Source organism: Salmo salar, chromosome 01 (assembly GCF_965601325.2).
Source record: "Salmo salar chromosome 01, fSalSal1, whole genome shotgun sequence".
NCBI classification, from domain to species: Eukaryota; Metazoa; Chordata; class Actinopteri; order Salmoniformes; family Salmonidae; genus Salmo; species Salmo salar.
In genome coordinates, this window is record NC_138291.1 from 66160777 (window position 1) to 66304955 (window position 144179).

The window sequence follows — 144179 nt, forward strand, 5'->3', positions numbered from 1 at the left end:
GCTTGTGAAAAACGGTGATTATGCAAACAAGGATGAGATGGTCAGGGACCGTATTGTATTTGGAATACACTCACTGCGAGTGAGAGAGAAACTTTTGAATGTTGGGTCTGAGCTAACGCTGGACAAAGCTATCGACATAGCCAGATCTCACGAGTTAGCACAGGCTCAGATGAAAACCATTTAGCACGGCAGCACGAGAGCATCACGTGAACAAGCAGTGCACGCAGTCAGGTAGACATCAAAGCACATCTCCGGTTCCCAGAGAGCGCGTTTTAGAACAGAGAGAGACATAACTCCAAAACAGAGCGACACAGACTCAAAACGCCCCAAAATATGTGGATATTGTGGATAGAAAGTGCATGGCGAACAAGGAAATTGCCCAGCTAAAGGCAAACAGTGTACTAAATGTGGAAAATGGAAACACTGCAAAAGTGTGCAGAGCTTACTGTGAAGAAAATTGAAGTTTTTGCATTTTTGAGGTATTTGAATATCGCGCCACGGGATTACACTGGCTGTTGAGTAGGTGGGACGCAAGCATCCCACCTAGCCCATAGAAGTTAATATCTGACAAATCAAATGAGTTTGAATCCTTCACAAAAGCATGGAAGTTTACACATGTCACCACAAGCCCACATTACCCTCAAAGTAATGGCCTTGCTGAAAAGTCTGTGCAGATTGCTAAATCACTCATGGACAAAGCAAAAGCAGACAAGCGAGACCCCTACCTCAGTCTCCTTGAATACCGCAACACTCCAGTTGACAACTTCAAATCACCAGCCCAGCTTTTGATGAGCCGCAGACTTCGCTCAATCCTTCCCAGCACCAACCAGCAGCTGCAACCTGAGGTCATCAGCTACAAGGAAATGCATGAAAAATGTGCACAGAGACAACAACAACAAAAGCGATACTATGACAGGTCAGCTAGACCACTGCCATCACTGATCGACGGAGAGTCAGTTAGAATCCAGGAGCATGGCCTCTGGAAGCCAGCAGTCATCATCCAGCCAGCTGACACTGAACGTTCATATCATGTCCGCACCGCAGAATGAGCATTGTACCGCCGCAATCGTCGGCGCCTACTGAACACAAAAGAACAACACACTGATGAGATGAACTGTTCCCCTGAAAGAGAGCGTGATGGACTAAACACACACACAGCACAACATACACCATACTTACATGCAACACCACAAGAACTGTTGACTGACACAGAAGCATGCTCAGCATCATATCGCACAAGGTCAGGAAGAGAGGTCAAGCCCAGAGCTTTCCTAGACCTGTGAAATGTCAAAGGGTGTAGGCGGATCGCTGCCCTAAAAGAGTTCCAGACTGAAAACTTGTTATTGAAAGTTCACTTGAAATGCTTTGGTATTGTATTTGTTTGAAATGTTAAGATGTCATTTCTACAGTGAAAGCTGAGTTGCTGAGAATCCCTTGTTCGGAAAGTAACAGTATGTTGGATCATTGGTTCAGAGTCTATGTTGATTCAGTTGGTGTAGTATGCAATATAAATGGTTACTTACCTTGAGTTCAAACAACAGAGCATGTATTCAAAAGAAACGCTTAGAATATGTAAAACATTTTTCTTTTGTTTTAAAAGAAGGGGATGGAATATTCATATGTATAAACATACTGAACTATAATTGGATGCATTTTACCGCCGTATCATACTGTGCTGTGATTGGTTAAGACCACCCAGATGGTTAGATCATGGTCAGTTGATCATGGTTGGAGATACGTGAACATGCAAGTTGTAGCTAGCTAATAAAGAGCTACGTTAAGAAATATCCTGTAGTACTGCATTTTATTATTTTGTACAAAGCGTGCAAAATAAGACAACTTTCACTTTTATTTGAGTCATTTTCTACTAAGGTATCTTTACTTTTACTCAAGAATGACAATTGGATACTTTTTCCACCACTGGCGGGATGTTCATGAAGTCCTCTCTGGGCTGGAATGGGATCAGTGGGAAGAGGGACCCACTGGCCGGAAGGGTGAACCCCTTCCCCCTGAGCACCTCTGACGACAGGGGGAACACACAAGTTAACTGAGCATAGCATACACAGGGCCCTATAAAATACATTACATTTTTTCCCTTATTACATTTATTTGTTTCCCAAATAAAATTTTCTCTGTTTAGTTGTTCCAGGTTTCAGTTTTTTCCAGTTCATTTAGGGTTTTGCTCTCAAAATGACACTTTTAAATAGAAAACAACAACATTGAATGTTCTAAGTCCAAAACAATGCTTAAACCGAATCAGGGGGTGTAATTACCTTTTAATGCAAGTGCAAACCAGCTATACACCGTTGTTTGGTTAGCTATGTTTCTGTAGCACTCATGTGACTGCAGAGTTTGCAAAACAAATGGCCATTAGATTGATGCAAATAATCATGATATCATCATTCTGCAAGGTAGGAAGAGTCTACTTTGTAGTTAACATTTAATTGAGAAGGTTTTTCGGAAAGCCTTTCTATGTCTACCAGAAAAAGGGGGTACAGTGCTTTGCAAAAGTTTTCATCTCCCTTGACGTTTTTCCTATTTTGTTGCATTACAACCTGTAATTTAAATTGATTTTTATTTTTATTTAATGTAATGGACATACACAAAATAGTCCAAATTGGTGAAGTGAAATTAAAAAAATTACTGGTTTCAAAAAATAAAAAACAAATGGAAAAGTGGTGCGTGCATATGTATTCACCCCCTTTGCTATGAAGCCCCTAAATAAGATCTGGGGCAACCAATTACCTTCAGAAGTCACATAATGAGTTAAATAAAGTCCACCTATGTGCAGTCTAAGTGTCACATGATCTCAGTATATATACACCTTTTCTGAAAGGCCCCAGAGTCTGCAACACCACTAAGCAAGGGGCACCACCAAGCAAGTGGCACCATGAAGACCAAGGAGCTCTCTAAACAGGTCAGGGACAAAGTTGTGGAGAAGTACAGATCAGGGTTGGGTTATAAAAAAATATCCAAAACTTTGAACATCCCACAGACCACCATTAAATCACTTATTAAAAAATGGAAAGAATATGGCACCACAACAAACCTGCCAAGAGAGGGCCACCCACAAAAACTCACAGACCAGGAAAGGAGGGCATTAATCAGAAAGGCAACAAAGAGACCAAAGATAACCCTGAAGGAGCTGCAAAGCTCCACAGCGGAGATTGGAGTATCTGTCCATAGGACCAATTTAAGCCATACACTCCACAGAGCTGGGCTTTACGGAAGAGTGGCCAGAAAAAAAGCCATTGCTTATATAAGCAAACATGTTTGGTGTTCGCCAAAAGGCATGTGGGAGACTCCCCAAACATATGGAAGAAGGTACTCTGGTCAGATGAGACTACAATTGAGCTTTTTGACCATCAAGGAAAACGCTATGTCTGGCGCAAACCCAACACCTCTCATCACCCTGAGAACACCATCCCCGGCATCATGCTGTGGGGATCGATTTTCATAGGCAGGTACTGGGAAACTGGTCAGAATTGAAGGAATGATGGATGGCGCTAAATACAGGAAAATTCTTGAGGGGAAACCTGTTACAGTCTTCCAGAGATTTGAGACTGGGATGGAGATTTACCTTCCAACAGGACAATGACCCCAAGCATACTGCTAAAGCAACACTCAAGTGATTTAAGGGGAAACATTTAAATGTCTTGGAATGGCCTAGTCAAAGCCCAGACCTCAATCCAATTGAGAATCTTTGGTATGACTTAAATATTGCTGTACACCAGGGGAACCCATCCAACTTGAAGGAGCTGGAGCAGTTTTGCCTTGAAGAATGGGCAAAAATCCCAGTGGCTAGATGTGCCAAGCTTATAGAGACATACCCCAATAGACTTGCAGCTGTAATTGCTGCAAAATGTGGCTCTACAAAGTATTGCCTTTGGGGGGGGGGCGAATAGTTATGCATGCTCAAGTTGTCTGTTTTTTTTATTATTTCTTGTTTGTGTCACAATAAAATATATTTTGCATCTTCAAAGTGGTGGTCATGTTGTGTAAATCAAATGATATAATCCCCCAAAAAATCTATTTTAATTCCAGGTTGTAAGTCAACAAAATAGGAAAAATGCCAAGAGGGTGAATACTTTCGCAAGCCACTGCAGATCAGCTTTAATATTGCAGATTCTGGCTTCCATCAATGTCTGCCTAATTTCAAATCCCCCATATATTGTTTTTGTAAATATACGGTATATAAAAATATACAGTACCAGTAGAAATTTGGACACCTACTCATTCAAGGGTTTTTCTTTATTTTTGCTCTTTTTAGCATTTTAGAATAATAGTGAACACATCAAAACTATGAAATAACACATATGGAATCATGTACAGTAGTAACAAAAAACGACTTAATTATACCCCAGACCTATCTAACAGAGAAATCAACTCTGACTGCATTATAGCTATATCACGTCATTAGGCATCCAATTCACAAGACTCATGATAGCAAAACACAAAATAATCTCCAAAACTTCACCTTTAATTATTGTCAGGGCAAATATATGGGGAAGTCTTGACCACTCGAGAATGTAATCCTTTCAGAATATAGATGTGAGCTTTTTTGGATTATTTTCCTCCTAAAGCTCCATTTGAAATTATAGCAGAACAATCCCGACAATGTTTCTTTTTGTTGTTTAAGCATACCCATGTGAGCGCCATATTTTATTCATATGTCTGGAAAGTGTGCCACAGAGAAGGCTAGAGCGCCTACGCTCAACGGGTGGATGATGCTCATGAAAGATTTAATAGCTCCTCTCAGAAAGGAGAGTTCAGACATGTTGTGTTTAGGGAAAATTCTCTTTGTATCCCAAATATAGATTTCTATGGTGCAGTCCAACGAGGGTGTCCCCCACTGACCTCTCTATTTCCATGTAGTAAATATATGAGCTAAGCGATGGTTCGTTTTCTATAAGCTGGTCTGACTGGTTTGCCTCTGCAAAACTCTCCTACCTGACATATTTTTGGACAGGATCATAGGTAGCTAAAGGGAGAGAACCCTTGTCTTTCAATATGCAAGTAGCTTAAGAAAAGTTTTCTTATATAAAGTATTATCTTCACTGTGGATAGAATGAAAATGTCAGTGTTTAAACTTCAGGGGCCACAATGGATTGGTGGAAACCTTTAGAGTTGGCACTACTGATAACTTACTCATAATATTCATATCAGAATATCCAAAGCTTAAAGGTGACTAGTGCGGTATGAAGCTGTTAGGGTATGTTTGAATTGTACATAAAATGGAGACATATCTTCTTGAAATCTCATCCCACAGCATCAGGAAAGTGTTATTTAAGTGTTACCTCATTTTTTTTGTACCCTAACAAGCATATACAATTAGTGTACAAAACATTAAGAACACCCTCCGAATATTGGGTTGTAACATGAGCCAGAGATGAGCCAGCACCCAATAAGGGATCATAGCCTTCAACTGGATTCACCTGGTCAGTCTGTCATGGAAAGAGCAGGTGTTATTAATGTTTAGTATATTCAGCATATTTTGCATATTGTATTTTACTAAGCAATCAAAGTTTCCATGTTGTCACTTCCTGGAGACTGAAATGACTGATATCAGTGACAGTTTTTAGTTTTGATCATAAAAATAAAATCCTCCAAAGTCTCCCCTTTGATGTTAGCAATCAGTCCAATGCAGTCACATCTAAAATGTACAACATACAGTAGATCAAAACTCTCCATACTCCGTCTCAGTTTTAGTATGCTATCACAAGAAATAGCTTAGGCTAATTTGAGCAATTGTTCAACCATTTTTCATATTCTCAGGTATTATAATGACAATTTTGACAGTGACTCATAATCAATATCTCAGAAACACAATGTTTTAAGTATATATCAATGCTTTTATCTGCCTTTATATCTGTTCTGTTGATACCGTATTAAATCCTGGGCAAATAGAGATGATATAATGATGAATTATATTGTAATAGTCATGTCTGTGGATGACACATAACACAGAGCTAATTTGAATCCTATGCAAGATTTTTATTTACTATTTTCTGATTGCGTTAACAACTGTACTTTTTTCCAGAGCCCCCAAAAGCTGACAGAGGAATCTGAGCTCCTTTGTATACTTTCACTCCAGCAATGCTCTAAGGAGCGATATGCAACTCTGTGGCAGTCAAAGTTTAGACTCCTTTATTCTCCCAGTCCCTCTCCATCACATTTCTATCTATCTATCTATCTATCTATCTATCTATCTATCTATCTATCTATCTATCTATCTATCTATCTATCTATCTATCTATCTATCTATCTATCTATCTATCTATCTATCTATCTATCTATCTATCTATCTATCTATCTATCTATCTATCTACTCTCTCTCTCTCTCTCTCTCTCTCTCTCTCTCTCTCTCTCTCTCTCTCTCTCTCTCTCTCTCTCTCTCTCTCTCTCTCTCTCTCTCTCCTTCTCAAAACTAGCAAATACCTTCCAATTACCAGCTTTCAGGAGGGCTGTTGTGACAGCGACAGAATACAATTTATAGTAAAGAAAAGTCTGAACTCACTGGTTACCTAAATCATAAGTGAGCTGAATTATAACCCACTTAACTTTATGAAGTAAGCAATAGTGATGAGGTGATGTTGGAGGGTAAAACGTGGCCTGATCTAGAAAGAACATCTGTCCACAGCACAATGGAAACTCCACTGAAATGGTTTCCATGGTACCACAGATGTGTTGCAGTCATGAAACACATGTGGCCATTGCAGGCTGGGCGGAAGACCTTTCCAGCTTGGCAGAGAGCTGGACGGATGGAGGTATGGAGAGGTCAATTGAGAGTGGTACACTCCAAAGCTGCAGCTGTCTCCAGGATTTTGGGGTTCAAATATGTGCACTCATCAGAGAGAATGAATCAGCCTACCAAGTATATACAGTACCGGTCAAAAGATTTAGAACACCTACTCTTTGAAGGGTTTTTCTTTATTTGTACTATTTTCTACAATGTAGAATAATAGCGAAGAAAAGGGCTGTCTTCTGTTGCCAGTTCGTTTTGTTTAATCAAGTCTACCAGCGTTTTTCCCTCTGTTCCTGTCTCTGGATTGTTCCTGTTCTCTAGTTTTCCAGGTTTTACCTTTTCTGTCTGCCCTGACCCTGCCTGCTGTCCGGTACCTTTGCCCCATCTATCTGGATTATTGACCCCTGCCTGTCCTTGACATGTCTTTTGCCTGCTCCTGTTGGATTATTAAACTGTTGTTAAATCGACATTGTCTGCATCTGGGTCTTACCTTGAAACATGATAGTACGAACTGGCCATGACTGACCCAGTAGACCCAGGCCAGCTGTGCAACGCCATGTCCTCGCAAAGAGCCACCATCGTTTGGCACGAGGAATTGCTTCGTGGCCTTATGGAGGGGGTCCAAACGTTGGCTGAACGCCATGACCAGGCGTTGGACATTTTGCTGGAGCAATTCTGCGGGTTTTCTGGGAGGCAGCCTACCATGGTGATAACCCCACAGCCCCCCAGCTTCGGCAGGACTCCCGCTGTGTGGCAGACTATGACTAGACTAGACTAGACTTTTCTGCTTCCCTTGCTCGCACCCCTTTTCATGCCATTCTGCTGTGGGGAAACCAGTCTAAATCTCTCCGGGTCCTCATTGACTCTGGGGCCAAAGAGAGCTTTTTGAACGCTACCCTGGCTACCGAGCTGAACATCCCCACTCAGCCCCTCTCCATTCCCCTGGATGTTAGAGCGCTGGATGGGCGCTTTATAGGTCAGGTCACTCATAATACCACTCCGATCAACCTACGGGTGTCAGGGAATCACAGAGAGACTATTCAATTTCTGCTCATCAAGTCTCCTCAGATTCCTGTGGTTTTGGGATTCTCATGGCTCTGACAACACAATCCCCTCAACAACTGGTCTACAGGTGCCATAATGGGCTGGATTCAGTTCTGCCACGCCCATTGTCTGAATTCAGCGCAACCTGCTCCGGGACTTCTTCCTGGGGGCTCAGAAGGTGCCCCGGACCTCTCTGCCAACCCCACGGAGTACCAGAACCTCCGGGAGGTGTTCAGCAAGGCCCGGGCCACTTCACTTCCACCGCACTGACCTTATGACTGTGGGATTGACCGTCTCCCTAGCAAAATGCTGCCCCGGGGACGTCTGTACGCTCTGTCGGGACAGGAGACCAAGGCTATGGAGACTTACATTGGGGACTCCCGAGCTGCAGGATTTATCCATCCCACTTCCTCTCACGCAGGTGCAGGGTTCTTCTTCATGGAGAAAAAGGGTAAGACCCTCCACCCATGCATTGACAACCGAGGACTCAATGACATAACTGTTAACCTCTTGGGGCTAGGTGGGACGCTAGCGTGCCACCCGTGGTGCACTCCATCAACAGCAGGTGCATTTCAAGAGCGGCAAATTTGAATCCAAATAAATGTCAAAATTCAAATTTTTAAAAAATACAACTATGTTACACCATTTGAAAGATAAACATCTCCTTAATCTAACCACGTTTTACGATTTCAAAAAGGTTTTACGGCGAAAGCATAAATTTAGAGTATGTTAGGACAGTACATTTACAAGAGTTGTGTGTAATGTTTTGTCAAGTCAAAGACAGGGTCACCAAAACCATAAAACCAGCTAAAATGATGCACTAACCTTTTACAATCTCCATCAGATGACACTCCTAGGACATTATGTTAGACAATGCATGCATTTTTAGTTCTATCAAGTTGATATTTATATCCAAAAACAGCGTTTTACTATGGCATTGATGTTGAGGAAATCGTTTCCCTCCAATAACCGGCAGTCAAGTCAGTGTCACAAATTAAATAATTAAAATTAGAAAACATTGGTAAAATATTATATTGTCATTTAAAGAATTATAGATTTACATCTTTTGAACGCAATCAACTTGCCAGATTTAAAAATAACCTTACTGGGAAATCACACTTTGCAATAATCTGAGCACTGCGCCCGGAAAAATACGCGTTGCGATACAGACTAGACGTCATGTTGGGGAGATCTAAAATCGAAAATACTATGTAAATAATCCATTACCTTTGATTCTCTTCATCAGATGTCACTTCCAGGTATCACAGGTCCATAACGAATGTAGTTTTGTTCAAAAAAGCTCATCATTTATGTCCAAAAATCTCCGTCTCGTTAGCACATGATGTAAGCCAGCCGGACTTCTCGTCATGAACGAGGGGAAAAAATATATTTCCGTTCGTTCAAACATGTCAAACGTTGTATAGCATAAATCATTAGGGCCTTTTTTAACCAGAACATGAATAATATTCAAGGTGGACGAATGCATACTCTTTTATAACGTATTGGAACGAGGGTACCCAACATGAAGTAGCGCGCCAGGTGTCTAATGGGACATCACCGTTCCATGGCTCTTGTTCGGTCAGATCTCCCTCCAGAAGACTCAAAACACTTTGTAAAGGCTGGTGACATCTAGTGGAAGCAATAGGAAGTGCCAAAATATTCCTAAACCCCTGTGTTTTTCAATGGGATAGGTTTAAAGTCAATACAACACATCAGGTATCCACTTCCTGTCAGAAAATGTCTCAGGGTTTTGCCTGCCAAATGAGTTCTGTTATACTCACAGACACCATTCAAACAGTTTTGGAAACTTTAGAGTGTTTTCTATCCATATATAATAAGTATATGCATATTCTAGTTACTGGGTAGGATTAGTAACCAGATTAAATCGGGTACATTTTTTTTATCCAGACGTGCAAATGCTGCCCCCTAGACCCAACAGGTTAAGAACCATGACCCGCTACCTCTCATTTCCTCAGTCTTCGAGCTGCTCCAGGGGGTCACTGTGTTTTCCAAGCTGGATCTACAGAACGCCTACCATCTGGTGCGGATACGAAAGGGGGACGAGTGGAAGACCGCCTTCAACATGGCCAGCGGCCACTACAAGTATCTGGTCATGCCTTTTGGCCTCACCAACGCCCCTGCTGTGTTTCAAGCTCTGGTAAATGATATTCTCTGCAACATGTTGAACTGGTTCGTCTTCGTCTACATTGATGACGTCCTCGTCTTCTCCCGCTCCCCCCAAGAACACGTGCTCCACGTCTGGCAGGTTCTTCAATGCCTTCTGGAGAATCAGCTGTTTGTGAAGGCAGAGAAGTGCGAGTTCCATCGCTCCACCATCCCCTTTCTGGGTTACATCATCTCTGCTGGGAGTGTCCAGATGGATCCCGGGAAGGGGAGAGCGGTAGTGGATTGGCCCCAGCCTACATCCAGGGTGCAGCTGCAATGTTTCCTGGGTTTGCCAACTTTTATCGCCACTTTATCCAGGGTTACAGCACCCTGGCTTCCCCCCTGTCTGCACTCACCTCTACCAAGGTTCCATTCATGTGGCCCTCTTCCGCTGACCGGGTGTTCCAGGACCTCAAACATTGCTTCACCACTGCTCCTATCTTGGTTCATCCTGAACCTTCCCGTCAGTTTGTGGTGGAGGCTGATGCTTTGGATGTCGGAGTGGGGGGCTGTCCTGGCCCAACGTTCTGCCCTTAACCTTAAGCATCCCTGTGTCTTCTTCTCCCACCGCCTCAACGCCACGGAGAGGAACTATGATGCGGGGAATTGTGAGCTTCTCGCGGTGAAGATGGCATTGGAGGAATAGAGGCACTGGCTGTAAGGGGCAGAACATCCGTTCATTGTGTGGACAAATCACAATAACCTGGAGTATCTCCGCACCGCCAAGCGCATCAACTCCAGGCAAGCAAGATGGGCCCTGCTGTTTACCCTTTTCAACTTTTCCCTCTCTTACCAGCCGGGGTCCAAGAAGGTCAAGCCGGATTCCGTCTCGCCACTATAGCCCCATGGTTACCATCCCGGAGCCCGAGACAATTCTTCCTACCTCGTGCCTGGTGATGGCACTCAGCTGGGGTATAGGGAAACAGGTCCAGGAGGCACAGCGGTCTCAGCCAAACCCTGGGGGGGGGGGGGGCAGATAACCGGATGTTTATGCCTGACACTGTCTGCTCCGTGGTCCTGGAGGGGGCCCATTCCTCCAGGCTTGCCTGCCACCCAGGCTCCCGCAAACCCTGGCCTTTGCGAGACAACACTTTAGGTGGCCTACTATGGTTCCGGATGTCGATGCGTTTGTCGCCGCCTGCACGGTCTCTGCTCAGAACAAGTCTCATCGGCAAGCTCCGGCTGGTCTTCTTCAACCACTGCCTGTCCCTCACCGTCCCCCCCCCCCCCCCCCCCCCCCCCCGTCTGTCTGAGGGCAACACTGCCATCCTGACTGTAGTCGACCGGTTTTCCAAAGCCGCCAACTTCATTCCTCTCCCCAAACTACCCTCAGCCAAGGAGACGGCCCAGCTCATGGTGCAGCACGTCTTCCGGATCCATGGACTGCCTGTGGACATGGTCTCTGACCGGGGGCCTCAGTTCTTGTCCCAGTTCTGGAAGGCATTCTGTACCCTCATTGGATCGTCGGCCAGCCTGTCCTCTGGGTTCCACCCCCAGTCCAATGGCCAGTCGGAGAGAGCCAACCAGGACCTCGAGACTGCTCTGCGCTGCCTGGTCTCCGCCAACCCCACCACCTGGAGCCAGCAGCTTGTGTGGGTGGAATATGCCCTAAACACCCTTCCCTCCTCTGCCACAGGCCTATCACCATTTGAATGTTCCCTGGTGTATCAGCCCCCACTCATCTCCGAGCAGGAAGAAGAGGTCGGCATTCTTTCTGCCCAGATGTTTGTCCGCCACTGTTGTCATACCTGGAGGAGAGCCCGTCGGCCCTCCTCAAGACCACCTCCAGGTATCGACAACAAGCGGATCACCATCGGACCCCGGCTCCCCGATATCATCTCGAGCAGAAAGTATGGCTATCCACCAGGGATCTGCCCCTCCGTGTGGAATCCCGCAAACTCTCCCCCCACCGGCCCGTTTTCCCATCTCTAAAATTATTAGCCCCTCTGCTGTTCGTCTTCTGTTGCCCCGTACCCTTTGTATCCACCCAACCTTTTATGTGCCCAGAGTTAAACTCATGTCTCACAGCCCTTTGTCTCCTGTTTCCAGCCTATCTGGATTATTGACCCCTGCTTGTCCTTGACCTGTCTTTTGCCTGCCCCTGATGGATTATTAAACTGTTATTAATTCGACGTTGTCTGCATCTGGGTCTTACCTTGAAATGTGATAGTCTGTGCCCAGTGGGATGGGATAAGTAGCAAAGACACTGAGGTTGCATCCCTTGTCTCTCAAATGACTTCACCACGTTGATTACTTACACAAAAACAACATGATTTCAAATGTGGATTTTCACGTGATCACATTGTAAGGGGTGCGTAACTGGTGGCAGGGAAGTCAAACGCAGGAGAACAGAACTTGGTGAATAGCCGGAGCAGTTTAAAACCTGTTGGCTATAGCCGTTCCGCCAGCGGAATGTCTAGCCAAAATCCAATGGAACAGCAGGGCGCGAAATACAAAACATCAAAAATATAATAATGTCAATTTCTCAAACATACGACTATTTCACACCATTTTAAAGATACACTTCTCCTTAATGTAACCACATTGTCCGATACAACGAAAGCAAAACATTAGATTATGTTAGGAGAGTACATAGACAAAAATAACCACACAGCCATTTTCCAAGCAAGTATATGTGTCACAAAAACCCAAAACACAGCTAAATGAAGCACTAACCTTTGACAATCTTCATCAGATGACACTCCTAGGACATCATGTTACACAATACATGTATGTTTTGTTCGATAAAGTTCATATTTATATCCAAAAACAGCATTTTACATTGGCGCGTGATGTTCAGAAAATGTATTCCCACCAAAACGTACAGTGAATGAGCACATCAATTTACAAAATTACTCATCATAACCGTTGACAAAATATATAACAATTATTTAAAGAATTATAGATAGACTACCCATGGATGCAACCGCTGTGTCAGATTTTAAAATAGCTTTACGGAGAAAGCACATTTTTCAATATTCTGAGTACATAGCTCGCCATCACAGCAAGCTATACAGACACCCGCCAAGTTCGGGGTCAACTAAACTCAGAATTAGTATTATAAATATTCTCTTACCTTTGCTGATCTTCATCAGAATGCACTCCCAGGACTGCTACTTCCACAAGAAATGTCATTTTTGTTCGAAATAATCCATATTTATGTCCAAATACCTCCGTTTTGTTCGTGCGTTCAGATCACTATCCAAAGGCATAATGTGCGAGCGCAGTACCAGAGACGAAAAGTCAAAATGTTCCATTACCGTTCGTAGAAACATGTCAAACGTTGTTTGCAATCAATCTTTAGGGTATTTCTAATGTAAAACTGCGATAATATTCCAACCGGACAATAGCGTATTCATTCCAGGAGAAAATGAAGGAACGGCGCCCTCGCGGGATCACGCATACCCAAGCCCTTTGTCTATAGGCAGTCCACTGATTGACTGAGCTACTATTATCTGCCCAGTAACAGGAGAAGGCTGAAATAACTTTCTGAAGGCTGTTGACAGCCAATGGAAGCCTTAGGAAGTGCAACGTGACCCCACAGACACTGTAGTTTCGATAAGGATTCAAAAGAAGAGCTACAATTCTCAGATTTTCCACTTCCTGGTTAGATTTTTCTCAGGTTTTTGCCTGCCATATGAGTTCTGTTATACTCACAGACATCGTTCAAACAGTTTTAGAAACTTCAGAGTGTTTTCTATCGAAATCTACTAATAATATGCATATTCTCGTTTCTGGGCCAGAGTGGTAACCAGTTTAATTTGGGTACGTTTTTCATCCAGCCGTGAAAATACTGCCCCCTATAGCGAAGAAGTTAATATATACATACAAAATAACAAACACATGGGTACAAAACCCATAGCGCACCAGTAACACATAGCACAAGTACTTACAATAAACAATTCCCGACAAGGACATGGGGGAAACAGAGGGAAAATTTACAACATGTAATTAGGGAATTGAAACCAGGTGAGTGTGAAAACAAGACAAAACAAATAGAACATGAAAAATGGATCTGCGATGGCTAGAAGACCGGTGACATCGACCGCCGAACACCGCCCGAACAAGGAGAGGAACCGACTTCGGCAGAAGTCGTGACACACATAGCCTTTCACATTTGAAGCTATGTGGTTATGGAGCACTTCACACAGCATGAAAAGGCAAATTTACAGGTCGAACAATCCAGTGCACAAGTCCGAAAACATACAATTTCTGGAAATTTGCGCGCACGTGTCCACCTGTGTTTGGCCCTGCACACACCCTCTAAATCTCCGGCAACAGACCACATTTGTGCATGGACATGCACAGACGTATATGCAGTTGAAGTCAGAAGTTTACATACACTTAGATTGGAGTCATTAAAACTCATTTTTCAACCACTCCACAAATTTCTTGTTAACAAACTACAGTTTTGGCAAGTCGGTTAGGACATCTACTTTGTGCATGACAAGTAATTTTTCCAACAATTGTTAACAGACAGATTTATTTCACTTATAATTCACTGTATCACAATTCCAGTGGGTCAGAAGTTTACATACATTAAGTTGACTGTGCCTTTAAACAGCTTGGAAAATTCAAAAAAATGATGTCATGGCTTTAGAAGCTTCTGATAGGCTAATTGACATCAGTTGAGTCAATTGGAGGTGTATCTGTGGATGTATTTCAAGGCCTACCTTCAAACTCAGTGCCTCTTTGCTTGACATCATGGGAAAATCTAAAGAAATCAGCCAAGACCTCAGAAAAGAATTGTAGACTTCAAAAAGTGTGGTTCATCATTTGGAGCAATTTCCAAATGCCTGAAGGTACCACGTTCATCTGTACAAACAATAGTACGCAAGTATAAACACCATGGGACGATGCAGCCGTCATACCTCTCAGGAAGGAGACTCGTTCTGTCTCCTAGAGATGAATGTACTTTGGTGGGAGAAGTGCAAATCAATCCCAGAACAAAATCAAAGGACCTTGTGAAGATGCTGGAGGAAACGGGTACAAAAGTATATATATCCACAGTAAAACGAGTTCTATATCAACATAACCTGAAAGGTCGCTCAGCAAGGAAAAAGCCACTGCTCCAAAACAGCCATAAAAAAGCCAGACTACGGTTTGCAGCTGCACATGGGGACAAAGATCCTCTGGTCTGATGAAACAAAAATAGAACTGTTTCGCCATAATGACCATTGTTATATTTGGAGGAAAAATGGGGAGACTTGCAAGCCAAAGAACACCATCCCAACCGTGAAGCACGGGGGTGGCAGAATCATGTTGTGGGGGTGCTTTGCTGCAGGAGGGACTGGTGCATTTCACAAAATAGATGGCATCATTAGCAATGAACATTATGTGGACATATTGAAGCAACATCTCAAGACATCAGTCAGGAAGGTAAAGCTTGTTCGCAAATGGGTCTTCCAAATGAACAATGACCCCAAGCATACTTCCAAAGTTGTGGAAAAATGGCTTAAGGACAATAAAGTCAAGGTATCGGAGTGGCCATCACAAAGCCCTGACCTCAATCCTATAGAAAATTTGTGGGTAGAACTAAAAAAGAATGTGTGAGCAAAGAGGCTTACAAACCTGACTCAGTTACACCAGCTCTGTCAGGAGGAATGGGCCAAAATTCACCCAACTTATTGTGGGAAGCTTGTGGAAGGCTACCCGAAACGATTTACCCAAGTTAAACAATTTAAAGGCAATGCTACCAAATACTAATTGAGTGTATGTATACTTCTGACCCACTGGGAATGTGATGAAAGAAATAAAAGCTGAAATAAATAATTTTCTCTACTATTATTCTGACATTTCACATTCTTACAATAAAGTGGTGATCCTAACTGACCTAAGACAGGGAAGTTTACTTGGATTAAATGTCAGGAATTGTGAAAATGTTCAAAGAGTTCAAATGTATTTGGGTTAGGTGTATGTAAACTTCCGACTTCAACTGTATGTCCGGAAACTGTTTAGTAAATCCTCAGAAACGACCATAGACTTCCACCCACTTACCACGACACATCTTGAAATTCCAGTGCCTGCCTTTGATGTCAGTTGCAATACAGTACATCTCCGTCCACGTCTGCCCATGCCTCTCCCATAAATGTCAGTAATAGGCTGTGCACTTGTTCAAGGTTGCACATGCTTATTCGCCTCCCACTGAATGCTAATCTTAGTCATTGCTACCTTGCATTAGTGGCTGTCACTGGTATACTAAAAAACACTATTATTAAATGAATGAGTTAGAGTGAATTAGGAATAAATAAATGAATAAATGACATTTAATTATTTGTATTATTATTCATATCACACCTACAGTGAGGGGGAAAAGTATTTGATCCCCTGCTGATTTTGTAAGTTTGCCCACTGACAAAGAAATGATCAGTCTATAATTTTAATGGTAGGTTTATTGGAACCGTGAGAGACAGAATAGCAACAAAAAAATCCAGAAAAACACATGTCAAAAATGTTATATAATGATTTGCATTTTAATGAGGGAAATAAGTATTTGACCCCTCTGCAAAACATGACTTAGTACTTGGTGGCAAAACCCTTGTTGGCAATCACAGAGGTCAGACGTTTCTTGTAGTTGGCCACCAGGTTTGCACACATCTCAGGAGGGATTTTGTCCCACTCCTCTTTGCAGATCTTCTCCAAGTCAATAAGGTTTCGAGGCTGATGTTTGGCAACTCGAACCTTCAGCTCCCTCCACAGATTTTCTATGGGATTTAGGTCTGGAGACTGGCTAGGCCACTCCAGGACCTTAATGTGCTTCTTCTTGAGCCGCTCCTTTGTTGCCTTGGCCGTGTGTTTTGGGTCACTGTCAAGCTGGAATACCCATCCACGACCCATTTTCAATGCCCTGGCTGAGGGAAGGAGGTTCTCACCCAAGATTTGACGGTACATGGCTCCGTCCATCGTCCCTTTGATGCGGTGAAGTTGTCCTGTCCCCTTTGCAGAAAAACACCCCCAAAGCATAATGTTTCCACCTCCATGTTTGAGGATGGGGATGGTGTTCTTGGGGTCATAGGCAGCATTCCTCCTCCTCCAAACAAAGCGAGTTGAGTATGAAATGTATGCATTCACTACTGTAAGTCGCTCTGGATAAGAGCGTCTGCTAAATGACTAAAATGAAATGAAAATGAATGCCAAAGAGCTCCATTTTGGTCTCATCTGACCACAACACTTTCACCCAGGCGTCCTCTGAATCATTCAGATGTTCATTGGCAAACTTCAGATGGGCATGTATATGTGCTTTCTTGAGCAGGGGGACCTTGCGGGCGCTGCAGGATTTCAGTCCTTCACGGCGTAGTGTGTTACCAATTGTTTTCTTGGTGACTATGGTCCCAGCTGCCTTGAGATCATTGATAAGATTCTCCCGTGTAGTTCTGGGCAGATTCCTCACCATTCTCATGATCATTGCAACTCCACGAGGTGAGATCATGCATGGAGCCCCAGGCCGAGGGAGATTGACAGTTCTTTTGTGTTTCTTCCATTTGCGAATAATCGCACCAACTGTTGTCACCTTCTGCCCAAGCTGCTTGGCGATGGTTTTGTAGCCCATTCCAGCCTTGTGTAGGTCTACAATCTTGTCCCTGACATCCTTGGAGAGCTCTTTGGTCTTGGCCATGGTGGAGAGTTTGGAATCTGATTGATTGATTGCTTCTGTGGACAGGTGTCTTTTATACAGGTAACAAGCTGTGATTAGGAGCACTCCCTTTAAGAGTGTGCTCCTAATCTCAGCTCGTTACCTGTATAAAAGACACCTGGGAACCAGAAATCTTTCTGATTGAGAGGGGGTCAAATACTTGTTTCCCTCATTAAAATGCAAATCAATTTATAACATTTTTAACATGCGTTTTTCTGGATTTTTTGTTGTTGTTAATCTGTCTCTCACTGTTCAAATAAACCTACCATTAAAATTGTAGACTGATCATTTCTTTGTCAGTGGGCAAACGTACAAAATCAGCAGGGGATCAAATACTTTTTTCCCTCACAGTATTCAGAAATAATATTCAAGCACTATTGCCATGGTTTTTCCAGCACCTCATGACATCACTATACTAAAACATCTCTTAGTTCTTTGAATAAAACTCACAAATATACTTCTTGAAGGATGACAATTAGTTTCAGTAGAGCAGGATAAAGTGGGTAATAGCTTGGGATGTGATGGTCATGACATTTTGTCAGCTGGTTATTGTCATGCGGAGGTCTGCTGGTCTCACGGTAATTGACCATTAATTAACATAAACATGTTTAGCATTTTTCAGGCCCCCAAGCGTAAGCCGCTGATTCGCACCTTTGGAACATCTATATTTAAAAAAGTCTAATAAATCAATTTAATTTACACCATCGCAATAAAACCATTATTTATTTTAGTCAGGTCTAAAGAAAATCTATTATATGAATAAAATGTATTTAAGAAGAACAGAATAGGACTTGGCCTACTGTATGTTAGTTATCTGGCCATGCTCCATGCCATAGTCTGTAAGCTTGTTAATTTAGCTGACAATATATGCTTTTAAGTACTGTGCCATTATTTTTTATTATATGATTTTATATTAAAAAGAATATAATTGAACTTAGCTGAATAAAATAGAAAGGATATTTTTCCCATTATGCAGTGAGTGCACATATGAAGTGGCTATGTTGAGCGTAAAAGTGATCATTTGAAACAGGTCCTATATGCTAGATTTAGAGTTATTTGGCAACTTTAGTAGTGAATGATATTAGAAGGCATGCCAAATTGAGCAGGAATGGGAAAATTTGATTAACCAATATCTAGTCCTAGCTGATGGAGCTCTGATACCCTCCTTCCTCCCAAAACCCACACACGCTGGTCCCCCGTTGTGACCCATCTTCCCAAGCACCTCTGTGCAGTCAGACCATTTGATTATTCTTTGCCACCTGGGCCTCAATAATATGCCCCCTCTCTGATTGTCTGAGTGTGGCTCCCTCCCCATGGATTACTTCAGCCAGTGATGCCAGCACTGCTGCTACCTGGGTGGGGGTACTCCACCTGAATTTCTATGGGCTAGGTACGAGGTCGTCAAGGTTATTTCTATCAGCTTTTAGAAAATCCTTGTATATTATGCTTATCCATCCGGTGGCTTTGGCTTTTGGACCTACCCTGCCAGGCAGGCTCAGACTATTGAGATGGCGGTGCTGCTTTTTTGGATCTCTGACCAGGTTCACCTTTCTGTCATGGTTGCGTAGGATACTTGCAGTAGGCCTATAAAATGGATAAGGACTTCAGGTGGTTGTCTAGGATATAGGGTTTGCACCGTTCCATCATGATATATTTGTAATTTTATTTTAAAATGTATATACCATTCATGCTCACAGACAAACTCTGGCATTTGCAAACATTTTCCTTACTCACTTAATTCATCACACTTTTCTAATCACACAAAACACACATGCACCCCATCTTCCTACACACCCGCACTCCCCTCACATATACATTGATGTCACTTGTTGAAATCACTTCAATTACTGTAGACGAAGGGGATGAGACAGGTTAAAACCCCCTAATGTCAATGTCCGTTCCCCCGTGAAAATCGAATTAGCATAATACAAAAACCCCCATATAAGTTTAACCTAGAGATAGCATTGGATGTGTCTCAATCCACCGCCTCTGCGGTGAAAGGTGACAGAGATAGAGTGGTGTTTGTCAGACCATGAGACATCTGGAAAATCGGTCTTCTCACAAAATCGTCTGTAGCATCCGAATGGTTTGCCTATAAACTATTATGACCCCTCTATGGAAAGATGAGACTATCACGAACACGTACGCATCGGTTGTTTTGCTCTACCACAGGCCTCACAAGACTAGTCTGGTGCCTCACAAGACTAATGGCGCCGACAGAGAGGGCTACCTCGCTTCTAGTCCTTAGGAAACTTTGCAGTATTTCGTTTTTTTAATGTATTATTTCTTACATTGTTAGCCCAGAAAATCTTAAGTGTTATTACATACAGCTGGGAAGAACTATTAGATATCAGAGCGGCGTCAACTTACCAGCACTATGACCAGGAATATAACTTTCCCGAAACGGATTCTTTGTATCCGTACAACCAAGGGCATTTGAACAGATTCCAGAGGCTGACCCAAAACAACGGCGCCAGAGAAGAGGCAGACGGAGTGCTCCTAGTCAGACTTTGGAGACGCGCACACCACCCACCGCTTCTGAGTACATTACTTGCTAATGTCTAGTCTCTAGATAACAAGGTAGACAAAATTAGGGCAAGGGTTGCCTTCCAGAGAAACATCAGGGATTGTAACATGCTCTGTTCCATGGAAACACAGCTCTCTCGGGATATGCTGTCAGAGTCGGTACAGCAACCTGGATTCTCAGTATGTCACGCCAACAGGAATAAACATCTCTCCGGGAAGAAGGGCGGGGGAGTATATTTCATGATTAACGACTCATGGTGTAATTGCCACAACATACAGGAACTCAAGTCTTTTTGTTCACCTGACCTAGAATTCCTTACAATCAAATGCCAACCGTATTATCTCCCAATAGAATACTCCTCGAATATTGTCACAATCGTGTATATACAGTAGAAGTCGGACGTTTACATACACCTTAGCCAAATACATTTAAACTCAGATTTTCACAATTTCTGACATTTAATCCTAGTAACAATTCCCTGTCTTAGGTCAGTTAGGATCACCACTTTACTTTAAGAATGTGAAATGTCAGTTTAATAGTAGATAGAATGATTTATTTAAGCTTTTATTTCTTTCATCACATTCCCAGTGGGTCAGAAGTTTACATACACTCAATCAGTATTTCGTAGCGTTGCCTTTAAATTGTTTAACTTGGGTGAAACCTTTCGGGTAGCCTTCCACAAGCTTCCCACAATAAGTTGGGTGAATTTTGGCCCATTCCTCCTGACAGAGCTGGTGTAACTGAGTCAGGTTTGTAGTCCTCCTTGCTCACACACGCTTTTTCAGTTCTGCCCACACATGTTCTATAGGATTGAGGTCAGAGCTTTGTGATGGCCACTCGAATACCTTGACTTTGTTGTCCTTAAGCCATTTTGCCACAACTTTGGAAATATGCTTGGGGTCATTGTCCATTTGGAAGACCCATTTGCGACCAGGCTTTAACTTCCTGACCGATGTCTTGAGATGTTGCTTCAATATATCCACATAATTTTCATGCCTCATGATGACATCTATTTTAAGAAGTGCACCAGTCCCTCCTGCAGCAAAGCACCCCCACAACATGATGCTGCCACCCCCGTGCTTCACGGTTGGGATGGTGTTCTTCGGCTTGCAAGCCTCCCCCTTTTTCTTCGTAACACAATGAAGGTCATTATGGCCAAACAGTTCTATTTTTGTTTCATCATACCAGAGGACATTTCTCCAAAAAGTACGATCTTTGTCCCCATGTGCAGTTGCAAACCGTAGTCTGGCTTTTTTATGGCGGTTTTGGAGCAGGGGCTTCTTCCTTGCTGAGCGACCTTTCAGTTTATGTCGATTTAGGTCTCATTTTACTGTGGATATAGATACTTTTGTACCTGTTTCCTCCAGCATCTTCACAAGGTCCTTTGCTGTTGTTCTGGGATTGATTTGCACTTTTCGCACCAAAGTACATTCACCCCGCTCCTTCCTGAGTGAGTTGAAGTCTGCGTCGTCCCATGGTGTTTATACTTGCGTACTATTGTTTGTACAAATGAACGTGGTACCTTCAGGCGTTTGGAAATTGCTCCCAAGGATGAACCAGACTTGTGGTGGTCCACAATTCTTTTCTGAGGTCTTGGCTGATTTCTTTAGATTTTCCCATGATGAGAAGCAAAGAGGCACTGAGTTTGAAGGTAGGCCATGAAATACATCCACAGGTACACATCCAATTGACTCAAACAATTGACTCAAGCTTCTAAAGCCATGACATCATTTTCTGGAATTTTACAAGCTGTTTAAAGGCACAGTCAACTTAGTGTATGTAGACTTCTGACCCACTGGAATTGTGATCCAGTGAATTATAAGTGAAATAATCTGTCTGTAAACAGTTGTTGGAAAAATGACTTGTGTCATGCACAGAGTAGATGTCCTAACCGACTTGCCAAAACTATAGTTTGTAAACAAGAAATTCTTGGAGTGGTTGAAAAACAAGTTTTAATGACTCCAACCTAAGTGTATGTAAACTTCCGACTTCAACTGTATATCCCCCTCAAGCCGATACCACGTCGGGCCTCAAGGAAGTTCACTGGACTTTATGCAAACTGGAAACCATATATCTTGAGGCTGCATTCATTGTAGCTGGGGATTTTAACAAAGCAAATTTGAGTACAAGGCTACCTAAATTATATCAGCATATTAACTTTAGTTAGTCCCCTTCCCTCCTTTCGGGAAATCTGACCACGACTCCATTTTGCTCCTCCCTTCCTATAGGCAAAAACTCAAACAGGATGTACCCTTGCTAAGAAATATTCAACGCTGGTCTGACCAATCGGAATCCACGCTTCAAGATTGTTTTGATCAACGACACTGGGACATGTTCCGGGTAGCCTCAGAGAATAATATCGACATGTACGCTGATTCGGTGAGTGAGTTTATAGGGAAGTGCATAGGAGACGTTGTATCTTCTGTGACTACTAAAACCTGCCCTAACCAGAAACCGTGGATTGATGGCAGCATTCACGCAAAACTGAGAGCGTGAACCACCACATTTAACATGGAAAGGTGACTGGGAATATGGCCGAATACAAACAGTGTAGTTATTCCCTCCGCAAGGCAATCAAACAAGCAGTAAAGAGACAAAGTGGAGTCGTAATTCAACGGCTCAGACACGAGACATATGTGGTAGGGTCTACAGACAATCACGGATTACAAAAGGAAAACCAGCCACGTCACGGACACCGACATCTTACATCCAGACAAACTATACAACTTATTTTCCTGCTTTGAGGATAATACAGTGCCACCAATGCGGCCCGCTACCAAGGACTGTGTGCTCTCCTTCTCCGTGTCTGACGTGAATAAGACATTTAAACGTGTTAACCCTCGCAAGGCTGCAGGCCCAGACGGCATCCCTAGCCGCGTACTCAGAGCATGCGCAGACCAGCTGGCTGGTGTGTTTACGGACATATTCAATCTCTCCCTATCTCAGTCTGCTGTCCCCACCTGCCTCAAGATGTCCACCTGTACCCAAGAAGGCAAAGTTAACTGAACTAAATGACTATCGCCACGTAGCACTCACTTCTGTCATCATGAAGTGCTTTGAGAGGCTAGTCAAGGATCATATCACCTCCACCTTACCTGCCACCCTAGACCCACTTCAATTTGCTTAATGCCCCAATAGGCCCTCAGACGATGCAATCACCATAACACTGCACACTGTCCTATCCCATCTGGACAAGAGGAATACCTATGTAAGAAAGCTGTTCATTGACTGTAGCTCAGCATTCAACAACATAGTACCGTCCAAGCTCATCATTAAGCTTGAGGCCCTGCGTCTCAACCCCGCCCTGTGCAATTGGGTCCTGGACTTCCTGACGGGCCACCCCCAGGTGGTGAAGGTAGGAAACAATATCTCCACTCTGCTGATCCTCAAAACTGGGGCCCCACAAGGGTGCGTGCTCAGCCCCCTCCTGTACTCCCTGTTCACCCATGACTGTGTGGCCATGCATGCCTCCAACTCAATCATCAAGTTTGCAGACGACACAACAGTAGTAGGCTTGATTACCAACAGCGATGAGACAGCCTACAGGGAGGAGGTGAGGGCACTCGGAGTGTGCTGTCAGGAAAACAACCTCTCACTCAACGTCAACAAAACAAAGGAGATGATCGTGGACACCAGGAAACAGCAGAGGGAGCACCCCCCCTATCCACATCGAAGGGACAGCAGTGGAGAAGGTGGAAAGTTTTAAGTTCCTTGGCATACACATCACGGACAAACTGAAATGGTCCACCCACACAGACAGTGTGGTGAAGAAGGCGCAACAACGCCTCTTCAACCTCAGTCGGCTGTAGAAATTTGGCTTGTCACCTAAAACCTTCACAAACTTTTACAGATGCACAATTGAGAGCATCCTGTCGGGATGTATTACCGCCTGATACAGCAACTGCACCGCCCACAATATCAAGGCCCTCCAGAGGGTGGTGCGGTCTGCACAACGCATCACCGTGGGCAAACTACTTTCCCTCCAGAACACCTACAGCACCCGATGTCACAGGAAGGCCAAAAAGATCATCAAGGACAACAACCACGCGAGCCACTGCCTGTTCACCTCACTACCATCCAGAAGGCGAGGTCAGTATAGCTGCATCAAAGCTGGGACCAAGAGACTGAAAAACAGCTTCTATCTCAAGGCCATCAGACTGTTAAACTGTCATCACTAACACAGAGAGGCTGCTGCCAACATACAGACTTGAAATCATTGGCCACCGTAATAAATGGTTCACTAGTCACTATAATATTGCCACTTTAATAATGTTTACATATCTTGCATTACTCATCTCATATGTATATATACTGTATTTTATACCATCTATTGCATCTTGCCTATGCCGCTTTGTCACTGCTCATCCATATATTTATATGTATATATTCTTATTCCATTCCTTTACTTAGATTTGTGTGTATTAGGTAGTTGTGTGGAATTGTTGGACTACATGTTAGATATTGCTGCACTGTCAGAACTAGAAGCACAAGCATTTAGCTGCACTCACAATAATTTCTGCTAACCATGTGTATGTGACCAATACAATTTGATTTGATTTGATCATCAGTTGAGAAAATGAATTGGAGTATATATGAAGACTGTTTAGTGGCAAAAATAAGGGGTTAAATACATGTAAAAAATAAATGCAAATGTTTCCTGGTCTTTCTTATATCTCTCCGATATAGGACAGACACTTCAGAATAAATGTCCTTTTATTTTGGGGGGGAGGGGGACTATCTGTTGTTCCACGTAGTGGATATGCCATTCAATGCATTTGTATGGGCTTAAACCAAGTATATATATATTTTATATAAGTATATATTTATTTTTTTGATACTTCAAGGGGTTTTAAACCTGCCCTCACAGTTGTTAACAGAACTTCGGGAAAATGGTGCTACTGTCTACCTTTCGTCTCCCACCTTCTGTGTGCCAGAGAAAACTGTGCCTGACAGGCGGTGGCAAAGAACACTGTCTATCGGTCGCCCCAGCCTCCCTCTAGAACAGCTGGCAAGAAGCTGGAGCAACACGGTGTCGCTCCCGCCTGCTGTGTACTGGACTAGCAAAGCTAGCACACAGTGTCCTTCGCTCCCATTTGCCGAACACATGCCCTCGCCGTCGTTAACAGAATTGGGGGAAAACAGTGACCGACAGGCAGGGACGAAGGACACTGTCTACCGGTGTAAGGCTAGCTAACTACAGTTGTTGCCCTCACCCCTTCTTCTGTGGGGTTTATCGGCGGCTGGCATCCAACGTTATTGTGAATTAACGCCACCTATTGTACATGAGCGCCCCTGTCTTCACCTGTCCTAGCTTAAAAATGTACCAGATGCAGGAACGCCAGTGGTGTAAAGTACTTAAGTAAAAATACTTAAGTCGTTTTTTGGGGTATCTGTACTGTACTTTACTTTAGTATTTATATTTTTGAGAACTTTTACTTTTACTTCACTACATTTGTAAAGAAAATTATGTACTTTTTGCTCCATGCATTTTCCCTGACACCCAAAATTACTCATTACATTTCGACTGGAAAATGGTCCAATTCATATCTAGAGAACATCCCTGGCTTCGTTTGTAAATGTCTTAGTGATGGAGTGTGCCCCTGGCCATCCGTAAATAAAAAAAAAGAAGAAAATGGTGCCGTATGTTTTGCTTAATATAAGGAATTTGAAATTATTTATACTTTTACTTTTGATACTTAAGTACATTTTAGAAATTCCATTTTACTTTTGATAATTAAGTATATTTAAAACCAAAGACTTTGACTTTTACTCAAGTAGAAATTTACTGGGTGACTTTCACTTTTACTTGAGTCATTTTCAATTAAGCTTTCTTTACTTTTACTCAAGTTTGACAATTGAGTACTTTTTCCACCACTGGGAATGCCCACATGCAGGAACGCCCCGAATTACAGGTCGCAATTGCACCCTTCTCAAAAACCCTGCAGCAGCACTCCGATGTGAAGGACAGATAAATTGTGTGTGAGTTGACAAATCATGAGGCAAATCTGTCAAAGTGGTGATTAAAAAGTGCTGTGGCATATGCCGCCTCAACAAATGTTTTCCAGGGGCCCTGGACATAATTGAATTGAAAATGTTATAACAACATGATTAAATGCGTTATCATCTCCCTTATCCATATTGAAACACAATATAAACTGACCACCAATATATTTGGGAATTTTGAAATAATTTTGCAGCACAAGTAGATTTTTTTTAAAGCACAGTTGGATCACTCCTTCTCAAACTGAAGGAGCAAAATTGTCAGGAGTTTGTCCAGCCTGTAAAATGCAGGCCCCAGGTTATGTCTGTATGCAGATTCTTATAGAGACATGGAGGAAGTCTCCTGGCAGTACCTTGGGTGCAGTAAAAGCTAAGTAAAAAGCTTTTGCAGAGAGAGAGAGGGGGGCGAGAGGAGGGAGCAAGCGAGAGAGAAAGAGAGAGGGAGGGAGGGAGGGAGGGAGGGAGGGAGGGAGGGAGGGAGGGAGGGAGGGAGGGAGGGAGGGAGGGAGGGAGGGAGGGAGTAGCAGAGTTTTCAGCTCTAAAAATATATATTTCAGTAGCTGTATTTACCTTAGCGTGCGCTGAATGATATTGACTTTGAATCTTTCATCGTCACACACACACTCCCTAATTTGAGCATATATTGATTAATCGTATCTATTTTATTTTATTTATTTAACTAGGCAAGTCAGTCAAGAATAATTTGTTATTTACAATGACGGCCTACCCGGACAGCACTGGGCCAATTATGCTCACCCTACGGGACTCCCAATCACAGGACTCCCAATCACAGCCGGTTGTGATACAACCTTATAGGTCAACTGATCTTGAAGTACACAGAACCTCAACAACATAGTTGAGTTCTTTAATTAATTTGATTTTGGCTTGTTTAGTTCTTTTTAAGGTTGAAAAGAAATTAACACATAACAATGCTCAGTCTCACGATAGCTAATGCCCCATCTACAAAGGTGTTCTGCCTATGGGATGTATGATCATCATCTTTTAAATATATGGTGGGCTTTATATACATAAATGTTCTATTCCTTTCTTTTTTTAAATACATGTTTAAAAATAGAGATTCCGGAGAGAGGTATAACTGAAAAGTGCATCGTGGGTCTATAGCCCTTTCACCATTTTCTTTCACTAGATGGCAGTGTAAGCCAGCATTGGAGTTACAGATTTTTCCAACTGAAGTAATAGGCCTAAACTAAATCCAAAATCTTATGAGTCCAAGTGTTGTATTACTTAGTGTTTAGGCTCCTCTAATGAGAAAGTGTTGCTTACATTATCATTCATGTATTAAAGAGATCTCAGCCATTGACATGGGCCTGTTTCCAAATGCTGAATTCCTAGATTTATATCAACATAACCACTCTTAACTTTGTGACACTGACCTTTTTGGTTGTGCTCCTGGGATGGGGTGTTATCCTGCAGTGTAGTTTACTGATTGGAGAACATTCAGGAAAATAAAGTTTTATCAGCCTATTAAAAACGACATTCACAAAGCCGCAGGGCCAGACAGATTACCAGGACATGTACTCCGAGCATGCGCTGACCAACTGGCAAATGTCTTCACTGACATTTTCAACCTGTCCCTGACTGAGTCTGTAATGATTCAAGCAGACCACCTTAGTCCCTGTGCCCAAGAACACTAAGGTAACATGCCTAAATGACTATCGACCCATAGCACTCATGTTTGTAGCCATAAAGTGCTTTGAAAGGCTGGTCATGACTCACATCAACACCATTATCCCAGAAATCCTAGATCCACTCCAATTTGCATACCACCCCAACAGATCCACAGATGAAGCAATCTCTATTGCACTCCACACTGCCCTTTCCCACCTGGACAAAAGGAACACCTACGTGCTCAGCGTTCAACACCATTGTGCTCTCAAAGCTCATCACTAAGCTAATGACCCTGGATCCTTGACTTCCTGACAGGCCACCCACAGGTGGTAAGGCTAGGTAACAACACATCTGCCACGCTGATTTTTAAAATGTAGCCTTTATTTAACTAGGCAAGTCAGTTAAGAACAAATTCTTATTTACAATGACAGCCTACCAGGGAACAGTGGGTTAAATGCCTTGTTCAGGGGCAGAACGACAGATTTTGTACCTTGACAGCTCAGGGATTCAATCCAGCAACCTTTCAGTTACTAGCCCAATGCTCTAACCATTAGCCTACCTGACACCCCAGCTGATCCTCAACACGGTGGCCCCTCAGGGGTGTGTGCTCAGTCCCCTCCTGTACTCCTGTTCACCCATGGCTGCATGGCAAGGCACGACTCCAACACCATCATTAAGTTTACTGACGACACAACAGTGGTAGGCCTGATCACTGACAATGATGAGACAGTCTATATGGAGGAGGTCAGAGACCTGGCCATATGGTGCCAGGATAACAACCTCTCCCTCAACATGATACAGACATAGGAGATGATTGTGGACTACAGGAAAAGGAGGACTGAGCACGCCCCCATTCTCATCAACGGGGCTGTCGTGGAGCACGTTGAGAGCATCATGTTCCTTGGTGTCCACATCACCAACAAACTATCATGGTCCAAACACACCAAGACAGTCGTGAAGAGGGCACGACAAAGCCTATTCCCCCTCAGGAGACTGAAAAGATTTGGCATGGGTCCTCAGATCCTCAAAAAGTTCTACAACTGCACCATCGAGAGCATCTTGACTGGTTGCATCACTGCCTGGTAAGGTAATTGCTCGGCCTCTGACCGCAAAGCAATACAGAGGGTAGTGTGTACGGCCCAGTACATCACTGGGGCCAAGCTTCCTGCCATCCAGGACCTCTATACCAGGCGGTGTCAGAGGAAGGCCCTAAAATGTTTCAAAGACTCCAGCCACCCAAGTCATAAACTGTTCTCTCTGCTACCGCACGGCAAGCGGTGCCGGAGTCTAGGTCCAAAAGGCTCCTTATTAAGGATCTGACCCTTTTTTTCAATTTTCACCTAAAAGACATAACCAAATCTAACTGCCTGTAGCTCAGGACCTGAAGCAGGGATATGCATATTCTTGATACCATTTGAAAGGAAACGCTTTGAAGTTTGTGGAAATGTGAAATTAATGTAGGAAAATATAACACATTAGATCTGGTAAAAGATAATACAAAGAAAAAAACATGTGTTTTTTATTTTCTTCATAGTCTTTGAAATGCAATAGAAAGGCCACAGTTTAGGCACAATTTAGAATTTGGCCACTAGATGGCAGCAGTGTATGTGCAAAGTTTAAGACTGATCCTATGAACCATTGCATTTCTGTTCAAATGTTGTATCAAGTCTGCCCAAATGTGCCTAATTGGTTTATTAATACATGTTAAAGTTCATAACTGTGCACTCTCCTCAAACAATAGCATGGTATTATTTCACTGTAATAGCTACTGTAAACTGGACAGTGCAGTTAGATTAACAAGAATTTAAGCTTTCTGCCCATATCAGAAATGTCTATGTGCTGGGAAATGTTCTTGTTACTTACAACCTCATGCTAATCACATTAGCACACGTTAGCTCAACCGTGCCACAGGGGGGACACCAATCCTGTAGAGGTTTTAACAGCTTCTACTCCCAAGCCATAAGACTCCAGAACAGCTAATCAAATGGCTACCCAGACTATTTGCATTGCCCCCCACCCCTTCTTTTACGCTGCTGCTACTCTCTGTTTATTATCTATGCATAGTCACTTTAACTCTACCTACATGTACATATTACCTCAATTACCTCGACTAACCTGTGCCACCACACACTGACTCAGTACCGGTACCCCCTGTATATAGCCTCGCTGCTGTTATTTTACTGCTGCTCTTTAATTATTTGTTATCTTATTTAAAAAATGACTTAACACTTATTTTTCTTAAAACTGCATTGTTGGTTAAGGGTTTGTAAGTAAGCATTTCACTGTAAGGGCTACACAAATCAAATGTATTTATATAGCCCTTCTTACATCAGCTGATATATCAAAGTGCTGTACAGAAACCCAGCCTAAAACCCCAAATCAGCAAGCAATGCAGGTGTAGAAGCACTGTGGCTAGGGAAAACTCCCTAGAAAGGCCAAAACCTAGGAAGAAACCTAGAGAGGAACCAGGCTATGAGGGGTGACCAGTCCTCTTCTGGCTGTGCAGGGTGGGGATTATTACAGAACATGGCCAAGATGTCCAAATGTTCATAAATGACCAGCATGGTCAAATAATAGTAATCACAGTGAACAGGTCAGGGTTCCATAGCCGCAGGCAGAACAGTTGAAACTGGAGCAGCAGCACAGCCAGGTGGACTGGGGACAACAAGGAGTCATCATGCCAGGTAGTCCTGAGGCATGGTCCTAGGGCTCAGGTTTTCCGAGAGAGAGAAAGAAAGAGAGAATTAGAGACAGCATACTTAAATTCACACAGGACACCGGATAAGACAGGAAGAAGAATTGCAACGCTGCTGGGTTTTTCCACGCTCAACAGTTTCCCATGTGTATCAAGAATGGTCCACCACCCAAAGGACATCCAGCCAACTTGACACAACTGTGGGAAGCATTGGAGCCAGCATCCCTGGGGAACAGGGATACCTTGTAGAGTTCATGCCCCGAGGAATTGAGGCTGTTCTAAGGGCAAAAGGGGGTGCAACGCAATATTAGGAAGGTGTTCCTAATAACTTTACTTTTAAGAACATGGCAACTATGTGAGTTAAATTCATGGCTAAAATAGACTTGTTTTGTGTAGAAAATATCCAATATGTTCCAAGTAATCACTTAAACATGACAAATTAATTGCTAACGCTCAATTACATGGTTAAAATGGTTTGGGTCACCACCCACTGCATGTGAACTTGATGGGTGTCTGAAAACCTACATTAAAGTACCCAATTAGCTATGAAATCTTGTATGCCTCAATTCCACATCTAAAGTAAACACACCCAGTGTATAATGTTTCTAGAGAGACATTAATTGAAAGCAGCTGTTCGTGACTGAACTCAGCATCTGGAACTGATGTAGTTCTGGTCTATTACAGCCAAACAATAAAAATATATCTCGACAACATTGTAAAAACAGCATTTACTATCTTAAGAAAGTGTACTATAGCATACACAGCACTATACACACAGTATTGCTGTATAGAGTAATACAGAATAAGATAACACATCTGGTAAGTGAAAGCCTTAGCAGTCCAACATTTCCTTCTAAACAGACTCACGGGTGATTCACTCCATCCAACCATGAAAGGGATTTTCATTTTGATACGTCATTGAGCAAGTCCTTATAAAGTCTAAAGTAACTGCTAAGAATGAGAAGCTATTTTCAAAACATTTCCTGATTCACTGATATTACATAAAATATCAAGTACCTTGCCCTGTTTGCAGTTACAAACGAGTATTCTAGTTCAATTGACTTGTCTCAACAACCACCATTGCAAAAACATAAAAAATGCTGTTCCACTCACCTTTTAAGGTCTAACTCCCACAGTTCTGCCAGTTGTCAGTCTGCTGTTTACATTATCACAATAGGAAGGGTCATCATCTAGCTCCAACTAGGATGAGTCACTGATGCCTTGCCTATCATCTCCTACTCCTTCTGTTCCTCAATGTCTTGTGATGCACATTCGCACAGCTTTCTGGGAAAAACTTCCAAACTTGTCAGAGGAGGTCGTGGAGACAACAATCTGTTGTTTGGGACTGTATTGTCCAAAAGTGGGAGGAGCAATACAGTCACACACCCACCAGATATGTTCTGGCATACAATTATATAGATTACTCGAAAATAAATATTCAGTTTTTGGAGAGCGGGATTTTAATTACTAAATACTCCACATCAAATTAGAGAAATTGTAGTGGAGTGTTGCACATAGGGATCTATGAAATTACAATAATGAGGGATTACCAATGGACTAAATCATCTTATCAATTTATACATTATGGCTATATCCACTTTCAGTTGTCTAGATGAGATATTTTCAACCTTTTCAACCAGATATTTTGTACATCTATTGTGCAGCTCGGAGGACATTGCAGAGAATGCTTACCCACTATCACTTAATACTCCCACACATTTCAAGAGTGGATGAGTAAGAGAGTACTGCTTCCCCTCTCCACTGTGCTGCCTGTTTGAATACATCAGTCACATTATTCAGTACATTGTGGCATAGAGAAGTAGTATAGCAATGCAGACAGTAACAAACAAAAAACAATAGTAAAGAGAGAGAGAGAGAGAGAGAGAGATGGTCAAAAAGTATGTTAGTGTGGGAGGAAACAGAGATACAGAGACAGAAACACCTATCATATAGGGTACTGGGTATTCTCACACTGTTAAAGGGGAAGCCAGTACTGTAGATATTGTGTGGACAGTGCCTATTACAAACCGGTGTGTTTGGCACCTACTACCATACCTTGTTCAAAGGCACTTAAATCTTTTGTCTTGACCTTCTGAATAGCACACATACACAATCCTTCTTTAGCCTGTCTCCTCCCCTTCATCTACACTGATTGAAGTGGATTTAACAGGGGGATTATAGCTTTCACCTGGATTCACCTGGTCAGTGTACAGTTTGTCATGGAAAGAGCAGGTGTTCAGTTTTGCATACTCAGTGTACAGTATATCCTCAGCTTTGTCTTCTCATTGTCTATGTTTATATGATAAACCCACCACGAGTTAAATTTGGCCAGACCCTTACTCCAGCCCTACATTTTGCATAAATGTAACTGTTCAAAACAGTGGTCCTCTTTTTTGCACATTTGACATCAGTAAACTTAGAACACAGCAAGGGAAAATAATAGCTCAGACCAAAGGCAAGAGTAGCCTTCAGTTAAGCTATGCAGCATTCAAAATCCTGAAATAGGGCTTCAGAAATAGACGTTTCTCAGGCCTTTGACACTGACTTGGTTATTACATTAGGCTCTCAGGGAAAATTACCTACATGTCCATGATATGAGAAAGCTGTGCACCACCCATTTACAGTGAGGTACCAATTTAAATCAGGATTACAGAGTATTTCATTACATACAAAAAGCCTTGAAGTGGGTAAAACATTCAGTGGCTAAGACGCTGTATCAAAGCAAATGTTTTTAAAGTTCAATTTTTATGCATATCTAGGGAGTTGTGATGTGAAGTTGTTAAACATTTGTCCATGGCTGTATTCTCTTCAAAGAACTGCTGTTGATGAATATTTTTGTTGTTGTTGGTGAAATTGTTGGTGAAATTAGATGAGGTATCCATTTCCTCAAACTCTGAAACTATGTGGTAGGATATTTTACTGTATCGAATAAACTCATAAACAACACATTTATTCTCACAAGAGGACTGTGGTTCTGTTGGTTCTAAACAGTTGGTATCAATTCGTTGGGGTTAGGGTCAAAAGTAATTTTGTTGATAATAAAATATGGGGTTCCCCATCACAGAGGCCACAGGGAAATTACCATAAATGTAGGCATGGGAGGAGACAGACATGGATGTAAAAGTGTCTGGCAATATTTCATAGACCCTAGAGAGAAAAGTTCCCCTTTCAATCTTTAAATAGTCAACTAGACACGAGAAAATCAACAGATATGATGTAGAGTGACTGCGATTGGCTGATGAGAGGATATGACCTTTAACATTTTGCTCTGACAGAAGGAATAATCAGTCAAGAAGGCAATATAACCTGTAATTTTGTCTGATGAGAATAGGATGTGTCCACCTCCTAGACTCCCCCTGAAAAGTGAAGTTTGGGGTAAGATATTGCTGATCTGCATATGATTATTTTTCTCTCACTCTCTCTCTTCTCCCTTTCTCTGAGATGACAAACAGATTATTTTCTGTCTGGAAGCCCGGAGTTCACCATTGGACTTCCTGTGAAGAGTTTTTCTCTTTATTCCTTCATTAGAAAGTCACTATGATGCAGAAATTATTTCCTGTGTTTGAGCAACAGACGTAATAATGATACCTGTAAAATCTAAAGGCCTCCCTCCAACGAACCAAAAGTCTTGTCAACTGGAAATATTTGGCAGAGTGGTGAAGGAAATTCCATGATTAGCTTCAGTGATAACTAATGTTGTGTTACATTTCAGATTGGTACAGAAATTACAATTGCTATAGCTTGAGAAATAAAAGTCAAATCCATTAGAGAATGACAAAAATTCAATTTGAACACTAAAATTGAAGAACAAAAAATCTATTGAACAATTACTGATAAAAAAGCATTCCTGTTTGTGTTGATTTACAGTAGATGGTCTCTGATGGAAAAACAGCTAAGGAAAATAAAAGGGAAAATGAACACATCGTGACAAAACCAAATGTAGAGAAAGATATGAATTCATGATTTTAGTTACCATTACAGTCATTTTATCATGATATAGTATGTACTATAGCACTATGTCTTGCCTGCCAGAGCTCTGGTCCAGTAGCTCATTAAAGCTTAAATCTCATTAAATTCCAGCTTAACTTTCTGTTTCACAATGACTTTTTGAGTTGTAAAAATATACTGTCGGGTAGTTATTATGCACATTATGATAGAGAAGAGAAAAAGGAAAACCACATACTGTAACTGATCCAAACAACATGCAGCATATTCCATCTTCTGGAGTGGATGTAAATACATAACCTGGCCATGAGTCTAGTCTACTTGTTATTATTCTTAGAGTGGACATTTTGGAAGGTCATTGGAAGCCTTTGGAAGAGCAGCTGTACTTGTTTCTGTAAACCCATCCTTTTAAATAAAGCAGCCTTTTATACTGTTCCCTCTGCCAAGGAGTGAGGTCAAGTTTAAGCCATTGTTGACGTAGGATCTCATGAACACTTTTGCTGTTATCGCTCTAGGTGTTGTCCTTAGATAGTGTGGTATTCTTCATGTCTTGCATACCTTTTGGGTAACTATTAATCAAGTGCTTAGGGGTATTGTATTTAGGCGCTTAGAAATCGATCATAAGAAAGGTGTGCTTGTTTTTCTGATATACTGTATAGATACAGTACCAGTCAAAAGTTTGGACACACCTACTCATTCATGGGTTTTTCTTTATTTTTACTATTTTCTACATTGTAAAATAATAATGAAGACATCAAAACTATGAAATAACACCTATGGAATCATGTAGTAACCAAAAAAGTGTTAAACAAATCAAAATATATTTTATTGAGATTCTTCAAAGTAGCCACCCTTTGCCTTGATGACAGCTTTGCACACTCTTGGCATTCTCTCAACCAGCTTCATGAAGTAGTCACCTGGAATGCATTTCAATTAACAGGTGTTCCTTGTAAAAAGTTAATTTGTGGAATTTCTTTGCTTCTTAATGTGTTTGAGCCAATCAGTTGTGTTGTGACAAGGTAGGGGTGGTATACAGAAGATAGCCCTTTTTGGTAAAAGATCAAGTTCATATTATGGCAAGAACAGCTCAAATAAGCAAAGAGAAATGACAGTGCATCTTTACTTTAAGACATGAAGGTCAGTCAATCCAGAAAATGTCAAGAACTTTGAAAGTTTTTTCAAGTGCAGTCACAAAAACTATCAAGCGATATGATGAAACTGGCTCTCATGAGGACCGCCACAGGAAAGGAAGATCCAGAGTTACCTCTGCTGCAGAGGATAAGTTCATTAGAGTTAACTGCACCTCAGATTGCAGCCCAAATAAATGCTTCACAGAGTTCAACTAACAGACACATCTCAACATCAACTGTTCAAAGGAGACTGCGTGAATCAGGCCTTTGTGGTTGAATTGCTGCAAAGAAACCACTACTAAAGGACACCAATAAGAAGAAGAGACTTGCTTGTCCAAGAAACATGAGCAATGGACATTACACTGGTGGAAATATTTCCTTTGGTCTGATGAGTCCAAATTTGAGATTTTTGGTTCCAACCGTTGTGTCTTTGTGAGACGCAGAGTAGGTGAACGGATGATCTCCACATGTGTGGTTCGCACCGTAAAGAATGGAGGAGGAGGTATAATGGTGTGGGGGTGCTTTCCTGGTGACACTGTCAGAGATTTATTTAGAATTCAAGGCACACTTAACCAGTATGGCTACCACAGCATTCTGCAGCGATACGCCATCCCATCTGGTTTGCACTTACTGGGACTATAATTTGTTTTCAACAGGACAATGACCCAAAACCCACCTCCAGGCTGTGTAAGGGCTATTTGACCAAGAAGGAGAGTGATGGAGTGCTGCATCAGATGAGCTGGCCTCCACAATCACCCAACCTTAACCCAATTGAGATATTTTGGGATGATTTGGACCGCAGATTGAAGGAAAAGCTGCCAACAAGTGCTAAGCATATCTGGGAACTCCTTCAATACTGTTGGAAAAACATTCCTCATGAAGCTGGTTGAGAGCATGCCAAGAGTGTGCAAAGCTGTCATCAAGGCAAAGGGTGGCTACTTTGAAGATTCTCAAAAATTTAATATATTTTGATTTGTTTAACACTTTTTTGGTTACTACATGATTCCATATGTGTTATTTCATAGTTGTGATGTCTTCACTATTATTCTACAGTGTAGAAAATAGAAAGAATAAAGAAAAACCCTTGAATGAGTAGGTGTTCTAAAACTTTGGACTGTATCTTACCGTTCACCTTATAAATGAGGTCTCTAGTAATAACACCAGACATCTGGTCAATGTTACACAAGAAGGACTGCCCTTCCAAAAAATATCCAAATAGAGTTACAGAGAGTATGTGGAAAGTATGTGTGTGTATGTGCACCATATTTGTTTGTGAGTGCATATATTTAGTGTGTGATTCCATAGGAACTCTGCCAGTCCCCGTAGGGTTGCAGCTAGGGTAGCAGTGGGGAGTTGAAGGGTCATTTAGCTCTTAATTGAGAAAGTTCTGCTTTTTATTACATCAAGCCATATGTCCCTGTATCTGCCTTGCTATGGAGACTCCACTCTACTTCCTGGAATTGTTATGTCAGTCACTGAACAAATCTCTCTCTCCCTCTCCAATTGTGTATATGTTTGTGTGTGTGTGTGTGTGTGTGTGTGTGTGTGTGTGTGTGTGTGTGTGCGTGTGTGCGTGTGTGCGTGTGTGCGTGTGTGTGTGTGTGTGTGTGTGTGTGTGTGTGTGTGTGTGTGTGTGTGTGTGTGTGTGTGTGTGTGTGTGTGAGAGACACCTTTTGGACCGATCAGTTAGAGGTCCTTGGGGCAACAAGAAATGTTTACATTTGGTTCATTGGGAGACTACATTTTACTATGAACGTTCTGTGTGTGTTTGCGCGGAGGTTATTGCATCTGCATAAGTTTATGTGATTAACTGTTCTTAAAAGTTGGCATGAGTTCATGGTGGGATTTGTTGGAATTTCTGTGTCTTTGTGTTGAACGGATTGATCTCTAGTTTTCTGCAATAAAGCCAATTTCATGTGTCAAAATAAAAACATTTTGGGAGTGTCACACCCTGATCTGTTTCACCTGTCCTTGTGATTGTCTCCACCCTCCTCCAGGTGTAGCCCATCTTCCCCATTATCCCCTGTGTATTTATACCTGTTTTCTCTGTTATCCGTTGCCAGTTCATCTTGTTTGTCAAGTCAACCAGCGTTTTTGTTATCAGCTCCTGCTTTTCCCAGTGTCTTTTTCTCGCCCTCCTGGTTTTGACTTGCCTGTCCTGACTCTGAGCCCGCCTGCCTGACTACTCTGTCTGCCCCTGGCCCTGAGCCTGTCGACCTGTACCTTTGCCCCACCTCTGGATTGTTGACCTCTGCCTACCCTGACCCTGAGCCTGCCTGCCATTCGGTACCATTGACCCACCTCTGGTTTCCTGACCCCTGCCTGCCTTGACCTGTCTATTGCCTGCCCCTGTTGGAATATGAAACCATTGTCTATTCGATGTGTCTGCATCTGGGTCTTACCTTGATTCCTGATAGTGAGTGGTTTGGACACAACCCACAGTGGGATTCCATTAAGAGAGTTAACAGTTCAATATTATTATTTCCTGAATAGACTAGTGAATCACATTCCCAAGTGACCAAAACAGGGGACAGAGATATACATTTAATCACATAACATTTTTAAAAGGATGCCAGCATTTACTATTACATTTAATTCAAGTAAGGAATCCAATTTTGACATGAATCTGAATAAGTAATGAACTGTAATTTCTAGTTTTTTATTTTCTTTAAAAACATTCTCTGGAACTTTGGTGACTACTAAGTATTTTTTAAACCTCCCTCTTTGACCTGGATGTGTCAATGTGTAGTTCATGAATGCATAATTCATGCTCTGGCACCCCAATGGTGGAACAAGCTCCCTCACGACGCCAGGACAGCGGAGTCAATCACCACCTTCCGGAGACACCTGAAATCCCACCTCTTTAAGGAATACCTAGGATAGGATAAAGTAATCCTTCTAACCCCCCCCCCCCCCCCCCCTTAAAAGATTTAGAGGCACTATTGTAAAGTGGTTGTTCCACTGGATATCATAAGGTGAATGCACCAATTTGTAAGTCGCTCTGGATAAGAGCGTCTGCTAAATGACTTAAATGTAAATGTAATGTAAATGCATAATCTATGAACAGAATTACTGTCTTACCTCAATTAGCCACGAAATTCCTAGTTTGAAAGCAGCTGTTTTTCTGGAAGCTGTGCTGCGCCATTTTCCATACATTTTCCCCACATGTGCCAGCCCCCTAGCAATTTGAGTTCTAGCCAACGAGCATGCAGCCCCTCGCCATTTGAGTGACAGCTAGCAAGAGATGCACACACAGCAGAGCGAGTGAGAGAAAGCAATGACGTGGTGCACATAGGTGATGTAGTACGCAATTTTTGGGGACCACTTTTGGCTCGTGACCTCTACTTTCAAAACGACATGCTAAAAAGTATACAAAGTACCGGAAAATCTCTTTCATTAATTCAACCCTTGACTAGAACTAGAACACATGTGACTGTGTCTGTAGGCTAATCAACTAAGCATGAGATGTGCACAATCACACCAGCGCTTTAGGGGCATATCACAATGTTGCTGTTCGAAATGTGATGTACAGTGCCTTCAGAAAGTATTCATAGTATTCATACCCTTTGACTTATTCCACATTTTGTTGTGTTACAGCCTGAATTCAAAATGGATTACATTTATTTTTTCTCACCCATCTACACACAATACCCCATAATGACAAATTGAAAACATCTTTTTAGAAAATGTTGCTAATTTATAGAAAATTAAATACAGAAATATCTAATTTACATAAGTATTCATACCCCTGAGTCAATAAATGTTAGAATCACCTTTGAACAGTGATTACAGCTGTGAGTCTTTCTGGGTATGTCTCTAAGAGCTTTGCACACCTGGATTGTACAATATTTTCCCATTATTCTTTTCAAAATTCTTCAAGCTCTGTCAAATTGTTTTTTTGATCATTGCTAGACAACCATTTTCAAGTCTTGCCATTGATTTTCAAGCAGACTTAAGTCAAAACTGTCATTTGGCCACTCGGCATCATTCACTGTCTTCTTGGAAAGCAACTCCAGTGTAGCAACTCCAGTGTGGATTTGGCCTTGTGTTTTAGGTTATTGTCATGCTGAAATGTGAATTAATCTCCCAGTGTCTGGTGGAAAGCAGACTGAATCAGGTTTTCCTCTAGGATATTGCCTGTGCTTAGCCCCATTCCATTTCTTTTTTATTCTGAAAAACTCCCCAGTCCTTTATGATTACAAGCATACCCATAACATGATGCAGCTGACACTATGCTTGAAAATATGGAGAGTGGTACTAGGTAATGTGTTGTATTGGATTTGCCCCAAGCATAACACTTTGTATTCAGGACAAAAAGTTGCTTTGCCACATTATTTGCTGTATTACTTTAGTGCATTGCTGCAAACAGGATGCATGTTTTGGAATATTTTTATTCTGTACAGGCTTCCTTCTTTTCACTCTGTCAATTAGGCTAGTATTGTGGAGTAACTACAATGTTGTTGATCCATCCTCAGTTTTCTCCTGTCACATCCATTAAACTCTGTAACTGTTATAAAGTCCCTATTGGCCTCATGGTGAAATCCCTGAACCGTTTCCTTCCTCTCTGGCAAGGAAGGACATCTGTGTCTTTGTAGTGACTGGGTGTATTGATACACCATCCAAAGTGTCATTAAGAACTTCACCATACTCAAAGGGATATTCAATGTAAAAAACTACCAATAGGTTCCCTTCTTTGCGAGGCATTGAAAAACCTCCCTGTTCTTTGTGGTTGAATCTTTGTTTGAAATTCACTGCTCATTTGTATATATAGGGTACAGAGACGAGATTCATCATGTTAAACCTTATTATTGCACACCGCGTGAGTCCATGTAATTTATTATGTGACTTGTTACGCAAATGTTTACTCCTGAAGTTAATTAGGCTTGCCATAACAAAGGGGTTGAATACTTATTGACACTTAAGACACTTCAGCTTTTCATTTTTAATGAATTTGTACAAATTTCGAAAAACATAATTCCACTTTGACATTGTGGGGTATTGTGGGGTATTGTGTGCAGACCAGTGTGCAGACCAGTGAAAAAATCTCAATTGAATCTATTGTAAACTCAGTGTTACGCTCGTTGATGGAAGGATTGGACCAAGGTGCAGTGTGGTAGGCATACATCTTTCTTTATTCAATGAACACCAAAAACAAAACAAATTAAATACATAACGAAAACGTAATGTTCAGTAGGGCATACAGCACAGTACCAAAAACAAGATCCCACAAACTAAGGTGGGAAAAAAGGCTGCCTAAGTATGATCCCCAATCAGAGACAACAATAGACAGCTGCCTCTGATTGGGAACCATACCCGGCCAACAAAAAAATGTGAAAAAATAGAATGCCCACCCAAATCACACCCTGACCTAACCAAATAGATAAATGAAAAGGCTCTCTAAGGTCAGGGCGTGACACATCAAAATGTAGAAAAAGTCAAGGGGTGTGAATACTTTCTGAAGGCACTGTATGTGTGCTCTCTATAGTACAGTAAATATCATTTTGTCCATTCAATACATCATTTTCCAGTCTTTACATTTCTGAGTTGTATCTGACTGAAAATACCCTCGAGAATTAGACTTGGTGTCAATCGTGTTTATAGAACAGCTACATTATTCAAGAAAATGAACAGATCAAGTGCCCCATGATGTCTACAGTAGGCTGCCAAATATTTGATGCCAACCTTACTCCAGGACCATGGGAATGCCAGATTTCTCAATTATTAGTTAAAATCTAGTATGCTAGTGAATATTTTCAAGATCGTCATACACTTATGTACTCCCACACACACACAGCTCACACACTTCTCCAGAAAACAGTGACATTATTCCTGTGTTCCCATTGGTATAAAAGTGTTCAGGAAATCAGTTAATCAGCAATACAAATGGATGCAGTCATGATCTGTTTGACCTTAGCATATATGGATGTATTGGGGGGGATATGAGAAGTCACATGGTTTCACTTTTTCCCACACAAACACACCCACTCACAACATGCGGACTTGCTTGCGTTCAGGGGTGTAATCATCATTTGTCCAAACGAGAGCTTCTATTGGACAAATGCAAGTAGGTCTCACCCCGTTACGTTCTGTTTGTTTCCGTCTAAGAAACGTTTTGCAACATAATCGCCTTAATGAATTCGCCCCTGCAAATTTAACACACAGCTGTTTGCATGCTCACCGCAATGACATCGGGCGCACATACGGAGTAATATTTTACACGTTTGCAGAATGCATCGAAATCATTTAACACTTTTCGTCTCGATCTTTGAATTCTTTCCAGGACTTGGGTGTTAGGGGTTTTCTGTCGTTAGATAGGCTACGGAGATACGATCACTGCCAAAAAGGTTTGATATTTCAAATAGTTACTGTGTACAATGTTGCCTAATTCCTGTGGACTGGTTTAGTGCAAATGGTTTAGGGTTACTTTGTAGCACAGCGTCTTGATAATACTCATGGAAATTTGAAGTTACGAGTCGATGGTCAATTCAATGATGGCATATACTGTACATACTCAACTTTTTTGTCGTGGTGCTCTCCTCAATGGAGTATCCTATTTCGTCGGTGAGTTGAGTATCTCCTTTGATTAAAGCGTAAGATGCATCATGTAGCGCATTTTTCCTCTTCTTCTGTTGTTCCTTTCATCAGATCACATTGTTGGATCTGATTTTAAAGTGTTAACGCTTACGTAATGGTATATTTACGGGACCTGGGTGCCTTTTTTGTGCTCCTTGCCTTTCGTATTAGCAGAACTCGATATCTTTGACTCTTTGAACATATTGTTGAATTCTTGTAGCCTAGCCCTACTATTTATTTTGATTAGATGTCTGTATAGAAATAAGAAAGTTGACCGATTTTCTGGCCAATAGTTATTATATTTGTGTAATACAGGAAATGCTCTGCAGATGTTTTCTGTAATGTGCCTTTTCTGTATATTATCTTCAGATAACATGTTTAAATGATCTGTCTCTGGTTTTTCACAGCAAGAAAAGGCACATTGAATAGACCACGTTTCACACCTTAAAATGGGTAGAATATCTGTTATAATTTATTTGTCTAGCCTCCATCACATGTAGACCAATTTGTAGTTGTGTTGATAAGAACTTGGTGAGATATTGAACAGGCATAGTAGAGCAAAAATAAATCCAGGTCACAGACTGTTTTAACAATTTACTTATCCCCTGTTGATCCCCCCCCCCAAAATGGTGTAACTTTAACACAATAGGTGCTAAATGCTCTCCCAAACTAGTTGATTTTATATGAGGCGATAATGCAAAGGACCCCTGTGATATTCTATTGACATGCGTTCTGGCTGTTTGCATGATAGTAAACATTGGTGATTGTTGTTCCCTTCCCCCACCCCACAGATTAACAGTAGACACACAGGGGATTCTCTGTTTGTCTGCAGAGATAGAGGTGGTTATGGTAAACCTTTTTTTTTATTAGGATCCCCATTAGCTTTTGCAAAAGCAGCAGCTACTCTTTATGGGGTCCTGTGTGTTTTTCCTTCCCTGTGTGTTTGTTTACAACTTTATGCAAGCCTATTAGTTTACCTCAGCAATAAGATAATTGATTTAGTATGAATCAAGTTTTCTGTGGAACATTTGTTTTATGTCTAACATCTGGCCATACTTGTTGCCTCATCAGCACTGGTGGAAAACTAAAGTTTTGGTCTGTCCCCAACAGATTCCCAGAGCCAGCTGTCCTGGAGTGTGGCGGGTGAGGATCAGAGAGAGTGAGGCTGTTGTGAAGACTTGGACAGTATGAGTTTGGTGGAGATCAGACATGCTGTTGGGTCCATGACCCTGTCCTTATCCAGCACAGACTCCAAAGAGAGGTACTTTGACCGGGTGGACGAGAGTGACCCTGAGTACCTCCGCAGCAGGAACATGTCACCTGAAATACAGCAGGACTTCAACATGATGGAGCAAAAGAAGAGAGTCACTCAGATCCTACAGAGTCCAGTATGTCTCTTGTTCTTTATGTCTATGTTAATGTGTGTACACAGTACAGCCATTTTCATTATCTGGCTGCAGACCATCAAATGGCCTGAAAAGTTTTTCTCTTCGAGGTCCAGGCCTATGTCATTGGCTCTAGTAGAGACACTACATCATTGATGTCTTCAGTTTTCATTCTGATGGCTACATTTGAACTGATCTGCAAATAAAGAGGCTATTACTTTTATATTTTAGACATTTAGCAGATGCTCTTACCCAGAGCGACTTACAGTGCATTCATCTTGAGGTAGCTAAGTAAGACAAGTTAGGCAACAGTCATATTAAGTAGTAAGGTGTTTGTACAGTGTAAATCTTTGTTGCAATGTGCTACTGTCAGAGGAAACAGCCAAGCTCCACTGCTGTGGTTGTAAATATGAACCAGTCCGAATAGATTTTAGCCTTATTATACTTTGCCTGCCAAATGTCCTTGTCAAGTTCACAGCTTAGCTCATGAAACATTTTTGTCAAATTGAATTCTTGAGAGACAGAAAAAAAAAAAAATATATATATATATATATATATATAGACAGAAAAATATAGGCATGAACATAATTTTTGGGGGCATTTTTGGATGCCCCCAAAAATTATGTTCATGCCTATATTTTTCTGTCTCTCAAGAACACATACTTATATGTTTGTAGTATAAGCGGTAAATGTTGCCTATATGCACCCATGATAAATGCATATATACAATTGTGAATCGGAGGCATAGATAATCGAGCAGTAAAATGTGGTTAGAGATGCTGCTAGGAGGTGCAACAAACACATGCCCGTAAAGTGCATGGAAATAAGATGAGCCCACGCATGTCTGTGATTGCATAACAGACCCCAACAAGTGGAACTTAGCTCATCACCATGGGAACCGCACTGAGATGGGGCGGAATGTTGGCGTTCCACCAAAGAGGCTTGCAGGAGAATCGTCTTTTTGGGAAGGATACCCAAGATATACAACGACACTGTGGGTATAAATTAATAGGCTGGCTTAATGAGGAGGATACTTCCCAATTACCTCTAGTGACATTGGCACAAAGAGGGTTTTAGAAGAATCTAATGTGATTTAATTCAGGAGGGCTTCTTTAGGCCTGAGAGTACACTGGAAGTACATTGTCCTAATGTGAACGGCTGAATAGACAGGGAGCTGGAACAGGGTCAAGGTGAGAAGAATTGCATAACTACACATACAGTAAACCATCCCAGGAGTTGTAAGATAACTTTATTGATCAATTGTACACAAGACTTCCACTTTAAACCCAACCCTTCTGAAAGACACACATATATAGGTTTTGGAGAGGTGCAGGGGCTGCCACACTGGGCGCCCAGGAAGCTGTTGTTGTGGGACATTAAGGGTCCTGCTCAATGGCACCTAGGATTTGAAACCAGCAACCCTCCAGTTGCCAGCCCACTTCCCAGGAGATTTTTCCCAGCAGACCTGGGATTTGACCAAGCAACCCTCAGGTTGCTTGTTCACCTTTCTAACCACTAGGCTACCTTCCGCCCTACTTCCTTTCCTCATCTTATTCTTTATGACCAGTGACCACTATCCTGGACTGGTAAAGATTGATAGATGTTAGCCAGTGACTATTGGGACTATTTTCACTCAGTCATTTTAACATGCCATTGTTTGGTTTCCAGGTGTTTAAGGATGAGCTGGAAGGCCTGATCCAGGATCAGATGACTAAGGGCAGTAATCCAACAGGGCTGCTGGCTCTTAGGCAGGTAGCTGATCTGATCATGGCTAGTTCTGTGGGAGGGACAGGCTCCTTCACATCTCCTCTCAGTAAGTAGCAGTGTGTGCGCATACATGTGAGAGAGTACATGTGGGTCTGCATAGACTTTCAGTGATGCATCCTGATTCTCTGCATTGTCAATGTTTTGGAACACGGAATTCACAAAAACCTGTGACATTGAGAGCCCTTATGCAGCAAAATTCTGCTCAAGTACTTGTTGACAACATTCCACATTCCAAATGTTTCTAATAAGTCGGCCACATGTCCTGGACTTTATAATGAATTACAGCTGTCTGGAGCGTCAATTATGTTTCCCTCCGTCTTTCAATGGAGGTCATCCACATAAAAAAATACTACAGTTTACTATAGAATACTACAGTACTTATTATAGAATTCTGTAGTAAAATCTAGTATACTGTAGAATATTACACAATGGTTGCGTCTAATCCTAGATGTTGATTGGTTAAAACTGCATTCCAGCCGGTGTCTATTCCACAATTTACCACCAGTATACTACAATCTGCAAAGACACTTAATTGATTACTGTAGTATATACACTACAGTTTTTTTACGACAGTAATTACAGTGCATTCGCAAAGTATTTAGACCCCTTCTGTTTTTCCACATTTTGTTACGTTACAGACTTATTCTAAAATGTATTAAATAAAAATGTCCTTGTCAATCTACACACAATACCCCATAATGACAAAGTGAAAACAGGTTTTTAGACATTTTTGCACATGCATTATAAATAAAAAACAGAAATACCTTATTTACATACAGTTGAAGTCGGAAGTTTACATACACCTTAGCCAAATACATTTAAACTCAGTTTTTCACAATTCCTGACACTTAATCCTAATAATAATTCCCTATCTTAGGTCAGTTAGGATCACAACTTTATTTTAAGAATGTGAAATGTCAGAGTAATAGTTGAGAGTGATTTATTTCAGCTTTTATTTCTTTCATCACATTCCCAGTGGGTCAGAAGTTTGCATACACTCAGTATTTGGAAGCATTGCCTTTAAATTGTTTAACTTGGGTCAAATGTTTCAGGTAGCCTTCCACAAGCTTCCCACAATAAGTTGGGTGAATTTTGGCCCATTCCTCCTGACAGAGCTGGTGTAACTGAGTCAGGTTTGTAGACCTCCTTGCTCGCACATGCTTTTTCAGTTCTGCCCACACATTTTCTATAGGACTGAGGTCAGGGCTTTTTCATAGCCACTCCAATACCTTGACTTTGTTGTCCTTAAGCCATTTTGTCACAACTTTGGAAGTATGCTTGGAGTCATTGTCCATTTGGAAGACCCATTTGTGACCAAGCTTTAACTTCCTGTCTTGAGATGTTGCTTCAATATATCCACATAATTTCCCTCCTCATAATGCCATCTATTTTGTGAAGTGCACCAGTCCCTCCTGCAGCAAAGCACCCCCACAACATAATGCTGCCACCCCCGTGCTTCACGGTTGGGATGGTGTTCTTCGGCTTGCATGCCTCCCCCTTTTTCCTGCAAACATAACGATGTTCATTATTGCGAAACAGTTCGATTTTTGTTTCATCAGACCAGAGGCCTTGAAATACATCCACAGGTACACCTCCAAATGACTCAAAAGATGTCAATTAGCCTATCGGAAGCTTCTAAAACCATGGCATCATTTTCTGAAATTTTCCAAGCTGTTTAAAGGCACAGTCAACTTAGTGTATGTAAACTTCTGACCCACTGGAATTGTGATACAGTGAATTATAAGTGAAATAATCTGTCTGTAAACAATTGTTGGAAAAGTTACTTGTGTCATGCACAAAGTAGATGTCCTAACTGACTTGCCAAAACTATAGTATGTTAACAAGAAATTTGTGGAGTGGTTGAAAAACGAGTTTTAATGACTCCAACCTAAGTGTATGTAAACTTCCAACTTCAACTGTAAGTATTCAGACCCTTTGCTATGAGACTCGAAAAATTGAGCTCTGGTGCATCCTGTTTCCATTGATCATCCTTGAGATGTTTCTACTACTTGATTGTTGTCCACCTGTGGTGAATTTAATTGTTTGGACATGATTTGGAAAGGCACACACCTGTCTATATAAGGTCCCACAGTTGACAGTGCATGTCAGAGCCAAAACCAAGCCATGAGCTCGAAGGAATTGTCCTTAGAGCGCCGAGACAGGATTGTGTCGAGGCACAGATCTGGGGAAGGGTACCAAAAAATGTCTGCAGCATTGAAGGTCCCCAAGAACACGGTGGCCTCCATTGTTCTTAAATGGAAGAAGTTTGGAACCACCAAGACTCTTCCTAGAACTGGCCACCCGGTCAAACCAGGAATTCGGGGGAGAAGGGTCTTGGTCAGGTAGGTGACCAAGAACCCGATGGTCACTCTGACAGAGCTTCAGAGTTCGTCTGTGGAGATTGGAGAATCTTCCAGAAGAACAACTATCTCTGCAGCACTCCACCAATCACGCCTTTATGGTAGAGTGGCCAAATGGAAAGCACTCCTCAGTAAAAGGAACATGACACGAAACATGCTCAATTTGGTTTAAATATTGCAAAAACACAGTGTTGGAGAAGAAAGTAAAAGTGCAATATGTGCCATGTAAAAAAGCTAACGTTTAAGTTTCTTGCTCAGAACATATGAAAGCTGGTGGTTCAATATTCCCAGTTCTTCAATATTCCCAGTTAGGAAGTTTTAGGTTGTAGTTATTATAGGAATTATTACGCGGCGACTATTTCTCTCTATACCATTTGTATTTCATATACCTTTGACTACTGGGTGTTCTAATCGGCACTTTAGTATTGCCAGCCTAATCTCAGGAGTTGATAGGCTTGAAGTCAAACAGTGCTGTGCCTCAAGCATTGCTAAGAGCTGCTGGCAAACGCAGTAAAGTTTGAATGAATGCTTACGAACCTGCTGCTGCCTACCACTGCTCAATCAGACTGCTCTATCAAAAATCAAATCATAGACTTAATTATAATATAATAAACACACAGAAATACGAGCCTTTGGTCATTACTATGGTCAAATCCGGAAACTATCATTTTGAAAACAAAACGTTTATTCTTTCAGTGAAATACGGAACCGTTCCGTATTTTATCGGACGGGTGGCAACCCGAAGTCTAAATATTGCTGTTACATTGCACAACCTTCAATGTTATGTCATAATTATGTAAAATTCTGGCAAATTAGTTTGCAATGAGCCTGCCGGCCCAAACTGTTGCATATACCCTGACTCTGCTTACACTGAACACAAGATAAGTGACACACATTTCCCTAGTTAATATTGCCTGCTAACATGCATTTCTTTTAACAATTTTTTTTAAGAAAGTCATTGATGTTTATGGTTAGGTAAATCTGTGCAAATATTGTGCTTTTTTTCGGTAATGCGCTTTTGTTAAATCATCACCCGTTTGGCGAAGTTGAAGTAGGCAGTGATTCGATGATAAATTAACAGCCACCGCATTGATTATATGCAACGCAGGACAAGCTAGTTAACTACACATGGTTGATGATATTACTAGGTTAACTAGTGATTATGTGAAGATTGATTGTTTTTTATAAGATAAGTTTAATGCTAGCTAGCAACTTACCTTGGCTCCTTGCTGCACTCGCGTAACAGGTGGTCATCCTGCCACGCAGTTTCCTCGTGGATTGCAATGTAATCGGCCATAATCGGCGTCCAAAAAGGCTGATTACCGATTGTTATGAAAACTTGAAATCGGCCCTAATTAATCGTCCATGCCGATTTAATCGGTTGACCTCTAGTCAGGATCGAGGGAAAGATGAACGTAGCAAAGTACAGAGAGATCCTTGATGAAAACCTGCTCCAGAGCACTCAGGACCTCAGACTGGGGAGAAGGTTCACCTTCCAATAGGACAACGACCCTAAGCACACAGCCAAGACAACGCTGAAGTGGCTTCGGGACAAGTCTCTGAATGTCCGAGTGGCCCAGCCAGAGCCCGGACTTGAACCCGACCGAACATCTCTGGAGAGACCTGAAAATAGCTGTGCAGCGACGCTCCCCATCCAACCTGACAGAATTTGAGAGGATCTGCAGAGAAGAATGGGAGAAACTCCCCAAATACAGGTGTGCCAAGCTTGTAGCGTCATACCCAAGAAGACTCAAGGCTGTAATAGCTGCCAAAGGTGCTTCAACAATGTACTGAGTAAAGTGTCTGAATACTTATGTAAATGTAATATTTCAGTTTTTATTTGATAAATTTACATTAAACATTATTTTTTGGGGGGGGGATTTGACATTATGGGGTATTGTGTGTAGATTGATGAGGAAAATACCCAATTGAATCAATTTTAGAATAAGGCTGTAATGTAACAAAATGTGGAAAAAGTCAAGGGGTCTGAATATTTTCAGAATATACTGTATACTATTGTTAAAGCTGCAATATGCAACTTTTTGAGCAACTTGACCAAATTCACATAGAAATTGTCATAGATATGTCACTCATTAAAAGCAAGTCTAAGAAGTGGTAGATCTGTTCTATGTGTGCTATATCTATGCTTCCCGGTCTTAAGTTTCGCTTTTGCCTTATTTACTTTCAGTTTTTAACACCGGCTTCAAACATGCAAAAATACAATATTTTTGGTTATGGAAAATATATTTCACAGCGGTTTAGATGGTACAATGATTCTCTACACTATACTTGCTTGTTTTGTCACATAAACTGAAATTAGGCAAACTATTAGAATTTTAGCAACCAGAGCCATTTCTGCATAGTGCATCTAACTGTAAATACTACAGTATTGCCTATAGTGTTTTTGCTGACTATAGTCCGTAAAAACACTACAGTGAATACTATAGTATTTATACCATAGTATAGTATTTTAAAAACACTAGGAATGTTTACTGAAACTGTTAGGAAATGTAAACATAACGGTTGTCTCCTATGGCTTTGAGGTGATGGAGGCAGCACTGTCTCTTTATAAACCAACAGTCATTGTTAAAGTGGTTGTAAAAGATTAGGGTTCAGTTTTGTTGAATGCCCTTTATAAAGTATAAAGTAAAAAAATATATACTACTTAGAACTCATGAGAAGTTCTGAGAACAGCCACTATTATTATCCAAAAGTTAAGCAAGGGATGCTGAGATGTAGTGATTTAATGAGAAAGTCATTTTTTTATAGCAATCGTTTGAGCTAAATGTTAGAGGAACTTGAGAAGAGAGAGGCAGAACATTTTAAGAGCTGTTCATGTTGAACGAGTAGGCATAGAGAAAGTTAATTCCATTGACCATGTTATAATGCAACACGAACATAAAGAAAGCTCTTGTTTCATGAACATTCATAAATGTTATATCTCTGAAGTATTATGAATGGTTTAGCTTGTTCAGTTTTAACAAAGATGGCCGTTTAGAAATGTGTGGTGCTTGTCACGAAGGCTGTAGGGTGTTAGTGACTCTGCTCTCAGTCACATCAGTTCACCATGAATGCAATGCGTTTTCTCTCCAGGCCCAGGGATGGTCGCCCCAGTCAATGACCTCTATGGGGTAGAGTCTCCATCCTTTACCAAAGGAGAGAAACAGTGTCGCTGTAAGCTAGCCAGTGTCTACAGACTGGTGGACCTTTTCAGCTGGGCCCATTTCACCAGCTCATACATTACTGTGAGTAGAACCCACATAAAAAAAAACGTATTATACCAACTTAATGTAGCATTAGGGAAAAGGGGATGCCTAGTCAGTTGTACAACTGAATGCATTCAACTGAAATGTGTCTTCCGCATTTAACCCAACCCCTCTGAATCAGAGAGGTGCGGGGGGGCTACAGTGTACTACAGTGAATACTATAGTATTTATACCATAGTATAGTATTTTAAAAACACTAGGAATATTTACTGAAACTGTTAGGAAATGTAAACATAACGGTTGTCTCCTATGGCTTTGAGGTGATGGAGGCAGCACTGTCTCTTTATAAACCAACAGTCACTGTTAAAGTGGTTGTAAAAGATTAGGGTTCAGTTTTGTCGAATGCCCTTATACAGTATAAAGTCTCTGAATCAGAGAGGTGCGGGGGGGCTGCCATAATCGACATCCACGTCTTCGGCGCCTGGGGAACAGTGGGTTAACTGCCTTGCTCAGGGGCAGAACGACAGATTTTTAACTTGTCAGCTTGGGGATTCGATCCAGCAACCTCTCGATTACTGGCCCAACGCCCTAACCGCTAGGCTCATAAGCACAGTATGAATTTTGATAACTGTAGGCATGTCAAAATGACACATGGAGTTCTCAGTCACCCAATACACACTCTATTTTTTGCAATTGGCAAGCATTGTTAAAGTATAAATTGTCTAGACATTTTTATCTTGATAATTGTCTATATCCAGTAGCAAATTATATAGGTGGTACAATGTTGCTCTTGGCAATGCATGCCTTTTGACATTTGCTTGTTATATACGTTTTCCTTTTCCTTGTACAGGTCCGGGTTAGCAAAGAACAAGACCATGTTCTTATCATCCCACAAGGGCTCTCTTTCACTGAAGTGACGGCTGGCAATCTGGTAGGTATAATAGTCAATGCGTTTTCATATTCCAGATACACATGGCTTAGAACTAGCCTAGAAAATAACAGTTTGCGCTTATCTCCACTGGGTGAACAACACAATCATTAACAATACAAAACAACCCTTATTCAGATGTGTGAATTGTGCAGAATATGTGTTCAGACTATTGACAGGGCCTCATAATCAATAGCCAGCCACTCAAACAGCCTTGTGCTGTGCTGAGAGACATGCCTCACTAGTCAAGGAGAATTGACAATTGTGTTGAATGGATGTTTTCTAGCTTGTTGTCAGCATGTAGATGCCTTAATACAGTATTGATGGAAGTCCCAATAGAAGGATAACTAGATTCCTCTTGCAATATAATCATAATAACTGAATACATTGAATAACAGCACAATGAGTTGGAATAATACCCAATACATTAGTGTGACTTTGTATCCGACTCAGTAACTTGCTGCCATAGTAGACCTAGAGATATTGTGACCTGGTCTGTTTCCAGGTGAAAGTGAACATGATTGGTGATGTTGTCGACCAGGGATCCACCTACCTGGAGGTGGACCACTCTGGCTTAAGCCCTCACGCTGCTGTCTATTCCATGCGCCCTGACGTCAAGTGTATCATACACATCCACACCTCTGCCACTGCTGCTGTGAGTACACTTTAAACTAAAGCTCAATGAGTGGCCATGTCCCTTCATGACTGAATTAAGAGCAACCTCTGGAAGTGTATTTACCATCTTTACCATCAGTTTTGTTTCATTATTATATGTACAGTAAGTGCACCTAATGTAATTGTGCTGTTGCCTTCTAAAGTTTATAGTTACTAGTTTATAGTTGCTATATGTCTGATGTTTTACTAGCCGGAAATCACTTTTGTTAGTTGTTGTTGACACAGCATAGCCACGGTTGCTTTTATCTTGAACTCACAGGTGTCCTCGATGAAATGTGGCATCCTGCCCATTTCCCAAGAGGCTCTGGTTCTGGGCGATGTTGCCTACTTCGGTTACCAAGGCTGTCTGGATGATCAAGAAGAGAAGGTGGAGTTCCAGAAAGCCCTAGGGCCCACTGCCAAGGTAACGCAGAATGATGGGTTTCCTTAACAACAACAGGCTCACTGTAGTGTGTGCCAAACATAGAAACAGAACACAGTGCATTTAATCAAACTGCTCTGTTACTGTAGTAATTGCACTTTCTACACAGGTATAAGAGCATTTAAAATGCATTTTCACATTACAGGAAGTTGTATCCACTTGCTAAACTGCTTTACCTTTCATGTCTTTGTATTTACTTATGCATTCATATGACCTTTTTAGATGTTGTTATCCCACGCTTAATCATTTTGCAGGTGCTTGTTCTGAGGAACCATGGCCTGGTTGCTCTGGGGGAAACTATTGAGGAGGCTTTCCACTACATTTACCACTCACAGCAAGCTTGTGAAATCCAGGTAACACTTGAATTCATCAGCCACACCTTTTCTACCACATTATTGTATAGGGCATGGAATAGTTCACTGCTATTTCTTTTTTCTTACCTTGGAAATAGGATGTTGGCGTGCTGCAATCCTAGATGTATGTGTGTTTACTTTGCCTCAGTAAACGTGTGTGGTCTAAACCCACCAGCATGTGAATAAAAATGGTCCCAGGTTTTTGGAAACAAATCAAACTTGGTGTTGGTCATTTTTCAATTGCATGATATGGTGTTACATTCCCTGCGTGAGAGAGAAACAAGTAAGAAGTCAAACATCTGTTAAAACAAAGCTACATCAAATACTCTATGCGTGATTAAAACCACTGTTCTCTAACAGCACCAGGTGGAGTTTAGTGTTCTAGGACTTGGTTGAGTCCCCATGTAGCTCATAGCTCTATGTGGAGCAGACAGATAATGTGTTCTCTTATCATCATATGAGTGGCGCAGCGGTCTAAGGCACTGCATCTCAGAGCGAGAGGCGTCGCTACAGACCCTGGTTCGATCCCGGGCTGTATCACAACCGGCCGTGATTGGGAGTCCCATAGGGCGGCACGCAATTGGCCCAGCGTCGTCCGAGTTAGGGGAGGGTTTGGACGGGGTAGGCCGCCATTGTAAATAAGAATTTGTTCTTAACTGACTTGCCTAGTTAAATAAATAAAAAAGAATGTGTCTGGGATAGTGTTGGTTTTTCCATTGAGCAGGTCATTCCATGTGTGGTCAGTCTGGGATTCCTGTTTTCTTTACTAAGCTCTCTAGTGATGCCTCGTGACACATTTTACCTCATATTTTCACTATAATAGCTAGTTTTAGACTTTACTCATTATTCGGCTAACCTGGTGAATTCAAATGGTCAGGACAAATTCCTGACCTTGACGATGATATGTGTTTTTGATGTGGTCATTCAGGTCAGTGCTCTGCGGTGCTCTGCAGGAGTAGAGAACCTGGTGCTCCTGGACAGGGAGAGGCTCAAGCCCATGACCCACGGAGTGGCTGCTGCTGGGGTCACCGTGGACAGTGAAGTCAAGTGGAAAGTGGGTGAGGCAGAGTTTGAGTCGCTCATGAGGATGCTGGACAACCTGGTAAGTGACCTGACCATTATATCTGACCTTTCCCACAATGCTTTGCGTTTCCTCTCCCATGCACATCCTGAGGATGTGTGTGAATATATTGACATCATAATCCCAACTGGAAAGTAGTATTTTTAACTCATGAATCAAACATGGGAGATCATCAAGGCCAGCTGTAGCTCTTTGAACTAATGCACAATTATTGTCCCAATGTGCCTTATTAAAGACCGTTGCGTGTTTATCAAAGATGAGCATCTAATCTTAGCCTGTAGCTATCAGGCTGTTTGTTAGCGATGGGTCTGTGTTTAGCATCCACTGTAGATAACTGTGTGATGTTCAAAGGGCTTCCCCTTTAAACAATACTATCTCAACAACACTGCTAATGACTAGGGCCAGACACATTCTGTGGGCATAGCAGACAATGAGCAAGCCTGATCTCTCTATTGAATCTACTAATGACATGCCACTTGCTGGGGACTGGGGCTGGTGTAGGCTACAGCTGTGTTAGCTTGTACAGCTCTGTGTGATCATAGCCCGCCTCCCCCATCTTGGATTCCAGATGCCAGGCCATGCTGTGTGGAGTTAAGAGCACAGACCACACAATCCTTCAGAGTCAATTGACTGGAAAACTCAACACACTCCCTGGGTTCCACTCAACATGGTTGGGTTTGGGGTTTGCGGTCCCCCCTTTTTCTCTGATGTGTCCCAAACAACAATTCCCCTGCCAATTGCACTGTGTTGCCAGGCATGATCTATTCCCTATGAAACCAGGCACTTCTGAAAGTGTTATATATATGTACTGTACAAAGTGTTCAAACAATGGAGGCTAAACATTGGGTGGTCTAGGATCCCCTTAAACCACAGGCTTTAGTCACTGATATGAAGTGTATGTTCACATTGTTAAAGATGAAAATAATCGTACAAATTTGTGATGGGAAACTGCAGGACCAATGTTTGAAAACGTGTCCTTGGTAGATTGTTTTTATATGCTGTCGAGGGCCATTCACGTAACAGAGAACACCTTGTGTTGGTTCCGAGCATAATTAAGTTGCACAAACCTTTTCCATGAAAATCGAATAAACATTCTCAACACTAATAGAGACTTTACAGTTGATGGATAACAGGTGGCCGAGTTTTCGTGGAATCCATTTTGACAGGAGGACTGAAACATTGTCTCTCTGTGTTGCTAGGGTTACCGTACAGGCTATACGTACCACCACCCCATAGTGAGGGAAAAGATTCGGACCAAAAATGATGTGGAGATTCCTGCCACGGTCTACACTGTCCCTTTGCAGGACAGTGATCTGGGTCAGAGAAACCCCTTTAACTTCCTGGTGCAGAAACAGCAGAGGGAGAGGGCGCGCTGGCTCAACTCTCCCAACAGCTACCTGAAGGTCAATGTGCCTGAACGCTCACTCAGCGGAGAGTGTAGCCCCAGAACCAAGACCATGGTGAGCTGCTATAAACCAGTCTTCTTCAATCTACCATGTGTACTGGTAGACTACATTGTGTACATGCAGTATTGCACCTCTATTGCTTCCACCTCACAAAATGTCTTCCTATAGCAGAGATGAAATATCAAATGTTGTAGGTTAGCCTGCCCTCTTGTGGAATCTTGTATAACTACATGTATGAAACATATTTCCCTACATAAAATCTTCTAAAGGTGTCCGCATGCTTCCCACCCGGAACAGTTTGTGCATATATTATGAAGACGTTTTGTGATTGGTCAACAATTGGTCAAGCTGCTGCTACTCTTGTTTATTATCTATGCATAGTCACTTTACCCCTACCTACATGTACATATTACCTCCATTACCTCGACTACCCCGTACCCCTGCACATTGACTCGGTACCGGTACCCTTTGTATATATCCTCGTTATTGTTATTTTTGTGTTACCATTTTTCCTTTAGTTTATTTAGCAAATTTGTCTTACTTTTTAAAAACTCTGCATTGTTGGTTATTAAGGACTCGTAAGCATTTCACAGTAAGGTCTACACCTGTTGTATTCGACGTATGTGACAAATTTGATTTGAACAGTATTATTCAATGAAGTGTTTGCTGCCATTCAACGAGAGATTAATCGTTTTCATACAAAAATTTTTACTTGAGAAATACTGCACCAAACATCTAAGTTAGATTTTGCGACTAAGACCTCTGCAAAAATGTCAAAATTAATGACATTTCTTGAGTTATCTTGGGAAAATTCTGATTATTTTGAGGAAGTGTATAGTGCCTTCAGAAAGTATTCACATCCCTTTTTTCTCAATTTTGTTGTGTTACAGGCTGAATTTAAAATGGATTTCATTAAGATTGTTGGTCACTGGCCTACACACAATACCACATAAATGTCAAAGTGGAATTATGTTTCGAGAAATGTTTACAAATTCATAAAACATGTAAAGCTGAAATGTCTTGAGTCAATAAGTATTCAAATAAGTTCAGGAGTAAAAACAAGTTGAATAATAAATTGCATGGACTCACTCTGTGTGCAATAACAGTGTTTAACATGATTTTTGAATGACTACCTCGTCTCTGCACCCCACACATACAATTATATGTAAAGTCCCTCAGTCGAGCAATGAATTTCAAACACAGATTCAACCACAAAGACCAGGGTTTTCCAATGCCTTGCAAAAAAGAGAACGTATTGGTAGATGAGCATGAAGTTATTAATTACACTTTGGATGGTGTATCAATACACCCAGTCACTACAAAGATACAGGCATCCTTCCGAACTCAGTGGCCGGAGAGGAAGGAAATGGCTCAGGGATTTCACCATGAGGCCAATGGTGACAGTTAAGTAATTTAATGGCAGTGATAAGAGAACTGAGGATGGATCAGCAACATTGTAGTTACTCCACAATACTAACTAAATTGACAGAGTGAAAAGAAGAAGCCTGTACAGAATAAAAATATTCCAAACATGCATTCTGTTTGCAACAAGGCACTCAAGTAATACGGCAAAAAATGTGGCAAAGGAATTATCTTTTTGTCTTGAATACAAAGTGTTGTTTGGGGCAAATCCAATAGAATACATTACTGAGTACCACTCTCCATATTTTCAAGCATAGTGGTGGCTGCATCATGTTATGGGTATGCTTGTAATTGTTAAGGACTGGAGAGTTTTTCAGGATAAATTATAAACGGAATGGAGCTAAGCACAGGCAATGTCCTAGAGGAAAACCTGGTTCAGTCTGCTTTCCACCAGACACTAGGAAATAAACTCACCTTTCAGCAAAAAGGATGTAATGAGCTCCAGACTGAAATATCTTTATTAAACAAGTATCTTTCCTTTTAGTGGATGAAATCTGAAGAAACCAGCAATGGCACTGGCACCTCCATAAAGATTGAGGACCCCAACCAGTTTGTTCCCCTTAATACAAACCCCACTGATGTTCTGGAGAAGAGGAACTGGGTGAGCTAAAACATCATGTTCTCTAATCATGTTCCTTATTGACATGTTCAGACATATTGGGCTGGGATACATATTGAGTTCAACAGCTTGACCATTTGCTACACACATTGTAAAGGAGGTACTAGTCTTCCCTGTAGCTCAGTTGGTAGAGCATGGTGTTTGCAACGCCAGGGTTGTGGGTTCGATTCCCACGGGGGGCCAGCACAGGGAGAAAAAAAAAATGTATGAAATGTATGCATTCACTACTGTAAGTCGCTCTGGATAAGAGCATCTGCTAAATGACTAAAATGTAAATGTACTATTGAACTCTCCTCCCAAGCAAATGAGTGTTGATTGCAGTGACCTATAGGATGCAGCCTGTCTCCCTATGGCATGACAACTGGGTGGTCCAATCAGTCATAAAGCATTTGTATACATTTTTATCGATGCTTAACAGAACTTAAAATAATTTGTAATGGAAATCTGTATTTTAGATAAGGCAACAGAACACTGTTGATCACATGACTCCAGGACCAAAGTCCCATCTTCTAGCTAGCATCGTTGTGGACACCATACCAGGACCAGTAAGTACTTGGGTCAGCTTCACACCACACAACACTCTAACATGATATGGTGGTGAGTTCCATGACTCGTGATCAGAAGACTGTAATGTGGGTCTTCGTTGGTCCATCCTTATATTGTGTTCAGTGACATAGTTGGGTTGGAGCTCACTGGTATGGACTTTCCCATTGGTTTAAGGTTTGACTGGGCATTAGTGGAGCTCATTAGTCACTAAGCAGTATGTATAGCAGTTAAGTTTAACCCCATTGTTCTGTATCTCTCTCTCCCCTCAGGCCTTTATCATTGAGGATGAGGAGCAGATGCGCTCTCTTCCTCCCAACCCCTTCAGTGAGCTGACAGAGAAGGTGCTAGAAGAGTATAAGAGCGTTGTGGAGCGAAGGCAGCTGGGCCAGGATGGTACGATTCTCCCCTATCCCATACAAATATCAACACTATCATCATGATGTAGAACACTCACTTCATCAACATTTCATTTAATTCTCACCTCTTATCTACAGTATTGTTACTGTATTTGTGTTGCTGAATCTGTGATGACTAGGGACCAATGTTTTATCTGGCCAGGTCACATGGTCAGGAAAACTCCAGGCCCTATTGATAACCCTTGAACTTGCAGATGCTGTCACAGATGCAGATGAGATGACAACATTTGACGAGTCTACCATCTCACTGTCCCTGTCTCCACTCGTGTCTCCTGCCAAAGGTAGTATTTCATAAGAAAGGAGCAAGACCGGTGTGTCCAAAAAGTTTCCATGAGAAGATGAATTCCTAAATCAGGGCATTCCTTCTCTTAAACATTATTCGTTCAAATTTTTGGAGTTTTGGAAAGGGTGCACTATAGACAAAATGGTAATCTTCATTCTTCCTGCAGTTATACATTTTTTTACAAGCCCCATCTTTCCTCACTGACATGGTTTCTTCCAATTAACAGAGATTATACCCAATGGGAAAGATTATATGGAAGAACTGGAAGAGAAACTAAACATCAAAGTATCCAAGCTCAGCATAAGCACCACAGAAACGGTTGAAATATCCATAACAACCTCAGAGAAATCAGGGGGAGACAAGACCCCTGACAGCCAAACCAAGTCCCCCAAGAAGAAAAATAAGTTTCGCACTCCCTCCTTCCTTAAAATGAATTAAAAAAAGGAGAAGGCTGAGGCCTAGAAGGAGAGACACTGAAGAATGACAGGTCAGCTTATTTGGTATGAGATGAGCTCATGGGATGAGATGTGTTCCTTAGAGAGGAAATGTATGAGTCACTAAGATCTTAATAGATCTCCAGCTTTTGGGAAGGAGCAACTGTAACAATAAGCCTGTTATTACAATCTCCTTATAACTCAATCACTTCCTCTGAGGGCTCCAAACATGGATAGGGCTCCAGGCATGATGGGTTGAACATGTAGTATATCAGCTGCATTGTTCTTAGTATCTACTATAGCCAAATCGCTATTCTGTAATCCAAAACAATTATATTATACTGTGCAGATACAGAACCTCGTTCTTTAAAATATAAAACTCTTACTGAAATACCACATTGCCTGCTATGTATTTGTGGTCAGATACTTTTTCCATTCAGCTCATCATTGAACAGTAGGCCATAGATGAAGGTGAGACATATACATGTAATCTACTTTGTGCATGACACAAGTCATTTTTCCAACAATTGTTTACAGACAGATTATTTCACTTTTAAACTGGATCACAATTCCAGTGGGTCAGATGTTTACATACACTAAGTTGACTGTGCCTTTAAACAGCTTGGAAAATTCCAGAAAATGATGTCATGGCTTTAGAAGCTTCTGATAGGCTAATTGACATCATTTTAGTCAATTGGAGGTGTACCAGTGGATGTATTTCAAGGCCTACCTTCAAACGTAAATGCTTCTTTGCTTGACATCATGGGAAAATCAAAAGAAATCAGCCAAGACCTCAGAAAAAAAATTGTAGACCTCCACAAGTCTGGTTCGTCCTTGGGAGCAATTTCCAAATGCCTGAAGGTACCACGTTCATCTGTACAAACAATAGTACGCAAGTATAAACACCATGGGACCACGCAGCCATCATACCGCTCAGGAAGGAGACACGTTCTGTCTCATAGAGATTAACGTACTTTGGTGCGAAAAGTGCAAATCAATCCCAGAACTACAGCAAAGGACCTTGTGAAGATGTTGGAGGAAACAGGTACAAAAGTATCTATATCCACAGTAAAACGAGTCCTATATCGACATAACCTGAAAGGCCGCTCAGCAAGGAAAAGCAACTGCTCCAAAACCGCCATAAAAAAGCCAGACTACGGTTTGCAACTGCACATGGGGACAAAGATCGTACTTTTTGGAGAAATGTCCTCTGGTCTGATAAACAAAAATAGAACTGTTTGTCCATAATGACCATCGTTATGTTTGGAGGAAAAAGGGGGAGGCTTGCAAGCCGAAGAACACCATCCCAACCGTGAAGCATGGGGGTGGGAGCATTATGTTGTGGGGGTGCTTTGCTGCAGGAGGGACTGGTGCACTTCACAAAATAGATGGCATCATGAGGAAAGAAAATTATGTGGATATATTGAAGCAACATCAAGACATCAGTCAGGAAGTTAAAGCTTGGTCGCAAATGGGTCTTCCAAATGGACAATGACCCCAAGCATACTTCCAAAGTTGTGGCAAAATGGCTTAAGGACAACAAAGTCGAGGTATTGGAGTGGCCATCACAAAGCCCTGACCTCAATTCTATAGAACATTTGTGGGCAGAACTGAAAAAGCATGTGCGAGCAAAGAGGCCTTAAAATCTGACTCAGTTATACCAGCTCTGTCAGGAATTGGCCAAAATTCACCCAACTTATTGTGGGAAGCTTGTGGAAGGCTACACTAAACGTTTGACCCAAGTTAAACAATTTAAAGGCAATGCTACCAAATGCTAATTGAGTGTATGTAAACTTCTGACCCACTGGGAATGTGATGAAAGAAGGAAAATCTGAAATAAATAATTCTCTCGACTATTATTCTGATATTTCACATTCTTAAAATAAAGTGGTGATCCTAACTGACCTAAGACAGGGAATTGTTACTAGGATTAAATGTCAGGAATTGTGAAAAACGGAGTTTAAATGTATTTGGCTAAAGTGTATGTAAACTTCCGACTTCAACTGTATATGAGGTCAAGCCTTAAGGAGTGTGGTTGGTTTTTATCTGGAACTATTCATAATAGTGTTGTTTTAGTTTATTAAAAGTAGGCTAAAGTATGGGTTGTAGTAGTGTTTATAATTATTCGGTATTCGGTTAACATTTTGATATACACTACATGTCTTCTTAATAATAATTGTACTGTACATAATACTTTTAACAATGTAAAACAGTGAAAGCAATTTTAGCTGGGCATGTTTTGCAGAAACCTTTATTTATGCCAGTGATATTATTTTAGTGGTTGCTACTTATTCATTATTGTGACAAAATGAACTGAAAGTGTGAAGATTTGAAAAATCTCCAATCTCTATTTTTACCACATTCACTGATATCTTGGCATGGATATTACTACTGAATGCTAAATTACAAATGTAAAGATATGAAATAGGCCTATATCAGACTATAAAATGTAATATGAATGTGTTGTATATGTGAAAGATTTGTTGAGACAGTATTTTGATAGATAATTTGAAAGTTGGCCATACAAAAGTAATAAAATGTTTAATTTTACCATTTCCCCAAAAATTAAGAAAGAAATGCAAGATTATGGCAAAATAACTTCCTCTCAGGTTATGGCTGAACTATGCCTCTTTTTGCCTTCCCAAGAGGCTTAAATGTCTTGATTAGGTCACTAGGTGTTGAACTAAGATAGCTTAGTAAGGTTCGCTAGTCTCACTTTTCAAAAACATTCAATTACATTTGTATGGCTTTATGGCAGATTAATAGCAATATGTTATAAAAAGCTGTTCTCTGGACCGGAGTTAAACTGAAGACAAAGTCAAACATCCAGAGACGATATAAATCGAGGATTTATCCCAGTTAGCAATGTGAATGATTTTCTTCGATCCACAGGGAGAAACATGGTTTTCCTTTGATGATACTACGTTTTGTGAAGCAGTTTTAAATGCAATACTGAAATTAAGGTTGATTAATTTGCAACGGTTGCTTTAACATTTATGTTGTATGTTTTGATGCTTGTCAGTTTATGCTCTGTTAAAGTATTACAAGCAGGCCTCCCGAGTGGCGCAGCGGTCTAAGGCACTGCATCGAGGTGCTAGAGGTGTCGCTACAGACCCAGGTTCACAACCGGCTGTGATCACAACCGGCTGTGATCAGTAGCCCAAAAGGCGGCGCACAATTGGCCCAGCGTCGTGTTTGGCCGGGCTAGGCCGTCATTGTAAATAAGAATCTGTTCTTAACTGACTTGCCTAGTTAAATAAATGGAAACATTTTTTAAATGACTTGACCCTCACCTCCCGAGCCCGTTGGGGAGTTGCAGCGATCAGACAAGATCGAAATTGAGGAGAAAAAAGGGGGGGAAAATACAAGAAATTAAGTATCACAAGCTTAACTGAATTGAATATACCCAGTATATAATGTTCACAGTCCCAGTTAACTTGTATTACTAATGCTTATTTTGTTAGAATTGATTTTGTATTGACTGAGCTTTTGTAATGTGTGCTCTGTATAGCAGCTTCATAGCATTTCATTACATTCCTTATGAAATTACATTTTACTATATGTAATAAAAAGTGTGTTTACATGATTGTATTATTTTACCAAGGTTGATTGAAACATAGTGTTGCTTACATTCTTTAAAATCTTTTTGCATTCTTATGTCATTAAATCATGCCACAAACATTGACATACATGTAACTGCCAAAATAATGGAAACACTTGAGTAAATGAGGGATACAAAGTATATTGAAAGCAGGTGCTTCCACACAGGTGTGGTTCCTGTGTTAATTAAGCAATTAACATCCATTCAAACTTAGGGTCATGTATAACAATGCTGGGCATGCCATTATTTTGGCTACATGGTTATGGCCCCATCCACAGGGCACGAGTTGTCACTGAATGGTTTGATAAGCATGAAACTGATGTAAACCATTTTGCTTTTAAACTCAACTCTGGACCTCAAAGCCAGTTTCACTGCTTTTTTAATTGTTCCTCTAATCAGGGATTGATTTAGACTTGGGACACCGGGTGTGTACAATTAATTATCAGGTAGAACAGAGAACCAACAGGCTCTGAATCTCATAGGTTAAGAGTTGAATACCCCTGCCATATGCCATGGCTGTCTTAGTAACCAGATCTCAAACCAATTGTACACTTTATGGGAGATTCTGGAGCAGCGCCAGAGTCAACGTTTTCCACCACCATCAACAAAACACCAAAGTATGGAATTTCTCATTAAAAAATGGTGTCACATCCCTCCAATAGAGTTCCAAACACTTGTAGAATCTATGCCATGGTGCATTGATGCTGTTGTGGCTGCCCAACACCCCATTAAGCAACCTGGTCTCAGATAGGGCTGTTGCGGCAGTCATGACCACAGTACTATTCCACGGTAATCTCCTTTTATGCACTCTGGACATGCTTTGGTAGTACCCAACTTGTTAACTACCAACAGGTCCTAATGGCCTGGTACTCAGGGCTCTATTGTTCCTCTAACCACTCTGACATCAATGCAAATCTAACCGAAAATTACATCAAACACTTATCAAAACAGTAGGCCTATCTACTTTTAAAACACCTCACTGTGATGATCAATTTGAAGAAAGAAGTTCAACAGGTTGAAACTGTAAACATGGTTGTTGTGGATGTTGTTTCAAAGCCTAACTCAACGAAATGGGCAGCGCTTTCTAAGGTGATGATTAATTCAGAACACCCATACGCATACTAGCTTATACATAGGCTTATGAGCCCAAACCCGAAAAAAAAAAAAGTTATACAATTCTGATTGTGCCATTAAACAGTACATAATGTAGCCTGCCGCATAGTATGCATGGCAGAAAAACTAAACAAAACTGATTTAAGATGTCTTTGGTACAATTGGTCTAGCCTTTGAGTGTGGACTGTATTATTATGCATACTGGATGGACTGGTTACCTTATGCTACACTCCAAAATGTCTATCCATGAGTTTGGGAGAGAACGTATAGCCTTTAGCGATGCTGCTGGTTCATTGATTGTGCAGGGCGGCTTACAGTTAGCCTACAATTATTGTATTTGGATATGATTTTGAATAGCCTAGTGATTTTTGGTGTTGTATTTTCATAATGAATTGGGTGACACATTACCTGTAGTTATAGAGAATATCTCACCACCATGAGTTTCCAAATCATCTCCTTTTTATTCCTTTCTCGAGCACGCAGACGGACTGTCAACAGTTTAGTGAAACATGTTACTATGGATGTTCCCGAATATATTTAACTTGGATTCCCAAACTAAGCACTGGGTAGCTGCAGGAACAAGGCTGGAGAGCCCATGGCATACATCATCACAATCTCACACTCAATTCGTGCAAATATGTACAAAAAGTATTTCAGCAGATTTGGTGCGTTTTTGTGTGGCTTAATTTATGTGAAGACACACACATATTTGTGCCACTTAATTCGTAGGAAAAAATACACATTTTTGTGTGACGTCATTCAAAGGAAAATCATTTTCTGGGGGGGGCAAACTTCTAATCAATCTTTTGAAAGCTATTGGAGCGATGCATTTTGGGCAATGGTGTTCAACGCTGCCCTTTTTGTGTCCACGTGTATTTATATTAAAAAACAAACTTGTAAACAAACCAATATTGTTAATCAACCAGGTTGTCACTGAGATACTTAAAATAGTAGCCTTACGTTTTTTATATTTTCTATTCATGCCAATGCTGTTTTCTATGCTCGTTTTCGCTTACTACTTTGGGATACTTGTGAGCTTGTCGTCAGAAAGGCCCTTTTTTTCGTGTACTCAACAGTAGGCCTACACAATTTTCTTCATGATGCATTTAATACAAGGCAAATTGAATTGTAATGAATAGAGCTGCCTGTTCTACTTGGCAGAAAATCATATAGGTTCTACATCATACATTAAGAGCTAAACATTCTGTAACGTTGCATCCTCCTATCAACAGGCTCCAGGTAGAATAATCCTGGCAGGCCTTCTCCTTAGAAACACCCACACACATACAATACCCCAGGGAATAAGGCTTTCTTTTAAAACTTGTATTTACACAGTAGTCTACTAGAAAACGGTGGTGTCACCTAAAAACAATGCATCTTCCTGATTGATAATTGTCTATCTATGTGAAGCCCCTCTATATGTAAATATAAAATGTAATATACAGTAGGTCTATTGCCATTGTCTGTGAATAGAGGTTGCCATGGTAATCGAATGAGAGGGGCTGTGGAGACAAAGAGGGGATTTGCCGTCCAACAGGTGTTCCTGTCAGGGATGTGAGACAGGATCATACCACCACCCCATCTCATCTCAGGAGGTGACACTAGACGACTGACTATAATTGGGACTGGGATGACCCTGTATTAAGCAGCAGCCTACATGATTCATGTTTTATTCACACTAGAAAACGTAGGTGACAAACTTCCTAAGGTTTTCTGATCAACAACCCTCGCTGTGTCTGTGGAGTACAAAGCTTAGTGTTCAGCAGCTCTTCCATCTCCTGCCTGTGTTAATGAGTGTTAACGAGAGGATGAGTCGGTGGGGGCTTGCTTTAAGGAACAGGTGACACACTCTGGTCTGGTGGAGTGACCGCCTGATGTGACCTCAGGGTAAAGAACAACCATTGTGTTCAGACAATAGGTACAACTGCATAATACCTAACTACAGACAGATACAGATAGCATCTCAGAGCAGATGACCACCATGGTATGTAATAAGATAGTCATATAGAGTAGACAATATGTTACAATAAGGTTATATAGGAAATATCTTACTCTTCAAAGTAAAATACATCTTAGAACACTCTTACACAACATTTTACTTCATGTACCAGTCTTCAGAACAGCCTGTCAGGAGACAGTATGTTGGAATCATATATCTTATTTTTGGTCACTATCTGATGATAAAATGTCTGGAGACAGAAATCGGACTTGCACATGCCTATTATCCACAGTTTTCTTCCTCTTTAAGAATACAAATCTTGCTGTTCAGAACATTACATGCAATACACTCCCTACTGAGGGTAACCATAGGCACTGCTGCCACATGGTTTGACTGACACACACACACAACGTGTGACTTTGCCTCCTCTGTGACAGCTGAGCCGACTGGTATAATCCTCAGGCTTTTCAGATTACTTCAGTTGGGGTCACATTCTACACTATCCTACAATGGGTCAGCTTTCTATGCTGTCTGTGTCAAAGCAGAGAGCTGACAGTCTGTCCACGAGCACAGTATGTAATATGGACAGATACCTAAACCCAGTCCTCATATGCATTCAACATGAGCATCTGTCTCGCTTTCTTTCTCTAATTGTGTGTTCGTGTGTGTGTGTGTGTGTGTGTGTTCGTGTGTGTGTGTGTTCGTGTGTGTGTGTGTTCGTGTGTGTGTGTGTTCGTGTGTGTGTGTGTTCGTGTGTGTGTGTGTGTGTGTGTGTGTGTGTGTGTGTGTGTGTGTGTGTGCGTGCATCAGTCCTTGCCAAGCAGCTGAAATAGACTCCATGGGAGGGTGTTCTCTCTCCCAGGCGTCCGTTACAGCCATGGCCACATCTGCAGTAAGGCAGCCATCTGCACCCATTGTCTCAGAGGCACAACACAGGCTCACACGCATGACTGCCCCCCTAAAGGCAGCCCCTCTACCCTCTGTCCTCCTCCCTCCTTCTCTGCCAAGGAAAAAATGACTTCTTAATCAATCAAAGGCACAATAGTAATAGACCGTCCAACTAGAAATTCATTCAATTTCAAGGTAAGCTTTATTGTATAGCTCTGGGGCTTTCACATCAGATTATGAAATATGGTAACTTCATGGTATCCTTTATATCACGTGTCAAACTCATTCCATGGTGGGCCGAGTGTCTGGGTTTTCGCTCCACCCTTGTACTTGATTGATGAATTAAGGTCAATAATTAGGATGGAACTCCCCTCACCTGGTTGTCTAGGTCTTCATTGAAAGGAAAAACCTACAGACACTCGGCCCTCTGTGGAATGAGTTTGACACCCGTGCTTTATATGGAGCAATAAATATTATTGTATAGTTCATTTGAAGTGGTCCCACAATGGATTAATTTATTTAGAGTTGACTCTTTCAGAAGTCAAGTCTATTGAAGTAAGTTATTGTAAGTCAAACATACAAATACAAACTGTCAACATCGAAAATAATGCTTGTCTCCAGAAAATTGTATGTTTATGTATTCAAAGTAGCAACAGGGGGTGCTAAAGTGACTAAACCTTGGGGAAGGAATGTGGGATATTATATATTATACAACGGGTGGGTGTAATCCTGCATGCTGATTGGTTAAAACCACATTCTAGCCGGTGTCTATTCCACAAGTTACCACCAGCTAAATCTATGACATTAAAATGCCTATTTACTCTCTTCCATCTGACTGCGCAATCCACTGTCTCATCAGCCCAGCCAGGCACTTTATGAACATGATTTCCACTATTTCCACCATTATCCGCACATTTCTTTTAGACTAACATTTAGTTTTCAACAGTGGAGATTTGTATAAACCTGTCTCTCCGACATTTGCAAAAAATCTCAATATTCAAATTTGATCTCCAGCTGTCCCATAGTAATGAACGTGTGGTGAGTCAGGACGAGGCAGACAGGCAGCGTTTCTCAGCCAGTGGAAATCATGAATCAGCTGGCCTAATTTTTATGAATATATACAAAGAACTGTCCATTGAAAAAAGGTAAAACGAAACAAAGTGCAGCTAGATTGCAGTCTTTCCAGCTTCAGTTTGAAGTGATTGTGTTAGCTGTGTTGTTGGCTAACTCCTCCAAACAACAGTGTCCTGACAAGTGAGCCCAATTTCTATGCCAGGCAAAATCATGCATCATTAGCTCATTGTTAAGGATGTATACAAGTAAATGTCACTAGAAAACAGCTTAAACAAATGCAAATGCAGCTACTTTGCTGTTATTCTGGCTGCAAGTTAGCCGTTTTTGTGAATGTAAGTTAGCCATAGTTGGCTATCTAGCAAGGGATAAGAACGTTGCCAGCCAGTATGGCAATGGAACACTTAGAACGAACGACTGGGTCGCGTCCATAGATACAGAACAAAAAGACTGAACGACTCTACTTCGCCTCAGGCTTTTCGGGTATTATCACTTAAATACCAAGTGCTTCCACAGTGTACACTCATAAATGCATTCCATTAAACTTTGTCTATTGGGAAATCATTTAAACTCTAAACTGTGACTTTGGAGGTTCATTCCCAATCATATCAAGCCCCTGCAGAGCATCCTACTTCAATACATTAAAGCGATTGAGGCCGGATGACAATGCACTTTGTGAGGACTTGATGTGATAGGTAGAGGAAGACATTTTCAATAGGTTAAACTCCTCTGTCCTTGTTAAGCGGGTCACACTATGGATTTTTTTTTAAACTGATATAATCACCTGCACCCCAGCCTCATTTGTTTTTACACCATCACTAGTAAATGCTTTGATGCTGATGCTAGTCATAAGGAGAGTAACAATATACTGTACAAGTAGAGACATTATTTAAACTAGTCTAAAACAAATTACATTCATGCATTACACATTATGTGAGCCAAACGTTCAGTCCATTTTGGGGAGTTATAATCAGGATTAGCTATATTGTCAATACTGATGTGGTGCTGTGTAAGACTATACATACATATACATGTTGCTTTCCTGCAATATGTTGAAGACAAGGCTTGCATACAGTTGACTATGGTGAATGCAAAGTGCATGCGTTGGTGGGAGGGATTAACCGCCAACTAGGGCAAGTGGCTCAAGGACTGCACAATTCCATCTACTCCAGTTCATTGCAGTATCTCCCTCATTCTGCACATTGCACAGTTTGAACAAGGAGACCAAATTCAGACTGCTGGCAGTTCTCATAAAAGAAAATGGTTAAATATATGAGGCAGCAGATCGAGTTGAAATCAGACGAGATCCTTTTGGAGTCGGGTGCGTCCATGGACCAACAGGATTTTAGCGATATGTCTGGATATTCCGACATTCTATATTCCGAATGTTCCGCAATGGACCAAATCGACACTTTTATGAAAAACGTTCAGGTGTTGCTGGATGCAGCAAATTACATTGAGAACAATGAAAAGAACAACGGAAGTAAGTAATGTAGGCTATTCTGGTGATTTCAGAGGCAGACTCGCCAAGGCAGACAACAATGGACCGAGATGGTTAGGGTGACAAAAGACGCGTAAACATGAGAGCCAACTGTCTGACTCCCCTGCTTCCATTTGTCTGATTGTGAATGGGCCTAATATTTCAACCTATTCTGCCAATGCACATTTGTTGAGATAATGCCAGTAGGTTTTTCAAATGAATCACTTGGACTGAACATATTTTGATTGGTTTATGAATGAGATATAGCCTACAAAAAAAAACAATCCATGGTCAAAAGCAAACCCGTGACATAGAATTATGCTCTCACCCGCTATGGCATTTTCTACGAATGGTAGCATAATTGAAATGGCTATTCAAGTGCGCATTTTCCAATTGGATGGGACTTGACTATGGCCCCATTAATTCATTTTCTTAGAGACATTAATAGGTCTAAACTAAACATATCCTAATGGTATCCATGAATGTTGCCCTGTGTGCGTTGGACTGTCATCCTTTGAGCTATGTCTTCCTAAAATGTAGGCTACTTATTAAAATATTTAGGCTACATAATAGGCTTGTCGATTTATCAAACTCTCACTCACCTTATTTTTAAACCTAGCCTAGCCTACTCAACACAGCATAGGTTTTCATTACATTTCTGGCAGTGGATGTGGACGCCTGCAGGCCGAAGAAGAGCAAATAATTCATAGGCCTATGCTTATTTATCTCAGACCAAATCCAACTGTCAAATGAGGAAAATAAACCTTTAACATTTTTTTGTTGAAATGTCGGCATGTTGTGCAGAGGCTGAATAGAGAAGCCCTATAATGCCAGCCCTATACTTTCTTTATTTCAATCAATTGCGCTTCCTCGTATCTTCACTGTTGCTCACATGGTTTCCACATGGAGCAAAATTGGCCGTTTTGATTGGACTAAACCCATGTTCCCGTCTGGAGTCCTTGCAGATACCCAATCAAACCCAGGTTAAACTTTGACGTCACATGTATTCTGTTGGATTTGTAGGTGCATACACAATTTAGGATTAGATTAAAAAAATATCACATTAAAACAATTCTGTTGTCATCAATCTCATATTGGACATTTTATTATGCCTAGAAATAGGTAAAAACGTTTATAGCCTATGTTAGCTTATTATACATGTTATAGTTTTCTATATGCATTTTATTGTCTAATGTAGCCTAATATAGCCTACTAAATGAGATTTCAAAATTGGTAATGAATGAATAGGCCTATGTCTTGAAGAATGTTTGTTGTTATTTTCAATGAACGAAAATAGGTTTACATGCTGTTGAGAAACTAAAAGACAGTGTAGGGTGAAGCTATAGGCATTTCCCCAAGTTTTACTAAACTTAAAAATACATATTTTTTCTTTATATATATATTTTTACAATAATCAACAGTATGACTACATTACTGTTTGCCAACATTGTAAGATTATTGGAAGCTGCAGCATATAGACAGGAGGGAGGGGTAGACTATGTGAGATGTTTATTCATTCCCTGTTGTTTTGGGACTAGCTTAATGTCAAAATGTTACAGACCAAAACAAAAAAAGTATTTGTCTGACAGAAATGACAGAATTTATAATGTAAGGTCTGATGTGTTAAAAATATACATTTGATCAACAGAATGTGAACATGGATATGCCTCAACATGCCCTGCAACTGAGAACAAGCATCATCAGAGACAACGGAAATTAAAGAATAAGAAAATTGACAATATTCACAACAGGTAAATTAATCTTGTCATAATTATTTATAACTGTGATATTACAAATGGCCATGTTATTACAGTTGCATGCTCACTCTTTGATTATTTGTGAATTTGTATTGTATTGATGAGACAGTTTACTGCACTGTTGGAGCTAGTAACATAAGCATTTCACTGCACCTGCTATAACACCTGCAAATATGTGGACATGACCAATACATTTTGATTTGATAACATTTCGTTTTTTACCCCTTCTTCATTATTGGACTTGGAAGAAACAAAGTGCACCAAGACAGAAACTGTCAAACTAGTCTTTTATAAAGCTTATTGCTAACATATCTTGTCTTTGGATTTCTGTCTATAACATAGAAATAGATAGAAGACTCTAGTGCCCAAAAGCCAGTTTTAGCATGGGCAGCGCCACTTTCACCATTTTGAAGTAGTAAACTGGGTGGGATGTCCTATGGGTTAAGAAAGGATCACATGATTCCATCCGGGTCATCAGGAGGGATCAGCCAATGAATTATACTTATACTTGTAAACCGCAAACCTTGGCCTTATACCTGTTCAAACAACACACTCTAGGTGGCAGTATGCACCATTTCAGTTTGTTTGCTAACTCATAGAAGTAGTAGAAGAAAATGGACAACTTCAAAATGGAAATGGCCTCAATGGCACTGCCCATGCTCTCACAGATGCCATAATAACATAGATACAATGATGCAATGTCTATCTAAGTCTATGGTCTATAACCTGTCCATTTTGTTTTACACCCAGATCAGCACACAATGAGCTGGAAAAAAATAGGTGAGTCAGAAGGGGTTGTGACTGTCATTCTGTGTTAGAGGCCATTGCGAGTATTTCCATTGACAGTAGTTACTGTTGATCAATTGAAGATCTCTTCAAGTACTGAATGTGCACTCATCTACCATTTTCTTCTCTACTCTGATTCCCCACCTGACAGTGATTTGGTCCATAACTGTGTAACATGGGGTAAAACACTTGAATTACATAATCATTCATTAGTCAAAGAGATATAGGCCTAATATATCTGATGGTGCATAACCTGTCTTGGTGCATATCAAACATCATATCCACATAATCATTCAACTGTGCAGACTGATACATGGTTTGATAGTACACAGGTAACACAGGCGCACACACTTAATATGTTGTGAAATCTGTTGTGAATGTATTGTAATGTTTACAAAAAAATGTATAACTGCCTAATTTTGCTGGACCCTAGGAAGAGTGCAGCAGTGAATGGGGATCCATAATAAATACATATACAGGGATTTTGTTAAGCTACAAATTTCGTAACATTTTATGTGGTGTGGCAAATAGTTATATTCAGGGACTTTATCTCCAACTGTCTTTTCAAAATGGAACTTCAAGCTGATAATCAAAAATACTGTGAAGGCTGGATTTATTTAGCATATCCTGATGTTATTCTAAATATATTGACCCAGAATTTGAAAATGTAATACTGGTTAATAAAGCGGCATATTTTACAGCTGGACTTATTTTATCAACACCTTCACAATTTAAAGTTTGTTTGTACATTAGCATGCTAGCATCCTGGTGGTAGAACAGAGATGTCTGTTTTGCAAGGCAAATCAGGGAGTGCAGTCCAGTATAGGTTGTTCTTGGAAGACAACCATATAATGTTTTCACAGTTGGAACTGAAACTGCTTGTTTCAGACAGTGTGCTTCCCTCCCCGTAAACTAAGCTTTTCTGTGCAGTGATGAGAGCTAATGTGTAGCTTAATCTCAAAGTGCACTACAAAGGGGTTTTCTAGACACTAGAATGTTCATTTCTTATGGAGCAAAGGCCATGACCTTAAAACAAGATTGTCTGTATGCCTGTCAGTCTGGCTGACCTCAGCAGCTCTGGGCGCAGACTATTACATCTTTCTATCCAACAAAATGGAAAATAATATAAAAGGTCTGCTTTTGTAGGTCAATCTATCACTATAATGAACAAAAATATAAATGCAACATGTAAAGTGTTGGTACCATGTTTCATGAGCTGAAATAAATTATCACAGAAATTATCCATATGCACAAAAAACGAATTTCTCTCAAATGTTGTGCACAGATTTGTTTACATCCCTGTTAGTGAGCATTTTACCTTTGCCAAGATAATCCATCCACCTGATAGGTGTGGCATATTAAGAAGTTGGGGACAATAAAAGGCCACTCTAAAATGTGCAGTTTTGTCACGCAACACAATGCCACAGACGTCTCAAGTTTTCAGGTAGCGTGCAATTGGCAGGAAGGTCTACCAGAGCTGTTGCCAGATAATTGAATGTTAATTTCTCTACCATAAGCCGTCTCTAACGTTATTTTAGAGAATTTGGCATTACGTCCAACCGGCTTCAGAACCGTACACCATGTGTATGGCGTCGTGTGGGCGAGGGTTTTGCTGATGTCAACATTGTGAACAGTGTCCCATGGTGGCTGTGGGGTTATGGTATGGGCAAGCATAAACTACAGACAATAAACACAATTGCATTTTACCAATGGAAATTTGAATGCACAAAAATACCGTGAGGAAATCCTGAGGCCCATTGTGAGGCCCATTTTTTTTTAAGGTATCTGTGACCAACAGATGCAAAATGTATGTTTTTTGCCAGTCATGTGAAATCCATAGAATGGGCTTAGTGAATTTCTTTAAATTTACTGATTCCTCATATGAACTGTAACTCAGTAAAATTGTTAAAATTGTTGCATGTTGCGTTTATAATTTTGTTCAGTATAATAACCAGATCAATGACTAATTACGTCCAAAGATATTCATCAATCGATGTGGAGGGGATCATGTCATTCAAATCCAGGAATTTCATCTGGATGTAGAGAGACCATTCCTATTATTGGTTTCACTAAAGAGTAGTCCGTTGTTTCTTCGCCCTCTTAGACGAGCACATCTCCGCCTGTGTTTGGAGAGGTTGAAGACACTGATCCCACTGGGACCAGACTGCAGTCGGCACACTACCCTGGGGTTGCTCAACAAGGCCAAGGGGCACATTAAGGTACTGTAGTCAACAATGCCACCATGGTGGTGTCATGGGGACCATGGTGTTATGGGATCTGGTGAATAGTGAATGGTTCAATGGAAGCCCCTTGCCTATCGATAGAGAAGCTGTGTGCTCCCATGACCTGCCACAGCACTGCAGCACACAAACACAATGTGGTCTACTTCCTCAGCCTACAAAACACTTGCTATTCCTGGCTGCACACTTGTGGGCCTGGAAACACAAGCAAATGCAACAGAAATGGGGATATACCTTTAATGGGTATAACTGATTTATCAAACATGATTAGTTAGAAAGCTTGAATTTACCCATTTTATCCAGGTGTAGATATAGTCTGGAACCTATTTGTCACCTTGTGAACTCTGAAAAAGTATTTCCAATTGATCTGAGAAATGCTTGGCCCATTGCTGTGTTTCAGAAAGAAAATAAAAAGTGAAAGAAAGTGTGGCTTGTATGCTTAGCCTGAACCAACCGAGCCGTTGCCCTTGTTTTCCTACAAGCAGCAAATCCAGCTCTACATTTGGCCATTGTACAAAAATGTCAGGAATTATTTTGCCACTACAGCTGTTTGGATCTGTTGGTATTTTTAGCCTGGTCTGATGTTGATAAATTCACATATGATTATTCAGGCTCAGAAGAACACACAGTTTGTCCCTCAATCTTGAATGGGCAGAATTTGTGTTGTCGCAAGAGCAGAGTAAAACAAAAATAAAAACATTATTCCATTTTAAATATGTTTAAATATGGCAGCTGTTGAAGATTCTATAATTTGTACAGTAAAACTGAATATCTGTGTCATACTATGTGCAGATGTCTGACGAAATGTGATAAATAGCTGGTCCTTATCCTACACCATTTATTTATATGCAATTATTATCCATAAAATACCAGTGGTGTAATGTACTTAAGTAAAAATACTTTGAAGTACTACTTAAGTCGTTTTGGGGGTAACTGTACTTTACTATTTATATTTGAACAACTTTTACTTCACTACATTCCCCCAAAAAATAATGTACTTTTTACTCCATACATTTTCCCTGACACCCAAAAGTACTCGTTACATTTTGACCGGAAAATGGTCCAATTCACGCACTTATCAAGAGAAAATCCCTGGTAATCCCTACTGCCTCTGATCTGGTGGCCTCACTAAACACAAATGCTTTGTTTGTAAATTATGTCTGAGTGTTCAATTGTGCCCATGGCTATCCATAAATAAATAAAAAATATATATTGTGCTGTCTGGTTTGCTTAATATAAAGAATTTTAAGTGATTTATTCTTTTACTTTTAGCAATTCCATTTACTTTTGATATTTAAGTATATTTAAAACCAAATAATTTAGACTTTTACTCAAGTAGTATTTTACTGGGTTACTTGCACTTTTACTTGAGTAATTTTCTATTAAGGTATCTTTACTTTTACTCAAGTATAAAATACCAAAAAATTCTAAGGTTGATTAACTCTCTCTCCTCTGTTTGTGTGTAGAAACTAGAGGAGATGGACCGGAGGAGTCAGCACCAGCTGGAGAGCCTGGAGCGTGAGCAGAGGCACCTGCAGAGGCAGCTGGCCCACCTGCAGACCCCTGGAGGCGGAGACAGGGACAGAGTCCGTATGGACAGCGTAGGTTCCCCTTTGGCCTTAGAACACTCGGACCGAGGTGAGCCAACCATTCCACAGAGCTTAGTTACTCCCAGCATATTTCGGATGACAGTGGCAATGTTACAGTGCCTTCAGAAAATATTCAGACCCCTTTACTTTTTCCACATTTTGTTGTGTTACAACCTGAATTTAAAATTGATTACATTGATATTTATTTGGTCATAGGCCTACATACAATACCCCATAATGTCAAAGTGGAATAATGTTTTCCAGATTTTTACAAATTCATACAAATTCAAAGCTGAAATATTATGGCAAGCCTAAATAACTTCATTAGTAAAAATGTGCTTAACTCACATAATAACGTGCATGGACTCACTCTGTGTGCAATAATAGTGTTTAAAATGATTTTTGATTGACTACCTCATCTCTGTACCCACACATACAATTATCTGTAAGGTCCCTCAGTCGAGCAGGGAATTTCAAAGACAGATTCAACCACAAAGATCAGGGAGGTTTTCCAATGCCTCACAAAGAAGGGCAACTATTGGTAGATAGGTAAACATAAAAAACAGACATTGAATATTAATTTGAGCATGATGAAGTTATTAATTACACTTTGGATGGTGTGTCAATACACCTAGTCACTACAAAGATACAGGTGTCGTTCCTAACTCAGTTACCGGAGAGGAAGGAAACGGCTCAGGGATTTCAACATGAGGTCAACGGTGACTTTAAAACAGTTACAGAGTTTAATGGCTGTGATAGGAGAAAACTGATTATGGATCAACAATATTGTAGTTACTCCACAATACTAACCTAACTGACAGAGGGAATAGAAGGAAGCCTGTACAGAATACAAATATTCCAAAACATGCATCCTGTTTGCAACGAGGCACTAAAGTAATAATGCAAAAAATGTTGCAAAGCAATTAAATTTTTGTCGTGAATACAAAGTGTTATGTTTGGGGCAAATCCAATACAACACAATACTGAGTACCACTCCCCATATTTTCAAGCATAGTGGTGGCTGCATCATGTTATTGGTATCCTTGTAATCGTTAAGGACTAGGGAGTTTTTCAGGACAACATGTTTTACGGAATGGCGCTAAGCACAGGCACAATCCTAGAGGAAAACCTGGTTCAGTCTGCTTTCCACCAGCACTGGGAGATGAATTCACTTTTCAGCAGGACAATTTATTTAATATTTTTTTTATTTATTGAACCTTTATTTAACTAGGCAAGTCAGTTAATATCAAATTCTTATTTACAACGACGGCCTACCCCAGCCAAACCTGGACGACGCTGGGCCAATTGTGTGCCGCCCTATGGGACTCCCAATCACGGCCGGATGTGATACAGCCTGGATTTGAACCAGGGACTGTAGTGACAGCTCTTGTACTGAAATGCAGTGCCTTAGACCACTGCGCCACTCAGGAGCCCCAAGACAATAACCTAAACACAAGTCCATCTACATTGGAGTTGCTTACCAAGAAGACAGTGAATGTTCCTGAGTGGCCGAGTTACAGTTTTGACTTATATATAAATGAAAATCTATGGCAAGACCTGAAAATGGTTGTCTAGCAATGATCAACAACCAATTTGACAGAGCTTGAAGAATTTTGAAATGAATAGTGGGCAACTGATGCCCAATCCAGGTGTGGAAAGCTCATAGAGACATACCCAGAAAGTATGCTTCTACAAAGTATTGACTAAGGGGTGTGAATACATATGTAAATTAGATATTTCTGTATTTCAAAATCAATTGAATCCATTTTAAATTCAGGCTGTATCACCAATTTTTTTTTGAAAAAGTCAAGGGAAGTGCATATTTCTTTAAGGCACTGTACACTTTCTCAAAATAGAATTAATCAAAGATAACTCAAGAAATCTGTCAGTAATTTTGATGTTTTTGCCGAGGAAGTCTTAGTTGTGAAATTTCACATCTAACTTAGATGTTTGGTGCAGTATTTCTCATGTAAAAGAAATTGCATTACAATGATGTGTCTCATTGAACAACAGCAAACACTTCATTGAATAATCCCTACTGTTCAAATAAAATACAATTGTATTTATCACATGCGCCGAATACAACAGGCGTTGACCTTACTGTGAAATGCTTACTTACGAGCCATAACCAGTTTTTAAAAAGTTAATAAGAAAAATGTGCTAAATATACAACAACAAAAAATAGTTGCAGAATAAAAAGAAGAATAACGAGGATATATACAAGGGGTACCGGTACCAACTCAATGTGCAGGGGTACGGGGTAGTCGAGATAATGGAGGTAATATGTACATGTACAGTGCATTCGGAAAGTATTCAGACCCCTTGACTTTTTCCACATTTTGTTACGTTACAGCCTTATTCTAAAATGGATTAAATCAATAAAAAAATGCTCATCCATCTACACACAATACCCCATAATAACAAAGCAAAAACAGGTTTTTATTTTTAAAAAATGCGAATGCATTATAAATAAAAAACAGAAATACCTTATTTACATAAGTATTCAGACCCTTTGCTATGAGACTTGAAATTGAGCTCAGGTGCATCCTGTTTCCATTGATCATCCTTGAGGGGTTTCTACAACTTGATTGGAGTCCACCTGTGGTAAATTCAATTGATTGGACATGATTTGAAAAGGCACACATCTGTCTATATAAGGTTGCACAGTTGACAGTGCATGTCAGAGCAAAAACCAAGCCATGAGGTTGAAGGAATTGTCCGTAGAGCACCAAGACAGGATTGTGTTGAGGCACAGATCTGGGGGAGGGTACCAAAAAATATCTGCAGCATTGAAGGTACCCAAGAACAGAGTGGCCTCCATCATTCTTAAATGGCTGAAGTTTGGAACCACCAAGACTCTTCCTAGAGCTGGTTGCCCGGCCAAACTGAGCAATCCGGGGAGAAGGGCCTTTGTCAGGGAGGTGATCAAGTACCCGATGGTCACTCTGACAGAGCTCCAGAGTTCTTCTGTGGAGATGGGAGAACTTTCCAGAAGAACAACCATCTTTGCAGCACCCCACAAATCAGGCCTTTATGGTAGAGTGGCGGAAGTCAGGATCGAGGGAAAGATAAATGGAGCAAAGTACAGAGAGATCCTTTGGTGAAGACCAAAACGAACAAAAATGTCACAAAATCTCATCATAATATACTTAGAAACTGTTCCGAACTGTTTTGGATGGGAAGCATGCAGAGACTTTTAGAAGATTTTATGTAGAGAAATGTTTCATACATGTAGTTATACATGAATCCACAAGAGGGCAGGCTAACCTACAAAAGCAATGTAACCCTTTTTGAATTCAGTCTGTAACACAAAATGTGGAATAAGTCAAGGGGTATGACTACTTTCTGAAGGCACTGTATATTATACTAAGAAACGGTTTGGTTCAGTTCCATTTCAAACCAGTAAATATAATTTACATTTGTTACAGTCTATAATGTAGCATTTGGTGTCATCAAGCATTAGTTGTCAATCAATACGATTATCTGATTACTAAGTGTGGGATGATCATAATAAAAAATGTATCTCACCCCAATTTCTGTAGAAGAGATCGAGGTGGACGTGGAAAACACTGAGTTCTCCCATGGAGAGTTGGACAGTATCTGCACCAGTGGCTGCAGTGACTTGGATGACCACAGCAGTCGGCAGAGCCTGGCCAGCGACGAGGGCTACTCCACCTGCAGTCTTAAACAGACCTTTTCCTCCTAAGAAGCTCCTCATCCACAGCTGCAGTCTAAACTGGCCTTCTCCTAAGAACCAGCCTAAAACTCTACTCCACCTGCAGTCTATAACTGGTACTGTACAAAGAACCTGCCTGAAGTTCAACTCCTCTTGAAGTTTAAAACTGGACCACAACTCTTATGAACCAGCCTAAAAATCAACCACCTGCAGTCTAAACTAGCCTTCTCCTCCCAAGAACCAGTAGTTTAAAGCTAAACCCCACCTGCAGTTTTAAAGTGGACTAATCCTACTACAACAACTGTAAATATTGCCCATGATGTGGGCGACTGCACTTACAGTCTAATGTTACCTGTATCCTCCTAAAACCAGCACAAAAAAACACAAAACCAGCCAGAAGCTCACCAGTGCCACTTTTCCCCCCACTTTGGAAACCTCTAGCAGATGACCATCTAATAAAACAACTATTCTCATCAATCACCAAGTAGGTCACTCGCGCTTCTATAACTGCACTCCAAACCGGTTCTCTATTAAGGTACCTACAGGTTGAATAAACCACACTTACACCTGAAATCTTTGACACAAGTCACCAATGTTATTCCTAATTTATTAGAGTATAATTGAGAAATGTAGTATTTATTTTTCCAATATTTATTGTGTTGTACTGTATGTCTTGGTCACACTTGAATTATTATTTAGATGTTTTGACAAATGTAAAGTTAAGTCTGTTGTGGTTTGAACTGAGCATTGTTTGACAAGTTATCCCAGACAAAAGCTAGTGCAATGGTACAGGACAGGCTAAAAGTATCACTCAGTGGCCTCTTTTGTGAGATGATTGACATCAATCCCCCTTGAGATTTCAAAAGTAATATTGTTTGTATACGGTAGGCAGCTATAATAAGCTATCCCGCACTTCCCAAGCACAATTCTGAAGCAATAACACTTATTGACAGTTATGTCAACTCTTAAATTGGCTGTTTTTGGCACACAATTTTGTCCGTCCAACACCACTTGCTCGTTTTGTATGCAACTTCAATAGATGTATTATTTACAAATAGTAATCAATAGTAAGATAAAATGGCTGTAAAAGTTGGAACAAAAAAGTAATGGTGCATGTGTATTGAATGTAGCTTTCAATTGTATTGTCATGTGCTTTGGAATGACCAGTTTTGAGAGCTCATGTCTTTGTAGCATGAACAATAGCACATGGCAGAATGTAATTTGAGTTTTGAATCGCATCCTTATTTAGTAACTTATTTTTTGTATTGTAGTTGAAAAGCATTCCAAAGTTAAAACCCTGAAGCCGTATATTTTGAGTATTTGTCTACAAAAAAAAATCACACACCGCAAGACTATTCCACTAACCAAATTGGGCATTTCATCTTATGACCATACCCATATTTTTGTGGTACAACTAAATAGATTATCACCACCAACTGTGTCTTAACATGGCTAAATTGACTCTTGCACAGGTTTCTTAGTTCCAGGAATTTATTCAATGTCAGTTTTGGGTAATTTGTAAAATGCATTTTGAAAAAGACTTGGACTAAGAAAGTGTCTCTGAACACTCCTGTGCTAAATCAGCCATCAAAGGTGACTTTTACAAAGAATATATTGCTGGTCCCCTGCTACTATTTTGTGTGGTTCATGGTAATGGTCCCTTGAAAACTTGATCAATAAACCTCTACCACCATAATGTACCTATACAGTGTTCAGTTGTTCTTTGTTATTGTGGTGCCCAAAGCTGTAAGATATATACTCTTCATGATTGAAATCATGTATTTTCTATACAATACATTTATATCTGCAGATTGCACACTTATGCACCAGCACCAGAGACAAAACCTCAGAATAAATCACACAAACATGAAGATTTAATAGGAGAATCCACAACATCCCTGATTTTATTTAAAAAAAAGCTTATATCACCAGCAGTGGCATAAGGTCATTGACATACATCACAGAACAAAGATGGTATAAAATACATTACTGCCATCTGGAGGAACTGTGTTAAACAACATTCAGTACCAATATGAACAATTCTTCAGACTTAAGTTAAAGCCCAAGTTCAGGGAAAAAATGAGAGGAACATCTTACCTCTAAACAAAAAACAATTTGTTTCCCTGTAAATGTACAAAACTGAGATGTAAAATTAGCTTTATGACTTGCTTTAAAAAGCAAGTCTAGTTCAACCTGAAAAATCGATAATAAATGTGTAACATTGAAAACATGGAAATGCTTTTTTGGCCTTTGTTGCATTCAGAAGGATACAGCAACCCAGACTAATTTCACCACAACCATTATTTGTGCTGCAACTCCATTACAGTGGTCATTTATTTTATTATGAATTCTGCTGTTCTGTGTGATATACTGGTAAGGACAATTTCCCAATGAGGCAACCAATGGTGAGCAAGCAATTTGTTTCAAAGCTCCTTTACTGGGGTAACCCAAACCATATAAAACACAACGGTAAGCAATGATCTTGCTACTATACAATAGGATACTTTTACACCAAGATAAAATGTTCGGTCACTGTGGCATTAGATGCCTGACGTTATATTTGGATGTGTCATGATACGTGGTCATAGGTTTGTCTGCAATGCCACATGTTCCTACTCCCACCTTTCCGTTTACACTCTCCGGCGATGCAAATATACTCCTCTTCACCTGCAACAGACAATGGAAATCTCAGTAAGACTATTTGTGATGGTACTTCTGCAAAAATGCAACAGCTGAAAATGTGCAAATAACATTTGAAAAGTTACTTAATTTAACACGAAGCGCAGAGTCATTTTGATTTCATATGAATTTAAAATGGTAATACCTCTGCAATGTTTTAAGTCATGTCCACCTCCATCCTTAAATAGACTTATTTAGGAATATTCAACACAATGATCCTCGTTTGCTAAGTCAAACGACACCGCTGGTCCTGCTCACACTGCCCTACCCTGTGCTTTGACCTCTTTCTCCCCTCTCTCTCCAGATGAAATCTCGCGTCTTGTGACGGCCGGCCGCCCAACAACCTGCCCGCTTGACCCTATCCCCTACTCTCTTCTCCAGACCATTTCCGGAGACCTTCTCCCTTACCTCACCCCGCTCATCAACTCATCCTTGACCGCTGGCTACGTCCCTTCCGTCTTCAAGAGAGCGAGAGTTGCACCCCTTCTGAAAAAACCTACACTCGATCCCTCCGATGTCAACAACGACAGACCAGTATCCCTTCTTTCTTTTCTCTCCAAAACTCTTGAACGTGCCGTCCTTGGCCAGCTCTCCTGCTATCTCTCTCAGAATTACCTTCTTGATCCAAATCAGTCAGGTTTCAAGACTGGTCATTCAACTGAGACTGCTCTTCTCTGTGTCACGGAGGCTCTCCGCACTGCTAAAGCTAACTCTCTCTCCTCTCATCCTCCTAGACCTATCTGCTGCCTTTGATACGGTGAACCATCAGATCCTCCTCTCCACCCTCTCCGAGTTGGGCATCTCCGGCGCGGCCCACGCTTGGATTGCGTCCTACCTGACAGGTCGCTCCTACCAGGTGGCGTGGCGAGAATCTGTCTCCGCACCACGTGCTCTCACCACTGGTGTCCCCCAGGGCTCTGTTCTAGGCCCTCTCCTATTCTCGCTATACACCAAGTCACTTGGCTCTGTCATATCCTCACATGGTCTCTCCTATCATTGCTATGCAGACGACACACAATTAATCTTCTCCTTTCCCCCCCTTCTGATAACCAGGTGGCGAATCGCATCTCTGCATGTCTGGCAGACATCAGTGTGGATGACGGATCACCACCTCAAGCTGAACCTCGGCAAGACGGAGCTGCTCTTCCTCCCGGGGAAGGTCTGCCCTTTCCATGATCTCGCCATCACGGTTGACAACTCCATTGTGTCCTCCTGCCAGAGTGCTAAGAACCTTGGCGTGACCCTGGACAACACCCTGTCGTTCTCTACTAACATCAAGGCGGTGACCCGATCCTGTAGGTTCATGCTCTACAACATTCGCAGAGTACGACCCTGCCTCACACAGGAAGCGGCGCAGGTCCTAATCCAGGCACTTGTCATCTCCCGTCTGGATTACTGCAACTCGCTGTTGGCTGGGCTCCCTGCCTGTGCCATTAAACCCCTACAACTCATCCAGAACGCCACAGCCCGTCTGGTGTTCAACCTTCCCAAGTTCTCTCACGTCACCCCGCTCCTCCGCTCTCTCCACTGGCTTTCTGTTGAAGCTCGCATCCGCTACAAGACCATGGTGCTTGCCTACGGAGCTGTGAGGGGAACGGCACCTCCGTACCTTCAGGCTCTGATCAGGCCCTACACCCAAACAAGGGCACTGCGTTCATCCACCTCTGGACTGCTCGCCTCCCTACCTCTGAGGAACCACAGTTCCCGCTCAGCCCAGTCAAAACTGTTCGCTGCTCTGGCACCCCAATGGTGGAACAAGCTCCCTCACGACGCCAGCGGAGTCAATCACCACCTTCCGGAGACACCTGAAACCCCACCTCTTTAAGGAATACCTAGGATAGGATAAAGTAATCCTTCTAACCCCCCCCCCCCTTAAAAGATTTAGATGCACTATTGTAAAGTGGTTGTTCCACTGGATATCATAAGGTGAATCCACCAATTTGTAAGTCACTCTGGATAAGAGCGTCTGCTAAATGACTTAAATGTAAATGTAAATGTTAGAATTTTGATTACAAAAAGGTTGTGTTATAAGCAGGAAGACATGTCATTTTCTTTCCTGCCCTTCCTTCACATGACAGTTCGCTGCCCATCTGATTATAGCCCATCGAAACTACAGCTAAACTATATCTAAACCAACTTCACACAGACATTTTATCTTACTTAACTAGGCAAGTCAGTTAAGAACAAATTCTTATTTACAATGACAACCTACACCGGCCAAACCCGGACGACGCTGGGCCAATTCTGTGCCGCCCTATGGGACTCACAATCATGGCCGGTTGTGATACAGCCTGGTTGTAACCTTTAAACAAGATTAAATTGACAGAAGTCTGATGGGTGACCATATTATCAATTGTCAATGAAGAAACTGATGAACAGCGAGGCATGTGTAATTGACAAAGAGAACAGAGCTTAGCAAAAAGCTACTTTTCCAAATCATCTTACAGAGAGGTTCATGCAGCTCAGATTAATATTACCCATCAGAGAGCATATCTATGGTTTCAAGAAAACTAACTTTTCCCAAAACTCAAATTTGAGTGGATGGGCTGCATTTCTAAATATAACTTTTCCCATGAATAACTAAGAAGCCATGCTTTCAACTTGTGAGCACTCCCTGCAACATATTGCCTAGGCTACAAAGCAATGTAGCTTTGGTAACATGGTAACATGACATTTAAAATATGCTATTCTGTTCTTTTAAAATGCATTGTCTTAGGATCATAATGTTTCTTAAAGGCCCAGTGCAGTCAAAAGTGTTTTTCCTTTGTTTTATATATATATATAAGGATGGAATAATACTGTGAAAAGTATAATGCCCTTTTAGCGTAAGAGCTGTTTGAAAAGACCACCTGAAATTTCAGAATGTTTTGGTGGGATTTTTGGCCTGCCTGGTGACATCAACAGGCAGTAAATTAGTTAATCAACCAATACGAAAGAGTTCCAAACCTCTCTGCCAATAACAGCTAATTTCTAGTTTTCCCCTCCCACTAAGACATACCTAGCAAAATTCTTTCTTGAGAAATTGCTCTTTGCTAAGACGCTATTTTTGACCATTTTAACTGAAAACAATCACAGTAAGATCATTAATTAATTATTTGACATTGAGGTAAAAACAGCTGCATTGGACCTTTAAGACATGCAAAAAAAAAAAAAAAAAAAAGGATTTCATTGCGATGGATATAACACTGAATTGTGGTGTTTGCGTTTTCGTTTTTAATGTACAGGAACTCAAGTCTTTCTGTTCACCCGACCTTGAATACCTCAATCAAATGCCGACCGCATTACCTCCTGAGAGAATTCTCTTCGGTCATCATCACAGCCGTGTATATTCCCCCTCAAGCCGATACCATGACGGCTCTCAAGGAACTCCACTGGACTTTGTGCAAACTGGAAACCGCATATCCTGAGACCGCATTTATTGTAGCTGCATTTATATAGCAAATCTGAGGAAAACACTAGCAAAGATCTATCAACACGTCGCCCACTCCAATCGTGCTTCAAAAACTATCGACCATTGCTACTCTCCCTTCGGGGTCGGCTACAAGTCCTGCCCCACCCTCCCTTCGGCAAATCAGATCACACCTACGTCCTGCTCCTCCCTTCCTATAGGCAGAAACTCAAACAGGAAGTACCCGTGGTAAGGTCCGTTCAATGCCGGTCTGACCAATCGGAATCCATGCTTCAAGATTGTTTTGATCACATGGACTGGGATATGTTCCAGGTTGCCTCTGAGAATAACATTGACATGGTTACTGAGTTCGTCAGGAAGTGTATAGGGGATGTTGTTCCCACTGTGACGATTAAAACCTATTCAAACCAAAAAAAACGTGGTTAGATGGCAAGACACTGACGTCTTGCTCCCGTACATGCTAAACACCTTCTTCACCCGCTTCAAGGGAAACACAGTGGGTCAACACTGCTCCTGTGGACTGTGAGCTCCCCTTCTCCATGGCCGACGTGAGTAAGACATTTAAGCATGTTAACCCTCGCAAGGCTGCTGGCCCAGACGGCATCCCTAGCCGCGTCCTCAGAGAATGCACAGACCAGCTGGCTGGAGTGTTTACGGACATATTCAATCTCTCCCTATACCAGTCTGCTGTCTCCACTTGCTTCAAGACGTCCACCATTGTTCTTGTAACCAAGAAAGCAAAGGTAACTAAATGATTATTACCCCGCTGCACTCACTTCTGTCATCTTGAAGTGCTTTGAGAGGCTAGTTAAGGATCATATCGCCACCTTAACCAACACCCTAGACCCACTGCAATTTGCATATCGCCCCAATAGATCCACGGATGACGCAATCACCATCGCACTGCCCTATCCCATCTGAACAACAGCAATACTTATGTAAGAATGATGTTAATTGTCTACAGCTCAATACCATAGTACCCACCAAGCTCGGGGCCCTGGGTCTGAACCCCACCCTGTGCAACTGGGTCCTAGACTTTGACAGGCCGCGCCCAGGTGGTCGCCACTACACTGATCCTCAACACCAGGGCCCCCACAAGGGTGCGTACTCAGCCCCTTCCTGTTCCTCCTGTTCCAACTCAAAAATCAAGTTGACAGATGACACAACAGTGGTAGGCCTGATTACCAACAAATACAAGACAGCATACAGAGAGGTGGTGAGGGCCCTGGCAGGGTGGTGCCAGGAAAATATCCTCCCTTCAAAAAAACGAAGGAGCTGATCGTGGACTTCAGGAGATAGCAGAGGGAGCACGCCCCCATCCACATCGACGGGGCCCGAGTGGAGGTGGTGAAAAGCTTCAAGTTCCTCGGCGTACACATTATTGACAAACTGAAGTGGTCAACACAGTGTGGTGAATTTCTTCAGGCAGCTGAAGAAATTTGGCTTGGCCCCTAAGATCCTGACAAACTTTTACAGATGCACCATTAAGATCACCGTCTGGTACGCAGTCTACCCAATAGAGAAACAGGGGCACACTGCCTGCGCTCCAGGACATTTACAGCACCCGGTGTCACAGAAAGACCAAGGAGATCATCAAGGACCTCAGCCAACCAAGCCATGGCCTGTTCACCCCGTTACCATCCAGAAGGCGAGGTCAGTACAGGTGCATCAAAGCTGGGGCTGAGAGACTGGAAAAACAGCTTCTATCTCAAGGCCATCAGATTGTTAGACAGTGACAACTAGCCAGCCCCCTGAATTTTAGTCACCATCACTAGACAGCTACCACCCGGGCACTCTACCATGCACCTTAGAGGCTGCTGCCCTATGTACATAGTCATGGAACACTGGTCACTTTAAATAATGTTTACATACTGTTTTACCCACTTCATATGTATATACTGTATTCTAGTCAAGGCCTATCCTATTTAACTATTGCTGTACATATACTATTCTTCAGATGATGTACTACATATTCTATTCATATTGTCTCTTCATCCCATACCCACTAGCATTGCTTGTCCTAATTCCATTCTTTTACTTTTTAGATTTGTGTGTATTATTGTGTATTGTTAGCTATTACTGCACTGTATTTCGCTAAACCCTCAATAACATCTGCTAAATATGTGAATGCGACCAATAACCTTTGATTTGATTTAGTGAAAATGCTTTTGTATTCTTTGAGGGGGGAAAATGCATATTCCAATGTTACCTAAGATCTTCATAAAAACACTATTTTTGCAATAGAATATATGAAATGTATTTATTAGACTGTTAGGATGTTATTAGCTCAGAACGGGATGGCTCAAGGCCCGGCATTTCTAGTGTGTAAAGTAGATGAATATGCGAATGAATGAATATACCTGTCCTTTCTTGTTCTTGTTATAGGCCTTGTTGTTAAAACTCTGCCACTTGGATTTCTGGTCTTCTCGCTCCTGTTCCAGCTCCTTCATCCTCAGCACCTTCTTCTGGGCCTTCTTCTTCTTGTACTCCCTCTGGTCTGCTATCTGCTCCTTCCTGTCATGGCGCACACACCCACACAAAGTTACAATTTTAGATCAGCCATGGACTCTTCTGGACATCAAGAAATGGAAACAAGGGAAACTCCTGACCCAACACAGGACCTATTTCATTAACATATACGTTGTCTCTCCTACCTGGACTTGGATTTCCCGTCATCCTCAGAGTGCTTGCCCTCCTCGGCAGGCTTGAGGTTCTGCAGTGGCACCACCTCTGCGTTCCCGTAGCCGGAGAAGGTGATGGCCGCCGTTCCATTCTCGCCGTCTATCTCCTCAATCTCAGCTTCATACACCCTGTCAAAGAATCCCGGCTGTAAGCAGGTGAGTACAAGCAAGACTCAAGCCCTACTACACAATTATAAAGAATTACTGATTCTGAGAGTTTCTGTTATTGTTCTTATTCATGGGCTAGGCCCTTCTTGCAAAATAGTCTTGTCATGTCTATCACTTCTTCACTGAACAAATACATTTGAATAGTGTAGGTCAAATGAAGTCAAGACCCTATATGTGCAAGCAAGACGAACAAAGATGGCATTGTAAAATTGGTAACGTAACAGTTGAATATTCAGTTTGACTATGGACTGAGGAGCTTCTGGGTGATACTCACTGTCCATCCTGACTCCACACAGTCATACACCTGTCCCCAACGCTCCACCTATGTTTCAGGGGGGCTGCATCTGAGCTGTTGGCACTAGCAGTACCTTCGGAGGGCTGGGACGTCAGGAGGTCTTTTGTTAAGTCTATGACTTCCTGTGAAGGATACGTCATTGAGGTCATTCAATTCCTGGATAATAATCGCATTTGAAAACAGACACACTAAGAAACATATTGACACTCAATGATGTAAAAATGATGTAAAATCGAAAATGTTCATGGCCAATACAGGTGACACATGGCTAACTAGTTACCGATAAGTCTTTCTGTAATTTGAGAAGGTCTTCATTGTCAGGATCGGTTGATAAGGCGGCTTCCACTTGTTGCAACTGTGCTTTGTAGCTGCCCAACTGTTTCAACAAATCCTCTGACATCTGAAATTTCACAATGAAAGAGTGGTAAAACGATACAGTTGAAACAAAGCAATGATAGCAAATAACAAGCACACATAGCTCAATAACATCATTAAGTGTTGCACATCAGAGAACTGTTACTAGAGGTCGACCAATTATGATTTTTCAATGCGGATACGGATTATTGGAGGACCAAAAAAAGCCGATATTTGTAATAATAATATATATATTTGTAATAATGACAATTACAACAATACTGAATGAACACTTTTATTTTAACTTAATATAATACATATATAACATATTTACTCTGAAATAAATAATGAAGCATGTTCAATTTGGTTTAAATAATGCAAAAACAGTGTTGGAGAAGAAAGTAAAAGTGCAATATGTGCCATGTAAAAAAGCTAACGTTTAAGTTCCTTGCTCAGAACATGAGAACATATGAAAGCTGGTGGCTCAATATTCCCAGTTCTTCAATACTCCCAGTTAAGTTTTAGGTTGTAGTTATTATAAGAATTATGACGCGTCAACTATTTCTCTCTACACCATTTGTATTTCATATACCTTTGACTATTGGATGTTCTTATAGGCACTTTAGTATTGCCAGCCTAATCTCGGGAGTTGATAGGTTTGAAGTCATAAAGAGTGCTGTGCTTCAAGCATTGCTAAGAGCTGCTGGCAAACGCAGTAAAGTGCTGTTTGAATGAATGCTTACGAGCCTGCTGCTGCTTACCATTGCTCAGTCAGACTGCTCTATCAAATCATAGACTTAATAATAAACACACAGAAATACGAGCCTTAGGTCATTACTATGGTCAAATACGGAAACTATCATTTCGAAAAAACTAAACGTTTATTCTTTCAGTGAAATACGGAACCGTTCCGTATTTTATCAAACAGGTGGCAACCCCAAGTCTAGATATTGCTGTTACATTACACAACCTTCAATGTTATGTTATAATTATGTAAAATTCTGGCAAATGAATTACGGTCACACAGTTCACAACTAGCCAGGCGGCCAAAACTGTTGCATATACCATGACACAATTTCCCTAGTCAATATTGCCTGCTAACATGAATTTATTTTAACTAAATATGCAGGTTTAAAAAATATACTTCTGTGTATTGATTTTAAGAAAAGGCATTGATGTTCATGGTTAGGTACATTTGTGCAACGACTGTGCTTTTTTCGGCAATGCGCTTTTGTTAAATCCTCACCTGTTTGGCGAAGTTGAAGTAGGCTGTGATTCGATGATAAATTAACAGGCAGCGCATTGATTATATCCAACGCAGGACAAGCTAGTTAACTTAGTAATATCATCAACCATGTGTAGTTAACTAGTGATTATGTGAAGATTGATTGATTGTTTTTTTTATAAGATAAGTTTAGTGCTAGCTAGCAAAGTACCTTGGCTTCTTGCAACCACAAGGTCCTTTTGACGCTGCACTTGTGTAACAGGTGGTCAGCCTGCCACAGTTTCCTCATGGATTGCAATGTAATCGGCCATAATCGGCATCCAAAAAGGCCGATTACCGATTGTTATGAAAACTTGAAAATCGGCCCTAATTAAAATCGGCCATACCGATTAAATCGGTCGACCTCTAATTGTTACGTTACCTAACAAAGGGCAAAAGGGCTCTGTGGATAAAAGGCGTTTAGCTTTCATACCAGCTGTGTGATCAAGCTGTCCGTAGCCAATGTGAGCAAGACCTTTAAGCAGGTCAACATCCATGAAGCCGCAGGGCCAGACGGATTGCCAAGACGTGCCCGGGCCAACTGGCAAGTGTCTTCACTGATATCGTCAACCTCTCCCTGACAGAGTCTGTAATACCTACATGTTTCAAACAGACCACCATAGTCCCTGTACCAAAGAAAGCGAAGGTAACATGCCTAAATGATTACTGCCCCCTAGCACTCATGTCAGTAGATATGAAGTGCTTTGAAAGGCTGGTCATGGCTCACAACTCCATCAACCCAGAAACCCTAGACCCACTACAAGTCGCATACTGCCCCAACAGATCCACAGATGACACAATCTCAAATCGCACTCCACACTGCCCTTTCCCACCTGGACAAAAGGAATACCTATGTGAGAATGCTGTTCATTGACTACAGCTCAGCGTTCAACACCATAGTGCCTACAAAGCTCATCAAGCTAAAGACCCTGGGACTAAACACCTCCCTCTGCAACTGGAACCTGGACTTCCTGACAGCCCCAGGTGGTAAGGTTAGGCAATAACATATCTGCCAAGCTGATCCGCAACACTGGGGCCTCTCAGGGGTCTGTGCTTAGTCCTGTACACCCTGTTCACCCACAACTGCATGGCCAAGCACGACTCCAACAACATCTACTTTGCTGACGACAACAGTGGTAGACCTGATCACCGACAACGATGAGACAGCCTATTGGGAGGAGGTCAGAGACCTGGCAGTGTGGTGCGAGGACAACAACCTCTCCCTCAATGTGATACAGACAAAGGAGCTGATCGTGGACTATAAGAAAAGGAGGGCCGAACAGGCCCCCATTAACATGGACGAGACTGAAGTGGAACGCGTCGACAGTTTCAAAGTCCTTGGTCCCCACATCACCAACAAACTATCATGGTCCAAACACACCAAGACAGTTGTGAAGAGGGCACGAAAACACCTTTTCCCCCTCAGGACTGAAAAGATTTGGCATGGGTCCCCAGATCCTCAAAAAGTTCTACAGCTGCACCATCAAGAGCATCCTGACCGGTTGCATCACCGCCTGATATGGCAACTACTCGGCATCTGACCGTAAGGCGCTAGAGGGTAGTGAGTACGGCCCAGTACATCACTGGGGCCAAGCTTCCTAACATCCAGGACCTATATACTAGGCGATGGGTGTCAGAGGAAGGCCCAAAAAAATCGTCACCCAAGTGATTATTCTCTCCACTACCGCCCAGCAAGCAGTAACGAGACGCCAAGTCTAGGATCAAAAGGCTCCTTAACAGTTTCTACTCCCAAGCAATAAGACTGGTGAACAATTAATCAAATGGCCACCCGGACAATTTACATTGACCCCCCTTTGTTTTTAGCGCGTAGCAGCAGTGTCATCTATCGTCTATGCTTAGTCACTTTACAAATTACCTTGATTAACCTGTACATATTGACTCTGTACCGGTCCCCCTGTATATAGCCTCAGTATTGTTATGTTATTTTCTTGTTACTTTTTGATTTGATTATTTTACTTTATTTATTTAGACAACATTTTCTTAACTATTTCTTGAACTGCCTGCATTGTTGGTTATGGGCTTGTAAGTAAGCATTTAATGGTAAGGTGTTGTAGTCAGCGCATGTGACAAATAACATTTGATATAGGAAAGGGCCTTCCCCAAACTGTTGCCACAAAGTTGGGAGCACAGAATAGTCTAGAATATCATTTTATGCTGTAACGTTAAAATTTCCCTTCCCCGGAACTAAGGGGCCTCAACCGAACTATGAAAAACACGCGCCAGACCATTATGCCTCCTCCACCAAACTTTACAGTCGGGAAGGTAGCGCTCTCCTGGCATCCGCCAAACCCAGATTTGTCTGTCAGACTGCTAGAAGGCGAAGCATGATACCTCACTCCAGTGAACGAGTTTCCACTGCTCTAGAGTCTAATGGTGGCGAGCTTTACATCACTCCAGCCAACGCTTGGCATTGCACATGGTGATCTTAGGCTTGTATGCGGCTGCTTGGCAATGGAGACCCATTTCATGAACAGTTTTTGTGCTGAAGTTGCTTCGGTAGAGTGTTGCAACCGAGGATAGACGATGTTTAGATGCTACGCACTTCAGCACTCCCATTGTGTGAGTTTGTGTGGCTTACCACTTCTCGTCTGAGCCGCTGTTGCTCTCAGATGTTTCCACTTCACAATAACAGCACTTACAGTTGACCGGGGCAGCTCTAGCTGGCTAGAAATTTGACAATCTGACTTGTTGGAAAGGTGGCATCCTATGACTACGCCATTTGATAGTCACTGAGCTCTTCAGTATGGGCCATTGACTGTGGAGATTGCATAGCTGTGTGTTCGATTTTATACGCCGGTCAGCAACGAGTGTGGCTGAAATAGTCGAATAAACTAATTTGAAGGGGTGTCTGCATACTTTTGGCCATGTGTAGTTACACAACAAATTCCAGCTGGCTAGTTAGCTTAATTGGCTATCTGGCGTAGCTAGTTACATTTCGGTGGAGGGTTAACACATTTTCAGCACTCGTTTCTCAGGTAACTAACGTTAGTTCTCTTTATTGCCTTACTCTGATGGGTATCAACTCTAGCTATCGACTTTCAAATAGGCATCGCTAGCAAGAATGTCAGCTAACTAACGTTACCGCTAGATAGCTAACGTTAGTTAATTAGTAGGCCATCATCACAACACAGTGACAGCCGGCATCCAGTGCCATTTTTGCAAAATAAAACATTCAAAACAGCTAAATGTTCATTAATAATCTTACCTTTCTGTATTTGGTTCAACTGAATAAATAAGGATATTCAGATTTTACTGAAATAGGTTCTCATAAATCAGCAAAAATAAATATCTTAAAAATAAACCGGAAATGTCGATTTGTTCTCATAACATGTTTTTCTCGCGATAGTAGTCTGCCAAAGTGTCACATCGCTCTTTGTCAGCAGATGGGGCTTTATCCCAATAATTTCTGTCCATGGTACTTAAATGGACAATTGGTATTTGAATCGACACCGTAACGAATTCACTGTAAAAGGTCAACTCTGACTGTAACTCATAGGGTGCGTTCGTAAATTGTCTCCAGTGTGTCAGAGTGTGCTCTGGGTCGGTAGTAAATTCAATCTTTTCCCGTTCGTAAATTAAGAGTGTTTCACTCTCGGTGTACACACTGGACACTCTGGTGGAGGAGTAGGGTTGATCAGAGCGTTCTGACCTCACAACGGCAGTCAAGCACTCAAGCTAACTGGCTAAATTTGGCTAGCTTGCTAGCTACTTCCAGACAAATGAGCAACACAACGAGAGAACACCTCACGCTGACCATTGTACTTACCATAGCAGAGGTGGTCAGGCTGTTTTCGTGTTACCTAGAGCATTGGTGACTGTAACTGCAGCTGAATGGCGTTTTTTGTTTTGCCGTCTATGGACACCGATCATATTCAGCGGTGTTGTGTGTATGTAAATTAATCAGTTATTCTGCGCTCTGGTACATTCAGACAAGAGTGCTCAGAAATCGGAGTAGATAGCCAGAGTGAATTTACGAACGCACAGTTATTCTATAATATGTTGGGTGCATTCGTAAATTCCATTTGGAGTGCCAGAGTGCACTCTGGGCGTTTTGAATTCAGAGCGTTGCCAGATTGTCCATTTGTAAATTCAGAGTGTTTTGCTCCAGGAGCACCCAATCTAACTTTGGCTAGCTTGCTAGTAGCTACCTCCAGATACAAATGAGAGAGCACCTTACTCTGACCATTTTACTCCACTAGCAGAACTGGTTAGGCTGTTTTCATGTTATCTAGAGCGTTAGTGTTAACTGCTGTTTTTTTGCCAACGTTTACTGACACCGGTCATATTTGACCAGTGTTGCAGGTTCGTAAATTCATAAGTTATTCTGCACTGTTGCACACTGAGACGAGAGTACTCTAAAGTCGGAGTAGATAGCCAGAGTGAATTTACACACGCACCATTAAATAAGAGCCGTCAGTATGTCTTCAACAAGTCATATCAGGGTGCGTTCGTAAATTGCCTCCAGTGTGTCAGTTACATTAAGTAAATTCAGAGCATTGTCAGATTGTCTGTTCATAAATTCAGAACGTTTTGCTCTCATAGTGTTCAGAGCGCACACTGGACGCTCTGGCTGAGGAGAATGGTTTACTGACACAAGTCATATTCAATGGGTGTTGCACCGTCGTAAATTAATCAGTTATTCTGTTACTCTGGTACAACCAGAAGAGAGTGCTCTGAAATCGGAGTAGATTAGAGCGCATAATAATATATGAAGCTATTATTTAGGCCTACTGTTTTCAGCAATTAACTTAGGCTACTTGCTGTCATTAGCATTTTTTAACATAAAAATAAGTAAATTACAAGACGCTCTTATCCAGAGAGACTTACAGAGGCCCTTAGGGTTAAGTGCCTTGCTCAAGGGCAAATCAACAGATTTTTCACCTAGTCGGCTCGGGGATTCTTGGATTAACTCAAGGTTCCTAGCGTCTCCACCGAGCCAGGTAAATCTGCTTTTAGTTTTAATGCACCGTATTACTGGAACAAAATTCAAAATGCATTTCATCTTAATGTTCTGGTGCCCTTTAGGACAATTTCAAGTATTGATTGGGGACTTATTTGTGGAGTAATGTGACTGTTTTTCTGGGTGATTTGTGATGGTTTATTTGTGCTTCCCATGACTGTGTTTTTGTATTTTAATGTGTATATACAGTGCATTCGGAGAGTATTCAGACCCCTTGACTTTTTCCACATTTTGTTACGTTACAGCCATATTCTAAAATGTATTCAATAGTTTTTGAATCTACACACAATGCCCCATAATCGCAGGGCAAAAACAGGTTTTTAGACACGTTTATCATATTTACATAAGTATTCAGACCCTTTACTCAGTACTTTGTTGAAGCACCTTCGGCAGTGATTACAGCCTTGAGTCTTCTTGAGTATGACGCTACAAGCTTGGCACACCTGTATTTGGGGAGATTCTTCCATTCTTTTCTGCAGATCCTCTCAAGATCTGTCAGGTTGGATGGGGAGTGTTGCTGCATAGCTATTTTTCAGGTCTCTCCAGAGATATTTGATCGGATTCAAGTCCAGGTTATGGCAGGCTGACTCAAAGACCTTAAAAGACTTGTCCCGAAGCCACTCCTGCGTTGTCTTGGCTGTGTGCTTAGGGCCGTTGTCCTGTTGGAAGATTAACCTTCGCTCTGAAGCAGGTTTTCATCAAGGATATGTCTGTACTTGGCTCTGTTCATCTTTCCCTCGATCCTGACTAGTCTTCCAGTCCCTGCTGCTGAAAAACATCCCCACAGCATCCCCAAGGCATTTTGTTTTTTTGTTTTGAATACATTTGCAAAAATTTCTAAAAACCTATTTTTGCTTTGTCATTATGGGGTATGGTGTGTAGATTGATGAGGGAAAAAAAGAATGTAATACATTTTAGAATGAGGCTGTAACATAACAAAATGTGGAAAAAGTGAAGTATCTGAATACTTTCCGAAAGCACTGTATATAGTTTGGGTTCAATGTGTATATTTGCGTTGTATATACAGGGTGCATTTGTAAAAGTGACCTAGGTCTCAATATGTCTTCCCTGTTAAAATAAAGGTTAAATTAAAAAAAAAGATATATATGTTGGAACCAACGACCTTTCAGTTACTGGCTCAACACTCTTAACCACTAGGCTACCCGAGATTATGAAATAAGATTACTAATATCTCATGTGGTTCATTAATAAACACTAGCCTAGACGTAGTCACAAAATACCAAATATATAGATATATCTGGAGAATATTTGGAATGACAAGGTATTTTGTCAATGTACAATTTGGAAAGCAACAATGAAACTCTTCTGTAGCTCCGATAGTAATTGGACCCCGCCCATTATTCCCACTAAGATACACTGACTAGGGAGATGAGGCTCAACACCATATAAAAAGCGGCAATCCCCTTCTCTGCCACATACATATCTGCTTCACCAACTACTGTTTCAGTGGCAGAGAAATATAATCCTGTCGATGCTATTCCATGCACAACGTGGGACAATTTGAAGTGTTTGAAGCTCGAAGGCAAGAGGATAACGAATTACCACTTTTTTCCTGAATGTGTAAATGGAGAAAACTACGTTTTTGGATGCTGGAAAACAAAGGAGTAAAACCACATTTTGAGATAATTTGTATGTGAGATTGTTGATATGACATTTTCCCCAGTGGGCAAAAATTAAAGGCTATGTTATCGTGGGATGCTTAATTAACGAATGTGCCATAATAGTGGATTGGTTGACTTGTCTTATAAGGACCCCAGCTTCATCCTTATGGGGTGTGATAACTTGACCAACAGCAACAAGACTTTGCCTGGCAGGCTCCCTTACACTGTGCAGACTTCTGTACCTCTGACAATACTGGTGGGTATCCTTATTCTCCTCACAGTGTTCGGTAATGTCCTAGTGGTCATTGCTGTGTTCACCAGCCGGGCCCTAAGAGCCCCTCAGAACTTGTTTTTAGTGTCCTTAGCATGTGCAGACATTCTAGTGGCCACTCTGGTGATGCCCTTTTCTCTGGCTAATGAACTGATGGGATATTGGTACTTTGGTCAAGTGTGGTGTGAGATCTACCTGGCCCTGGATGTTCTGTTCTGCACCTCGTCCATCACGCATCTGTGTGCCATAAGTCTGGACAGATACTGGTCAGTCACGCAAGCCATTGAGTACAACTCGAAAAGGACACCACGCAGGATCAAATGTATAGTTTTATTCGTGTGGGTGCTGGCTGCCATTATATCATTCCCACCTCTCATTTCAATGGAGAAGGAAGGGGCCAAAGAGGAGGGTCCCACATGTAAGATCAATGAGGAGAAGTGGTACATCATATTCTCCAGCACCGCCTCATTCTTCGCCCCCTGTGTGATCATGATTCTGGTGTACGTTCGAATTTACCAGGTTGCAAAAAATAGAACCAGGGCCCCTCCGGGTGAAAGGAGAAGGGAAAACAATAATCCAGACAAAAGTCAGTACGGCTTAGTTCAGCAGGACCCCCTGGAGAGAGGGAACAGAGAAGGAGGTAGAGATGGAGTGGAGGAGGGTGAGGAGGTCAATGGAATCGACGTGGAGGAAGAGTGCTCCTCGTCTGATGGGAATGAGAACCAGTGCTCCATCAAAATGAAGCTGAGAAAGGGAAAGACCAAAGTGAGTCAGGTGAAACTAGAAGACCCGTCCCCTAAAGATTGTGATGCACAGCAGTGTGTGAAAGTAAGCCGGTGGAAAGGAAGGCAGAACAGAGAGAAGCGCTTCACCTTTGTTCTGGCTGTGGTCATGGGAGTGTTTGTTGTCTGCTGGTTCCCCTTCTTCTTCACGTATACACTCACCGCTATATGTGACTCCTGCTGTGTCCCTGAGACATTGTTCAATTTCTTCTTCTGGTTCGGATACTGCAATAGCTCGCTGAATCCAGTCATTTACACTATTTTTAACAATGACTTCAGGAGGTCTTTCAAAAAGATCCTTTGCATGAAGGATAGACGAGGGCTATGAATATACTTTTTTTGGACTAGCTACTGTTTCTTGTCTGAATACAGATTTAATTGTTTACAAGTTGGAGTCATGTACAGTTTCTCATGGAAAGAAAATATACCTATTGGGAAATACTTGTTTCATCAATTTTGTACATGTGTGTCAATGTACAATAGTTTTGAGATCATTACAATCTTTAATCCCACCACATACATTTACATGTATTTGACATTCCATTTTTATGACTTAATGCTATTGTAGTGAGGCAGCTGGCTTGTATCTCCATGGAGGATGCTTAATGTTATTATGTAGGCTATAATTCAGTCATGCATAATCGATTAGCTGTGCAGATTAACAGGGAGCATATGTATGTATAATGAATAAACATATTTAAACATGTATTACATTTTACAGTATGTTCTATCAGTGTACGTTCGTTGGGGTACCCATTGAGTTTTAGGGGTATTGTTGTACATTAAGTAAATGTTCCAGAAAACAAATACTCAAACTTAAAACACTGCACTCTAATCGTTTTCATTGTATTCTACTTATTGAATAAGGACAATCATGTTTCAACCACAACTGCGTTTCCTTCATGTACCATTTTGCACAGAGGCACAGACCCACAGGAGCCAACAGAAAGAGATAACCTGGGTTCCCACAGGGCAAGATAGACTGAATCATCTACTGTGTCCTTATCAGTAGAGAGAGGAAACACCATGCCAATAATCCACCCACAATCAACAGATTTTATGGTGTATACTGTATACAGTGTATTATTTTTATAATCTTTCGCACACAGCCTGACAATATTCATGATGCACACAAAATAAAAAGAGGTTATCACCTTTTTTTTAAAGTAAAACATCAGTACATTAAGCGATGGATGTTGGATTTCTGCCATCAGAGAGAAGTTAATTATGTTAGTGATGCACATGAGTCACTGCAACCCCTGTCGATGAGCCATAGCAAAATTAACTCTATTGCTCATAAATCAAAATATGCATGCAGTTGCCTTCACTTCCCTCTTTCTGGGGTCTTGCATTTACTTTATCGCCACCATTTCAGGTATCTTGAAAAAAACAAAACAATAGAGGAACTCTATCGCCTTATCAATGTGACTGAAATAAAACGGGTTTCCCATACTATAACAGTAATTGTTCTGCTTACATTATCACATAAGTGAGAATTGTGCAACATGCTGTGGAACTCTCCTTACATTCATCACACAACATATTCTGTTGCTCATCAGGCTAATCGGACTAGAAATGGTCTCGGTATGAAATAAGCCTTTGTATAAAAACTTATTTGAGAATGACATATTATGAACACGAGCAGGGGAATATAGCACTGAAATCAATACGAAATGGCAGAGAATCTACAACATGAACATTACATAAAGCCCTATTCAGGAGGGCCATTGGAACATGATAAGTGTATTCTGAGGAGCCATTATCTCCTTGTGTTTCATCGTCTTCTCTCAAGTGGGTGATGAAACTCTCATCAAAACAAATTGCATTGCCTTCAAAGAGCCCCCTCCCACCAAACTACCAGTGAGAACAATGCAAATCAAATGAGAGGGAAAGTATGCCTACAAGGTAATGGCTGGCACAACAATATTGAACACAGCTCAGTTCAGCTCAGCAGAAATGATAACGCTACAGTTGCAGATATCATTAAATCCTTCCCCCAAGTCAAACAAGAAACATATCAAGAGCCAAATGTTATTGGCCCTGCACTCCAAATATTAAGGTGCATGTAATTGCATTGTGATGTAATATTCACAGCCTTATTTAGGCCGGCCTCAGTGTCAGACAGTTTCTTTGGTTAGCATTCTCTTTTCTTCTGTGGAAACGTTAGAGGCTAGTCAATTTGTTTCCCTTTGAAATTCGTTTGCACTGGTTCTTCTAGTGTTATACTGTACAACAGAATTATGGTGGCATTCTCATTATCAGTTTAAAAATTTGTTATTTCATTTGAATGTTTTTCCAGTGAGGAAGGCACACAGTAAAATACACACCATTAGGGATTATCATAACTCAGCTCCAACAGTCCTTTCTCATTCCAATAGATAGATTATGATTCAGTTGCAGCAGTTCTGCTGTTTAACATTCCTGTGGTACACATACTTGGGTTTAGCAATGTAGCCAGTCTTAAAATACAACAACTATAACTCACCAGTCACCACAGATGTTAAACTATAGACCCATCTTTGATGGATTCCCACGAACCATCTGACATATCAAGTGTACATAACAAAACCCACTGGGCACAAACTGGTTGAATCAACATTGTTTCAATGTCATTTGTAATCATATTGTGACATGGCATTGGGACATAGCTACTGTTTTTGTGCATTTTGCTCTTGAAGACCATTAAAAACAAAAACAGATTTGAAACGGAAGTGGTCACACTTTCCCATCAGATTAGAGGGAAGATTTGTGTAGTCTGTAGTTTGCACCCCTCTCCCCATTCTGTTCCATCATCCTCCATCATCATCCTCCTGAGGCAGGTGTCAGATCTGCAGGAAATAGATCACTCATTACTTTTTTTTACCTCTAATGTTAAAAGCCTATTCAGTTAACAAGATAGATTGCCTCCTATCAGAGTAAAGGACCAAGGGAGAGGGCAGGAGAGAGAGAGAGCGAGAGACAGATGGAGAGTCATAATGAATATATTGCCTGTGAAACTCAGATTCTCTAAAGATGTAATTTGCTTGACTTCCCAAAATCTGCAGAGGATATGGAATATATCCGAAGTCATTAGCATTCATCGTGTTTAGCTTCTGGATGTTCTTAGTTCTTTTCATCAAAATAACAACCAGGAGAATAATGAAGGCATGTGCCATGCATTGCCAGCTGTGCATACATTACAATTAAAAGTTTTGGTTGAGCAGTTTTTAACGGATACTAAAAAAGTTGAATGTGAATGCATGTATTGTCAATATCGGGTGTATGAAAGGCGAAGTCAGGTGCAGGAGAGAAGCGAAATGTAACCAAGCGCACTTTATTATAGTTCCAAAATACGAGAGCACTAAATAAATAAAATACGATCAAAACCACGGAACATAACCAAAGTAAAACGCGGAAATCAAACACCACAAAAAACATGAAACAATTACACACAAAACATGATGGGAAACAGAGGGTTAAATACAAGTAGATTGATTGGGGAAATGATAACCAGGTGTGTATGGAAACAAGACAAGACAAATGGATAATAGAAAAATGGAGCTCCCGAACGAACAAGGAGAGGAGCCGACTTCGGCGGAAGTCGTGACAGTACCCCCCCTTGACGTGCGGCTCCAGCGGCGCCCCGACACCGGCCTCGAGGACGACCCAGAGGACGAGGTGCAGGGCGATCCGGCCGGCGACAGTGAAACTCCCGCAGCAGTTCAGGATCCAAAACATCTGCAACCGGAACCCAGCACCTCTCCTCCGGCTCATACCCCTCCCACTCCACGAGGTACTGAAGGTCCCCCGCCCGACGCCTCGAATCCAGGATGGGACAAACGATATACGCCGGGGCCCCCTCGATGTCCAAAGGGGGTGGAGGGACCTCCCGCACCTCAGATTCCTGGAGTGGACCAGCCACCACCGGCCTGAGGAGAGACTCATGGAACGAGGGGTTAATACGATAATCAGAGGGAAGCTGTAATCTATAACATACCTTGTTCACCCTCCTCAGGACTTTAAATGGCCCCACAAACCGCGGACCCAGCTTCCGGCAGGGCAGGCGGAGGGGCAGGTTACGGGTCGAGAGCCAGACCCGGTCCCCCGGTGCGAACACCGGGGTCTCACTGCGGTGACGGTCCGCGCTGGCTTTTTGGCGAAGCGCGGCTCGCTGCAGATGGACACGGACAGCCTCCCATGTCTCCTCCGCGTGCCTAAACCGGTCATCCGCCGCAGGAGTCTCGGTCTGACCCTGATGCCACGGTGCCAGAACCGGCTGGTACCCCAAAACGCACTGAAAGGGGGAGAGGTTAGTGGAGGAGTGGCAAAGCGAGTTCTGTACCATCTCGGCCCAGGGCACAAACACTGCCCACTACCCCGGCCGGTCCTGGCAATATGACCGCAGAAACATGCCCACATCCTGGTTAACTCTCTCTACCTGCCCGTTACTATCGGGGTGAAAACCTGAGGTAAGGTTAATCGAGACCCCCAGACGTTCCATGAATGCCTTCCAAACTCTCGACGTGAACTGGGGACCCCGATCCGACACTATATCCTCAGGCACCCCGTAGTGCCAGAAGACGTGTGTAAACAGGGCCTCCACAGTCTGTAGGCAGTAGGGAGACCAGGCAGAGGGAGGAGACAACAGGACTTAGAAAAACGATCCACAACGACCAGGATCGTGGTATTTCCCTGTGAGGGAGGAAGATCCGTTAGAAAATCCACGGACAGATGTGACCAAGGTCGTTGTGGAACGGGTAAGGGATGTAACTTACCTCTGGGCAGGTGTCTTCTGAGCCTTACACTGGGCACACACCGAGCAGGAGGAGACATAAACCCTCACGTCCTTAGCCAAAGTGGGCCACCAGTACTTCCCAGTCAGACAGCGCACCGTCCGACCGATCCCTGGATGACCAGAGGAGATAGATGTGTGGGCCCAAGAGATCAACTGGTCACGGACAGCAGACGGAACGTACTTACGCCCAACGGGACACTGGAGGGGAGTGGGCTCTGTACGCAACGCCTGCTCAATGTCCGCATCCAGATCCCACACTACCGACACTACCAGGCAGGAAGCCGGGAGTATGGGAGTCTGATCCATGGGTCGCTCCTCTGTGTCATACAGCCGGGACAGTGCGTCTGCCTTCTTATTCTGGGAACCTGGTCTGTAGGATAGGGTAAAGACAAAACGGGTAAAGAACATGGCCCACCTTGCCTGACGAGGATTCAGTCTCCTCGCTGCCCGGATGAACTCCAGGTTGCTCAGCCGTCCACTGCAACCTTACAGGACCTCCTTCAGCAGTGAGGTAATGGGCGCAGCAACCTGACCAAAACCCCGGATAAATCTCCGGTAGTAATTGGCAAACCCTAAAAATCGCTGCACCGCCTTTACCGTGGTGGGAGTCGGCCAATTACGCACGGCTGCAATGCAGTCCCTCTCCATCTCCACACCTGATGTGGAAATGTGATACCCTAGGAAGGAGATGGCCTGCTGAAAGAACAGGCATTTCCCAGCCTTGACGTACAGGTCATGCTCTAACAGTCGTCCAAGTAACTTGCGCACCAAAGACACATGCTCGGCGTGTGTAGCGGAGTGAATCAGAATGTCATCGATATACACCACTACACCCTGCCCGTACAGGTCCCTACAAATCTCATCTACAAAGGATTGGAAAACTGATGGAGCATTCATCAACCCGTACGGCATGACGAGGTACTCATAATGCCCTGTGGTGGTACTCCACTTGTCTCCCTCCCGGATACGCACCAGGTTATACGCACTCCTGAGATCCAGTTTCGTGAAGAAGCGCGCCCCATGCATTGACTCAATCGCCATGGTGATAAGAGGTAGCGGGTAACTGTACCTCACTGTAATTTGATTGAGACCTCTATAGTCAATGCACGGGCATAAACCCCCATCCTTCTTCTTTACGAAAAAGAAACTCGAGGAGGCGGGTGAAGTAGAGGGCCGAATGTACACCTGACGCAGGGATTCAGAGACATATGTATCCATAGCCACCGTCTCCGCTTGCGACAGGGGATACACGTGACTCCTGGGAAGCGCAGCGTCTGCCAGGAGATTTATCGCACAATCCCCCCGTCGATGTGGTAATTGAGTCGCCTTCTTTTTACAGAAGGCGAGAGCCAAATCGGCATATTCTGGGGGGGATGTACACGGTGGAGACCTGGTCTGGACTTTCCACCGTGGTAGCACCAACAGAAACCCCTATACACCTCCCTGAGCACTTTCGCGACCACCCCGTGAGAGCCTTCTGTTACCAGGAAATAGTGGAGTTATGCAGAGCCAACCAAGGAAGGCCTAATACCACAGGAAACGCAGGAGAGTCAATGAGAAAGAGACTGATTCTCTCCTCATGACTCCCCTGTATAACCATAGCCAAGGAGGATCCTCCTCCAGTCTCCCTATGAGCAGCCCCTCCAAGCTCCATGGGCACCGGAGCAGGGGTGCTGGATGATGGAACCGACAGAGCCCCCTCTGGACCAGCAGGTTATCCAACCGGATGGACAAATCCACCAGTTGGTCAAAGGAAATGGTGGCATCCCTGCAGGCCAGCTCACGTCGGACGTCCTCTCGTAGGCTGCATCGATAGTGGTCGATGAGGGCCCTGTCATTCCAGCCTGCTCCGGCTGCCAAGGTGTGAAATTCCAGAGCGAAGTCCTGGGCGCTCCTCGTCCCGTGTCTCAAATGGAAGAGCCTCTCCCCCACCGCTCTGCCCTCAGGTGGATGGTCGAAGATGGCCCTGAAGTAAAGGGTGAACTCCTCGAAGTTGTCTGGCGCCGTGTCTCCTTCTCTCCACATGGCGTTTGCCCACTCCAGCGCGCTTCCTGTGAGACAGAAGACAAGGGCGGCCACTCTCACCTCCTCAGGGAGCTGGGCGCACAGTGGCCAGGTAGAGATCCAGTTGTAACAGAAAACCCTGGCACAAGGGAGAGACGCATCCCACTGGAATTCATTCCCGGATGGAATGGGTGGTGACAACCCCGGTTGTGCTGGTCGAGGCACTGGATAGACTTCCTGTCTCTCCCAGCAGTCCATGGTCTAGACAACGCGATCCATCATGGCACCAAGATGATGTAACATGGCCGAATGTTCCTGGACGCGCTCCTCGACTCCTCTAACCGGGGTACCTGCTCCTGCTGACTCCATGGTAGGTGTGTAATTCTGTCAATATCGGGTGCATGAGAGGCGAAGTCAGGTCCAGGAGAGAAGCGAAATGTAACCAAGCGCACTTTATTATAGTTCCAAAATACGAGAGCACTACATAAATACAAATGCGCTCAAAACCACGGAACATAACCAAAGTAAAGCGCATAAATCAAACACCACGAAAAACATGAAACAATTACACACAAAACGTGTGGAGCGGCGATGGCTAGAAGGCCGGTGACATCGATTGCCGCCCGAACAAGGAGAGCAGCCGACTTCGGTGGAAGTCGTGACATGTATATTAATCTCAATTGCTCAAAGTAGTAAGAGGAAATTGTGGAAACAAAGACAGTATTTGTTGAACCTTCGACTAGATAAAGCAGTTCTTCGTACAGTTGATAAAAGTAAATGCGGTCATCACAGATAAGTTATGTTCTTTTAAACATGTATGTGCAAAACAATTATGGCCTTTTAAACTAAAATCACTTGATTTAGCATCATTTCAACACTGAGTTTTTATTTTTCCTGGTTACACTAGCACTGTAGCTGTCACGTCCTGACCAGCAGAGGGAGTAATTGTATTAGTTTTGGTCAGGATGTGGCAGAGGAGTTGTGTTGTGTGTAGGTTCTAGGTAGGTTTTCTATGTGTAGGTTGGGTGCTGGACTCTCAATTGGAGGCAGGTGTTTCTAGTTGCCTCTGATTGGGAGTCTTATAAACAGGTGTGTGTTTTTCTTTGTGGTTGTGGGTAGTTGTTTGTGAGCACTGCTTTTGTTTAGCCTGCCACACTGTTCTTGTCGTGAGTATTGTTTATTGTTTTTTTCCTGTGGATGCTTTGCTCGTGTTTTATTAAAAAGATGAGTATCCACATTCCCGCTGCGTATTGGTCCTCCCTTCAACACAAGGACATTATCTGTGACAGAACTACCCACCATACCAGGACCAAGCAGCGGAGGAATTCTGGCGAGGACTGGGGAACACGGCGGGTAAGGGAGCCCGAGAGGCAGCCCCAATAAAAAAAAATTGGGGGGGGGGCACAAGGGCTGTTTGGCGGGGCGAGATTGGAGACCCAGGCCAGCTCCCCGTACCCTTTTTGGACAGAAACAGACTGGACAGGTCCCGTGCTTTGGGGTAGGGGCTGTGGTGAGGCCTGGTATTTTCAGGCCGGTACGCGCAGTACCAGCGCCCCGCATGTGCCAGGGGAGAGTGGGCATCGAGCCTGAAGGGGTGATGCCAACCCTGCGCTCGAGACCGCCAGTGCGCCTCTACGGTCCAGCGTTTCCCGCTACACGCACTAGCCTTGAGGTGCGTATCTCCAGGCTGGCACGTCCTGTACCAGCCCCACGCATCAGGCATCTAGTGCGTCAGCCCAGCCTCGCCAGTCTGGGGCCGCCAGAGCTGCCCGCCAGTCTGGGGCCGCCAGAGCTGCCCGCCAGTCAGGAGTCGCCAGAGCTGCCCGCCAGTCAGGAGTCGCCAGAGCTGCCCGCCAGTCAGGAGTCGCCAGAGCTGCCCGCCAGTCAGGAGTGGCCCGTCTGCCCGGAGATGCCAGAGTGGCCCGTCTGCCCGGAGATGCCAGAGTGGCCCGTCTGCCCAGATCAGCCAAAGTGGCCCGTCTGCCCGGATCTGCCAGAGTGGCCCGTCTGCCCGGAGCTGCCAGAGTGGCCCGTCTGCCCGGAGCTGTCAGAGTGGCCCGTCTGCCCGGAGCAGCCAGAGTGGCCCGCCTGCCCTCCGGCCCAGCCAGAGTGGCCCGCCTGCCCTCCGGCCCAGCCAGAGTGGCCCGCCTGCCCTCCGGCCCAGCCAGAGTGGCCCGCCTGTCCTCCGGCCCAGCCAGAGTGGCCCGTCTGCCCGGGTCAGCCAGAGTGGCCCGTCTGCCCGGCACAGCTATTGCCGCCCGCCAGCCGGGCGCAGCCAGGGGCGCCACCTAAGTGGGCGACGCCGAAGGTGGAGCGAGGTCCACGTCCCGCACCTGAGCCGCCTCCTATATAGGTGGGTTGGGGAGGGGGGGGGTGTAGCACAGTGCCGTCGTTGACGGCAGCCACCCACCCTCCCTTCCTTCCCTCCCTTTAGTTTAGGGGGATATTTTTTGTTGTTTGGGGGTTTTTGTCTTTTCTTTTAGGTGCAGTCGGGGTCTGCACCTTTAGGGGGGGGGGGGTACTGTCACATCCTGACCAGCAGAGGGAGTAATTGTATTAGTTTTGGTCAGGACGTGGCAGAGGGGTTGTGTTGTGTGTAGGTTCTAGGTAGTTTTCTATGTGTAGGTTGGGTGCTGGACTCTCAATTGGAGGCAGGTGTTTCTAGTTGCCTCTGATTGGGAGTCTTATAAACAGGTGTGTGTTTTTCTTTGTGGTTGTGGGTAGTTGTTTGTGAGCACTGCTTTTGTTTAGCCTGCCACACTGTTCTTGTCATGAGTACTGTTTATTGTTTTTTTCCTGTGGATGCTTTGCTCGTGTTTTATTAAAAAGATGAGTATCCACATTCCCGCTGCGTATTGGTCCTCCCTTCAACACAACAACATTATCTATGACAGTAGCACTCTCCTCATTGCCACACTTTCACACACATACATTTTTTTCTTCTGGGTTTCCATCAATTATTTATTTCCCAGTCTAAGGTCCTCGAACAGGGTCGCAATTTATGGCTATGACACCCAGGCTTGTATGCTTTATAAGCTGTGTATGGCAGTAGTTCCCACGATTTTCACATTGATCTCCGGTCTGCCTCTCCCCATTTAACTCCCTAAGCCACGTTAAGTCACAGTGATTCTGGAAAATTCGACTGTACTGTGTCTGAAACATTGCTGGTGTAGTCAGTGCTGGAGGGGGTTTCACGCACTGGGGAGAGGGTCAAATACAATACTGAACAGGTTTAGGGGAGGAGCGCCTGTAAAAATTAGAAAAAGTATGAAACCAAGGCAAAAAGTGTCAGAGCACACGCCAGGAATACTGACAGTGTAAAGCAGTGTATCGAACCAAACAAAGAACCTGCAAGACCACAACAAAGAGTAGCTGCTATCATACTTGAAATAGCTTGGAAAGGTCAACATATTGATATGAATGCCATGAGAAGAAAGGTAGATTATCATCAGCATATACTGAGCAGAAGAAAAATAAGTAGCAGGAGCGCTTCAGGTATTCCAAAACAACTACAGGTGCTCTTGGAGGGGAATAGTACTAGAAAAGCTAAAGGGAAAATTATACCCACAAATAGGTGCTAAGTAGAATACAAAATCCAAGTTGAGGCACTTGTGTGAGTTTGAAAGTTAAAGAAACCTTCATGTGTGTGCCAAGCAATTTAAAACAAATACACCAACATATATCGGCTCACGCCTTCATCAGAGTTTCGGACACCCTGATGAAGGCTTAAGCCAATACACATTGGTGTATACACTGAGCAGAGTTGTGCCAATATATATAATGAATAAAAAAATATTGATAATGAATTGAAAATACTGAAAATATTGAAAAATCAAATACTCATACTCATCTATGGACCATCTCTGAAAAGAGATGATTCCTGATCCTTGAGTGCACATAAGTAGATTAGTGTACATTTGATTTGATGGGCACATAGATTTATTAATTTCAGCCTTTTCTTTGTATGCAGTAGGATAGGCTATATTGTGTTGGGGCTATTGCAGTATTTGTTTTAATGTAGGACATACAGCAAAAGTACCTCTATTGCCAAACAGTACCGTATCACTGCCAAAATGAATGAAATAGCAACAGCACTTTGATTGTGTTTTTATGTACTAGAGTTAATTTCCAATATTATTGAGATTTAGAAGATATAACATAGAAGATATAACATATGGTACATTAACCATTTTCCATTAACCATTTTCTACACCTCTACCTCATTTTTATTTTTATTTTTATTTCACCTTTATTTAACCAGGTAGGCAAGTTGAGAACAAGTTCTCATTTACAACTGTGACCTGGCCAAGATAAACCAAAGCAGTGTGACACAGACAACAACACAGAGTTACACATGGAGTAAACAATAAACAAGCCAATAACACAATAAACAAGTCAATGATACAGTAGAAAAAAGAAAGTCTATATACAGTGTGTGCAAAAGGCATGAGGAGGTAGGCAATTAATAGGCCATAGGAGCAAATAATTACAATTTAGCAGATTAACACTGGAGTGATAAATGAGCATATGATGGTATGCATGTAGAGATACAGGTGTGCAAAAGAGCAGAAAAGTAAATAAAATAAAAACAGTAAGGGGATGAGGTAGGTAGATAGGGTGGGCAATGTACAGATGGACTATGTGCAGCTGCAGCGATCGGTTAGCTGCTCAGATAGCTGATGGTTAAAGTTGGTGAGGGAAATAAAAGTCTCCAACTTCAGCGATTTTTGCAATTCGTTCCAGTCACTGGCATCAGAGAACTGGAATGAAAGGCGGCCAAATGGGGTGTTGGCTTTGGGGATGATCAGTGAGATATACCTGCTGGAACGTGTGCTACGGGTGAGTGTTGTTATCGTGACCAGTGAACTGAGATAAGGTGGAGCTTTACCAAGCATAGACTTATAGATGACCTGGAGCCAGTGGGTCTGGCGACGAATATGTTGCGAGGGCCAGCCGACTAGAGCATACAGGTCACAGTGGTGGGTGGTACAAGGCAATTTGGTAACAAAACGGATGGCACTGTTATAGACTGCATCCAGTTTGCTGAGTAGAGTATTGGAAGCTATTTTGTAGATGACATCGCCGAAGTCGAGGATCGGTAGGATAGTCAGTTTTACTAGGGTAAGTTTGTCTGCAAAGTAGTTGGTGAACCAGGTGAGGCAGTCGTTAGAAAAACCAAGGCTATTGAGTCTGCCGATAAAAATACGGGGATTGACAGAGTCGAAAGCCTTGGCCAGGTCGATGAAGACGGCTGCACAGTACTGTCTTTTATCGATGGTGGTCATGATATCATTTAGTACCTTGAGCGTGGCTGAGGTGCACCCGTGACCGGCTCGGAAACCAGATTGCACAGCGGAGAAGGTACGGTGGGATTCGAAATGGTCAGTGATCTGTTTATTAACTTGGCTTTCGAAGACTTTGGATAGGCAGGGCAGGATGGAAATAGGTCTGTAACAGTTTGGGTCTAGGGTGTCACCCCCTTTGAAGAGGGGGATGACCGCGGCAGCTTTCCAATCTTTAGGGATCTCGGACGATATGAAAGAGAGGTTGAATAGACTGGTAATAGGGGTTGCAACAATGGCAGCGAATAGTTTTAGAAAGAGAGGGTCCAGATTGTCTAACCCAGCTGATTTGTACGGGTCCAGGTTTTGCAGCTCTTTCAGAACATCTGCTATCTGGATTTGGGTGAAGGAGAAGCTGGGAGGCTCTTGATCTCCATGGACTTTACAGTGTCACAAAACTTTTTGGAGTTAGAGCTACAGGATGCAAATTTCTGCTTGAAAAAGCTAGCCTTTGCTTTCCTGACTGACTGCGTGTATTGGTTCCTGACTTCCCTGAACAGTTGCATATGACGGGGACTATTCGATGCTATTGCAGTCCGCCACAGGATGTTTTTGTGCTGGTCAAGGGCAGTCAGGTCTGGAGTGAACCAAGGGCTATATCTGTTCTTAGTTCTGCATTTTTTGAAAGGGGCATGCTTATCTAAGATGGTGAGGAAATTACTTTTAAAGAATGACCAGGCATCCTCGACTGACGGGATGAGGTCAATATCCTTCCAGGATACCCGGGCCAGGTCGATTAGAAAGGCCTGCTCACAGAAGTGTTTTAGGGAGCGTTTGACAGTGATGAGGGGTGGTCGGTTGACCGCGGACCCATAGCGGATACAGGCAATGAGGCAGTGATCGCTGAGATCCTGATTGAAAACAGCGGAGGTGTATTTGGAGGGCAAGTTGGTCAGGATAACGTCTATGAGGGTGCCCATGTTTACAGATTTGGGGTTGTACCTGGTGGGTTCCTTGATGATTTGTGTGAGATTGAGGGCATCTAGCATAAATTGTAGGACTGCAGGGGTGTTAAGCATATCCCAGTTTAGGTCATCTAACAGAATGAACTCTGAGGTTAGATGGGGGGCGATCAATTCACAAATGGTGTCCAGGGCACAGCTGGGAGTGGAGGGGGGTCGATAGCAGGTGGCAACAGTGAGAGACTTATTTCTGGAGAGATTAATTTTTAAAATTAGAAGTTCGAACTGTTTGGGTATAGACCTGGAAAGTATGACAGAACTTTGCAGGCTATCTCTGCAGTAGATTGGAACTCCTCCTCCTTTGGCAGTTCTATCTTGACGGAAAATGTTGTAGTTGGGTATGGAAATCTCCGAATTTTTGGTGGCCTTCCTAAGCCAGGATTCAGACACGGCAAGGACATCAGGGTTGGCGGAGTGTGCTAAAGCAGTGAGTAAAACAGACCTAGGGAGGAGGCTTCTGATGTTGACATGCATGAAACCAAGGCTTTTTCGATCACAGAAGTCAACAAATGAGGGTGCCTGGGGACATGCAGGGCCTGGGTTTACCTCCACATCACCCGAGGAACAGAGGAGGAGTAGGATGAGGGTACGGCTAAAGGCTATCAAAACTGGTCGCCTAGAGCGTTGGGGACAAAGAATAAAAGGAGCAGATTTCTGGCCGTTGTAGAATAGATTCAGGGCATAATGTTCAGACAGGGGTATGGTGGGGTGCGGGTACAGTGGAGGTAAACCCAGGCACTGAGTGATTGATGAGATGATAAGAGAGGTTGTATCTCTGGATGTGCTGGTTATGCTGGGTGAGGTCACCGCATGTGTGGGAGGTGGGACAAAGGAGGTAACAGAGGTATGATGAGTGGAACTCGGGGCTCCATTGTAAACTAAAACAATGATAAGTAACCTAAGCAACAGTATACAAGGCATATTGACATTTGAGAGAGACATACAGCGAGGCATAAAGTAATCACAGGTGTTGATTGGGAGAGCTAGCTAGACAACAACTGGTGAGACAACAGCTGATCAGCTAAAACAACAACAACATCAGGTAAAATGGCGATGACTGGGCAGAGAGGGTCGGTTGACTACACACACAGCCTGAGTTCGTGGCTGGGGCCGACAGATAAACAAATAATAAACAGAATGGAGTACCGTGATAAATGGCCAGTTCAGCAGGCATCAGCTATGTAGCCAAGTGATCATAGTGTCCAGGGGCAGCAGTAGATGGAACAGGAAGGCCGCGGAGTAGTCGCTACTACGCGGGCGCGCGGCACTTAAAGGTAGTTGCTCGGGGCTAGTAGAAGCGTCTGCTCCGATGTCCGACGGAGGCCGGTTGGAGGCACAGCGGATGGAGTATTCGTCGGCAGACCAGTCGTGGTGGTGGGGTGGAGCGCCGTGTCGACAAAGGATCCAAGCCAGATGGCGAAAGAGGTATTGTAGATGTAGTAATTTAGTTTTCTAGCCGGGGATGCGCCTGGCTCATGGCTAACTGGTGCTAGCTTCAGGGCATGGGGCGTTAGCCACTATATCCACTCGGTAGCAGCGGTGATCCGGTGCCAAGGTCCAGAGCTTACGGCGAGGATCCGGTGGAGTAGTGGGTTCTAGCCGTGTTTGGGTGGAGTTGGGGTGAACCACTGAGTAGGCCCGGAGGTGGGCCTCAGGGATAGCTTCGGTACTGGGTAACTCGGTGGGTGCAAGCTGGCTGTGAAGATCAGGAGTAATGGTCCAGGGATTACGGCAGGAATCCAGCGTTTTAGTGGAGAGACAGTCCGATACTGGTAGGCTGGCGAGTATTATCCAAGCTAAAAAAGGGCTGGTATCTGTGCAGAAGGTAAAGGCCGCTAGCAGTGGCTAACAATGACTAAATAGCTTGTAGCTAAATTAGCTGGTTAGCTTCTGATGGCTAGGTGGCTCTTGCTATAAGGTAAAAATAATAGTGGTTCTGTATCACATTGGGTATAATTGAGTTAAAATGGAAAAGAGATTGAAAATAAAAATCGAAATATATATACAAAAAAGGACGAAAAATACAAAAGTACACGAGAGGATGAACAAAACACGTCTGCACTGCTACGCCATCTTGGAGACCTTGTCATTGTCATTGATGACAAACGTATTACTCACAGTGGAGATGAAAAATTCTGCCACTGTAATAGCATAGTAAGTTGAAGAACTTAATGTTTGTATCTTGGCATTCCCTTCAGATTTTACCTGAATGTGATACAATGGTTAATTAGATTTTTTATCTCTACAGCACAGCACCCACCTCAGGGCACAGTTCTACATAGAACCAATACATACAGTATATTAGGTAGCATTACGGTATTGGGAATTGGATAGTCCAATCTGCAAATGAGCTGCCAAGCATAGTTTCTACTATGGAAGTGCTCATCCATCTGCTTCTCTGCTGTGTGATGCTTGATAGAATGAAAAAGAGCACTACTAAATCAAATTAAATTGTATTTGTCACATGCGCTGAAGTAAAAAATAAAAGAGAAACAATAAAATAACAATAACGAGGCTATATACAGGGTGTACCGGTACAGAGTCAATGTGCGGGGTTCAGGTTAGTCGAGGTAATATCTACATGTAGGTAGGGGTAAAGTGACTATGCACAGAGAATAGCAGCAGTGTAAAAAAAAGGGGGGGGGGGGTCAATGCAAATTCCCGGGTAGCCATTTGATTAGCTGTTCAGCAGTCTTATGGCTTGGGGGTAGAAGCTGTTGAAGCCTTTTGGACCTAAACTCGGCGCTTCGGTACCGCTTGCTGTGTGGGAGCAGAGAGAACAGTCTATGACTAGAGTGGCTGGAGTCTTTGGCAATTTTTAGGGCCTTCCTCTGACACTGGTATAGAGGTCCTGGATGGCAGGAAACTCAGTCCTAGTGATGTACTGGGCAGTACGCACTATCCTGTGTAGGTTTTATGGGTATTATGACTCATACTGTGGTACTCGTGAGCAAACATTACATAACTGTAGGTGGTAGTAAATCACCAACCTTGGCTTTATACCTGTTTGAACAACATTAGCTGGCAGTATGCACCCTTTCAGTTTGCCAACGAGATGTAGTAGAAAAATATGAGATGGCCTCAATGGAGATGGCCTCAATGGCACTGCCCGTGCGCTCACAGATGCCATAATGTGACATGCACTGAGTGTACAAAACATTAAGAACTCCTGCTCTTTCCATGACATAGACTGACCAGGTGAATCCAGGTGACAGCCATGATCCCTTATTGATGTCACCTTTTAAATCCACTTCAATCAGTGTGGTTGAAGGGGAGGACATGTTAAAGAAGGATTTTTAAGCCTTGAGACAATAGAGACATGGATTGTGTATGTGTGCAATTGAGAGGGTGAATGGGCAAGACAAAAGATTTAAGTGCCTTTGAACCGGGTATGGTAGTAGGTACCAGGTGCACCGGTTTGAGTGTGTCAAGAACAGCAACGCTGCTGGGTTTTTCACACTCAACAGTTGCCCGTGTGTATCAAGAATAGTCCACCACCCAACTTGACATGACTCCATTGGAGTCTACATGGGCCAGCAGCCCTGTGGAATGCTTTTAACACCATGTAGAGTCCATGCACTGATGAATTGAATGTGTGCTGAGGGCAAAAGGGGGGTGCAACTCAATATTATATTTTGTACACTCAGTATATATAAGGGCACAAGGCGAGACCCAGGTGCAGACACAGGAGGCAGATGGTTTGAGTCTTTGATATTTATTAATAATCCAAAAGGGGTAGGCAAGAGAATGTTCGTGGACAGGCAAAAGGTCAAAACCAGTTCAGAGTCCAGGAGGTAGAGTGTGGCAGGCAGGCCCGAGGTCAGGGTAGGCAGAATGGTCATGCAGGCGGGTACAGAGTCCAGAAAACAGGCAAGGGTCAAAACCGGGAGGACTAGCAAAAGACAATAGAAAAGGCAGGAGCACGGGGAAACCCACGCTGGTTGACTTGGAACATACAAGACGAACTCACAGACAGACAGAAAACACAGGTTTAAATACCCAGGGGATAATGGGGAAGGTGGGTGACACCTGGAAGGGGTGGAGACAAGCACAAGGACAGGTGAAACAGATCAAGGTGTGAGAGTATATAAAGATGATATCTCTATCATTCTCTCTGTTTACCACATGTGACTGCGAAAAATCCATTTGAATGGCCCACCAACTGGTAATTACTAGTGGGAAACTTGTCGATCATCCTTGAGCTCCGACTTCTCCCACATGGTGACCTCTGACCTAAATAACAGCACTTTTGGCAGCCCGCTTTTCTAATTGGCTGAGGTGGCACAAATTCATATTCAAAGTCAAGCACTCTTCATCAGAGAGAGTGAGACCCGCTCTGACTCTGTCAGTCACTCAGTCAAAACAGAAAAACAGAAGGGTGGTGCTGAAAAAGTTAGAGACCAAAAAAGATCTCGAGGCCAACGTTGCTAAATGTATGAAATTAACACATTTATTTAGTAAAAGTTCTGGTTCTGTTGGGCCGAGTGCTGTGTCTGTGAGAAATGACAGATCATCTGCTGTGGTACACTTGCAATAACAAGTCTTTAGATTGGCTATAATAAAACATAGGTAAGGCAATAGCCATCTACTAGACATTTATACAGTGCTTTTTACTAAACACAAGTCATCATGTATTACAATAAAGGTCAATTTGCGGACTGTCTATGTATTTGTTTTATCAATGTTTATTCGCTAAGATATTATATAAGCCAATGTTCATCTATAAGGCATCTATGTAGTGTTTTTCTTCTTTGTCTAATATACAAAGTGTTTATTCGTTCACAACTAGGATGGTTAACACTTTATTTTAAGAGTCTGTAATAAACCAATTATAAGACATTTATAAATTGTGTTCACCATTTATTAATAATTACTCCCACATTAATAAAGCATTTACTAATCATTAGTAAAATCTTTGTGCAGTCCCAAATCTAAAGTGAGTTCTATTTATACTTTATAAATGTTTTGAGTGTTCTGAGTCTCAGTCTCTTTAACCCTGCGAGTGAGTTTATGATCTGTAGTAACAAGTGACTATGGTGTTGGATTACATTATATTGCCACTGCACTGAAGGCTGGAAAGTCCCTCCTATCTCACACTTATTTTATTCGCTGAAAGGCCTGTCACTTCCTGGCAGAAATATACGTATATGCACACGGCACTGTCAAACAAAGCACAACACTAGTCCCGGCATTCTTCGTTGACAAACACAGAATGTTGTACTGTATTTTGAATTCAGTAGAAGAAAGCCGAGAGAGAGGGAAAAAAGAGACTGCTAGGTCCTTAATGTAGCCATTGGCTACAGTCTAAACATTAAGGAAGTGGCAGTCTCTCTCTCTCCTTTTTTCTCTCTGTTTTCTTCTATTGAATTATATGCAATCTAATATTTAAACACTTATCTAAAGTGGGCAGGGGGGAACACTTGAAATGCACTAATTTGAAATATGTACAGTGAGGGGGAAAAAGTATTTGATCCCCTGCTGATTTTGTACGTTTGCCCACTGACAAAGAAATGATCAGTCTATAATTTTAATGGTAGGTTTATTTGAACAGTGAGAGACAGAATAACAACAAAAAATGCATGTCAAAAATGTTATAAAATGATTTGCATTTTAATGAGGGAAATAAGTATTTGACCCCTCTGCAAAACATGACTTAGTACGTGGTGGCAAAACCTTTGTTGGCAATCACAGCAGTCAGATGTTTCTTGTAGTTGGCCACCAGGTTTGCACACATCTCAGGAGGGATTTTGTCCCACTCCTCTTTGCAGATCTTCTCCAAATCATTAAGGTTTTGAGGCTGACGTTTGGCAACTCGAACCTTCAGCCCCCTCCACAGATTTTCTATGGGATTAAGGTCTGGAGACTGGCTTGGCCACTACAGGACCTTAATGTGCTTCTTCTTGAGCTACTCCTTTGTTGCCTTGGACGAGTGTTTTGGGTCATTGTCATGCTGGAATACCCATCCACGACCCATTTCCAATGCCCTGGCTGAGGGAAGGATGTTCTCACCCAAGATTTGACGGTACATGGCCCCGTCCATCGTCCCTTTGATGCGGTGAAGTTGTCCTGTCCCCTTAGCAGAAAAACACCCCCAAAGCATAATGTTTCCACCTCCATGTTTGAGGGTGGGGATGGTATTCTTGGGGTCATAGGCAGCATTCCTCCTCCTCCAAACATGGCAAGTTGAGTTGATGCCAAAGAGCTCCATTTTGGTCTCATCTGACCACAACACTTTCACCCAGTTGTCCTCTGAATCATTTAGATGTTCATTGGCAAACTTCAGACGGGCATGTATATGTGTTCTTGAGCAGGGGGACCTTGCAGGCGCTACAGGATTTCAGTCCTTCACAGCGTAGTGTGTTACCAATTGTTTTCTTGGTGACTATGGTCCCAGCTGCCTTGAGATCATTGACAAGATCCTCCCGTGTAGTTCTGGGCTGATTCCTCACCATTCTCATGATCATTGCAACTCTACGAGGTGAGATCTTGCATGGAGCCCCAGGCCGAGGGAGATTGACAGTTCTTTTGTGTTTCTTCCATTTGCGAACAATCGCACCAACTGTTGTCACCTTCTCACCAAGCTGCTTGGCGATGGTCTTGTAGCCCATTCCAGCCTTGTGTAGGTCTACAATCTTATCCCTGACATCCTTGGAGAGCTCTTTGGTCTTGGCCATGGTGGAGAGTTTGGAATCTGATTGATTGATTGCTTCTGTGGACAGGTGTCTTTTATACAGGTAACAAACTGAGATTAGGAGCACTCCCTTTAACCTATCTGGGGTATGTGGGACTCTAGCGTCCCACCTGCGGGACACACTATTCAACAGCCATAAAAATAGCAGGGCGGCAAATTAAAAACAACAAAAATCTCATAATTCAAATTTCTCAAACATACAACTATTATATCCCATTGTAAAGATACACTTCTCCTTAATCCAACCACATTGTCTGATTTCCAAAAGGCTTTACGGCGAAAGCATAACATTAGATTATGTTAGGACAGCGCCTAGACAAGAAAAAACACATTTTCCAAGCAAGGAGAGGCATCACAAAAACCAGAAATAAAGCTAAAATTAATCACTAACCTTTGATGATCTTCATCAGATGGCACTCATAGGACTTCATGTTACACAATACATATATGTTTTGCTCAATAAAGTTCATATTTATATCCAAAAACCCCATTTTACATTGGCGTGTAATGTTCAGAAATGTTTTGCATCCCAAAACTTCCGGTGAATGAGCACATCAATTTACAGAAATACTCATCATAAACGTTGATAAAATATTCAACAGTTATTCAAAGAATTATAGATACACTTCTCCTTAATGCAACCGCTGTGTCAGATTTCAAAAAAGCTTTACGGCGAAAGCAAATTTTCAATAATCTGAGTTCAGCGCTCAGATATCAAAACAAGCCATACAGATCCCCGCCATTTTGGACTCAACAGAAATGACAAAAATTACATTATAAATATTCACTTACCTTTGATGATCTTCATCGGAATGCACTCTCAGGAATCCCAGTTCCAGAATAAATGTTCGTTTTGTTCGATAAAGTCCATCATTTATGTCCAAATACCTCCTTTTTGTTTGCGCGATTAGTCAACTACTCCAAATGCAGGAAGCACGCGCAAAATTTCACAAGGAAAAGTCAAAAGAAATTATATTTACGGTCGTAGAAACATATCAAACGATGTATAGCATCAATCTTCAGGATGTTTTTATCATAAATCTTCAGTAATATTCCAACCGGACAATTCCAATGTCTTCAAAAAAGAAAAGGATCACAGCTAACTCTCAGGTGAGCGCACACCTCTGAGCTCATGTCATTTTCTCAGTCATCTAATTCCAGGAGCTCTTCTTCTCTCCCTATTCACAGTAGAAGCATGAAACAACGTTCTAAAGACTGTTGACATCTAGTGGAATCCTTAGGAAGTGCAAAATGAACCCTAAGTCACTGTATATTGTATAGGCAATCACTTGAAAAACTACAAACCTCAGATTTCCACACTTCCTGGTTGGATTTGTCTCAGGTTTTTGCCTGCCATATGAGTTCTGTTATACTCACAGACATCATTCAAACAGTTTTAGAAACTTCAGCGTGTTTTCTATCCAAATCTACTAATAATATGCATATCCTACCTTCTGAGCCTGAGTAGCAGGCAGTTTACTACGGGCACGCCTTTCATCCGGACGTCAAAATACTGCCCCCTACCCTAGAGAAGTTAAGAGTGTGCTCCTAATCTCAGCTCGTTACCTGTATAAAAGACACCTGGGAGCCAGAAATCTTTCTGATTGAGAGGGGGTCAAATACTTATTTCCCTCATTAAAATGCAAATCAATTTCTAACATTTTTGACATGCGTTTTTCTGGATTTTTTTGTTGTTATTCTGTCTCTCACTGTTCAAATAAACCTACCATTAAAATTATAGACTGATCATTTCCTTGTCAGTGGGCAAACGTACAAAATCAGCAGGGGATCAAATACTTTTTCCCTCACTGTAGTTAGGCTGTTCTAAGATATTACATAAGCCAATGTTCATCTATAAGGCATTTATTTTGTGTTTTTGTTCTTTGTCTAATATACAAAGTGTTTATTCATTCACAACTAGGATGGTTATCACTTTATTTTGTAAGAGTCTGTAATAAACCAATTATAAGACATTTATAAATTGTGTTCACCATTTATTAATCATTACTCTCACATTAATAAAGCATTTACTAATCATTAGTAGTCTTTGCGCAGTCCCAAATCTAAAGTGAGTGCTATTTATACTCCATAAATGTTTTGAGTGAACAGTGTATTTTCTCACAAAAATATGGGCATGCCATTGGTAGACATTCCTGCTGTAACTGGTAAAAGAACAAGCACACAAAACAGGATGTGTAAGGAAATATACCCTGTCGGACTCCCCTTTGCCTCCAGAACAGCCTGGAGGTGTGTAAAAGTTTGCTGCTAAATTGGCATCAAGGGACCTAACGTGTGCCAGGAAAGCATTCCCCACACCAGTACACCACCGACACCAATCTGAACCAGGCAGGATGGGTCCATGGACTCATGCTGCTTATGCCAAATCTTGACTCTGCCATCAGCATGACACAGCAGGAATGTTTTTCCGTTCCTCAATTTTCCAGTGTTGGTGATCATGTGTCCACTGTAGCCACTTCTTCTTGTTTTTAGCTGATAGGAATGGAACCCAGTGTGGTCGTCTGCTGCAATAGCCCATCCGTGACAAGGATCGATGAGTTGTGAGTTCCGAGATGCCATTCTGCGCACCACTGTTGTACTGCACGGTTATTTGTTTTCTTGTGGCCCGTCTATTGGCTTGCATGATTCTTGCCATTCTCCTTCCACTCTCTCTCATCATCAAGCTGTTTTTGCCCACAGGACTGCCACTGGCTGGATGTTTTTTGTTTGTTGCACCATTCTCTGTAAACCCTAGACGGATGTGGCAGGGCTTGCAAACTATTACGGATTACGAAAGGAAAACCCAGCCGCGAGCTGGCCAGTGAAGCGAGCCTACCAGACGAGCTAAATTCCTTCTATGGTTTCTTCGAGGCAAGCAACACTGAACCATGCATGAGAGCACCAGCTGTTCCGGACGACTGTGTGATCACGCTCTCTGTAACCGATGTGAGTAAGCCCTTTAAACAGGTTAACATTCACAAGGCCGCAGGGCCAGACGGATTACCAGGACACGTATTCAAGCAGACCATCATAGTCCTTGTGCCCAAGAACACCAAGGTAGCCTGCCTAAATGACGACCACTCCGTAGTACTCACGTCTGTAGCCATGAAGGGCTTTGAAAGGCTCGTCATGGCTCACATCAACAGCATCATCCCAGACACCCTGGACCCTCTACAATTCGCATACCGCCCCAACATATCCACAGATGACGCAATCTCCATTGCACTCCACACTGCCCTTTCCCATCTGGACAAAAGGAACACCTATGTGAGAATGCTGTTCGTGGACCACAGCTCAGCGTTCAATACCATAATGCTCTCAAAGCTCATCAATAAGCTAAATACCTCCCTCTGAAACTGGATCCTTGACATCCGCCAGAGTGACCCCAGGTGGTAAAAGTAGGCAACAACACATCTGCCACGCTGATCCTAAATACGGGGGCCCTCAGGGGTGTGTGCTCGTCCCCTCCTGAACTCCCTGTTCACCATGACTGCATGGCCACGAATGACTCCAAGACCATCATTAAGTTTATTGACGACACAACGGTGGTAGGACTGATCACCGACAATGATGAGACAGCCTACAGGGAGGAGGTCAGAGACATGGCAGTGTGGGCAGTGTGGTGCCAGGACAACAACCTTGCGTTCAACATGAGCAAGACAAAAGAGCTGATCGTGGACTACAGGAAAAAGTGGTCCGAGCACGCCCCGATTCACATCAATGGGGCTGTAGTGGAGCGGGTCGAGAACTTCAAGATCCTTGGCGTCCACATCACTAACAAACTATCACTGTCCAAACACACTAAGACAGTCGTGAAGAGGGCACGACAATGCCTATCGAGAGCATCCTGAATGGTTGCATCACCGCTTGGTATGGCAACTGCTCGGCATCCAACTGCAAGCCGCTACAGAGGGTAGTGCGTACAGCCCAGTACACCACTGGGGCCAAGCTTCCTGCCATCTGCTCCTGAGTGGCGCAGCGATCTAAGGCACTGCATCTCAGCGCTAGAGGCATCACTACAGACACCCTGGTTCGAATCCAGGCTGTATCACAACTGGCCGTGATTTGCCCAGTGTCATCCAGGTTTGGCCGGTGTAGGCTGTCATTGTAAATAAGAATGTGTTCTTAACTGACTTCCCTAGTTAAATTAAGGTTAAATTAAAAATAAAATCCAGGACCTCTATGCCAGGTGGTGTCAGAGGAAGTCCCTAAAAATTGTCAAAGACTCCAGCCACCCTAGTCATAGGCTGTTCTCTCTGCTACTGCATGGCAAGCGATACCGGAGCGTCGAGTCTAAGTCCAAAAGGCTCCTTAACAGATTCTACCCCCAAGCCATAAGACTGTTAAACAGTTAATCAAATGGCTACCCGGACTATTTGCATTGACCCCTGTTTTATGCTGCTGCTACCCACTGTTTATTATCTATGCAAAGTCCCTTTACCCCTACCTACACATACACTAACGTTCAAAGGTTTGGGGTCACTTAGAAATGTCCTTCTTTTTCAAAGAAAAGCACATTTTTTGTCCATTTAAAATAACATCAAATTGATAAGAAATACAGTGTAGACATTGTTAATGTTGTAAATGACTATTGTAGCTGGAAACGGCAGATTTTTTTATGGAATATCTACATAGGAGTACAGAGGCTCATTATCAGCAAACATCACTCATGTGTTCCAATGGCACGTTGTGTTAGCTAATCCAAGTTTATAATTTTAAAAGGCTAATTGATCATTAGAAAATCCTTTAGGAATTATATTAGCACAGCTGAAAACTGTTGTCTGATTAAAGAAGCAATAAAACTGGCCTTCTTCAGACTAGTTGAGTATCTGGATAATCATCATTTGTGGGTTCGATTACAGGCTCAAAATGGCCAGAAACAAAGACCTTTGTTCTGAAACTCATCAGTCTATTCTTGTTCTGAGAAATGAAGGCTATTCCATGCCAGAAATTGCAAAGAAACTGAAGATCTCGTACAACGCTGTGTACTGTTCCCTTCACAGAACAGCGCAAACTGGCTATAACCAGAATAGAAAGAGGAGTGGGCGGCCCCGGTGCACAACTGAGTAAGAGCCTCACAAGTCCTCAAATGGCAGCTTCATTAAATAGTACCCGCAAAACACCAGTCTCAACATCAACAGTGAAGAGGCGACTCTGGGATGCTGGCATTCTAGGCAGAGTTGCAAAGAAAAAGCCATATTTCAGACTGGCCAATAAAAATAAATGATTAAGATGGGCAAAAGAACACAGACACTGGACAGAGGAGCTCTGCCTAGTAGGCCAGCATCCCGGAGTCGCCTCTTCATGTTGACGTTGAGACTGGTGTTTTGCATGTACTATTTAATGAAGCTGCCAGTTGAGGACTTGTGAGGCGTTTGTTTCTCAAACTAGAAACTCTAATGTACTTGTATATAAAAGACAGATTGCGACTGATATTAAGTAACCATCTGTCTTATGTTACCATACCAAACGTAACATATCATACTAATTTGAGTGTCCCGGATTTACATTTACTAAGTTACGTCTAGCCTATGACACCAGGCTGTTTTGATGCATCTTCTGGTTTGGTGGTGAATTCCCATACTAACTTTAAAGTGTAATGTCGTGGTGCGGTACAACAAAAGAGACAAAAGTAGGGGTGTGCCGAGTAGTCGGACAAAATGAGTATCATAAAGGATATGGGCAATTTTCTGGATACGATTATGATCCTAGTATTTTTCAGTTGCTAGCATGCATCTTTATCATGTCCTTCAGGTTGTGCAAGGTCCTACGTGGTCTAAATCAGTGGTTCCTAAACTGTGGGGCGTGGACTCTACGGTGGCGCGAGGTGTCGGCAGGGGGTCGCGTGGGTCCCCCACCCCAAAAAATAAATCAATAAAAATAATTATAATATTTGTATTTATTTTTGGGAACTTAGTCCAGCTTTCAACTTACTCTTGAAAGTTATAATAGTATACTGTATGAGGTGCACTTTTGAAATTGGTATCATCATGAGTTTTCCTTTTGTCATCTCAGTCATAGCCTACCTTAGAGTTATTTATAACTTGTCAGAAATGTCCAGATCAACTAGGACAGTGGTTCCCAAACTTTTTATAGTCCTGTACCCCTTCAAACATTCAACCTCCAGCTGCGTACCCCCTCTAGCACCAGGGTCAGTACCAATGTACACTATACAATACATTTATTAAACATAGGAATGAGTGTGAGTTTTTGTCACAACCCGGCTCGTGGGAAGTGACAAAGAGCTCTTATAGGACCAGGGCATAAATAATAATAATCAGTAATTTTGCTCTTTATTTTGCCATCTTACATATAAAACTTTATTTGTTCATCAACAATTGTGAATAACTCACCACAGGTTAATGAGAAGGCTGTGCTTGAAAAGATGCACATAACTCTGCAATGTTGGGTTGTATTGGAGAGTCTCAGTCTTAAATCATTTTCCACACAGTCTATGCCTGTATTTAGTTTTCATGCTAGTGAGGGCTGAGAATCCACTCTCACATAGGTACGTGGTTGCAAAGGGCATCAGTGTCTTAACAGCATGATTTGCCAAGGCAAGGAACACTGAGCGCAGCCCTATCCAGAAATTGTCAGTGGCTTCTGATTAAATTACATTTTCACATAAACGCTTGTTGCAATTTCGATGAGGCTCTCTTGTTCAGATATCGGTAAGTGGACTGGAGGCAGGACATGAAAGAGATAACGAATCCAGGTGTTTGTGTCATCCGTTTTGGGAAAGTACCTGCGTAATTGCGCACCCAACTCACTCAGGTGCTTCACTATATCACATTTGACATTGTTCGGAAGCTTGAGTTCATTGCACACAAAAATCATACAATGATGGAAAGACCTGTGTGTTGTCCTTGTTAATGCAGACAGAGAAGAGCTCTGACTTCTTAATCATAGCCTAAATTTTGTCCCACACATTGAATATAGTTGCGGAGTGTCCCTGTAATCCTCAGGCGAGAAAAGACATCACCCAGATAGGCCAGTCATGTCAGAAACTCGTCATCATGCAAGCGGTCAGACAAGTGAAAATTATGGTCAGTAAAGAAAACTTTAAACTCGTTTCTCAATTAAAAAACAAAGTTAACCATTTTCACTGTAGTGTCCAAAACGTCTTTCAAGCTGTCAGGCATTCCCTTGGCAACGAGCTTCTCGGTGGATGCTGCAGTGTACCCAAGTGGCGACGGGAGCAAATGCATGCACGCACGTTACCACTCCACTACAGTATGTCTCCCTGTCATGGCTTTTACGCCATCAGTACAGATACGAACACACCTTGACCACCAAAGTCCATTTGATGTCACAAAGCTGTCCAGTACTTTAAAAATATCCGCTTCTGTTGTCCTGGTTTCCAGGGGTTTGCAGAAGAGGATGTGTTCCTTAATTGACCCCCCATAAACGTAACGGACATATACCAGGAGCTGTGCGAGGCCCACCACGTCTGTTGACTCATCCAGCTGTAACGCATATGATTCACTGGCTTGTATGCGAAGCAGTAACTGTTTCAAAACATCTCCTGCCATGTCGCTGATGCGTCATGAAACAGTGTTGTTGTCACGCCCTGACCGTAGAGATCCTTATTATTCACTATGTTTGGTTAGGTCAGGGTGTGACTCGGGTGGGGAAAAAATCTATGTTTTTTGTTTCTTTGTTTTTGGGCCGAGTGTGGTTCCCAATCAGAGGCAGCTGTCTATCGTTGTCTCTGATTGGGAATCATACTTAGGCAGCCTGTTTTCTTCCTGTGTTTGTGGGAGGTTGTTTTCTGTTTAGCCTCTGTTGTCTGACAGAACTGTACGTTTTCGTTTTTCGCCTTTTGTTATTTTGTTTGAGTGTGTTGTGATAATAAAGAATCATGAGCACTTACCACGCTGCACTTTGGTCCACTTCTCCTTCAGACGACCGTTACAGTTGTTTGATGAAGGCATTGTCTGTATAGTTTTTTTTGGCCTTTTCCCCCAGCATTGTCCCAGCCATATCCGCGGCAGCAGGAAGAATTAAGTCCTCCACAATAGTATGGGGCTTGCCTGTCCTAGCCACTCGGTAGCTCACCATATAAGACGCATCTAGCCGCTTATTAATGGTATCTGTTGCTTTTACACGTCTTACTAGAAAGTCATGTTAATTCTCTCTCAAAAAACTCCCGTGGCTTATTTTTCTAATTGGTATGATTTGTTTCTAATAACTGCGCACGAGTGGTTTCTTTGAGTTGTGAGATTTTTTACTTTTCCACATATAACACACTGTGGGTGAAGAAAGGCACTACTCCCAATATAAGTGAACCCCAAATCAATGTAGATCTCATCATATTTGCGCCTCTTCGATGGTACAACGTTCTAGTCCGTTATTCGGTGCTTTCTGGGTAAGGCGGCAGTAGCTCTTCGGCTGCATCAGATTCACAACTGTCAGTGTCCATGCTAGCTGGGCTAACAACAAATGTAGAATTACTGATGCTAGCATTGCATGTGCTCGTGGAAGCAGAACAACTTGTGTCATCGACAGGTGCAGGTGTAGTACTGCTGGTAGTAGCACTACTGCTGGAAGTTACTTTTTTTAACCATTTATCCATTTTCGAACTAACGGATTGAGCAGCAGCTACGTTTGGCTACATGCGGACCGTTTGTGGAATTATTTGAATAGGCTACCTGTATTTGCCTTTGTGTTGTTATTTCGCTGAACAGTAAATGGTTTAATTTTATTTATGACAGTGAAACGAGGCTACTCGGGCGAGAAAAAAACCTCACCCAAATGTATAGCCCCATGGAAAATATAAATGGACTGTTTGAAAATGTGAAGAAATGTTTCAAAACAGATTTTTTTTTGCCGTACCCCCGGTGGCATTGAGCATACCCCAGTTTGGGAATACCTGAACTAAGACATATCAGCTAGGTTTTTTAGATAGTTTTTTATCCCATAGATTTTGTTGTGATGTTTGAGTCACTGAAATATCACATGAATACTCATTAGTCATGGCAAAATGTATAGAATTGTAATCAACCGAAGCACGTTTCCTCGCAATCAGCTGGTAGTGTTTGCCTTTCGATTATGCTCAGCCATATAGTGCAAGTGCTTGTCACATGCAAATTGCATCAGTATTGAAAGTAAAAACCAAATACAAACAATATGCAGACCAGCATACTGAAGGTCGGGTTGATAACACTACTCTGTGGATATTTTATGAGCAACACTAGGCAGCAGGAAAACAATGATGATAAAATGTTGTGAAACGTGATTGCCTAGTAACTGATGAGCTGTCATTGGTGAACATCACGCATGTACAATACTAAGAATGTTATAACTGACCCAAGATAGACCACATTCTGTTGTTTCCTATAGAGCCCCACATCGGAGGAGTACATAATATCCATAACACCTAGTGGTCAAACAGAGAAATTGATTTTTAGAAACAATTTTAGAAACACTTAAAATAAGGGCTGTTTCGGTAGGCTTACCCTGGTGTGACGTTTTGATAACCATGTAAACCTCTCTCGGACAAGGTGACTTTTATCAATGTATTCAGCTCTATTTACTCTTAGATTCGAAAATGCTCATTAGTTATCAAAGCAGACATCATGCAAGACTACAAATCCATGCAAGCTCCTGCACCTCTCTAGCTGACACCTTTGCTAACAGGTACTGTGTCAATTTAAAACTTGCATAAGACAGTTCACAGAATTGTCAATTTAAAGTAATGTTGCGAATTTATTCATTACTAAATTTAGCAAACATTCATCTAGAGATTGTTACCTTTGCCTTGATTCGGCAGTCTCGTCCAGATCATCAAGGCATTTGTAGTTCTTTATGATAGCTACATTAACAGCTAATAAGCATTTCATTTTGGGGGGCTAAATACAGGTGAATATATTGATAAAAGCCACCTTGACCTAGAGAGATTTATACAGTTATTAAAACGTCATGCCAGGGTAAGCCTATACAAAATACAGCCATTAATTTAAGTGTTAATGTTAATTTATGTGAAAAGTGTATGGACTTAAAATGATTGGAACCTTTTTCTTGTTTGACCGCTTGGTTTTATGGGTATTATGACCAATTTTTTACTTATTTTTATTTTATTTAACTAGGCAAGTCAGTTAAGAAGAAATTCTTATTTACAATGACGGCCTACCAAAAGGCCTCTTGCGGGGACGGGGCTGGGATTAAAAATAAAAAATGAAATAAAAATATAGGACAAAACACACATTACGACTAGAGAGACACCACAACACTACATAAAGAGAGACCTAAGACAACAACATAGCATGGCAGCAACACATGACAACCCAGCATAGTAGCAACACAACATGACCACAACATAGTGGCAACACAACATGGTAGCAGTACAAAACATTGTACAAACATTATTGGGCAAAGACAACAGCACAAAGGGCAAGAAGGTAGAAACAACAATACATCAGGATAAGCAGCCATAACTGTCAGTAAGAGTGTCCATGATTGAGTCTTTGAATGAAGAGATGAAGATAAAACTGTCCAGTTTGATTGTTTTATGCAGCTCGTTCCAGTCGCTAGCTGCAGCAAACTGAAAAGAGGAGCGACCCACGGATGTATGTGCTTTGGGGACCTTAAACAGCAAAAATACTTAAATGCATGTAATTTTGTCCTTGAAACATTTAATTGAAATACTGTAGGATTCCATTCATTCCTATGGAGGACTGCTCTTACTAGGGAGTGCCAATATGGCCGACCGGTGGCTTCAAAGCCTCTCAATGGCCTATACATAGCATCAGCAATCCAGGGTTTATATACTTAATTGGCAATAATTCAATTCGCCATTGCACTCCTAAAGAAGAAATTTTTTTATAACTTGTGCGAAGGGTAAAGTCTACAAAACATTGTCCACTTTGTTCGTAACAGATTCTAGTTTTGAAAACAGAGAAACATGTGCCCCCTGCTGATCCCTGCATGCCCCACAGTTTGGGAACCACTGGTTTAAATAACTAAACTGGCTGTCTGTAAAGAGAAGGGCGGGCTGTGCGTTGATCCTGCTGCTCTGATTGGATAGAGTGAAACTGTATTTCTCCTTCCACTCGCTTCATAATTTCACCCAATCAGTTTTCCTTGCATGTTTTCGATCTGATCATTTCGATTGCTGCTGCCTGCTACTATGATAAATCACATGTTGAGGAAGTTTGCGATCAAGCTGTGCATAATATCTAACAAATGGGGCAAGGGCATAGCCACAGGAAGTACTTTGGGGGTGGTATGGCAAAGTGGGGTGTATAGAAATACACCCACCATTTCAAGCTCATTTACTGTACTTCTACACAATTTTAAAACTCTAAAATGCTATTTGGAGAACAAACAAAAATGGCCCCCCAATATTAGGTTTATTAGGTTTAAAGGTATATGGAATGGCGTGTACAATGTACTACTCAACCTCATTATACATAGGCTACATGACTCATTTAGCCTGCTTGAAGAACAGTACATACAGTACAACATGAAATAGATGCATAGTACACGCTATCAAGGCTGACTTCAAATACCGACATCAATGTGAAAGTAACCGGAGCATAAAACAGCTGACTACTAATGCTAACTTTGCCAGGTGAATCCTACATATGCATTGAAATAAAAGGCATACATCAAAGGAATTACTTAGGCCTACAATCGACGCATAAAGACAAACAAACTCGACCATGGCATGAAGAAAAATCTATACATTAAGGCTGCGCCCATGATTCAGCACCACTGAATGGACAGCGCCTCGGTACAGTTAGGCGTAGTGGAGCTCCGTGGGGTGTGGCTGAAAGGACAGAGTCTCTGTCCAGTAGCCAGCTAGAATTAGGCTATTCTGTTTGTGGGAAATTAGAAATTTTCTTGGCACAGATTAGTAGCCTACAATGCTTATTTGAAATCATAACTGGCACGCAGATCTTTAGAAATTGTAGGATAAATTGTAAATTGTCACTCATATGAAAAAGGTTACAGACCCCCTACTATAGGCTATATGAAGTCACCATACAGTGTACTATGACAGTGTCATTATTATTGCATCAACAAAGGAATGAGGCAGCTCTGAGAATATTGAAACATTTTGTATCAACAAGACTGCTCCGAGAATATTAATATTGCAAAATAGTAGCCAACGCAGAGGCAGCCCGCAAAAATGTATCCCCGGGCCAGTTTGTCTCTGTCTGATATTATTGTGTTTCCTACGCAGCATCTGGGTGCTCATTATATACACTGAACAAAAATATAAATGCAACATGTAAAGTGTTGGTCCCATGTTTGTTTCATGAGCTAAAATAAAAGATCCCAGAAATCCACCTAACAGGTGTGGCATATCAAGAAGCTAATTAAACAGCATGATCATTACACAGGTGCACCTTGTGCTGGGGACAATAAAAGGCCACTCTAAAATATGCAGTTATCACACAACACAATGCCACAGATGTCTCAAGTTGAGGGAGCATGCAATTGGCATGCTGACTGCAAGAATATCCACCAGAGCTGTTGCCAAATAATTGAATGTTAATTTCTTTACCATAAGCAATGTCGTTTTATAGAATTTGTCAGCACGTCCAACCAGCCTCACAACCGCAGACCTATTGTATGGCATTGTGTGGGCGAGCGGTTTGCTGATGTCAAAGTTGTGAACAGAGTGCCCCATGGTGGCGGTGGGGTTATGGTATGGGCAGGCGTAAACTACGGACAACGAACACAATTGTATTTTATCAATGGAAATTTTAATGCACAGGGATACCGTGACAAGATCCTGAGGCCCATTGTGAGGCCCATATTTGTAAAGGTATATGTGTCCAACAAATGCATACCTGTATTCCCAGTCATGTGAAATCAATAGATTAGGGCCTAATTCATTCATTTAAATTGACTGATTTCCTTATATGAACTGTAACTCAGTAAAATATTAGAAATATGTTTCAGGGAGTACTGCAGCACCATCAGCGCCCCTAATTCCCGTGGCTATGGGAAAGGGTAGGGAAAAAATGAAATCCCCAATCTGACTGAGTGACAGCAAACTTGGCTGCCTGCTGCAAGTTGAGGACACAGAGAGACACCCATCCAAGTGCTGCTGAGAGAGAGAGTTGGTCTGCCATCTGCAGACCAACTAATGAACTGCCTTGAAGGATCCATCTTACTATCTTATTTTCACCCAGAAAGAATTGAAAGATATTTTTCTATAAATGGATTAAAATGATCCATTGTAAACCTTCTCATTCCAAAGGGACAGTATTTGCATCATGACAAGTTTCCCATTGTTTGAAGCTATATTTAATTAGCTAGTTTAATTTAATTTCAATCAAAGCAAGTATACATTAAAATGACTATCGATTCTGACAGCTTTGATCTGGGGGCAATTTGTAATAAAATAGTCCTCACAATAAGCAAAAAGCCCAACTTCAACCGACTTATCCTGCCAAGATCCAGTACCTTGAGGTAGCTGGCATATAATTGTTATGACAGCTCCCTATATTACCGATCCTCCTAGCATTAGAGAACACCACCACAGTTCACAAGTTATTCAAATTAAGTTTGTCTTATTCCAGAGCCTTTCAAATGCAAAGTACATTATCTGTCCATTCATGACATAAATTTAAACAAAAAGCCAATTTTCGATAGACCAATAAGCCAGACTAATATGGTTGCGGTGAGTAAACAGCCCGCTCAGGTTTCAGCAAAAGAAACCATTGATTTTAAACCATGTTTTTATTAAATATAAAAAGGTACTTTGTCTTAGAGAGAGAGAGAGACCAGGAATTCACTTTACCATATCGACCTTCACTGCCATCTGCAGAGAAACAAACTACTGAACTGCTATCAAGAATCTTATGGCAATGTTCTTCTAATCTTATTCAATATTTAGCAATTAAAAGTTATTGTTTCACAGCAGACCATAAAGTCATTGGAGATGCAGCTGAGAAATAGTGTATTTTTTCTTATTAATTGTAGAGATCAGTCTAAAACCAGTCCCAACTATCCCACGCCAATTGCTCGACTTTCACATAGAGGTTACTAGGTCACGAACAGTTCAAACCACATATGAAATATAAAATACAATCAAATGTGGGTTGTTATCAAGTGTTCTTCCTTGCAATAATACATACCACAGAATAACAAATTAATAAAACAGCAAATGCTTACGTAGGTTTTGATACAAAAATAACAAATGTTATTTAATACTATAATGGTATTTACTGACATATTATTACTAAAATAGTTTGTAAAAGTGTTCTAGGCTACCCTACCCCAGAATTAGGGTTGTGGCTAGGGTTACTATCTGTTCAGGGTTAGGGTTAAAGCTAAAATAGGTTTTACCTAGGGATAGGGTTAGGGTTAAAGCTAAATTAGGTTATACCTAGGGCTAGGGTTAGGGTTTTTTAAGGCAAAAAACAGTATGGGTTTATAGCTCTCTTGCTCTTCCTCGTGGCTATCTGCAGGTACTACACACATCATTTGCGACACTCGCTGGGCTCATAATCTGAGACAGCAACTGTGTCAGATCTACAAATCATTTCGCTAGACCAGGTATTCCCAAACTGGGGTACGCGCAATGTCATCAGGGGGGTACGCCAAATAAAAATGTGATTCACATTTAAAAAAATAAATAAATAACAGTACAAAACAGTACATTTATATTTTCCAATGGGGCTATACATTTGGGTGAAGTTTTTTCTCACCTGAGTAGCTCGTTTCACTGCCAAAAATCAAATTAAACCATCTAGTATTCAGCGAAATAACAACACAATGTCAAATACAGGTAGCCTAGTCAAATAATGAACATCTAATCACATTAACCGTTACTCTCCCACGGGAAACCTTCACTCTTGCGCAGACATTTAGAAACAAAAAATGACAATTTCAAAAATAAGCCATGGGAGTTTTTTTTTTAGAGAATAAAAACGACTTTCGAGTAGTAAGACGTGTAAAAGCAACAGATACCATTAATAAGAAGGGGCTAGAAAAATCTTATATGGTGAGCTACCGAGTGGCTAGGACAGGCAAGCCCCATACTATTGTGGAGGACTTAATTCTTCCTGCTGCCGTGGATATGGCTGGGACAATGCTGGGGGGAAAGGCCCAAAAAAACTATACAGACATTGTCTTCATCAAATAACACTGTTTCCCGACGCATCAGTGACATGGCAGGAGAAGTTTTGAAACATTACTGCTCCACATACAAGCCAGTGAATTCTATGCGTTATAGGTGGATGAGTCAACAGACGTGGCGGGTCTGGCACAGCTCCTGGTATATGACCGCTACGGTTATGGGGGGTCAATTAAGGAAGACATCCTCTTCTGCAAACCCCTGGAAACCAGAACATCATGAGAGGATATGTTTTAAGTACTGGACAGCTTTGTGACATCAAATGGACTTTGGTGGTCAAGATATGTTGGTATCTGTACTGATGGTGCAAAAGCCATGACAGGGAGACACAGTGGAATGGTAAGGCATGTGCAAGCAGTTGCTCCCGATGCCACTTGGGTGCACTGCAGCATCCACCGAGAGGCCCTTGCTGCCAAGGGAATGCCTGACGGCTTGAAAGACGTTTTGGACACTACAGTCGTGGCCAAAAGTTTTGAGAATGACACAAATATTAATTTCCACAAAGTTTGCTGCTTCAGTGTCTTTAGATATTTTTGTCAGATGTTACTATGGAATAATAACAAGCATTTCATAAGTGTCAAAGGCTTTTATTGACAATTACATGAAGAGTCAATATTTGCAGTGTTGACCCATCTTTTTCAAGACCTCTGCAATCCACCCTGGCATGCTGTCAATTAACTTCTGGGCCACATCCTGACTGATGGCAGCCCATTCTTGCATAATCAATGCTTGGAGTTTGTCAGAACTTGTTGGTTTTTGTTTGTCCACCCGCCTCTTGAGGATTGACCACAAGTCCTCAATGGGATTAAGGTCTGGGGAGTTTCCTGGCCATGGACCCAAAATATCAATGTTTTGTTCCCCGAGCCACTTAGTTATCACTTTTGCCTTATGGCAAGGTGCTCCATCATGCTGGACAAGGCATTGTTCGTCACCAAACTGTTCCTGGATGGTTGGGAGAAGTTGCTCTCGGAGGATGTGTTGGTTCCATTCTTTATTCATGGCTGTGTTCTTAGGCAAAATTGTGAGTGAGCCCACTCCCTTGGCTAAGAAGCAACCCCACACATGAATGGTCTCAGGATGCATTACTGTTGGCATGACACAGGACTGATGGTAGCGCTCACCTTGTCTTGTCCGGACAAGCTTTTTTCCGGAAAGCCCCAAACAATCGGAAAGGGGATTCATCAGAGAAAATGACTTTAGCCCAGTCCTCAGCAGTCCAATCCCTGTACCTTTTGCAGAATATCAGTCTGTCCCTGATGTTTTTCCTGGAGAGAAGTGGCTTCTTTGCTGCCCTTCTTGACACCAGGCCATCCTCCAGAAGTCTTCGCCTCACTGTGCGTGCAGATGCACTCACACCTGCCTGCTGCCATTCCTGAGCAAGCTCTGTACTGGTGGTGCCCCAAGCCCACAGCTGAATCAACTTTAGGAGACGGTCCTGGCGCTTGCTGGACTTTCTTGGGCTCCCTGAAGCCTTCTTCACAACAATTGAACCGCTCTCCTTGAAGTTCTTGATGATCCGATAAATGGTTGATTTAGGTGCAATTTTACTGGCAGCAATATCTTTGCCTGTGAAGACCTTTTTGTGCAAAGCAATGATGACGGCACGTGTTTCCTTGCAGGTAAATCATGGTTGACAGAGGAAGAACAATGATTCCAAGCACCACCCTCCTTTTGAAGCTTCCAGTCTGTTATTCGAACTCAATCAGCATGACAGAGTGATCTCCAGCCTTGTCCTCGTCAACACTCACACCTCACACCTGTGTTAACGAGAGAATCACTGACATGATGTCAGTTGGTCCTTTTGTGGCCGGGCTGAAATGCAGTGGAAATGTTTTTTTTGGAATTCAGTTCATTTGCATGGCAAATTCATCTGATCACTCTTCATAACATTCTGGAGTGTTTGCATGTGTGCGTGCATGCGTGCGTGGGTGCGTGCGTGCATGTGTGTGTGTAGGTAAGTAAAGAAATAAAACCGGTTAGTCAGGCTTATTGAGGTAGTATGTTCATGTAGGTATGGTTAAAGTGACTATGCATATATGATGAACAGAGAGTAGCAGTAGTGTAAAAAGAGGGGTTGGCGGGTGGTGGGACACAATGCAGATAGCCCAGTTAGCCAATGTGGGGGAGCACTGGTTGGTCGGGCCAATTGAGGTAGTATGTACATGAATGTATAGTTAACTTTGTTAAAGCAAGGCCCCTGAACTCTCGTGTATTTTCTGCATTATGCGATGATTTGGGCAGCAACCATGTAACGCTTTTACCACATACAGATGTGCGCTGGTTATCAAGGGGCAAAGTATTGACAGGTTTTTTTAAAATGAGAGACGAGCTTAAGTTTTCTTTACTGACAATAATTTTCACTTGTCTGACCGCTTGCATGATGACGAGTTTCTCACACGATTGGCCCATCTTGGTGATGTTTTTTCTTGCCTGAATGATCTGAATCTAGGATTACAAGGACTCTCTGCAACTATATTCAATATCCCTTTCATACCCTGCCTCCAGTCCATTCACCAATATCTGAACAAGAAAGCCTCATCGAAATTGCAACAAGCGGTTATGTGAAAATGTTATTTAATCAGAAGCCATTGCCAGATTTCTGGATAGGGCTGCGCTCAAAGTAACCTGATTTGGCAAATCGCAGTGTTAAGACACTGATGTCTTTTGCAACCACGTACTTATTTGAAAGTGGATTCTCGGCCGTCACTAGCATGAAAACTAAATACAGGCACAGACTGTATGTGGAAAATGATTTAAGACTGAGACTCTCTCCAATACAACCCAACATTGCAGAGTTATGTGCATCTTTTCAAGCACACCCTTCTCATTAACCTGTGGTGAGTTATTCACAATTTTTGATGAACAAATAAGGTTTTATATGTAAGATGGCTAAATAAAGAGCAAAATTATAGATTATTATTATTTGTGCCCTGGTCCTAAAAGAGCTCTTTGTCACTTCCCACAAGCTGGGTTAAAACATCATTCTTATATGTAATAAATGTATTGTATAATGTGTGTGTGGCAGGCTTAAAATGATGGCAAAAAACAACATTTGCGAGTGCGCTGACCCTGGTGCTAGAGGGGGTACGCAGATGGAGGTTGAATGTTTGAAGGGGTACGGGACTATAAAAACTTTGGGAACCACTGCGCTAGACCATTCATTTGGTTTGCAAATCAGTGTACCTGCGCAGCATCAGCTCAATTTTATGCCTACGAATGCATATGAAATTACCCAGCAGCCATTAAAAATAATAATAAATAAAAACGTCTTCTGGCGGTTAAAATTTGCAGCCATGATGAATTTTTACTTTAATCAAATGAACATTTTTAATGACGTTTCTTTGCTATTCTGTCGTCTCAGGATATACATTGGGAGACGTCTCAGCACCTACTGACGCTGATGCTGCGTTCTGACACGTCACCCCAGTTGTGACTCATACAGCTGGCATGCCTTCAAATGGGACAACTTCAGAATCCTACAGCTGGCATGCCTTCAAATGGGACAACTTCAGAATCATACAGCTGGCATGCCTTCAAATGGGACAACTTCAGAATCATACAGCTGGCATGCCTTCAAATGGGACAACTTCAGAATCATACAGCTGGCATGCCTTCAAATGGGACAACTTCAGAATCATACAGCTGGCATGCCTTCAAATGGGACAACTTCAGAATCAAGGGAGAAGAGGTTGATGTAGCATTCTCCATTTTAGGTGATTGCCTCAAAACTTATCTTCTTCACCTTGGTGACTGCTATGTACTGCTTCTTTCTCCCAGAAATGCCTTGAATCAGGAACTGCTTTGTGCTGCCTTGTTCCTCGCAGTATTTAGAATATTGTTTTATATTGATGGCTGCCAATCGGCATTCATGTTTATCTCATTTTCTTTTGCATGTCGAGTTTGTGGTTTGCCTGATTGTTATGCTCAAGGGAATGATTCATGTGAATGAATATTAATTGTGAAATATTTCCTTCACTAATTTTCTTTGAGAACTTGATCGCTTTGCTACTTACATTGTACTTTTTCAGTATTCATTTATGTTTGAGTTATTTAGCAGACACTCTTAGCCAGAGTGACTTACAGGAGCAATTCGGGTTAAGTGCCTTGCTCAAGGGCACATTGACAGATTTTTCACCTAGTCTCAGGATTTGAACCAGCAAAGTTCTTAACCGCTAGGCTACCTGCTGCATTTGAAATCATTCCATAATTTTCTCTGAACACTGCAACTTACTGAATAGACATCTACAGTATGCCATCAGACTCATTTCACCTGTTTAAATTAATGGAGGCATAATGCAGATGAACATGATTTTATTTTATTTAACTTTGGTCAACATAAACAAGTGAATACATTGCCACCATGTTAATTATTAAACAGAGAAATGCTTTATTACCAGTGTTCCTGTTTTTAATGTTGTAATCAGTACATGTCAATTCAACCTTCATTTTTGCATTGATAACTTGGAAAACAAAGTATGCACTTTTGATCCCAATAAATGATTTAAGGGCACATGTAAGAGGCTTGTCGGAATGTCCTCTTACTACACGAAGAACCATCAACTTTCCATGTTTTGGAGGTAATCTGTATATCAATAGAGCTGTATGGTGTGCAGTACTCTTTCTCTAATTATATACCTAGTGTTATCACAGACAGCCACAAATAGCAGCAGTAATGAGAAATCTATAAAATAGAATTTAAAAATAATGCACATAAGGTTTGTAAAACATTTGGGGACATAACCAGTAGCTGTCATTGATAGACGTAGGTATTAAGGCTGCAGATTCCCTTTGTCTTGCATCTCCTCCCATGAAGTTTCCAGCCTGTATCTTAAATGAGAGCAACACAAATAAATATCTCGACACTTGCACATGATCGGTCTCAAATGGTGGTTCTGAAACTTTGGAGTAGTTCCTTTGAAGATAGCTTGAGAGAACTACTCAAAAGACCGCAGTGTGACAGAATTTTTTTCTACCTCCACAACATAAAAACATGCAAAGCAATTAAGAACATGATTTAATACAGTTCTAAATATTAAAACACATAGCTGTAGTTTTAGTTACTTTTATTAAGTGGATGACACCATAAAGGTGTACTTGAATAGATACAGTCAGTGAGATTACCATGTCTGGGGGATAAATTGGGGATAGGAGGGAGTGGGTAGAGAAAAGAAAAAAGGTCCACTTTCCAAATTCATGACCTGTTGCAAGTGCTTTGGCCTGAATGCATGGTCAATGGGGGAATGTTAACAGGTAGGCCTAAAACCCAGGAAATACCATGTTTTAGAAGGGCCCAAAAGAGGGTGTTATAACAATGACAAGAGGTCATTTTCAGGGCTTTCCATAGTTTGGTTGTTAGATTATGAAATAAAGGCTGAAAATGTCAACACAAACACCAATGTTCAAGAGTTTGACCTCTTGGGAGTGCCGTTCCATTGATTCAACGTAAGGTGGGCTCTCAGGGTCCGATCTATGCCCTGGCACCGATTCACCCAAGGCAAAATCAACCTCTGACTCAAAATAAAACAGGCAGACCAATCAACCTCCTGCAGCAGCAAAAGGAGAAAAGTGCCACCAGGAGGACGATAGGGCTGTTAGTTTCTGTTACGGATAAACCACTAGGCTTAACTACGCAGGAACAGTAAAGCCTTGTCCTCAGGATGGAGCCCAATTCTTTTTTAGTTGATCTTATCCTGGAAAATGTACAGGTTGTTGGTGGCCGCCACAGCGATTACATTTTCTTTGGGGTGCCAGGCGGTGTGCAGGATCTTCTTGTTGAAATCCAGGCTGTCCACGCTAATTTCGTCTTTCTTCCTCTTGCCTCCAGTGGAGACTTTGCGGGGTTTGAGTGTGCCACGCGGTTTGCTGCTCTCCCTGGAGGCCTCCAGTGTAATGTCCTTCCTGGTGTTGCGGTCAAACATCCGGAAGAAGTTGTTGTAGGAGCCAGTCATGATTGCACTGAGAAATGAAAGAAACATTAATAATTAAAACGTACATATTGGCAGAAAAGTTGTCCAAAGAACAACATAGTAGTTGCAGATTGCCTTAAACAGAGAAAGTGCTAGGGTTTCTCACCTGTCGCTACCGTTCCAGCAGCACTCAAACTTGTCGAATATGCAGTCATTTTCATACAATGAACAGAGCTTGCTGCGAAGGTATTCGTGAACCTGGACGGGAGAACGTTGATTAGTGTATTTGGAAAATAATTGCCTCTTTCCAACTATTTTCTTACACCCAACTCGATAATTGTGGGTAAGCAGACCACACTGAAAATTATGTTAGTTGTTGTAGAAGAGCAAGCTAGGTACCTTATAGTGATTGGGGGGAAAAATGGATAGTTACATATCATGATATTATTTTCTTTACAATATCACAATTTTATTTTTGCACTAGTTGGCTGTACCTGCACCAAAACTTCAGTATTTGTCCTTCATAGCTTGTTCTTCATCTTATTTTTAAATATGGAATAAATTTTTTTGCACTTTATTTTCATGACTGATCAAAACTTGTTTTCTCATGGCTCTCTCGTCTCTATGCAGCAGACATATGGTGAGCAATATGTTCGGAACATCGATTCACAATACATATAGAATAGTGAGAATTGCAATACATATCGTATTGGCACCTAAGTATAGCGATATTGTATTGTGAGGTCCCTGATAATTCCCCAGCCCTAGTACCTGATATGTCTCGACTGGCCTGTTCTCCATGTTGAGGTCCCACACCTTGACGGAGAGGTAGTCCCGTGTCATCATGTAGCGCCCGCTGTGACTGAACTTCACGTCAGAAATGGACGAGATGATCTCAGAGAAGAACGACCTGCTGCTTGGATCCTCAGGCTCCTCAAAGACTACAATCACAAACATGGAGAGAGATACTCAAAATGACAGACAATCTAAGCTCATGTATCTGTGAATGAACATCATTTAGAATGCAGAGAACAAGGCTCTACGGATACTCACACTTAGTGTGCCTATCGCAGAGTGCTGCTGCTCGCATGTCACAGAGGCGTATGGTGCCTTTGCTACTGCTGTACACAAATACATTGCATTGGTTTGGCTGGCACTCAGCAGCTGTGATCACCTCTGTCAGTTCCTCCATGTTGGCAGGCTTGATGTCTACAATGTCTGAGAACACACTGTTAAGGAAATTAACTGAAATGAGTCTAAAAGGCTCATATAGGCCAGTTCGGACAAAGCAAACATTTGCATCTAAAAGTCATGATGCTGAAGACTTCAGGACAGATAACTTTTCAGACAAAGGATACTAAAGCTTCTGTCAGTGATTTCCAAGTGCCATAGGTTAATTCTTAGGTCATCAGCGGAGAGGTACGTTTGATGATCGCTATTTACAGAAATGGAATTAATATGATATGTATGAGCGTTGGCAAACACCCTCCGAGGACTTGCTTCTACCATGAGATCCATGGGCATCAGCACTGGTACCTATAAACACAGGACAAATTTATTCAGAGGTGAAAGCAATAAGCATGCTGCGTGTGTTTGTTCTTGTACAGTGTTTGCTGAAATCTTAAAGGTTAAGCAACATTTAACCAACCCGCAGGGAGGTAATTCTAAAGGGATCCCTGAGACGTCCATCTTCGTCTTTCAAGTTGTAACCCTCAGCCCGCTTGTCTCGTTCACTGATTTTCCACAATTTGATAGTTTTATCTGTATAAAACAAAAATGTGTATGTTGAGGCTGAAGACAACCTATCCAAAAGCTTAGTAGGTTCAAGCAAAATGTTCTTACCATTTGTTGAGAGCAGAAAGTGAGCAGAGTTTTGTTGGGCTAACCATCTTATTTTGTTAATTTTTTCCTCAATTTCTAAACTTTTCAAGTAATCAAATTCAGGTTCGTGACTCTGAAATGTGCTATAGACGTTGTATTCCCCTCGCAGGTGTGGTCGATTTTTACACTGAAAGAGAAAAGTAGATGTGCACTGCGTGTCAAACTTAGATATTAAACATATATTATAATTAGAATTTTCATAATTTCTTTCCATAAAACCCATCATAGCTGACTCCAAAATGTATGACAGTAACCAGGTTTCCATCCAACCTTTTTATGCGAGTAAAGAACGACGGAGAAAAAAAAATGTCATTACAGGTCTGACAAAAACAGCAAATTTGGCGGTCAATTTTCCAAACGTCAACAAAACAAAATACACTAGACAAGGTGGGATCTCTGTGTCGGTAAAATGTATTACGCAAGAAATGGAGGTGGAATCTTGCTCTTTTATCAATAATAATCTCATGTAGCCTAGGCTATACCTGCACGGTATCTGCGAGCTGTAGAGCGCACGTGCCAATACCAGAGTGGGCACATTCGCTATAAACGCAACTTTTTTTTGTGACAAAACCATCAGTAGAGTTGAAACATGGGAATGGGAATTTAACCGCAAAAGTAATTTCTATGTGCACTACGTCATCACGCACAGCCATTTATCCGCAACAAGTCAATTTGATGGAATCATCTCTGGTGGGAAAATGCGGATTTAGAATATTTGCATGAAAATCTGTCACCAATTGGATGGAAACTTAGCTAGTGTTTATGAAAATAAATGTAGTTGTTAATTATAAAATTCACCTCCTGTTCATGTTGAAATATGACAACTCTGCCTCCCTTGTCTCCAGTTGCTAGAAACTCTCCAGAATGGTTGAATTCAACCGTTGAGATGATATCAGCTGAAAGGAGGACATGTACCATTAAATCTGGATTCTGGAGCATGATTAAGTGTATAAGGGTTAGTTGGTTTAAGGGTTATCCTTATACAATAGACACACATCAGCAAAATGACAACACCTGGTACAAAAAACAATCCCGGTAAAACTTTCATGGGTGCACACTATGCAATGTAGTCGACAGAGCAGTTTGTACATTTCTACCTCTACTTTGAAAGAATCAAACACACAAATGTGACTCTCTCCCTATCAGAATGTATGCCGCGTTCAAAACAACTGGGAACTTAGGGAAAAAACCTAGCACCGACTGGGAAAATAATTTTCTCCGAAACTTTTTAGAGCTCTGACTTAAGGACCTGCAGATCACGGACGTAATGATTTGACCTTGTTTTTTCCCCTTCTAGTTCACAGTTGTCATAAAAGCACCAGTACTTTATCATACAAATATGTGCTCACAAATAAAGTGAGGGAAACACTCTTTAAAGCAACTTATAGTGTCAGTAAATATATTAGAAATGTTTATGAGAAATGTACCTTTTGTCAATTTGAGCCAGAATCACTTGGGGCATTTGTATTTCCAATGTGTGTATGTGACTATGTTCTGGGTGGATCTTCAGCTGGATTTGGGTAAAAGATTTGGTAGGGGCATCCATCTGCAAGCTTGTGAGGTTCTTTTAGTTTTTTGATAAGATAATCCACTAACAAAAAGTATGAGATTCATTTGAATATAATTATTGCGAAATATTACATCCAATAACATTTTCAATATTTTTCAAGGTAGATTAAATAATTACTTTACAACACTGAATACTATGCTCTGTAACAATATGAAGGAAATGAAATCAATTGATACACTAAGCTATTCAAATGTATTTGAATGTAAAAACCCTGTAGGTGTTTCTGTTCTTGTGTTTATCTGTTTGTGATGTTTTGTGTCGAATTTTTAAGAAGGACACATAGATTTTTGTAACACATTTGTATCCTTTAAAATGTATAGAAATTCAATTTAAAAAACGGTATACCGACGCAGACCTTTGACGTCATTGACAAATCGCACCCACACTAGCTAACTTAACTACGCTAGCAAGATGACTCGTTAGTTTACGACAGTACGTTTATCTTACTAGCCTACATAAATTACAATATCTAATACGTTCTCTGACTGCCTAATTCGTATTATATGTTACATAAATGTGCGGGACATAAGTTACTGGGGAGTTACTGGTAGTTATACCGTTAGCTTGCTAATGCTAGCCGACCGTAAGCAAGAGAAGCCAGCTAAGGTAGCTAGTTAGAAAAACAAACTCCGCGTTGCCCAGCTGTGCTCATTATATACATGCAGTGTCATGACATCTTTGTTCTTGAAAAGACAGTCAGTCAAAGGCGTAGTTGGCGGAAGTTAGCTAACAGTATCACATTTGAGCTCAAACGCTAACGTTTAGCTAGCTACCATTAGCTACTCACCTTCCGCAACATCTTCATCTATTGCCCCCTTCACTTGTGAGAAACACCACTGAAAATCATTTCCACCGGCAACTCCTGCATAACAACAATATTGGAATAATTAGCGGCAGTTCACCAACCCATTTAGAGTCAAATGATGTGTTGTCAGTTAACGCTAGCTAGCCAAGTTAAAACTTGCATTCAGGCCACACAGCAACGAGTGAGTGGTATGAGGATCCTTTCCTAGCTACAAAAGTAGCTTACCTGCCATTGTTTCATTTAGCAGAGTTGGCTATTACTGAACACTGCTTATTCAACCAATGCAACTTGCGTGGGGTAAAAATAGTCAACATCCACAGGCAAGGTGAAGAGTCGGGATCAGATCACGGAAATCGTCTGTGATTTTTTTTCCCCATCCAAAATGGCGCACATTGCGTGACACAATGACGTTATTTCGACATGCCTCCAAGCATCTTTCAGGTATGTTATCCTGAACCCCACCATCCATCAATCCATCCTCTTTGATGAGGTTTAACTGCGGTTGGCATCCAATAAATGTTGCATTACCGCCACCAACTAGACTGGAGTATATCTCCCTTTTACTTTGCTTATAAACCAACAAATACCCTACCATAACCCTACACTCTTTTAAACCCATCACCCTACTCCACTAAATCTATTGAGTCATACCTCAGGCCAACAGCCTGAAAGGATGGGACACCACCACTCAACACACCATATAACTCTTCTGACTTCAAATCTCTTACACCCAAATACTTCTCTGCAGCTGCCACCACAACCTCAATTTTCTGCAACTTACTGTATGCTCCATCCCTGCAGTACGGTTGATAATCATTGCTATAAAACACAAGAAAAATCCAATCTCACTGAACCATATATCACTTGTTGGCCTATCCCTTTGTACTGGTACAGATCTACTACTCACACCATTCCTCTCAGGATCCCTTGACCCATCTTCCTTTGCTTTATTCACTGCCTCAGCATGCAGTAACTTCTGCACTACTCTAACCCTGGTAACCTCAACCTGCCTCTCTCTCACCAGACATTTCTGATTCCCAGGCCCATGGGCATCCCTACAATTAAAAGATACTGCTTCTTAACCTAATGTTACACATACCTTTATCTCATGCCCTTCT

At 42.0% G+C, this 144179-nt stretch overlaps 5 protein-coding genes across 7 annotated transcripts; 3 read left to right on the forward strand and 2 right to left on the reverse strand.

The window, feature by feature from the left end:
- Positions 1–41608: 41608 nt before the first annotated feature.
- On the forward strand, positions 41609–62970 carry LOC106607248 (gamma-adducin). Of its 2 annotated transcripts, none has more exons than XM_014204038.3 (15): positions 41609–42075; positions 43198–43475; positions 45141–45285; positions 50693–50844; positions 51656–51736; positions 52239–52388; positions 52668–52811; positions 53084–53182; positions 54111–54284; positions 55463–55723; positions 57576–57692; positions 58166–58255; positions 58526–58649; positions 58867–58953; positions 59182–62970. In XM_014204038.3, exons 2-15 carry the CDS (start codon positions 43275–43277, stop codon positions 59391–59393), a joined length of 2037 nt encoding a protein of 678 aa, XP_014059513.1. In that variant the 5' UTR covers positions 41609–42075; positions 43198–43274; the 3' UTR covers positions 59394–62970. The 2 variants fall into 2 exon arrangements, with proteins under 2 accessions (XP_014059513.1, XP_014059504.1); XM_014204029.3 differs by having other exon boundaries at positions 41609–41858.
- Positions 62971–69125: 6155 nt separating this feature from the next.
- LOC106607275 (max-interacting protein 1) lies at positions 69126–81233 on the forward strand. Of its 2 annotated transcripts, XM_014204082.3 has the most exons (6): positions 69128–69484; positions 71130–71232; positions 71989–72018; positions 74129–74243; positions 75731–75902; positions 79396–81233. In XM_014204082.3, the coding sequence occupies exons 1-6, from the start codon at positions 69262–69264 to the stop codon at positions 79557–79559; spliced, it is 807 nt and encodes a 268-aa protein (XP_014059557.1). In that variant the 5' UTR covers positions 69128–69261; the 3' UTR covers positions 79560–81233. The 2 variants fall into 2 exon arrangements, with proteins under 2 accessions (XP_014059566.1, XP_014059557.1); XM_014204091.3 differs by lacking the exon at positions 71989–72018 and having other exon boundaries at positions 69126–69484.
- Positions 81234–81398: 165 nt separating this feature from the next.
- Positions 81399–93767, reverse strand: LOC106607287 (survival of motor neuron-related-splicing factor 30). Its single transcript, XM_014204111.3, has 6 exons — positions 93606–93767; positions 89042–89161; positions 88741–88883; positions 88272–88427; positions 87978–88131; positions 81399–82196 (listed from the first exon to the last, which is right to left on the reverse strand). The coding sequence occupies exons 2-6, from the start codon at positions 89159–89161 to the stop codon at positions 82059–82061; spliced, it is 711 nt and encodes a 236-aa protein (XP_014059586.1). The 5' UTR covers positions 93606–93767; the 3' UTR covers positions 81399–82058.
- Positions 93768–96810: 3043 nt separating this feature from the next.
- Positions 96811–98750, forward strand: LOC106607268 (alpha-2A adrenergic receptor-like). Its single transcript, XM_014204070.3, has one exon. It carries the CDS (start codon positions 97092–97094, stop codon positions 98361–98363), a length of 1272 nt encoding a protein of 423 aa, XP_014059545.1. The 5' UTR covers positions 96811–97091; the 3' UTR covers positions 98364–98750.
- Positions 98751–137199: 38449 nt separating this feature from the next.
- LOC106607298 (serine/threonine-protein phosphatase 2A 55 kDa regulatory subunit B delta isoform) lies at positions 137200–143474 on the reverse strand. Its single transcript, XM_014204125.3, has 10 exons — positions 143287–143474; positions 143044–143118; positions 141485–141582; positions 140648–140813; positions 140454–140566; positions 140164–140341; positions 139859–140023; positions 139577–139746; positions 138972–139063; positions 137200–138854 (listed from the first exon to the last, which is right to left on the reverse strand). Exons 1-10 carry the CDS (start codon positions 143291–143293, stop codon positions 138575–138577), a joined length of 1344 nt encoding a protein of 447 aa, XP_014059600.1. The 5' UTR covers positions 143294–143474; the 3' UTR covers positions 137200–138574.
- Positions 143475–144179: the final 705 nt, after the last annotated feature.

Bases quoted from the DNA above. Each gene is read 5' to 3' on its own strand.
- LOC106607248 (XM_014204038.3), top strand. From the start codon at position 43,275: ATGAGTTTGGTGGAGATCAGACATGCTGTTGGGTCCATGACCCTGTCC. The intron at 52,389-52,667 runs GTGAGTACACTT...TTGAACTCACAG, and splicing joins ACACCTCTGCCACTGCTGCT to GTGTCCTCGATGAAATGTGG. The intron at 58,650-58,866 runs GTACGATTCTCC...TTGAACTTGCAG, and splicing joins AAGGCAGCTGGGCCAGGATG to ATGCTGTCACAGATGCAGAT.
- LOC106607275 (XM_014204082.3), top strand. From the start codon at position 69,262: ATGGTTAAATATATGAGGCAGCAGATCGAGTTGAAATCAGACGAGATC. The intron at 71,233-71,988 runs GTAAATTAATCT...TTTTACACCCAG, and splicing joins ATTGACAATATTCACAACAG to ATCAGCACACAATGAGCTGG. The intron at 74,244-75,730 runs GTACTGTAGTCA...GTTTGTGTGTAG, and splicing joins AGGCCAAGGGGCACATTAAG to AAACTAGAGGAGATGGACCG.
- LOC106607287 (XM_014204111.3), bottom strand. From the start codon at position 89,161: ATGTCAGAGGATTTGTTGAAACAGTTGGGCAGCTACAAAGCACAGTTG. The intron at 88,428-88,740 runs GTGAGTATCACC...ATTCTTTGACAG, and splicing joins GTGTGGAGTCAGGATGGACA to GGTGTATGAAGCTGAGATTG. The intron at 82,197-87,977 runs GTATATTCATTC...TGTCTGTTGCAG, and splicing joins ACAAGAACAAGAAAGGACAG to GTGAAGAGGAGTATATTTGC.
- LOC106607268 (XM_014204070.3), top strand. From the start codon at position 97,092: ATGTGCCATAATAGTGGATTGGTTGACTTGTCTTATAAGGACCCCAGC.
- LOC106607298 (XM_014204125.3), bottom strand. The intron at 141,583-143,043 runs GTGAGTAGCTAA...TCCTCCTTTCAG, and splicing joins AGATGAAGATGTTGCGGAAG to CTGATATCATCTCAACGGTT. The intron at 139,064-139,576 runs GTACTAGGGCTG...TCTCCCGTCCAG, and splicing joins GGCCAGTCGAGACATATCAG to GTTCACGAATACCTTCGCAG.